This window comes from Euleptes europaea, chromosome 5 (assembly GCF_029931775.1).
Source record: "Euleptes europaea isolate rEulEur1 chromosome 5, rEulEur1.hap1, whole genome shotgun sequence".
NCBI lineage: Eukaryota > Metazoa > Chordata > Lepidosauria > Squamata > Sphaerodactylidae > Euleptes > Euleptes europaea.
The window spans coordinates 101,446,818-101,590,996 of NC_079316.1; the positions used below are offsets into that span (position 1 = coordinate 101,446,818).

Consider the following 144,179-nt stretch of genomic DNA (forward strand, 5'->3'; position numbering starts at 1 on the left):
GTCCCTTGCTTCAGGTTCAAAGGGTTACATAAGCAACAGTACCAAAAGCATAATGCAAGAGTGGGGTCAGGGTCCAGTACAGAGTCAGAGTCACACAGGTCTCAGCTGTAGCCAGAGTCTGCAGTCACCACAGAAAGGTTACAACAAGTTGTTCCCACTCTGAGTCAAACCCAGTGGCCTGCTAAAATAGACCAGCTAAAATAGACCAGAAGTGGATCAGCTGCTGCATATCACCCCGTCTCAGCATTCTCTGCCTGGTGGAGCTTGGGAGTCTCCTGGGAATGTCCTTCACTGAGCTTGTAGTCTGGCACTCCTTCTCCTACCATGTAGCTGTGCCCTGAGTCTTTTGCGTCATTGCTGCAGCAGCTCTGGCGGCACCGCCTGAGGCTGAGCTTCTGGAACAGGTAAGTCCCCTGTGCTGGGTGGCTATAGACACGGGGAGGACCCTTCAGCCTGTGGTTGTTCAGCCTGCTGTGGCTGCTCTGTTCCACTGCCTTCCTCTGCTTCAAGGTCTTCTTCATCCGAGGAAGCTTCAGCAGACTGACATCATGACATACCTTCAACTTCTCTTAGCATTGTGGTCTTTTCTAGTGACTCTTGTTTTCTCATAATGTAACTGAAGTACGATAGCCTCAGTTTAGTCATTTTAGCTTCTAGGGAGAGTTCATGCTTGATTTGATCTAGAACTAGGGCTGTTGATTCGGTTCGGCCCGAACTGAAAATCAGCCGAATTTCCCCTGATTCGGTGGTTTTTAGTTCGGGAGGAACCAAACTCAAAACTGGTGGGTAACCGGGGGGGGGCGAATTCAGCGAGTTCGGGAGTTCGCGAATAAATTCGGCAAATTCGGGGCCATCAGTAAGCAGCATAACCGTCAGTAAGCAGCATTCTCCTCCCCCGGCCAATCGGTGGCCAAGCTGGGTCTTCTTCTGGCCAATCAGTCAGGATTGAGTACTGGAGGAATCAGCTGATGTGCGGCCCGGCCAGGGAGAGAGAGAGAGAGAGAGCGCGCGCGAAATCCTCGTGTGTGTGTGGGGGGGGGTTCTTGTGCACATTCGCTCCTTTCTGTGGCTGCAGGGGGTGTATTTTTTGGGGTACAGACACAAAACTTTCACTGGAGCTTCAGATGAAGCTTTTTAAGATACCCCCCAAGCTTTGTAAACATTGGGTCAGGGGGTCCCGAGATATGGGCTCCCCCCTTTTTCCATGGCTGCAGGGGGCGCATTTTTGGGGGTACAGACCCCAAACTTTGGGCGGAGTTTCAGACCAGTGTTCTTAAGATACCACCCAAGTTTTGTAAACATTGGGTCAGGGGGTCTCGAGATATGGGCTCTCTCCCTTTTCCCTCCCCCCTTTTTCCATTTATGTGGCTGCAGGGGGCGCTTTTTTGGGGATATAGCCCCCAAACTTTTAGAATAGCTTCAGACAATTATTCTTAAGATACTACCCAAGTTTTGTAAAGATGGGTTCAGTGGGGGCAGAAATATCGCCTCCCCCCTTTTTCTCTTTCCATGGCTGCAGGGGACGCATTTTTGGGGGTGCAGATCCCAAACTTTGAGCGGAGTTTCAGACCAGTGTTCTTAAGATACCCCCCAAGTTTTGTGAACATTGGGTCAGGGGGTCCCGAGATATGGGCTTTCCCCTTTCCCCTATTGGGATGAATGGATCAGCCGATCCTGTGCATCTTCTCCAGAGCAAAACCTCCCGTGCCTAATTGGAATCATCTTGGATTACAAGTCCTCTTCAGCCCCTCTTGATGGAACAGAAGACAGCCACAGTAAGACCCCTTTGGGGGCTTTAATCTATAATTTTTCTCCTGTGTATGTGTGTGTGTGTGGGGGAAAGCAGAGTCTGTGTGTGTGTGGGGAGGGAGCAGTTTCTGTGGGTGGGGGGGAAGCCAAAGGGGGCTTTCGTCGGTTCTGCCTGGGGTGTGTGTTCCCCCTCGAGTCTCTCGCTCCCTGGTTTGAGGGGGGAGGTTTCAGTTGTGTGTTGCAAAGGTGTTGTTTAACAAGGTTGTGTTGTTTTGCAGTTGTTTTGCAGTTGCTTTGCAAATTTCTCAGCTGGGAGCTTTGTGCGTGGGCGGCAAGCTCTGCTGAGAGATGCACATTAAGGGTGGGGGGGACCCCTTTCAGGGCCCATATCTCAGCCCCCCGACCCAATCTTTACAAAACTTGGGGAGTCTTTCAATAAACGTCCTTTGAAGCTCTGCCGAAAGTTTGGGACCTCTAACCCCAAAAATGCCCCCCCCCCAGAGCCGCGGAAAGGCGCGATTGTGTTTTTAATGGCTTTATTCGGCCGAATTTTTTTTCGAACTTTGAATTCCCGCCCAATTGAACGGATCCGAAGTGGGGGAGTTCGGACTTCGGCATATCCCGAATCTAAACGGGCTGAATTCGGCCGAATCCGAACTATACCGAATTTTTTTTAATTCAACAGCCCTATCTAGAACCCACTTATTAGTCTTTTTGGCAGTCCACGGTATCTGTAAAACTCTCCTCCAACACCACATTTCAAATGAACCAACTTTCTTCCTGTCAGCTTTCTTCATTGTCCAACTTTCAAACCCATACATAATAATGGGGAATATTGTGGCATGAACTAACTTGATATTGGTCACCAGCAACACATCCTTACTGCATGTTACTCTGTTTTTGTTGCTAGACCTGGGCTAAAATCTTCTTTTGCTACCCTAAGGAGAAGCTTTTTATGGTCTAAAACGCATGGTCAGTTAGGCCAGTTACAGCCCCGTTCCAGCCCAGTTCCCTCCCAGTTTCACCCAGGATCAAATCTTCGCAAACGGACGGTACCTTATTTACTCTTCTTTCAGCCCTGTATCGAAGCGAAATGAACCTGCCTTTTCTCATTCCTCTTCTGGGAGAAACAGAAACAGAAATAGGGGAAACACAGATGATTGGCATCACTCACAGCCAATCACGAGGCAGTTTGTGAAGAGGCAGGAATTCAAATGTTTCCTGCCTGCTGGTACTTGGGAGCTTTTTCTGAGAAAAAGAAAGTCTTTTTTAAAACGAGGCTTGGATTCCCCACCCCCTTCTTTCAGGTAGCTCCATTTTTTTGTTTTTTTGTTCTTAAAATGCTTTTAAAATTACAAGTGAGGGGGGGGGAAGCCTCCATTAGTCAATTCGAAAGGACCAATTACCAGGAGCTGGGGGGGGGGGCTTACTCAGCAGGAACCCGCATTTTCTGTTTACGTGGATCCATTTGCACATAGTTTAGTCCCTGCTCATTCCAGGTAATGTGGGTTCATTTGATCCTGGGTGGAAAGGGGATGGAACTGGGCTGGAACTGTGCTAAGTGACCATGCATTTTAGACCTATGTAACTGTCGCTGGTTCACTGTCTCCTCTTGGATTTTATGAATTGTTAGCTTATATATATATATATATATGAAAATATAGATAGACAGCTAGATAGATTTGAATATATATTTGAAAAGCCCACAAGCTTGAAGTTGTTTTGTTTGCATTCTCAACATGGGCCCCATGGTCTGTCTCTGTGAAATTTTCTTAATAATAGCTCGCACAAATGTAATTGCTATAACTAACAAGGTGGCAACCGGGAAGCAATGGCAAATCATCAGTTTAACGCTTCTGCCCATGGCATGAAAGAACTTATCTGCAAATAAGGCCTTGTGTACTTTGGCTTCTTACCCCATGCCTAAACATCCAGAGAGACTAGGCCGCCTCCTGACAGAAGAACAGGAATAATTAGGGGTTTTTTTCCACCCTGTGCAAAACATAAATGATATGAAAATAAATTGAAGCTAGGAAAATCGTCATCAGTTGTAATGAGGTATAAATTACTCTTGGAACAGAAAAACTGATGAAAGTGTTAAAATGCCTCCCTGCCCCAACAGTAAGAAGTTCTAAAGGCATATGGGCTTGGTTTCCTTTGGATGAGAGAGCCCTGGACACTTAGGATGTGTTTACTTAGTGTATAGGTATACAAGAGAGCACAAGGGGAGGCACCAAGGCACTCCTACAGGGAAGTAGATACCATCTTACAGGAGATCCCCGAAGCTAGGGTAAGGATAGGATCCCCAAGGTCACAGTCAAAAGGGGCCTTATGAGCTATCCCCAGTACAATGCAAGAAATCCGAAGGCAGAGCATTCCCGACAGATGGCTATCCAATTCTGCTTGGAGATGTCCAGCAAGGGGAGGAAAATTGAGGGGACACAGTCAGGAGCTTGCCTCACAGGTAATCGAGGGAGTTCAAATAAGGTACAAGTGCCTGGGGAGCATGTTTGCCAAGGAGCTCTCAGCTTGCTTAGTTTACATCGCCTACATTCAGCAAGGACAAAGCAAAGCATTTGCACCACAGCAAAGAATGGAATAGCAAGCAAACAGGACACTCTTCTGCAGATACAGAATCAACGCAGTCTTCCGGAAGCCGTTACGATAGTGCAAAGTTCAAATGCAAACATTTTATGCAGAAATATTTTTGGCAGGAACTCTTCTAACCCTTGGGTTATTTGCTGAGTCACCCCTTACCTCCGTGCAAAATAACAGTCATTTCAGAAGGTTTCCTAAGAGTACTGACTGGTTTTAGATACACTAGCTGTGTTGAAGAATAGCAGATGATTCTGTTCAAATTGCGTTTTGTTGATTTCCAAATTCACAGCTCCAGCCTCAGCCACAGTTTTTCTGACTGTTTCTTCCTCAGAGGTTTCTGCATCATACTCTTAAGACACTTTTAAAACTATGGAGTTTTTAAAACAGGGGTGGGGAACCTTTTTTCCACCAAGGGCCATTTGGATATTTATAACATCATTCGCGGGCCATACAAAATTGTCAACTTCAAAATTAGCCGACCAAGCCCCAAGCAGGAAGCTGCCCCAGATGACACCCCCCCTGCATGGGCAAGCAGGCAGGCATCCAACTGGTGGCACAGGATGGTCTGTTGCACCAGCCGGGCGTAGCCGTCCAGCCACACGCCGGAGTTGCTCCTGCTCTGCATGGTCAGGGTCGGATTCTACAGCCGGCTCCTGCTACCTCCACCTGCAAGGATGAAATGAGGACACACTGGCTAAGAACTCGCCCCCCCCCCCGTGCATTCTGGCCCTGCCTCCCTCCATTGTCACCACTTCTGCCCCCAGCCCTCTTGTAGTACAGAGGGAATACGTTTCTCCATGGCCTGGGTGGGAAAGGGTTAACACAGTTTCTTGGGTGGTCCTAGCAGCTCCATAGCTAAAGACTCTTCTGCAGGGGGGGGGGGAAAGGTTCCTTTTCTCTGCAAAACAAACTCACATCCGCCTTGAATAGAGGCTATTCCTGTTTGTGGGAGGGGGCGGATTGCCAGTCTTAGATCCTTCTGAGCTAGAGATCTGCCAGGACCCACGAAGGGCCAGACCAAATGATTTCACGGGCCTTAAACGGCCCCCGGGCCTGACGTTCCCCACCCCTATTTTAAAACATAGCTTTGGAGTCAGTAAGGTGAGTTTTCTAATTGTGGCCATTATTGTTCCAGTTGGGTTGTAACTCCTGCGCCATTTATGCTTGGTAATTAGCAGCGCGTTCCAGGCTGAAGTGCCCTGCAGCTTTTTTTGAGTTTTGCATGCTGAACTGTCATTCAGGAAGTGACTGCGAAGCTGCCGCATACTTGCTTCGCATTTCTTAAGAGCCCCATTAACACAACCTTTTGTGTTCGCTCCGCCCTCGCTGTGAAGAATCCCCTCAAAGAAATATGCAAAATTCACTGAAGGGGACTTGGCTGGAACCACTTGAGTCAGATTGGGAGAGCCAGCCAATGTAAGCGCCTTCTCCCAAAATGCTGCCTTAAGCTTCAACGCCCTATCTGAGCTAGCCTTGGGTGTGAATTTAAGACAAATCTTACAGGCTTAGACATTGTGCTCCTCACCCAAGCAAAGAAGGCACAAGGTATGTTCATCAGTATGAGTAATTTTTGCCCTGTACTGTGTGCACTGTTTAAAAAGGCTTTTCTGAGCCATAATACCTGCACTCAAACTACTTTGTAGCAAAGAGGGGGCTTTTCAAAGTATGTTGTCTCACACCGACAATTTCTTCAGAGGAATACCGAAAAAACTCATGATGCCGAGCAACCACAGCCAGGACGACCTACTCCGTTGGCAGCAAAGGAGGAACTGAGGGGTGGGGCGCTGGACTGTTGACCAGGAAATGGTCACAAAGGGCTTGAGGCTGGGTCCAGTGCCCCTTGGAGTTCAAAAGCTAGAACACCATGCAAGGCAGACCTGCACATGTTCAGTTCCCAATGTGGGACTGCACAGAAGACTGATGATGAAAAATGAGTATCCAGCTTGCTGGGGGTAAAGTGTTGGTGACTGGGGAAGGCAATGGCAAACCACCCCATAAACATAGTTTGCCTAGTAAATGTTGGGATGTGATGTCATCCCATGGGTCAGTAATGACCCAGTGCTTGCTCAGGGGACTACCTTTACTTTTAGGGAAGACTGCCTTTTGCATATGGGCATGAATCACTGATCAGGGCTTGCCTTCTTCCAATCAGGATACATGCTCCAAAACTACTCAAGCAGGGACACATTGCACATTCATAGGAATCTTTTGAAAGGGTGTAAAAATGAAGCAGGCCTCCAATTTTAATTCAGACACAAATCGAATTCTCAGCTATCAGCTGTCTGAGAAATCTCGTGCAAACTGTGAAAGAGAGATTTCAGTCTCCATCAGACATTTGAATCTCAACTTATCTTTCTGAAAAGCAGATGCAGACTGGAGAAAGAAGATGGCTACTTCTGAGAGCCATCGTCTCTGTATAGGTATTGTAGGGTTTTAAACTGCTGCCTCCCCTCCCCAGCAAAAAAAAAAAAAAAAAGCCTACTTGATTCCAGATGACAACAAGACAAAAGGAATTAATGTGAACATCTCAGGGAACAACGGCTCCATCATACCCCCTTCAGGTCTCCATTTCTAGCCTAAGAACAACAAACTGTCTTCCAAATGGTTTCAATTCACCAAGGCAGACAGTTCCTGCTCTGATTCAATTACTAATCAGAAGGCTTTCTGCTTAGCTGTCAGTGCGGCTGTATGCTTCAGGTAAGCCAGCTTTGTAACCGGCAATAATTAGATGTAACAGCCAGACCCGTGGCAGGCCGTGGCTTATGAAGAAGAGGGGGCAGCTGGTGTGTTCTCTACAGCCCTCCAGTGCCGCTAATGTGGACAGGCATATAGGGCTGTGTTGCAGCTGCCAGCTCAGCAGGAGTCAGGTGACACAAGAGACCAATGGGGTTCCTTCTGGTCTTATAAACTCTCTGGCACTGGCATGGCTCCTCAAGGTGAGCAATGCATCCCTTGGGTAATGACTGGTCCCATCCCAGATGATGAGGATGATGATGAAGAAGAAGAGTTGGTTTTTATATGCTGGCTTTCTCCACGACTTAAGGAAGAATCAAACCGGCTTACAATCACCTTCCCTTCCCCTCCCCACAACGGACACCCTGTGAAGTAGGTGGGGCTGAGAGAGTGTGACCAGCCCAAGGTCACCCAGCTGGCTTCATGTGTAGGAGTGGGGAAAACAATCCAGTTCACCAGAATCAAATGCTTCTCATTTGGTCTCCTGGGGTCTGGATATTACAGCAATGTGATTTCCCAAATATTGAACCTGGAGTGGGTGGTGTTGTATCACTCAAGAAAGCCATGTTCTCAGTTTTTCCCCTTACAGGCAAACGTACAGGAGGGTCGCTTTTCTTATCAGATATCAGAATTGCAATTAATCGCAGGAAGAAGACTAATCAGGACTTAAATTTTCCTTCTCCACAGGAACATTGAGGTTCAGATAAACCTTTTCCTTCTACACCCAACACACCGTATTCCTCTGTTTTCTCCTCAATATATTGCCGGCCATTTTATCTGAACTCCTCTAATTCTGCCAAACTTTGCAAATGGTAACTCTTGTTTGGCCTTAATAAGGATACAGTCCCTGTCTCTGTCTGTGATTGCTATCTGTCCTTAGTATAAATTTCTATTTAAAAAACAGATCAAATTCCAAAAGACCGTATAAACAAAATAGAAACTGGCTGTCTCAAAGCCTTGGCACAGAATTTATTTCAGGCTACTTACGACAACAGCCTGTTTTTAAAAGCGCCTATTATTTTGCGTCAGACTTTGTCATGCTTTTCACAGTCATTACAAAAAAGAAAAGCTTTTCATCCCCTCCTTAATTACTGCAAAGAAGTTGGAGGCAATTTTTCCTCTGATCTTCTAATTTAAACCTCATCCATGGAAATGAGCAACAATGGGCTTGAGGAAATTATATTTTACAATTGAAATCAACAAGTTAAGTGACTGAGGCGGGATGCCAGCTTCTCCTCGGTCGACTAGCTACCATCAAAGGGACTCGATCAATTGTAAGGTCATTAAAGGACAAGAGCAAACACAATGGATATTGATGTCCAGGAAAACAACTCTAATTGGCTACACGGCCATTTTAATGGGAGAGCGGTTCTGGTGGGACGTGGCCCACCGCCTGCCCTCTCGGACGCGGAGGTCAGCTGATACATGAGAGTACATGACCGAATAACTACTCACTCGCCTGGTGGGTTTCAAAGGACTAGCAATTCATAATTGATCCCAGTGGGACGACAGGGTTCACTGAATACCAAGCAGATATTTGAATGTTTCATTATGGAGTCCAGTTGTCACCTTTGCACTGACAGAGCATTCAGCGTGCAAGTATTGCACAAGATTTCAGTACAAGGCAAAGAGACTGAAGATGGAAGTGCAAAAGGCTCCTTCTTGAATATGTTTGAGTTAAAGGCATCTAAAGGAAATGGCCAGAACTCTAAAACCAACTTTAGGCGCACCCCATGGGCTTGCACACCCCCATGAGAATTCCCTTTTTGCTGCGCTTGGGAGACTTCTGTGCCGTATTGAAAACTGACTTTGAAGTTTCAAAAGAAGTCTGTTGCTAAATCCACTTTCCGGGGCTCCCTTGGGCACACGGAAATAGTCACATAGTTCTTGACCCTGCCAGTAATTCTGAAGAACATTTCTTCCAATTATTTTTTTCATACCTTTTAATACCAATGATATTTTTATAGCAATACTAACTTCTCATGTTAACCAATCACTGAAAAAAAGAAAAGAAAATGGATTTGTGATGTCCAGGCTAATTATACAGACTTGTTTACAGCAATAGTCACTCTGTAGAATATCCTCCAACATTTCACAGAAAATAAATCTGAAAACCCCTAATTACCTATTGTCAAAGAGCTCCAACCAGTCTCCACCAGTTGGAGGCTGCTTTGGTTTAGTCAAAAGTTTCCCAAAAGGGACAAAACATTAAACTCCAGGCTTTCACCCCAAGTTTAATCAGTAGCTGCCACCAACCCTGGGGTCCAAAGGGTGAGCCTCCAGGCAAGGAGTCCAGGATACCTCCAGCCAAGCTCCAAAAGTTAAGTGTAACGCTTACCCTGCAAGGTAGAGGCCTGCCAGGGAAAGATTACACTCCCAAAACTGTCTTAGGTTCTTTTGGTAGGTGGTTTTTACACTCAAACAAGGCACTTAGAATTTAGGCTTGGAATCCCAAAATCAAAAGACACAATCCATTTAAAGGCTAAATTTATTTAAAAGAGTTATGCTGGTTTACAGGAAAGAAAAAGTCATGAAGTTTTAAGCAAGAAAATAATAAACTATTTAGCATAGCTAACTAATACATTCAAAAGCCTCTTTGGTTCAAAAGGATTGGCAAAGGTTTCTTCCATCAGGTTTTATAGTTACCAAGTTCCAAAGATGCTTCCAGCATTCAAGAGTTTCAAAAGGTTGTCCAAAAGGTTTCTCCAAGCAGGTCAGCTTGACCAGAGTTTCCCCTTCCAGGGCCAAAATCAAATGGGTTGTGATGCAGCCAGCACAGCTCTCCTGCTGTACCCCAAAGCGTGCATGATTTACTCAGGACTGATCTGTCCTTATATCCGTTTTCTCAAAAGGATGAGCTCATAGAGGCCAATTGAGAAAACAAAAGCTGGTAATTAATCTCTTGGTCAGAAATGCTGACTCCTTAATTGATGTGTTCAGGTGAGGAAGCTTACAGAACTACCTGCACCTGGACATTGTCATGATGGCTGACCGATTTGTTACTATGGCAATGCATGGCCTTGCATTCCAGAAAGGGGAGAGAAGGCTTTAACGAGCACCAGCTGGGGCTTACCTTACTCCCTCTACAGAAGCAGTTTTCAAAAGGAAACTTATTTTGCTGGTCTAAAATCCCAACCACATAATTCATAGGCTTCTAGGCCTGAACTCAAAAGAAATAATACAATCCAAGAAATTGAGGGACCTCAACTTCTTGACACCTATAGTCTCTTATTATCACACTAAAAACCAGGATATGAGCACACACACCCAGTACTACTTGGTTAAATGCTCCCATCTCCAACCTGTGAGAAGTTCAGAGACAGAGTTTACTTTCCATGAGATATGAGAGAACTGGGAGGTTTTTGGGGAGGAGCCTAAGGAGGGTGGGGTTTGGGGAGGGGAGGGACTTCAATGCCATAGAGTTCAATCGCCAAAGCGGCCATTTTCTCCAGTTGAACTGATCTCTATCGGCTGGCAATCAATTGTAATAGCTGAAGATCTCCAGCTAGTACCTGGAGGTTGCAATAAATAAACACTTCTGTGCAAATGCTAGTTCAACCCAAAAACACAGAAACACGTACGGATATCTATACCAATCTATACTACACAAAATTCCAATGAAGAATACAATATACAACATTCCTCCAACATAGAAATTGTATATTCAGGAATAAATAACAACAAGCCAAAGTGGAAAACGCCTCTTCAACCTTGAGTCTTACCTGTGACTTCAAGCTGTGAATAAGAAAGTACCTGGAGGTTGGCAACCCTACTGGCAACCCTACCAACCACTGAAGATGTGCAGCCATAATTTGGTTTGCTTTACTGAAGGGGGGGCAAGTTACCCCTCCCTTCGCCCTTTGATTCCCTCAGCAGTACCCTTTTTACTACAAGGGGAAGCGGTGAGGTTGCCAGGTCCCCCGCTCGGCTCTGGCGGGAGGTTTTTGGGGCGGAGCTGAGGCAGGGATTGCGCACAGCCGCCCCAACACGATCACATCACTTCCAGTTTACACCCGGAAGCACCACATTGCAACGGGCCTTTTACCACTCAAACCGGGAGTTTCAAACCGGGAGTTTGAGTGGTAAAAAGCCCGTTGCAATGCAGCACTTCCAGGGGTAAACTGGAAGTGATGTGATCATGTCGGCGTGGCCGTGCGCACACGCGATCCCTGCTTCCAAGCCAGGCGCTGGATTGGCAGGCAATTTCCCCCAATCTAAGTGACCTGGCAACCCTAGGAAGTGGCTTAGGTCAGCCACGGAGCCTGAGGCTTTGGGCAAAAATGCACGGTCGCTTTAGCCTCCTTTCTTCCCTGTTCCAGCCAGGATTCAGCCAGGATCGAACGCACATTCATGGAGAAGCAGCTGAGGATGATGGATGTGTTGTCTGTATTGATCCATGAATTTCCATGAATTTTCCTCTGAGAAGATAAAAGTATTTACCTGGGAATTTTCATTTCTGCAAAAGAAAAACAGGACATTGATGTGATAAGATTGTTATGTTTCTATATTACTCACCTTATGATCATTTATTGTTCTTGTAATCACTTGTTGTTTATTTGTTTGTTTGTTTCACTTAATATATTGAATTGCATTTAATTATTGTGCTGTGGTTTCTTTTCTTGCTAAACATCCAGGTGGTGGCTGGAGATCTCCAGGGATTACAACTGATGGCAACAGAGGTCAGTTCACCTGGAGAAAAGGGTGGACTCTATGGCATTATATCCCACTGAAGTCCCTCCTGTTCCCTAAACTCTACCACAACATCTCCAGGAGTTTCCCAACCTGGAGCTGGCAATAACATGCACCACAGCGGCCCCTCGCATGTGTCTAGCGTGTGCAGCATTACACCAGAGGCAACTTCCCTTCGTTCAGCAATGAAACCTGAAACCTGTAGAATGGCAATTCTAGTGTTTCATAATAATCACCTCCAAATTCTCAATAAAGTGCAAAAGTAGGGATGGCAAGTTAATAGACACGTGGGTGGGGGATCAGAGCAGTCACTGGTAAACAAACCAGTGAGTTGGGCAAAAATATAAATCCTTTTGAAGAATAATCACATCTCCTTTGAAATTTGGGAGGGTGATGCCTTCCCTAATGGTGTTCTTAAGTATGCCGCAGAACATTTCACAACCCTTCTAAACAAAAAAATACATACAAAACGGTAGGACATTTAACAAAACAAGCTTTTTTCAAATGACAGCAAGTGAGAGTTAATTTTAGCTGCTTGAATCGGTCGCCATTACGGCCACACAGAGGCATCTCCATCGATCCCACTTTCGACTGGAATGAGAAAAGAATACAAAAAAAGGGGGGGAAAGGGAACGCATCTCAAATCACCTCATTATCCACCTGAATGTACAAAAAAGGGAACAGGCCTAGAACAGTTTGTCTCCTTCAGCCAAATGGGTGACGTAGAAAATGCATGCAAACAAAATGTAACCGAGAGTCAGAGATCCATTTATTCAGGAAAGCTCTCTCTTGGATGGCTATATCCCTCGCCCGTTGTTACAGGCTGAGAAAAGATGGAGACTGTGAAATACAATTGGCAGATTAATTTATCAGGTCATGTTCGCATGATGGCAAAAAGGTCCGTCAGCGGAGCTGCCGTCTGACATGGGAACTTTAATACCCTGCAGCTCTGAGCTAATTTGTGTCTCTGGTGCAATTCATAATGTCAAAGAATAGCGGTCTGAACTGAGATGTCAAGATTTCTTTGCGGTGGACTTTCCGATTTAGGGACGCTTTGCTGTCTTTAGGTGCTTTATGGGCGGCAGAAATAAAGTTAATAGGAAGGGCTCCCAGAATTGTATACCCTGAGCAAGGTTCTCCAACCTGTTGAGCCTGAATGAGCACTTCTGAAAACAGGTAGTGGGCGTCACCACCAAATGGCTGCCATGGGTGGGGGGGGAGGCGCGATGCAGCTAATCACAGAATATCAAGAGGTGCCAAGCTGGTTCTAAATGGGCGCTCCCTGCAAAGGTGGTGCTTCCTGGTGACCTCCTGATCCAGTGAGATGAAGGAAAGCCAAGGCTGACTTCACTAAGGTGGCCAACCTCCAGATAGGGCCTGGAGATCTCCCGCTGTTATAACTGAACTCCAGACAATAGAGATCAGTTCCCCTGGAGGAAATTGCTGTTTTGAAAGGTGACCTATACAGCACTGTATCCTGCTGCAATCCCTTTCCTCCCCAAATCCCTCCCCCCCCCCAAAAAAAATCTCCAGGTATTTCCCAGCCCAGTGCTGGCAACCCTACTCTTCACTTTGGGGAACAACAAAAGGAGCACTGAGAAACACACTGGGGAGCAGATGGAAGGATTTCCACATACAGAGTGCGACTTTGCAGCAGGAGGAGGCAAGAAAGTCATGCTCCTAGGGTTGCCTACCCGCCTGGAAGAAAATGTCCTGTGCCTTTAATAGAGGCTTAATGATGTTTTTTTCCAGGTTATATTATTTACCTCCACCCCGTTTCAGCACATTAAGGCCCCTTTCAGATGACTGTTCTAAACCGGATGTCATCATGTTGGCCCATTTCCGAGTAAAGCGATACAGAGATGGGCGTTCACACAGCTCATTTCAATCCATCTGTGAGCCATCTCTAAAGCGCTCTGGCCAGTTCAAACAGTGCCGCTATTATTTCCCTGCCTTTTTTGGTGGCACATTCTTTTCTGGCTACAGCGACTGGCGTATCAATGGTGCTGCTATAGCACTATAGAGCTGTAGCGCTATAACGCAAATCATAGGGGGGGTTTTAAGCTGGAAAAGAACGTGGAAAAGAAAAAATAGCAGTCCTTTCAGAAGCGCTCCAAGCCATTCAGACAGCACACTGGAGCGATTCAGAAGCACAAGGAAGAACTGAAAAGGAGAGAAATCAGTTTTCTTTCAATGCGGCAGAGCCCCGCAATGTTGATGGGATGTAAACAGCTTTGTCTGAACAAGTAAAAAAAAACAGTTAGCAGCCAAGAGCCAAACTTGTTGTGTCTGAATTGACACAAAAAAAGTCTGTTAGCAACCCTCTGCTCAAGCAGGTTATAAGGGCAGTTTGAAAGGGGCCTAAGTCTCTGTTAAAGGGACATAATACTTTTATCCAGGCTGGTTGGCAACCCTACATGCAAATCCTTCTGTCTGCAGAAATGCTCTGGCAGATTCAAGTAGGGTCGCCTGGTCCCTCCTGGCCACTGGTGGGGGATGGGGGGGTAGGGTTGCCAGATCCAGGTTGGGGAACTCCTGGAGATTTGGGGACAGAGCCTGAGGGAAACAGGGAGCTCAGTGGGTAGGGTTTCCAGGTCCCTCATCACCACTGGTGGGAGGTTTTTGGGGTGGAGCCTGAGGAGGGCGGGGTTTGGGGAGGGGAGGGACTTCAATGCCAGAGTTCAATTACCAAAGCACCCGTTTTTCTCCAGGCAAACTGATCTCTGTCGGCTGGAGATCAGTTGAATTAGCAGGAGATCTCCTGCTACTACCTGGCAGTTGGCAACCCTATCAGTGGGGTACAATGCCATAGAACCCACCCTTCCATTTTCTCTAGGGGAATTGATCTTTGTAGTCTGGAGATGAGCTGAAATTCTGAGGGATCCCCAGATCCCACCTGGAGGCTGGAATCCCTAGAAGGAAGCCATTACCACCTGTATATTACTCCATAAAGGCTGCTACCTGAATGCTTGGGGTTGTGCACATTTGAACTGTGTGTGTATGTGCCCAAGCATGAGAGCCAGCATGGTGTAGCAGTTAGCGTGTTGGACTGGAATCTGGGGGGACCCAGGTTCAAATCCCCACTCTGCCATGGAAGCTTGCTGGGTGAGCTCGGGCCAGTCAAATACTCTCGGCCTAGCCAACCTCACAGGGCTGTTCTGAGGATAACATGAAAAGGGAAGAATGTTGTAAGCCGCTTTTGAGTCCCCAATAGGGAGAAAGGCAAGGATGTACATGAAGTAAATAAAAATGATACCCCATTAGCCAACTGCTGATAGTGTTTTTTGCTTTAAATACAAACATGCTTCTAACAGAAGTACTTCAACCACATATCCAAAACTTGAATAAAGATAAACAATCAATCTTTTTTTCCCTTCCTTTTTTTAAGGAATTTATTAAGATTAGAAAACAGTAATAGATTCTTTTAAATGTTATGAAAATGATTTTGGTGATTAAATACAATATGTTAAAAAATGATGACTAAGCAAACTATGTTAGGGGTTAACAAACGTATTTTCTTTACACCTCCCTTACCCTTTTTCCTTTCCTGTATCCCCAAATAATTCTAAAAATCAATAAAAATATCTAAAAAATAAATAAATAAATACAAACATGCTTAAAACTAACAGTCTCGCAGTATTTTATTTTATTTATCAATCTTTGACAATTGACACCTGGGGACTGGGGGGGAGGGTGGCTGCCTCGGCTGGAGAGCCCACAGCGGGTTTGCTAGCCCAGATTGGGAGCAGGGGAGCAGCTGGCTCGTGGGCTGGATAAGAGCCCTCAAGGGGCCAGATTCGCCCCCCCGGGCCTTAAGTTTGACACCCATGCCCTAAGCAGCTTAGAGCTGGGGTACTTGAGGAACTGCCTCCTCCCACATTGTCCAGCCCTCCACTTAAGACCCCCGTGAGGCTTGCCCACTTGCCTATCTTCTAAGTGCCAGCCCAAAGGATTTCTGTTCCCCCAGGCTTTTCATGCAGGGATCGATCTATTTGAGCCTGGAAGCTGTTATTTTAAGCTGTTTGTGGTCTGTTTTTATTATCTTTATTCTGGTCTGGGGCTTTTTAATGCTGGGTTTTAATTAATGCCCTCTATATTTTTTTTACTTTGTTTTATTTTGTAAGCCACCTCAAGCAGGTTCCTGGAGAGACAGCATAAAATTTTGTTTCTAAATAAATAAATATAACAATTCTAGGAGAACTCCAGGTAGGGTTGCCAGGTCCCTTTTCGCCACTGGTGGGAGGTTTTTGGGGTGGAGCCTGAGGAGGGCGGGGTTTGGGGAGGGACTTCAATGCCATAGAGTCCAATTGCCAGAGTGGCCATTTTCTCCAGGTGAGCTGATCTCTATCGGCTGGAGATCAGTTGTAATAGCAGGAGATCTCCAGCTAGTACCTGGAGGTTGGCAAACCTATACCCCATGCTCTAAAATGATCAGGCCTCATGCCATATAGAACTGGGGCAGGCTGGTGTGAACCCAGTCCCCCAGAGCCTGTACGTTCCAACTATCAGCTTAGGGCTATTTTCACACTTCAGTAAAAGATTGCTTGGGGGTGGGGAGGTGGGGAGAACAACCCTATGATGAATTAATGGCAGGGAAGAGGATAATGCTGCCAATATGGAGTAGTCCAAGGATTGAATGTGACCGGGAAATAAATAGCAATAGACTAGCTCACATTTTCCCTGGCCGCACTCCACATGACAATACATCTTGCTTGAAAGAGAAATTGCATCTCCTCATTTTCCCCCAAAGAAGGACGGGTCACTGAAGGTGATTCAAGGTCAACGTCAATTTATCTACATAACTGTCTGGCATCGGAATGACACATTTTATCAGCCTGCTCTCTTAATGATGGGGCATGATGGATAGGCCTATTTCCCCTTGTACTTTTGCTTTTCGTTTTCTCCGGTGTAGTGAGAAGTAGGTTCAGATGTGCTTTTTTTTTTTTTTCACTTTTAAAGCCAGGCCCAAATATAACATTGGCATTTAGAGAATCTGAAAAGAAAGAGCAGAAGGTTTTTATCGCCTACAGTGAAAAAACCAGGGGAGGGGAGGGTTCTAGGCTAAAGAAAACAAAATCCAAGCAGACAGGTTTCAGTCCGTTTCTGGAAATAGGTTTGTGTTATCCAAAGAGAGAAAGCAAAATGGAAGAAATAGCTCTCTCTCGGTCTCTCTCTGAGGGTTCCAAGCTGAAGAGCAAAACTGTTTTCATTTCCCAGTGGGGGCTCCAAGGAAACACACCAGATTAGGGTTGCCAATCTCCAGGTGCTAGCTGGAGATCTCCTGCTATTACAACTGATCTCCAGCCGACAGAGATCAGTTCACCTGGAGAAAATGGCCCCTTTGGCAATTGGACTCTATGGCATTGAAGTCCCTCCCCTCCCCAAACCCCGCCCTCCTCAGGCTCCGCCCCAAAAAACCTCCCACTGAAGTGCCCACAATAAAGGTATTTTACCTTTGGCACTATAAACTGCCCCTGTGTACATAAACAGGTGCAGGAATCCTCCTTTTAGACATGACACCTGTGTAGATAAATGCGTGTCAAGAACCGCCCCCCCCTTCCTCTCTGTTTTCTTGCTTTTCACTCAGTCTGCATAAAAGCACTCACATACATTCCTTAATCTGCAACATGCCAAACACAGCCCATTTCCTGTACTTTGTTAGCTCGTTATCTATTACAAGGACCTTCGAGTCCCAGCAAAAGACTTTGCTTTGCAGAAATGCTTGTTGATCTCAGTAGCCAAGAATGACACCATGGGAAAAATGGGAAAGTATCTATATTGTTAGAATTCTATAAAGGTTGATGAATGTTAAACGGCAGGGTTCTTCTTTCTTTTGCTTGTGGCTGGGGAAACTTGAACCCAGTCTGGATTGTTAAACTGATATACCATTAAATAGCATAGCTGTAAAAGTACTTCCTGATCTCCAGTGCGTTATGCAACCCTACACCAAATCCATAGTGATGGCTTTTGGCTTTAGTGAAGAGTAGGCTTACCAATTGCCCGGTGGGGGCGGGCAAAAGCCCGCCAATCCATCAGGCTGCCTGCCAACCAGCTGAGGGTCGGCAGGCAAAAGACGGGGAGACTAGTGATGTGTGCGCACGACCCGCGTGCTGTGCTGACATCACTTCCGGGTTTACCCAAAAGTGACGCGGACGCTCTAGCAACCTCTGGCAAAACTCCTTGAAAACCATAGCGTTTTGGTGGAGATTGCTAGAGTGTCTGCGTTGCTTCCAGGTAAACCTGGAAATTATGTTGGTGTGTCCTGTGGGGCGCACACGCATTGTGCAGGGTGCATGCATGTATCATGTGCCCCTAGCCACACCCCTGCAAAACTCCCACCGATGGAGCAAAGGGATTTGGCAACTCTAGTGAAGACTGGGCCTACGAGTTGCCAACTCTGGATTGTGAAATTCCTGGATATTTGGGGGTGGAACCTGGAGAAGGCAAGGTATAATGCCACAGAGACTCTCCTCTGAAGCAACCATTTTCTCCAGGGGGACTGATCTCTGCCATCTGGAGATCAGTTGTAATTCCAGGAGATTTCCAGGCTCCACCTGGATGTTGGCAACCCTCAGTGGGCCTTTCAGGACAACTGCCAGGCTACTTGCAATGGAGATCCATCACACCAAAGAGCAGGGTGACCATCTAGGAACGACCAAGAAGAGCCCTCAAAAGAAGACAAAATGTGAATATGCTGTTTTATATTACCAACATAAATTTAAGCATAATTTGTATAATTTAAATAGAAATACAACTCCCCATAGGCCAGCTTTGTCTGTTATCCAAGCATAGGGTTGCCAACCTCCAGGTACTAGCAGGAGATCTCCTGCCATTACAACTGATCTCCAGCCGATAGAGATCAGTTCACCTGGAGAAAATGGCTGCTTTGGCAGTTGGACTCTATGGCATTGAAGTCCCTCCCCTCCCCAAACCCCACCCTCCTCAGGCTCCGCCACAAAAACGTCCTACCGGTGATGAAGAGGGACCTGGCATTGGCAACTCTATCCATGCACCAACTGCTTATGGGAGCTTTCTGTACACCCTTATTACAGTTCACCCTCTTTAAGTAACCTCAAATCACCTAGTTAGCTTGAACAGCCCTTCTTCCAACTGCAGATAACTCCAGGCATCCTGTGGCTGCAAAGGAGTCGAGACTCTACGGCCACCTTGGCTTGTATTCCCCTCCACTAACTACACTGTTCAAAAATCTTGAGGGACTGGGGGTGGGGAAAACTGTAGAGCCCTTGTCAGCATCTAACCTCTGTCCATCTCGAAGCAGCAGCCAGTCACTAAAACATTTACAGTTTCTTCTTCAGCGAACTGGGGAAAAGCAGAACATTTTTTGCAGAGAACGGACTTCAAAAAAGAGGACTGTCCTCTGAAAAAGGAGGACATCTGGCCACCCTACACTACAGGCTGGAAGTCTCTCCTTGGAAAAGTTTCCAGTAAAGCAAACAAATTTTTTGCAATGGACGTTGGTGACCATAGAGTTTCTTGCGATTGCTACAGAGGTTTATCTAGGGTTGCCAACCTCCAGGTACTTTAGAATAAAAACCTCCAGGTACTAGCTGGAGATCTCCTGCTATTACAACTGATCTCCAGCAGATAGAGATCAGTTCACCTGGATAAAATGGCCACTTTGGCAGTTGGACTCTATGGCACTGAAGTCCCTCCCCTCTCCAAACCCCACCCTCCTCAGGCTCCGCCCCCATATCTTCAGGTATTTCCCAACCTGGAGCTGGCAACCCTACCCTGGCTGTCCCCCATGTCCCTTCCCCTCATTTCCCTCTGGTTGCCAGGCTGGGCTGGGCCTGGCACCCCCTAACCAAATCTATTGTCCAGACAAGAGGCCCACAGCTGACTCAGAAGTATAGCCAAGCCAATCAATCAAAGGAGGGTTAATGGATTACCTGAGAATGGAGTCCTAGTGGAGCCCCAAAATGGATTTTATTTTGGATATTTATATCATACTTTCCCAACTAAATATAATGTACGCAAGGCCAAGACTCAAGTATTTTGGGTAGAGGGGGAAGGGCACCATTTACCAGAAACTGAGCATTTGTGGGGTTGGTTCAAGCCCATTGCCAGATATGGTTTATTTAGACTATATGGTTTATTTAGACTATAGTTTTAAAAGGTAAAGGTCCCCTGTGCAAGCACTGGGTCATTCCTGACCCATGGGGTGACGTCACATCCCAACGTTTACTAGGCAGACTTCGTTTACGGGGTGGTTTGCCAGGGCCTTCCCCACTCATCTTCCCTTTACCCCCAGCAAGCTGGGTACTCATTTTACCAACCTCAGAAGGATGGAAGGCTGAGTCAACCTTGAGCCGGTCACCTGAAACAAACTTCTGTTGGGATCGAACTCAGGTTGTGAGCAGAGCTTGGACTGCAGTACTGCAGCTTACCACTCTGCGTCACGGGGCTCTTATAGTTTAGGGCCTCTAAATTAAAAAAAACAACCACAAATTACTAAATTACCATTTTTAACTAATGCTAACAGAGGGGCCTCTTCAACCTGACGTAGCTTAGGGCCTCAGAGCATCTTCATTCAGCCTGGGCTTATTTATGTCCCTCGTGACACAGAGACCATCCTCTTTCCGTGACTCCAAAAATGTTAATGTACGTCAGGGGTTCCCAACCTTTGTGAGCCTGTGGGTGCATTTGGAAATCTGACGTGGCATGGTGGGTGAGGAAACAAAATGGCTGCCACAAAATGGCTGCCACATGAGGTGGAGCCAGCCCCAAAATGGCTGCCACAGCTTAACTTCAGTATCCCAGCGTAGATCCTTGTGCTTTGGTGGCAAAAATCTGCACAGCCATTCAAATCTCCAGCGGTCGAGCCTGGGGAGGGCAGTGTTTGGGGAGAGGAGGGACATCAGTGGGATATAATACTGTACAATCCTCCCTCCAAAGCAGCCATTTTCTTCAGTGGAACAGATCCCTGAATTTTATCGATCAGTTGTGATTCCAGGAGATCTCAAGGCCCCAACTGGAGGTTGGCAACCCCAAGTCTTAAATATTTTGTCTCTGCTCACCCTAAAAAAGCAAACAAGTAGCTATGAAATATTGGTGCTTCTATACAAGTTAACGAGCCATGCAAACACACTTACTGGACGATCCTAAGCACAGTTACGCCCTTCTAAGCCCATTTACTTCAACTGACTTAGGAGGCTGAACCCCTGTTTAGAATGGCGCTGGTTAATACTGTCTGACTTGGTCCTCATCAGAGCTAGAAACTTGTTCTTTTGCAGGGGAAGGACACAGCAGGCTCTTCAGAAATCAGGTGGATTGATTCCTGGCCCCCTCCCCAAATCATGTTCCACAATATATCACTGACCAAACATTTTCAGTTCCTCTACCCAAGACTGATAGAAACTCGTTGGTTTTTTTTTTTTTAAGTAAACTGAAAATCTGAGCTGAACTTTAAGCGGACATCCCAGATTCTGATACATTCTCAGTTTAATTTTGATGATTCTAGGGAGAATTTAATTTTTTTTAAACTGCCATGTGTAAAAAATTCTTACTAAAAAGGATAACAAATGATTTGCAAATGATCTTACATAAACAATGAAAATGGATTTATTTATAAAACTGGTATTCAACCAGATTTCTATTCATGCATATCCATTGCTGAGCATTACTTAGGCTACAAATGTGTACTGACAAAATGAATAATTAATTTTATTGGCTTGCAAACCCTGCTGCATATTTCTTATGTAAAGTACATGTCGTCTTTCATATGAATTGCATACATTTTCCCCTTTTAAGTACTCCTTTTCTTCCCTTTCGGGATGTGCCAAATGGTCAACTTTCCTTGCGTCCTCTAGAGGGCACTAACGAACATCAATGCTTTTTAGCCGTCTTATCATTAGCTATGGAGCACAATACTGATCTCTAATAATAAAAAAGGACGGAAAGTATTGACATCTAGTAGAGGTTCATCTTATTATTCCAGTTGAATGCAAGAACAGAACTTTCTGTTTCCAACAATGGGACTTGTGGGAAGGATTCACGAGATCAGAGATGGAGTTCAACAACACAGCTTTATTTGATTTCAGCACAGAACTAACTTACACACTGAACGTGCCCTGCTTATATGTCCCCCTGGCCGCCTGCGGCCACTCCCCCCATGATCCATGATGGGGGGGGAATACCCTCCCGGTGACCAATGGGACATGCTGGGACATGCTGGCTTAGGGCCAATAGGATCCGTTTGCTTAGCCAATTGGGGGAGCAGGGTTTAGGATCCTAAGTCTCCCCTTGCTTACTACCCTACTAAATACATACACAACAGGACTGAAATAAAGTATCGCTACAGACCCAACATCAGAGATTTGACTACCTAGTTCAAATCAAAAGTGAAAACTCTGCCTACTTGATCCTCCTGTCCTCCCAGCACAAAAGCCTCTTCCCCTGTCTGCTCATTTTACAGCCAGCTTCATGTCTCCCTACAGGCTTGCTTTTTCAGCCCCAGCTCCATGCCTCCAACATCCTTTCCCACCACACATTATTCTCTCTGATCCGACTCCTAAAACTACTATCTACACTATCTCCCCCCTCCAAAAAAACCCCAATGATGTGGTCAAGTAATTTAAGAATCCAGATTTAAAGGTGGAGCCCTTTAGATGGTAATGTATTTTTTTTTATTTAAAACAAGTATTAGCCACCTTTCTTCTTTATGGAGCTCAAGATGGCTTACAAACAAAGACAGAACAACATACATTAAAAACATACAACCGAACTTTAAAATCACTACTCAGGACTGCTTCTAACCTTAATCAAATGCAGTCCAAAATAAAATAAAAAAAGCATCTTTAACTGCCTTCCAAAGACTGAAAGTGAGGAGGCCAAGCACACCTCCCTGTGGAGGTTGTTCCATAATCGTGGGGCTGCCACTGAAAAGGCCCTCTCTCGTGTACCCACCAAGCAAACTTCATTGATTGACAGGACAGTCAGGAGGGCCTCTCCCTGTGATCTTAATTCCCAGGCAGGAACATATGGGACCAGATGCAACCCTATTGGGACATCACAAGGCTTTGCATGAAATATGAATCAATACTTCATGTACCACCTCTGTGTCCCTCAAGGGTCGCCCATGAAAGTATGGAACCACTGTACGCCTGTTCCCTTTCAAGTGATCATAACACAACAATATGAAGTGATTTGGCTGCGGGCCACAGTTTGTTCAATGCCTGCTATTCTTGTAGGTTGCAAGAAAAACCAAATGTGTCCCTTTCCTCTCTACAAAGTACCTCCTTTTGACCTTAGACTGTCTTCCTTTCATACCACCTTCCGCTCAGAGAAATGGCCTGCAGGCACTTTCTTCAACTCAAGTGGGGACCACCAGGGAACCCACTGAACTCCTACACGGAAAGTGTACCAATAAATAACAGTGATCAGGCCTTTTCTGTGTTGGTACTCGCAGGTACTGAGTACCAAAACCTTTGGGGAGGAGCTTCTCCCAAGTCCTGAGTGAGGAATTGGTGGTAATCAGCTCAAACTTATACATGAGTACTGGCCCCTTTTGGGGGGATTGTTTTACAAAACACACAACGACGACAGCAAAAAGCGCACACCCTGCCAGAAATTTTGTTAGTCTTTAAGGTGCTACCGGACTCTTGCTCTTTTCAACAACAGCAAAAGTAAGGAAACCCCCCCCCTCACCGGCTTGTCATATATTGCTATGCAGTGGCCTGCAATTAGTGTGCAATTTTTAATTATCCCCACACAGACGGCATCGAGCTCATTGCCCAAAATGCTAAATGCATCTGCACAGCGTCTTTCTGAGAAAACGCCTTGTATCCTGAGGTTTAATTCACTTACTTGGGGAATATTTGGAGAGGATACACATGTGTGGTGGGGATAGCAGGTGGGGTAACTCAGCTGTATTAAAAGAGCCATCCCCCTTCTCCCCACAGTGGTAAAGCAGCTTTTTCAGGGGTCTGCAGCCCCAAAGACAGCTCCCTTTTTTCGATCTCTTCTCTTTCCTGCACACTGATGAATTGGCTACCCTGCGTGTCCACTCGCACGGCCTCCCCTCCTGCCAGGATCCCGCCTTCACATGCCATGAACACATGAAGCTGCCTTATACCACATCAGACCCTTGGTCCATCGAAGTCAGTATTGTCTACTCAGACTGGCAGCGGCTCTCCAAGGTCTCAGGCAAAGGTCTTTCATGTCACCTACCTGCCTAGTCCCTATAACTGGAGATGCCGGGGGGTTGAACCTGGGACCTTCTGCATGCCAAGCAGATGCTGTACCACTGAGCCACAGTCCCTCCCCAAAAGGACTTTGTGGTTCCACTGGGGCGCGAACCCAGGGCCTTCTGAGTGTAAAGCTCAAGAACCAGGCCCAGCTCCCGCACACCTCGCGCGCCCATCCCCTTTCAAGAGCATGTGGAACCGTGGAGCCAGAGCCTCTTGGCAAAGGAATCTCTCAGGATCAATCAAAGTAGACCGCCAACCGTCTCCTGTTGACTTCCTGCAGGGTACCTAATAGGATTAAGTTGAAAGCCGCGGATGCGTGCTGCCATTTCTCTTTTGGCAAGAGGCACGGGGTGGGCCTCGAGGCGGCCAGTTCTGCTTCACGCTTCTCCAGCAATTAGCCTCTGCTCCAGACCCCGCCCCCAAACAGGCAGGTTGCTCACCAGCTTGCGGAGATACCCTCCACCTTTGTTACTGTTGTCACTCAATTTCTGGAGGTAGAATCTCAGAAAAGAGGCACACAGACCCCTGGAAGAGTTGTGTTGGGTTTTTTTATATGCCGACTTTCTCTACCCCTTAAGGAAGAATCAAACCAGCTTACAATCACCTTCCCTTCCCCTCCCCACAACACCCTGTGAGGCAGGCGGCGCTGAGAGAGTTCAGAGAGAACTGTGACTAGCCCAAGGTCACCCACCAGGCTTCATGTGTAGGAGTGGGGAAACCAACCCACTTCACCAGAGTCTGCCACTCCTGTGGAGGAGTGGGGGATCGAACCTGGTTCTCCAGATTAGAGTCCGCTGCTCCAAACCACCACTCTTAACTACTACACCACATGGGCCAGGTCATCCTCTGGGTTGCTGGTGCCTGTGGGGCTGTATGGCAGACTAACTCTTCTGTCAGAATACGTCTCTCACAGACTCCTACAGAATGAAGGGGAGGAGAGTTAAAGGGTTGGCGGAGATTGCTGAACTCTACCCTCTCTCACGCTTCTTCTCTGAAACCACTTCTCTTCAACTGTTTTCCCCTCAGTGATGGTTAATTCTAGTCTCTGGGGGCCCCACAGAGAGAAAAATATCTAAGGAGGGGCATTTCTGAGGGGAAGGGAAGCAGAACCAGGAAAAGTGGTCAACAACTTCCTATGCTTTACATGACATCCACTCCCCCACTTGGTGGTGGAAAGTTCTGTTGTCACAGCTGAAGAAGAGTTGCTTTTTATATGCCGATTTTCTCTACCCTTTAAGGAGAATCAAACCGGTTTACAATCTCTTTCCCTTCCTCTCCCTACGACAGTCACCTTATGAGGTAGATGGCTGAGAGAATTTGGAGAGAACTGTGACTATCCCAAGGTCACCCAGCAGGCTTCATGTGGAGGAGTGGGGAATCAAACCCGGTTCTCCAGATTAGAGTCCACCGCTCCTAACCAGTACACCATACTGGCTCTCGATTTATGAAGAACCTGTAGGGTAGGGTTTTCAAGGCAGGAGACATTCAAAGGCTTCTGCTTAGCAACACCAGACTTCTTTGGAGAGCTCCCATCCAAGTACTAATTTGAGTCTACGATCCTCTTCAGTTGACAGACATAGTGGGAGACCCTTGTTTTCTGTCAGACTCCCCCATTTGGGGGTCAGAGTCCATGGCCAGTGACCTCCAGTATACTTTTCTATGGCAAGCCCAGGCAGTGCCTCAGATAAGGAAGGAGGGTACACATATCCCGGACCCCGTCTCTCCAGCCCAAGGACATAGCCTAGCTCTTCCTCCCAGGGTCATAAGAACATAAGAACGTAAGAAAGGCCATGCTGGATCAGAACAAGGCCCATCAAGTCCAGCAGTCTGTTCACACAGTGGCCAACCAGGTACATCTAGGAAGCCCACAAACAAGATGACTGCAGCAGCATTTTCCTGCCTCCCTGGGCTCGCCTAATAAAGGATTATCTGGGGGCAAGCTGACCCTAGACTCCCCCAATGCCCTCTCTTCGGGGTGGGCCCACAGTGAGTGAAGGGAATCTGGGACAATGGCTTTCCGGGCTGGGCCCGGTAGGATCCCTCCTGATTGGGGCCTAGCAATAATTGTCCCTATTTATAAGAAAGGTTGCAAAGAAAACCCAGCCAATTATAGACCTATTAGTCTATTAAACATAATTAGTAAGTTGTACGCAAGACATCTGCAATGGAAATTTAGAGATTGGTTAGAACTGGAAAATTGCCTTTCAGAAGAACAAGCCGGATTTAGAGAGGGTCGCTCATGCTTGGACCATTGTATGATTATGGAGCATTTAATAGCTAAATCTCTAAATCAACGGTCTCCCTATATACAGCATTTATTGATCTTAAGTCAGCTTTCGATTCTGTGTCTAGAATCACCTTATGGGAAAAACTGGAAGCAACCAATATAGATAGGCGACTGTTATTTCTGATTAGAGCCCTACATGAAAACACCTCTATTAAAATAAGATGTAATCCCCAGGGTCAGCTGACCAAGGAAATAAGAACACTAAAGGGAGTGAAACAAGGCTGTATATTGGCTCCCTTACTGTTTAACTTCTACATTAATGATCTTGTGGATTATTTGAGAAGTCCAGCGTTTCATCCCCCTAAGTTAGTTGACAAACACCTACATCTTCTTCTTTATGCTGATGATACAGTAATATTATCTAGAACTGCCATTGGTCTCAGAAGGGCCCTCCATGCATTTAACCAGTACTGTAAGGAGAACTGCTTGGAGATCAATTATTCAAAAACAAAAATAATGGCCTTTGCTAAGAGGCCAAAAAACCACTCATGGCATATAGACACTACCCCGATAGAACAGGAACATACCTATAAATATCTAGGTGTAATTTTACAAGAGTCTGGTTCGAAGAATGCCCACTTAGCCCATGTCTCACTGAATGCTCAGATGAGTGTGGGGGCTATTCAAAGATTTTATTGGTCTAAGGGGGGTAGGAATGTGGCGGCCGCTATTAAGCTTTTTAATATGAAATCCTTGGCTCAATTATTATATGGAGCCCCACTCTGTATAATGGCAAATAAGATGTTGCTTGAAAAAACTCAATCTAAATTTTTAAGAAATATCCTCCAAGTATCTACTGGAGTGTCAAATGCTGCCATTCGACTGGAGGTTGGAATGGTTACGGTCGAGGCTAGAGTTTGGATTGCTGCCATTTTTTACTGGCTTAAGCTGATTTACTTCCCTGGGCGACTTGTTTCACTCACCCTGGCAGATACCTTTGTCTCCCCTTGGAATAAGATGATTGAGCAAAAACTGAGCTACTATGGCCTGTCGAAACAACTTTACAAAACAAATGACTATGCTCAGGCAAGAGAAATTGTTAAACTCCGTATATTGGATGTCGAAAGACAGCACGATATGAATAGGCTAAGGAGCCCTCTTTATGATATAAGTGGGTTGAATAGGGTGGTCATGATGCCATATATTAAGTTATTGGATAACCAGGAATATAGGAGGATTTTTACCTTGTTAAGATATAACATGCTACCCACAGCTGTTCTAGAGGGAAGATATAGAGGCGTGCCATATGGAAGTTGTCTATGTGAGTGCGGTGATGGCTCTGAAGAGACTTTAGAACATATTCTTTTCGAGTGTAGAATATATAGGCAGATTAGAGAATCCCTGATTGTGCCTATAATTGCATGTTACCCTCATGAAAATAGAAGGTCTCTTCTTTCAATCCTGCTATCGGATAAGCAGCAGGAGATCACCTGTAAAGTTGCCAAATTTGGTTGGCTGGTTCTTAAAATTAAGAAAAGGCGGAGTGGCGTATAAAGATGCCTTATGTAAATTCGTATTGTAATAAGATGTATATTGGTAGTATGTAAGCTATTTTACTTATGGATTAATTGTGTTCTTATTTATATTCTGGTCTATGACTGTTTTAAATAAACAGGCAAGCTGACCCTAGACTCCCCCAATGCCCTCTCTTCGGGGTGGGCCCACAGTGAGTGAAGGGAATCTGGGACAATGGCTTTCCGGGCTGGGCCCTCCTGTCCCATCCCGCTGCTCTACCAGCCTGTGCAGCCCCCGAGGCCCAAGCCACTGACGGCCTCCTCCTCTGGCCTGTTACTGGGTCCAGCCTACTGCTGCCCTGAGCCCCTTGCTCTCCTCTGCACCCACTCGATTCTGTCCACATCCTTTTTGAAGTGAGGCCTCCAAAACTGCACACAATACTCTAGGCGTGGTCTGACCAATGCAGTGTACAGAGCAACTATGACATCTTGCGAGTTGGATTTTATGTCTCTGTTGATGCGCCTCAAGACAGCGTTCACTTTTTTTGTGACTGCATCACACTGGCTGTTCATCACACTGGCTGTCCACCCGTACCCCAAGATCTTGTTCACACACACTGCTGGCCAGAAGTGTATCCCCCATCCAGTATGCACGTCCCTCATTTCTGTTACCCAGATGTAGAACTTCGGCACTCATCCTTGTTGAATTGCATCCTGTTCACATCTGCCCACTTTTCCAGTGTGTTCAGATCTTGTTGAATTCTATCTCTATCCTCTGGTGTGTTCACTGCTTCTCCCAATTTAGCATAGACCAATTTGCAGACCAAATTCTGCTGGGCCACAGCATTAGGGACAGGCAGGCAAGCACCACAGCCAAGAAGAAAACTACTGAAGTGTAGAACTCTGGAAAAGATTAACATGGCCTCGAAACATTGAGTGGGGAAGGATGGGGTGGGAAGAGAGATACGCGTATCAGAATCTACTTGACCGGACAGGTCACTAGGAAGGATGCAGATGGCCAGGTGAAGTGAGAAGGGCACTCTTTGTTTCACTCACCAGCCTATTTTTTTCCCAAGGGAAGAATGCCATGGCTGGAGCGAAGGATCGCATAAACCACCTCGTTGTAGCACTTGACTCTTTCTTTCTTTCTCTTAGACCGAGATCTTGAACAATAAAACCATAAAATTAATTAAGACCCATCTCTAAAAACACCTCCCTTCGTCTCTTCTCTGCAGCCTCCAAAAAACGAGCAACAAAATAAGTACGTTGGGGGTCAGCGTCCTCTAAGAGGAACTGAACCTTTTGCTCCAAAGTTGCTCGAGAAGATGTAGACCATTTGTTAAAACATGGTATAATCCATTTTAGCCTAAGTAAGGACAATGCAAAAGGATATGTGCCAAGGAGTCCACTGAGTGAAGAGGGCAGGGATACAGCCGGTCTGAAAAAGGGATCTTTAGCATACAGCCCAGCAAAACGTAGCACTTGACTCAACACTGCTCTTGAGAAGGGTCAAGGGATCAACCCCCTGGGTGGGAGTGTTCCTCTGGGCTCATACAAAGCACAGTCACTCACTCAAGATAAGAATTGCTCCAAACAGGCTGCCCACTCATCCCTTTCCCACCCAAGCAAGGAGAAAGCCTTTGCCTCGGGCCTCCTGGATGTCAAGAGATGGGTGCAAACCCCAAGAGCAGGGTTGCCAGCACTGGGTTGGGAAATACCTGGAGAGTTTGGGGGTGGAGCCTGGGTAGGGCAGGCTTTGGGGAGGGTCTTCAATGGGATGCAAAGCCATAGAGTCCATTTTCCAAAGTGGCCATTTTCTCTAGGGAAACTGATCTCCAGCCACCACCTGGAAGTTGGTAACCCTACCCAAGACCAAAACAAAAACCTGCCGGAGAGAGCTTCTTTAGACTTTATTAAAAGTGTGTCAAGGACTATATTCAGCCAGCTTCCCCATCTCAACCGTCACATAACAAACCAAGGCCAAGGCCGTCTTGAGCCCACTGAACAGTTTGTACGTTCGATCTGCTCAGTAGAGCGTTTCTGCATTGCTGCTTCGGGGCCGCTTGATCTTTTCAATGTTCTTCAGGATCACGTCATGCACAGTCGCATACTGATTTCTCAGGTCCGATATGATGAGCCTCAGGCAGGTGTATTCCCTTTCATCCATCTCAGTCACTGTGTGGCGATAATCTTCCACGTGCGGGTATTTTGCAACCTTGGAGACCAGCTTCGCCCGTGCAACATAGTACGCAGAGATCTGGTCCAGGTATGTGGTTGCCTCACTCACCACGCTGTGGAGTTCAGCCACAGCTTCCTCCTGAATCGAAACACCAAAATTATTATCTTGGGAATCTGCAGCTGTACCCACATTTTGACCGTGTTGCACTTTTCAATCAACAGCCGGATCTCAGGTTTCACCTTCTCAATTATGTCCACAAGCCGCTGGTTGCTCTTCAGCATCCCGTTAGGCATGGCAAAGACTCTGGTACAATGGAAAGTCTCTTTGCAACCCTCCAGCTTTCTCTTCTTCATGTTGGGCCCATCACGGTTGGCTGTCAGCAGAATTGCATCAGGAACGGGAACTTTCATGTTGGAGTGGATTTGGGTTAGATCGTGAATGTTCAGAATGGGACCTTGAGGAAAGCATCGAGTTCTAAAAGCTTCTTTGGGAAAAAATTTGCCAGTAGATCCTCAGCTTCACCTGTGATCGTGTCTCTGAAAGAGTCGACCTTGAGGTTCACTTCTGGGTCCATCTTGAGGGAGGCCAAGATGGGGCGGGGGGTCTGGGGTCCGTGCCTGGGGCTGTCTCTCTCCACCCCTCGTGCGCGACCACCTGACCGACTTGCCAGAGGTGGAGTCATGGTGGCTTCTGTTTCAGTCTATCCATTCCTGGGACACACTCAACATGGGGTCTGTTGAGCTTCAAGCACATGACAGGATATCATGTGACATCACAATCATGTTCCAGGCACAGCAGGGAGCCAGAGGTATGACTCTGGGGTCAAAGCCAGGATTATGAGCAGTGGACCCAAAGAGTTGGAGACAGGTGACACCAGTAAGAAACAAGCCAAGCATCACGGCCATGGAGGAATCCTCTCCATCAGTATGGGAACTCATCTTGCCGCCATGCTGTTATTTTCAAGTATGGATTGTAGTATCCTTTGCTTCTCCACACAGGAAAATTCTTCCAAAAGGGAAGGCAAATAACTGGCAGTTCTGTAGGAGCTCAGGACCCAGCAGGAGGGGATCCATGACCCACCCCAGGGCCTCAGCCTGTGGATTGAAGACCACTGCTGCATGGTACCCTGGATACTAATGGCTGTTTAGAGCTCTCCCAGCCCCTCCTACCTCACAGGGCATCTGTTGTGGGGAGGGGGAGGGAAGGAGATTGTAAGCCAGTTTGATTCTTCCTTAAGTGGTAGAGAAAGTCAGCATATAGAAACCAACTCTTCTTCTTCTGAAACACTGCTAACCATGGTTTGGTCACTCTCATGAGCTCAATCTCAATTGACCTCATTGCCTAACACAGAAATGCGATCCAGCCCAGCTCCTTTCCCCTCACAGACCAGCAATGGGTCCACATTGGATGATTCCCAGACTGCCCTGTCACGGGCTTGAGCGATAGATAGCCTGTCCCTGTGGTATTCCTATGAATCTTATGGGTAAAGCATAGAAGTAAGAGGCTTATTTCTCTGAACAGAATTGATGTGAAAAGAAAGTGGAGTAAAGGTCATGCTGGTTAAAACTATTCTAAAATAAATAAAACTGCAAAACTACAAGGTTAACATATGCAATGTTGCCCGCTTGATGGTTGAGTCTGGAATAATATCGGCATCACTTATCCAAGGTGTTCTTCTTGACATTAACAAGAAGGTCATTTCTGCCTGGGAGTTTAAACCCCTCTGATAGCTGCCTTGTGAGGGGATAATGCTACCATCTAATGACTCAGACCTAGTCTTCAAACAGTATAACAGATGATGACCTTGCACTTGTGAACTTGGTGACTTAATGCCACAAACATAGTAAGGCTTTTTTCACAGACCAGGCGACAATGGCCCATCACCACCATGTGTGACTCAATGCCAAGTGGTATTAGTGTAGCCTGCCCAGGGCAGAAGGTTCTAGCCTCTCAGCTCAGCTGAACGCTGGTCTGAGAGAATAAAAGCCAGAGCCAAACTGCTAGGAGGGAGGGAGTTGATGGAAGATGGCTTAGGCTGTCTGACCTCACTCTCTGCATCCCCAAAGATGTAAAACTTGGAAAGAAATGTTGGTAGAGGACAATGCTATTGTCTGGCTATCAATCTTTCTCTGTCTCTTGTGTGAGACTAAAAGGGAGTAACTGGAGAACAGCTGAAGCTGTTTAGCCTTGCTCTCTCCATCTTGGGAGATGTAAAACCTAAGGAGATTGAAGGAAGACGACTCTGGTTGTCAGGCTTCACTCTCTTGCATACAGATTTACAGTCTTCTTGCCTAAAGCTACAAATCCCTTTTGAAAGGGAATTCAGTTCAGCAATTCTAGTTCTCATAAAGGCTAGAGTCTGAAGTGAAATGCTGGCAGGCTGCTCCATGACAAAGATGGAGACCTTAGAACTCCTAACACTCTACCTTGGAGATGGGAGTCTAAGTGTATTGGATCTTCACCATATTTGGTATATTGAGCCTCAATTGATCCTAGCAAGGATTAATGGAACCTCAAAGAAGATCTGTCTGATCCTGTTCTGGCTTTCTAAATGCTGGCAAGCATGAGGATTGTATATCCTATATAGATCCTATATAGATATTTCCCTGGACCTGTTCAGAAGTCTTTTCTAAATAACAGAAGGGCTTCAGAACTTTCTCAGGGTAAGAGGCCAGAGATGTTCCTGAAAAGAAAGGAAGATCTCTGTTTTCTGTGGTAATGCACAAGGCACATATAATATGCTTACATAAAACATATACAGAACATATTAGGCTTATTTATGGAGACTCTTAACTAAGTAAACATATTCTCTGAAGATTGGCAAAGCCAGAGAATAACTGAGTCTTCCATAAGAACATTAATACAGCCTTAAGCATACACATAATGAATTATACGTAACACATAAGCTCTGCATTGCTAACTGTTAAGATGCTGAAAGTATGTGTGTAGCATTCCTGATCTTAACAATGATCAGAAGTCCATAAACATAGAATAGATTAAATACAAAGCTTATGGTATTCTATCCTTTGCACACAGCATTGGGTAAAGCTAAACACATATTGAAACATATAAATATCCTGAACATAAATTCAGTTCCCATGAAGTTAAGATGATTTACAAATGACATGGCAAGGTAAAAGCATGTCTTTTGTCCTGAAATATTGCTATGATACCTGAAATGATTTTAAGATGTTTTGAATGATTTAAGTCTAAGATGCCTTAACTAATCAAATCTTTCTTTCCTTACATTTAATCATCTTTTGACAGGATTTCTGTAACTGATATATTCCTGAATGAAGTACATTACAGGTTTAAGGTTTGAAAACCTAAATAGAAAAATTGCTTATAAAGATTGTTTAAAACTGCTTGCGTATATCATAATGTATTTTATGACATGTTTTGAGAGTATGTAAATATTCACATGCATATATATATATTTTGTGAAATAAATGTTATTTAAAGGAAGTTCCTTGTTTATAAATTTTCTGGCACACTTCAATAGAAAGCCTACAGTAGTGGGAATTATCATTGACTCCTGTCTGTGAGGTCTCGCTGAATAAGATAGCTTCACTTTTCAGTAAGTGATACATTCTAAGAGTGTAGACCCCTTAACGACACGAGCCGTGACAGCCCAACCACTCCAGCCTCAATAGTCAAGGACATCAAGCTTCCAAGCTCAAAACGACAGCTGTTTAGAATCCTTTCTCTCAATTCAACATTAACCATAGCAGAGCCAAACTCTCTCAGCTTGAATTTCCCTTATGATTGTCTTCTTTCCTTCTGCAGCCACTTCCTGGCTACCCTAGTGCAACACTGTGCACCCTACCCCCCTCTTCATAGTCACTCCACCAGTCCGACTGTTACCCTCCTCAGAAGACAAAACCCTTCCAAACCCTTTCTAGGCAAAGAACACAGCCGCCTCGTGAGAGTTGGCTGCCAGTTCAAGGAGTACGCTCTGCTGTGCCCCAGAAGCATTTCTTTCTTCCCAGTTTCTCCCCTCTCTCGCTCCCTCGCACCCGTCAACCGCCACCCCTTTCCAGTCCAACATTTCAGTTCTATGGCAACAGTCGGCTGGAGCTATTTACGCTCTCTTGACCCCTCCCTGGATACCCACGTACACATTCAACACATTCACAACAGCTCTTTCCCTTCACCACAATCCAGATGAACCTCCTTGGATTTGTTCTTGTAGGTTATCCAGGCTGTGTAACCGTGGTCTTGGAATTTTCTTTCCTGACGTTTCGCCAGCAACTGTGGCAGGCATCTTCAGAGGATTAACACTGAAGGACAGTGCCTCGCAGTGTCAAGTGTGTAGGAAGAGTAATATATAGTCAGAAAGGGGTTGGGTTTGAGCTGAGTACTGTCCTGCAAAAGTAATGTGCTAATCATTGTCCTGTAAGTATCAAGATAATGTGCTAATGAGGGTATGGCTAATGAGGGTATGCCACAGTTGCTGGCGAAACGTCAGGAAAGAAAATTCCAAGACCACGGTTACACAGCCCGGATAACCTACAAGAACCAATGAACTCTGACCGTGAAAGCCTTCAACAATACTCCTTGGATTTGTCACACACAAGAAGGGTGTTGTGCATACGGTCTCCATCTGCAAAAGGTGGGCAACACAAGAGCGTGTGTGTGTGTGTGTGTGTATGTATGTATGTATGTGTGTAAAGGACCAATAGACAGGAAGTATAGGGTTTCCAGCTCCGGGTTGGGAAACACCTGGAGATTTTTGGGGTGGAGCCTGAGGAGAGCAAGGTTTGGGGAGGGGAGGGACTTTAATGCCATAGAGTCCAATTGCCAAAGTGGTTATTTTCTCCAGGTGAACTGATCTCTATCAGTGGGAGACTCCAGCTAATACCTGGAGGTTGCACTCAAAAAACCAGCACTTAGGCTGGAAAGGTTTCAAACCACAATATATTACACAACAGGACTATAAATTCAAGATATTCCAAACTACATATACTATATATAACTATAAACCACCACCCCACCTATATATAGTTATATATAGTATATGTAGTTTGGAATATCTTGAATTTATAGTCTTGTTGTGTAATATGTTGTGGTTTGAAACCTTTCGAGCCTAAGTACTGGTTTTTTGAGTGCATCTACTGAGTACAGTACAGGTGTTGTTACTTGTTGATAGTAATACCTGAAGGTTGGCAACCCTAAGACATTATGTTCTGAGAACCACAGATTTTCGACCTGTAAAATCAATGTATTGTGCAGGTGGGTTCAGCAGGACTTCCAGTGGACACAGAAAGAGAACTTTAATGCCTCCTAAACTCTTTATGCATGGTAAAGAGCATGCATCATTTACTGAGAGCAAACATGGCAAGAAAAAAATTAGAATTAAAGAAGAAAATTAGAATAATTAGAATTAGAAGAAGAGTTGGTTTTTATATGCTAACTTTCTCTGCCTTTTTAAGGAGAATCAAACCGGCTTATAATCACCTTCCCCACAACAGACACCTTGTGAGGTAGGTGGGGATCAGAGTTCAGAGAGAGCTGTGACTAGCCCAAGATCACCCAGCTGGCTTCATGTGGAAGAGGGGGGAAACCAACCCGGTTCACCAGATTAGAGTCTGCCGCTGACATGGAGGAGTAGGGAATCGAACCCAGTTCTCCAGATCGGAGTCCACCACTCTTAACCACTACACCACACTGGCTCTCATATATGGAGAATGACCCTGTAGAGAATGACCATGTGTGGATGCTTACTCACTCTCTCTTTCTTACACACACGCACACACACACACAATACACTCCAGTTTGGGGAAAAAAGGCAGTGAAAAACCTCCATGTGGAAGCAACTCTGTTCTGATCCAGCAAGGCAATTCTTACATTCCACTGTAAAGAAAACTCACTAGACTTCTAGAAACCAACCAGATTGCCTGTAATTTAGCAAGGACCCCCTCCCCCACTGCCAGGGTCTTTGCGTTTTCTCTTCAATGCCCATGCTAACGGGAGAGGCTGGGAGGTGCTGGCGCTTGATCCCGCTGAGTTGTTAATTTTTAATAGACGTTTGAAAGTGATCCAAGAGAGCAAAACCCCCTTTTAAAGTGGCTAATATGCAATCAGGTCCTGGGATGACCTTTCATTAACGCAGGCTTCCTGTAGAGGCTTGTGATTTCTGTCACAATCTGGCATTCCAACAAACCACAGGAGAAAGAAAACAAAACCCCAACACCCCTTCTTCCCTTTCTTCTGCTCTCTTATGTTTTTCTGCAGTTGTGATGCAGAACCAGATAAAGAGTTTTCTTTTCGTTAAAAACAACCACCACCACCACAAGACAGTCAAATAATAAAGCTTAAAAGGCCTCTTCAGAACTGAAAACCGGGGAGGGGGGGAATGAAGGCAGGCGACAGATACAATTCTTCCCTTCCAAGCTAAATACCATCAGTCCAATCTTGAGCACTGTCTAGATCAGGGGTGGGGAACCTCCGGCCCGCGGGATCATTTTATCCGGCCCCCGGTCCACCTGCGGAGGGCCACCTGCCAAGCCCCTCCACACTTGAACCCCGGCTGGCGCACGCTTCCTGAGCGGCTGCCGGAGGACCCCCTGGCCGTTGGATGGTCCGTTAGCGCCAGATCAATCTCACCCTCGGTTGCTGGGTCGTCGGTGTTATCCGTCGCAGGCAGCGGCAACGGTGGCTCCGGGCGCTCCAGCTGTTCCGGCTCTCTGGTGACGGGGGTCGGCAGCAGCGCTGGAACCATGGCTGCTTCCGGCAAGTCGGCAGGGCAGCGGCGTAGCTGATCAATGTGGTGCCGCAGAACGCGCCCCTCTGGGGTGGCTACCCGATAGGATACCGGGCCGGTGGTGTCCTGGACCGTGGCTGGGATCCAGGCGGGGCCCGCTTCGTAGTTCCAGGCGAACACGGGGTCGTCCTGCTTAATGACCCTCGGTGTGGCGGTCGAGTCCTTGTGGCCCGGGTACTCAGGCGCCAGGTCAGGGTGCAACCGGTCGAGCAGCGTTTTCGGCCACCGACCCATGAGGAGTTCCGCAGGGCTTTTGCCGGTCGCAGAGTTGGGTGTGGTGTGCTGAGCTAAGAGGAAGTCCACCAGCCCCCTGTCCCAGTCACGGCGGTCGATGCACTGTAACGCAGGGCTGTGGATCAGGGGGAGAGCATTTGCTTGGGAGGGGCTGTGGATCAGAGGGAGAGCATCTGCTTGGGAGGTGCTGTGGATCAGGGGCAGAGCATCTTCTTGGCAGGGGCTGTGGATCAGTGGTACAGCATCTCCTTGGCAGGGGCTGTGGATCAGGGGGAGAGCATCTCCTTGGCAGGGGCTGTGGATCAGTGGTACAGCATCTCCTTGGCAGGGGCTGTGGATCAGGGGGAGAGCATCTCCTTGGCAGGGACTGTGGATCAGGGGGAGAGCATCTCCTTGGCAGGGGGTGTGGATCAGAGGGAAAGCATCTGCTTGGGAGGGGCTGTGGATCAGGAGTAGAGCATCTGCTTGGGAGGTGCTGTGGATCAGGGGGAGAGCATCTCCTTGGCAGGGGCTGTGGATCAGGGGCAAAGCATCTTCTTGGCAAGGGCTGTGGATCAGTGGTACAGCATCTCCTTGGCAGGGGCTGTGGATCAGGGAGAGAGCATCTCCTTGGCAGGGGCTGTGGATCAGGAGGAGAGCATCTGCTTGGGAGGGGCTGTGGATCAGGGGTAGAGCATCTTCTTGGCAGGGGCTGTGGATCAGGGGTAGAGCCTCTGCTTGGCAGGGGTTGTGGCTCAGAGGTAGAGGATCTGCTTGGCATGCAAAAGGTCCCAGGTGCAGGATGGACTACCAAATGTGCAGCATCTCTCTCTTTGTACTCTGTGTCCCTCCCCAATCTGTACCCTTCTAAAGACAATCCACGGCATTGCTGGCTCGGGCAAGAAATGAACAGAGGTGGGTTGCCATTGCCTTTCTCTTTATAACGACTCTGGTATTCCTTGGTGGTATCATATCCAAGTACTAACGAGGGCCGACCTTGCTTGGCTTTTGAGATCTGATGAGATCAGGCTGGGCTGGGCCATCCAAGTCAAGTTCCAGGCAGCATGTAAAATTTCTCAATAAACAAAATGTACTTCATAGTTTCTCTGGGCCAAAATGGGTAGGTTGCCAATAGGTTAAGATCCTAGACATCTGCAGGACAAACTTACTGACACTTTCCAATGAGTAAGCCCCGCTGACTGGACTTGAGTAGGATTTAGAGTAGACCTGCATAAGATTGCACTGCTGATCACTTTTTGTTTTATATATATAAATTTTATATATATATAAATTTTGTATGGCCCCCGAATAATGTCCAAGATATCCAAATGGCCCTTGGCAAAAAAAAGGTTCCCCACCCCTGGTTTACTTGATAGACTCTCTCTAGTCTCCCCCGGTGATGTATTTAATTTTTTGTTGTTCTTTGCTCTTTGCCCTGCGCCCGATCCGCGCGCTTGGTGGGAATTGGGCTGCCTGGATCGGGGCGGGGGTGCGCGAACAAGCAGCCCCCCAGGGGAAGGGGAGCACAGGGCGTCGGCACTTGGCCGCCAATGCCCGCCAACGGAGGCACCTGCCGCTGCTCGACGGGGCCTTCGACCGGCTGCGCGCCGCCGTGCCTGCGCTGCGGGGCCACGGGAAGCGCTCCAAGGCGGAGACCCTGCGCAGATCTACGTCCCTCCTTGCCACCGGCGGGAGGTTTTTTGGGCGGAGCCTGAGGAGGGTGGGGTTTGGGAGGGACTTCAATGCCATAGAGTCCAATGGCCAAAGCAGCCATGTTCTCCAGGGGAACTGATCTCTGTCGGCTGGAGATCAGTTGTAATAGCAGGAGATCTCCGGCTAGTACCTGGAGGATGGCAACCCTACATCCCCCCCAAGCCCGCCCGCTGCCGCCCCAAGGAACTGACCCCTTCCTGAGGACCGCTGCAAAACTCCGCTTCGCTGCCGCCGCCTCCACAGAAGGGGGGCTGTTTACAGAACAAGGGGTGCGGGTGATGGTCTGGCAGTAGCACTTGTAAAATTTGGAGGTTACTTTTTAAAAATTGAACCCTGAAGGGGGGTCGGATAGAAGACAGTGAAATTCGCGGGGGGGGGGGGAGAGATCTGTCTTTTTGTGGCTGTGGCGTAAAGAGAGCCCAGATGACGCTGAACACATTTGGCTCGCTGCAACAGATGGAAATCGCAAACATGGGCCATTTTTGCATGGTAATTAGCAGCGCGTTCCAAGCTGAATTGCCTTGCATATTTTTTTTAAATTTTGCACGCTGAACCGTCATTCCGGAAGTGGCTGCGAAGCCGGCACAGACCTGCTTCGCATTACTAAAGAGGCCATTCCACCTTGGAGTTTGCCCTGAAGAATCCCCAAGGAACAATGCAAAACAACAGAGGCAGGTTAGCTACGCACATGCTAATGACTATGCAAACAGGAACAAAGGAGCAGGCGAGTGGAGGGTGAAATTTCTCCTTTTGCGTCAGGACCATGAAAAGGCATTTTTAAAGTCACATTTTAAAAGAGAACTTTGAGTGAGCATCAAAATTGACCATGCAAAAATGGCCATTATCTCTCTCTCTGTGCTGTCAAGTCGCTTCCAACTCATGGCGACCCTATGAATCAATGTCCTCCCAAACGTCCTATCCTTAACAGCCTTGCTCAGGTCTTTCAAACTGAAGGCCTGTGGCTTCCTTTATAGAGTCAATCCATCTCTTGTTGGAGCATCCTCTTTTCTGCTGCCTTCAACTTTTCCTAGCATGATTGTCTTTTCCAATGACTTTTTCCAGGATCTGGACGTGGCAGCTGTGAAATGAAGGGTTGTCCAGGACACCCCCGCTCATCTCTGCACAAGAGTGGTTGGTAAAGAGACTCCAATTGGGTAACTGTTAAGTCTTTTGCTGCAGGAAAAAAAAATAAACAGGAGTCTTGTGACACCTTAAAGACTAACCTATTATTGCAGCATAAATTTCTGCAGACAAGAAAGAGCCTGCTTCATCAGATACAACTGGCAGATCCTCACTAGGTAGACTTTTTATATGTGTGGTTTAAAATTAAGAGTGTCGATTGGCTGCTCAGGATTCCTCCTGGGATAGTATTCTATGAATTGTAATTTTTAAAAACAACAAAAGGGAGTTGTAAAGGTCAAATTAGGGAAGCTCCAGTGTGCTGTGGTGGGGACCTGTATTCAAATCTCATTGCCCAGAAAACTCAGAGCCAGACAAGGTGGGCCACATCTGAAACTCTCAGCTATTTTTAAAACTTAATTTTCGGGTGGGGGTGGGGGTGGGGTACTGGGGCAAAGAGTGATTCCCTGGAGTTGTTTTAGGTCAGGAAAACGGTGTGGGGAAGTGGCATTACTCCCCCCCCCCTTCACATGTGCTGCAGTGCTGGTTAAAATTGGGCCCCTGCACACCTGAAATAAAGCTTAAAAAGTGCTGGAAGCCAGTGTGGTGTACTGTGCTGGACTAAAGCTGAAGAGAAGTGAGTTCAGATTCCGTTAACCATGAAGCATTGGGCCAATCAGCCTTGCCTATCTTCCAGGGTTGTTGTTAGGATAAAATGGAGCAGGAGAGAACTGCGGGCTCTGCCCAGTGCTCCATGGACGAAAGGCAGCAGAAACATGAGAGGACTTCTAGATGGTAAGGTAACATTACTAGACAAGACCCAACCAGTTTTTCTAAAAAAATAATCACTAAACTCTAGAAAGTTTTATGTCCCTGCCTGACAAAGGACTAATAATTGATTATTTGTTTTGATGATGTTTTATTAAATGCATTTTTGTTAGAGAAACTCATAATATGTGTGTGTGTGTGTGTGTGTGTGTATATATATATATATATATTAAGGGCCTCTGTCACCACTTGGAACTTTCAGGGCAGATCTACATGTAAAACTTAACTGGTATTTACTATTTAACTGTAACAGCTTCCTCCAAGGAGTTTGGGGTGTAAGGAAGCAAGGGAAAGATGATTAAACCAGTTTCAGTCTGTCCACTTACAACGCGGTTGTCCCAACCCATTTACTCTGTACAAGCAAGTTTCACCCACATTCAGTGAGGTGTAGGATTGCGCCTTTAAAAGCCATTTAGCACATTCCCTAACTTTCCTGTACAGGGGGGAGAAATTATAATCCGGTCATCATAAAAATTAATAGGAAAACACCAGGTTAATCAACTGTCTTGCTATGATGGCATTGACTTGTCAGTATGTGAGTTGTGTGTGTGTAAAATGCTGTCAAGTTGCAGCCGACCTATGGCAACCTCGTAGGGTTTTCAAGGCAAGAAACTAGAGGTGGTTTGTCATTGCCTTCCTCTGCGTAGCAATCCTGGTATTCTTTGTCGGTCTCCCATCCAAATACTAACCAGGGCTGACAAGTATGTGAGTTAGGGACCCCAAGTGTAGTCAGTGAATCAACTTAAAACATTAGTTAACTGTAACTAACCCATAAGGTGACTAAAATATCAAGTGTTTTCACTTGCAGATGGGGTGGGTGTATGGCATTATCAGCTGTCTTTACAGTAAGTACTCCATGGCACATCTAAATTCATTCACAAGGATCAGCAGGTACTACAAATTGGCATATAATGGGATGTAGAGACTTGCGAGAGAGAAAAGAAAGGATTGCTAACATTTGTATGGGGATGATCTCATCTCAAAGGATCTCTGGCGTCCAGAAGGGGGGGGGGACCCATTCCGGGTCCCATATCTCGGGACCCCCTGACCCAATCTTTACAAAACTTGGGGGTTCTTGCAAAAAGGGTCCCCTCAAGCTACACTGAAAGTTTGGGACCTCTACCTCCAAAAATGCCCCCCTGGAGCCGTGGAAAGCCGCGAATGTGTTTTTAGTGGCTTTATTCCAATGGGCAATTTTGGAGGGGACCCCTTCCGGGCCCCATATCTCAGGACCCCCTGACCCAATCTTTACAAAACTTGGGGGTTCTTGCAAGAAGGGCCCCCTCAAGCTACACTGAAAGTATGGGACCTCTACCTCCAAAAATGCCCCCCCAGAGCGGTGGAAAGCCGCAAATGTGCTTTTAATGGCTTTATTCCAATGGGCGATTTTGGGGGGGACCCCTTCTGGGCCCCATATCTCAGGACCCCCTGACCCAATCTTTACAAAACTTGGGGCTTCTCGCAAGAAGGGTCCCCTCAAGCTACACTGAAAGTTTGGGACCTCTACCTCCAAAACTGCCTCCCTGGAGCCATGGAAAGCCGCGAAAGTGCACACGCACCCCCACCCATCCATGGGGATCTTTCTCTCACACTAACAGACACTCCCAGTCTCTCTCTCTCCCCGGGCTGCGCAGCAGCTGGGGTCACGCACTCATCCACGACTGATTGGCCAGAAGAAGACCCAGCTTGGCCACCGACTGGCCGCGGGAGAATGCTGCTTGGGGGGTGCCGAACTTGTACGAATTTATCCGGAGTCCGCCCGAACTCTCTGAGTTCGGTTCGGCATTTTCCCGCCTTTTTTTACTTCGGTTCTATTCGAAGTAGAAACCGCTGAATCAGGGAAAATTCGGCTGTTTTTCTTGTTGGATGGAACCGAATCGACAGCCCTACTTCACGGCACCCACAGGCAGCATGTTGGGGACCCCATGCATGTATTGGAACACAAAAATCAGTACCAAGCCAGTGAGATATAAAACTGAAATGCAAAAGTAGACTTTAAAAGGAAGTATAATAAAATTCACCCATGTGACTTCTTCGGATGAAGCGTGACTTTGCTTTCTTCAAACATTTCCCAAAAAAAGGCTGACCAGAGGAATGCTTTCAGTGTAGAAGACTGTAGGCAAGACTAAACAATTTTTGCAAAGCGCTCTGCATTGGGGATCCAGTCACATTCATGGTAGCTGAATGCCCAAAACAGAATTCTTTCGAAGGCCAGTTTGCTTGCATAGACAAAGTGTACTGAAAGTATACTCAAAGGAAAGCCAGTTGGTTCTGGCTCTTCAATTAATGGGTAATATAGGTTGGGCAAATAGGAGATAATTTGTTGCTTACTATTCATATGAAGTACATAATAGGTGCATACAAACTACCATTTTACCCTAGTGTAATGGTACACCTGCAGCGTGAAAGTAAAGCTTATGGTCCTCTGAGCGACATCTACCTTAACTCACAAGTCGTCTTATGTGGTAAGAGGGAATCTTACATTTTCTTTGATGGAGGCTGGAGGGTCCCTACAAGTGCCAATAAACTACTTACTAAACCTATGATTCTCCTGAAAGCTTACTGAATTTGGTGACAAGCTACACTATCTGCTGCACCACGTGATGCATCTTCCACTGGACTGTTGCCATTTCAGACGTGCATAGCAAACACATCCCCAAAACGGGCTACATTTTCATCATGCAAGAAAAACCCCTCCCTGCAACTCCTAAATAATGAGATTCATTCAGTGGTGAGCGTACAAGTGGTCTTCAATGGATGTATTTTGTCTGTTCTTGTACAGAAGAGGATGAAGAAAGGCACTCCAAAATTCCCAAGTATTTGAAGCTGCTCTTTCAAATCAAGCACGTTGACATAGCTCCATTCTACTGAGTATCACAGGAGTGGCTCTTGCAAAATATTTGTAGGATTAAGCTACCTGGAAAAAACCTGATACACCAATTGCCTTGATGAGATACGTTTGCATGTGCTGTTCTGGTCCCCGCCCTTTTCTACAATACCAGCCCAACTGCATCATTTTGCCCTACTAGGAATCTTTGCTGTTACATTCAAATATAATCTTGTAATCCACTTACTGATTGACAGAGAAGTTTTTTTTATCACATTTGTAATCTGCTTTACACTCCAGTGAGGAAGGTGGGCTATAAATGAAAATAATAATACATATCTGTTCCTACAAAACCCATAGATGCAAAAAAAAAAAAGATCAGGCAAGGGTCAGCCTACTTATCCATGCCTGTCTTTCAAGTAGATGCACGAAATAACTCTTCCTGTACTAGGATACAGAAGCTCTACCATCAAGCTACCCAAAGGAGAAACAGACACCAGCTTGTATTCCACCAGTTTATGGCCCTCATAATAATTAACCTGGGGATAAACAATTATTACCTTTATGTCAATGGTAAGGTTCCAGAGTCCTTTGTCCTGCTCCCTGAGAGAGTCAGACAGGTCAGGCCATTCTTAAGAACATATGGAGAACACGGCCTTAGAGAATCTGAGGTGGGTTGACCTGCTCCAACTGGCTCTCCAAGTTCTTAGGTAGTTTCCCAGCCTTGATAACTGGAGACTCTTTAACTTGGGAATCGGCAGGAATTGATCTTGTGATCTTCTGCACGCAACATGCTCTCTCTCCCAGTGAGCCATGACCCCTTACTTGTACTACAGTACACTCCATTCAGACACGAGGTGTTGCAGAGGTTTATACACCTCAGGTCGGAATACTGCAACAGTGGCAGCAGTCACTCTTTCGCGTTCTCTACCCCTCTCCTGGTGCCTTGGACACTATTTTGCCAGCATCAGAGGCTCCAGGAACCTTGGGAAATACATTCTCCAGAGCACCTGAAATGTTGGGCCCAGAGTTCCTGATACTTTGGGTGGCAGAGTCCAAGACATGGGGGTGGGAGGGAATTGTTCCCTCCTCCTGACCACTACTGCAGCACTAGCAGCAAAGGGGACAGGGCTTTGTTTTGAAACCTATGGTACTCCTGATGATGTCACCAAGAGTGCCACAGAGTTTTCTGAAGCTCAGGAGGGATATGGGCTAGTTGCTGATTTTTTTGGCAAAACGGTTTGACTTACCAAGCCAAATCGAGGCTCTGTTTCACCTATCTCTAATGCTGACTTGAACAGCAGGAATGCACCGTGGCTTGGGGTAATGGCTTGAGCGTAGAAGAGGAAACATTGTGTCCTAATAGCAAACACAAAAGTGCATCCCATTTCACAAGACCAAATTCCCAAAGCAGGTACATGAAACCCTTCATTATTTATCCCTAAACGACTTGCTACGTTGGTGACGCACAATCCAGATATTAAGCCGGTGCCAAAATCATTCTTCACCTTCTAGAAATTTGGGATGGCAGGAGCCAGTATTTTAAAAATAAATGAGATGATTTAGAGAAGCTGTTCTCTTTTTTTTTTGTCCCCTATTAAAATAAGAAAAGGTCCTTCATAACTGCTGAAGGCGGCACTTCCGAGACAGTGTTCCACTTAAGTGGATTTGCTGGAAGTGCTTATACTTTCCTTCTGAACACTGTGCCGCCGTCAGCGTCTTTTCAGAAATAATCGGAGAATGTTGAAGGGAGAGAAAGAGAGCAGAGCCGATGAAAACCTCCAAGTGTAGTTTCGTGGAGAGGAACTTAAAAAAAGAATGAAACACACACAGCCAACAGTTCAAAACCTCAAGAGACAAAGAACTAATGCTTCCAGATGTTTTGGTCCTTGGTTCAAATCTTGTTTCTTCTGTAGACTCATTCGGTGACCCTGGGCAAACCAGTCTCTCCTAGCACTGGGTTCCATTACTGGAGAATAATGTGAAAGCCATCAGCACTCTGAAGCACTGTATAAATTGACAGCCAGTATGGCGTAGCGGTCAGAATGCTGGAATAGGACCTGGGAGACTCAGCTTCAAATACAAGTAACGTGAGAGGGAATGGGAGGTTTTATCCCCCCTTCTCATATCCACATCCAGGCTTCCCAACTGTTCACAGTCAAGTTACTCTAGATTGTGCAGCAATGGGGACAAATATCCCGGAAATTCAAGGAAAGGGCAGAAAGGTAATATTCCTCTCCTTTTATATTATTTTATGTTAACTGAGGGGTAACCTGCCACCTCTCTCCGGCAACATGAGTGATACTTAGGCATCATCTGTAGTTTTTAAGTTTTAACTGAGATTTTATTGTTTTAAATTTAGATTTTTTGGTTAATTTTTATTATTGATTATATTGATTAAACATTAAATATTCTGCCATCAGCAGAACTCCCCTGTAGTGAAAATACAACTAGGCATTGCTTCATTCATAATCAGAGACGAGAAATCTTACTTAAGATACACTTGCAATGAACGCAGCAAGCCATGTCTGAGATGGTTTTGCTATTGAGTCAGAGTAAGACCTTTCCAGTATTTTGTTTATCAAGACCGTTTTCCAGAGCCAGCCACTTATATCAGAAGTGTTAAAGAGCCTCTGAAAAGTACCCTTCAGTTGCTACCTAGGCAGCTTTTCAAGGTGTTTGTTGATCCTACATCAAAACATTTTAAGCTCAGTCTGAATGTTAGGCAGAGAGCAATTTAATGTCTGCATACACAAACCAGCCTAAAAAGGTGAACCAGCACTTAAGCTTTTTGTTCTTTGTGGCAGCTACAACACTGAATTGAAGGTGGGGGAAAGGGATAAACAGTAGCAGCCCTAGGCAGGGAATACTGCTAGATAAGCACTTTTCCCCAGTGTTGGAGGCTTGTGAGCAATTTTACTAGCACTGGTTAGGAGTTCACTACACTATACTAAACAAGTTTCTGTTATGTTGATCTTTCTTCCTTCTTTGTATGGAAATTCTTTGCTAGTCATCAGAAAACTCCAAAGCGCGCTTTGAACCATCCCCCAACACCAAGTCTGAAAGCCTGCACTGTGCAGTATCTCTTTGCAGCAAGAGCACTAGTACTTCAGAGGGGGCAGCTGAATTAGTATGGTGGACAGGTTGGTTCCTCTGTATCCTTTCTTCCTTGTTCTACTGCTGTCTCTGATTACCCAGAATGCTAATCTCAGGGAAGGCTTCCTTCCTCCCAGATGCTTCCTCCCCTTCCTGCCTTGGTGTGCTCTCTAACATCTCTGAGAGCAAAGTACTCTCTCAGAATCTCTATCTTCTAGTTAGAAGGCGAGCTAGAATGCCCATTCTGCCTTTCCTACACTATATGCATTTCTATTAGCAATAAAGAAGAAGAGTTGGTTTTTATATGCCGATTTTTTCTACCACTTAAGGCAGAATCAAACCGGCTTACAATCACTTTCCCTTCCTCTCACCCACCCTGTGAGGTAGGTGGGGCTGAGAGTGTGACTAGCCCAAGGTCACCCAGCTGGCTTCATGTGTAGGAGTGGGGAAACCAACCTGGTGCACCAGATTAGCATCCGCCGCTCATGTGGGGAATCGGTCCCAGTTCTCCAGATCAGAGTCCACCACTCTTAACCACTACATATCTATTTCTTTTCTAAAGCAACAAGCCTTGTGTGGACAATTCTAAAAGCAGGTTCCTGCTTTCACTGTGTAAAACCAGCTCTAGCTAATCTGGAGAAGGGGCAGGATCAGACACACCCCTCCCTTGGTCTCAGACTTACTAGGAAGCCAAGGCAGACCCAGAGAGAAACCAGCATCCACCCCCCACCACCTAGCCTGAAATAGTTAAGGAAGGTACACTCAGGCACAAAAGCAATGAAGGTTAACAAAGATCTAAGCTCGCACCTCCACTTTAAAGACGCTTCCCCTCACACAGCCGTGTTCCCAGAAGCTGAGAATTGACTTTTACTCACCTTCTGCCAGAGAACATAAGGATTGCCTTCCCTTTCTAAGCCCAGAAAAGGGAGCCATTTTGTTCTTCATTCAAATTTCAAGCCCTATATCTGAAGCCAGAATCTACAAGAAAAAATACATATAATGCAGAATCAAGAATTCTCCAAAGCTCACTGCCTTTGCGTTTCAAGCTGTCTCTAATGAATCACAGCTTATACTGTTCCGTGTGCTTAGCTTTCACTGCCTGCCTACATTGATGGACCACAACTTGACAAGATTATTGGCACTGCTGCATTAGGTTTGGTGCTGGAAAATGCTACTATACAAGTAGCAATGACATTCATTTCTACCGTGACAGTAACATGAAATTCCCTCAAACACAAAAGCTGGAGGCACACGTTACACACTCCACGGGGATGGCTCGGCTGAAACGCATGAATGATCCTTGCCCAAGGTTTAGAAATGTTTATTACATCGAATGCAGCTCCGCCATTCCCACATGGAGACCAACATGACTAAGCCTTATGCAATTAAACGCTTCTGAAGTCTTTGGGCTAGCTGGTGCTCACAGGCCCGGGGAGGCCATTTCCAGCAGCATCCCCATAGAGATGGGTTTTATTGCCTTTGGTATTCCTGCAGGAAAGCAATAAAATAGACACTGCTGTGACAGACAGAAAGGGTCTCAATTTACTGCATGATCGCGGGAATATTTTCAAGGTGGCAGTCATACTTATTTGGCCTCCGAGGCGGGTAGTCTCCAATATCAAAGAACTATGCTCGTATGTACGTTATGTATCAACGCATGTTATGTATTGAAAGTAGCAATTTTTATTCGAGTTAAAATTATTTACAAAAACCGAAAGACATACTTCATGAAACTGGTACAAACTATTATTCCTGCCGTTGGCTTTTGCTCCAAAGATCACAGCTGAGAAATACTGTATAAAATAAAAATAGGATTGGATTCAGAAAAGTACTCTACTGTTCTAGTTTCCAATTGCGCTTATTTACATATATTTACAATGGAAAAACAAGTTACTTTAAAAATTTTAAATTTGAAGGTTGGCCTCAAGTACCCCTTTAATGCAGAATTATACGAGGGTTTAACAAAGAAACACACCACAACTTGCCGGCTGGTCTCTCTCCCAGCCCTCTAAAAACAGCACAGGAAAAAAAGAAGAAGTCTGCATGTTTCAGTGCTTGCTAATTAAAAGCTGTTCAACACAAGAGGGTAATCAATTCGCATTCAGATCATTACCAGTGTAACAGAGAAGTGTGGTTCCTGATTCCCCCCCCCCACTGCATCTACTTTTAATCATCCTTTGTTGTTGCACACACAAAAAAAAGGCTAACAAATCTATATGAAATCCAACTAAAAATGAAAACCCAATGCTCTAAATTGTTAAGACTCAATGGCAAAAATATATCCAAGTAAATCCTGCATCTCAAAAATAATGTACAAGTACAGCTTTGCCTCTTCCGCGCATCTGGAAGGTCTTCCTTTCAAGGGCAAACATGGCCTCAGCATCTTTTCTAAGTTACACTGGTATACTAACATTAGGTTTTTGATTTCTTTAAGGTGATGACAGAAAAGCAATGGGAAAAAGCAGGACCAATAAAGAATTTTTGCTTCCAATCGGTTACTTCCTTACAGAATTCCCAACAATCTGCATTATCAAAAATAGGAAGACATAGAAGGCAGCCACTGTATGTAAAAAATTTACAGCTGGCACTGATACAAAAGCACAAGTTTGTAACTTTATACATGGAGATAACACAAGATCTAGAAAGCAGGTTAGATTTTCTGTTATTTCTCCCACCTCTCATTATACACAGAAATAATATTTTTCTTATGGCTTCAAGTTTTACAAATTCAATGAAGTAACATGATGCAACTACCTACGCAGGTAATGTGAAAAGTGTCTGTGACGCAAATGTCCTACGAAGTAGTTTGTGAATATTCAAGACCAGCTTAATAAAATTCATGAGCAATTCTGTCAATCAAAACAATGAGTGCAAGAGAAGTCACAAATGTTCAAAACTTCTTAAACAAAAATGGTACTTTGCGGGGATTCTTTTTTTTGTTTGTTTCACTAAATTCTCAACACAATCCTTTGCTGTGAACGACCCCCACACTGAACAAAATCTTCGCTATATTCAGCTATTTAAGGCTTTGTATTGTATGCATTTACCTGCGAAATACTAAAGAAGAGAAAGATGTCTACTGGAAACATTAATCCCCATTGGTGTTTTAGCTCCACATTTCTCCTTATAATAATAATCCAAGTTTCTTCCTTGAAACAAATCAAGACAGCATTTAAAAGTTTTTGCTTACTATGCAGTGTAAACTGCCCTGGCACTGAACATTGCTTCAGACTGTCCTTTTAACAAGGCAAGTTTCACGGTTACTGCAGTTTTAAAAAAATAGACACAGCCAGCAGCTGGGAGGGGATTTTTTTTTCCTGCATGCTTCTTCGAGCAATGAAGTGTTATGGTCTATTAGTTTACAGTACGTAGGCCATGACAATTTCAAAAACTGAGAAGTAGTTTCCAACAACCCAATTTTCAATCAAAACAGTATAAAAAATAAACTATCCAAGCCTCAACCTCTTTGGATTCCAACACATTTTAAATATAGACAGTAGTTAAAATCACAAAAAGTATTTAAAAAATTTCTATTTTTTTATGATTTTGGAATAATCTCTGTAAAAAGCAAGAGCAAATTAAACTCAAATCAGAGCAATGCTGCTGCCCAGAGCATATTTATTAGAACATTTTTGATACCTCAGTAGCTAAAGCTGCCTTTGCACCTGGCTGGCATGAAAAACAGTGGCTCAACAGTAAACAGCAGTTGCACTACCAGCAGCAAGTTCTTCCCCTTTAAAGTTGTCACAAACAAAGCCAGAAAAATAAAAGGGAGAGTAAACCCTGCCAAATATATTTAAATACTGCACTGCATTATTATGAACATCGTGAAATCTTGATTTACTTTCTTCAGATTTCCCCCCCTCCCTCATTTTTGATAGTTGCAGATTGATGCGGTAACTGTCTTTCTGAAAATGCTGAGTGTGTGGTTAAGAGACCAGGTCGCCTTAAAAATCCAAACACAAACGAGACTGGTGAATGCTCTTCGTGTGTCGTCAAGAATGTCTTGCATGACGTCTTCCTTTCTCTAAAAGGTAGCTCCAGCATCCGAGTGCCTGTTGCCGAACTCAAGTATCTAGCAATGTTCCAAGTACTCTATCACCCTAGAGATACACTTCTGGCCTGTTGTTCCAACAGCACACTGAAAACAGGACGAGAGACAGAAAGAGGAAAAAAAGCAGTAATGAAAAGTTAGAAAAATACATCTTGAAATATTGTGATAACTTCTGCTGGTCACATCTAAAGGAATTTCCCACTAAATGGCAACACCAAACATAAACAAAGCACTATTTTGTTTCTCCGTAAGCAAGCAAAGTAATCAATTTACAAAAGGGTAGCCTGTATTTTATAAGACAGTTAAAGGTAAAGGTAGTCACAGTCCCCTGTGCAAGCACCAGGTCATTATTGACCCATGGGGTAATGTCACATCACAACATTTACTAGTAAGACTATGGTTTGCCATGGCCTTCCCCAGTCGTCGACACTTTACCCCCAGCAAGCTGGGCATCATTTTACTGACCTCGGAAGGATGGAAGGCTGAGTCAACCTTGAGCCAGCTACCTGAAACCGACTTCCGTCTGGAGCAAATTCAGGTCATGAGCAGAGCTTCTGCCTGCAGTACTGCAGCTTACCACTCTGCGCCACGGGGCTCATTTTATAAGATAGCCTTTCATGTGGCTTTCAGTTTAAAAAGCATATGTACAAATGGTTATTCACCACGTAGATCCTCCAATACCCCAGCCTTACTCTCAGGTAACATGGCTTGCAGGGGGTTGGCCCCTTCTGACAGACTACAAGGGCAATTTTGGCAGCTTGGGAGCAAAGGGAGAGAAAACGCCCAGCTTCCCGTCAGCTGCAATACTGTCCCGGTTATGAACAGGAGCAGGAGTAAAAGGGGAAAACGGAGTTTCACTTACTGTAACTGTTGTTCATCTGGTGGTCTTCTATGCAAGCACACATTGGGACTGCGCAGGCCAGCCACGGATAAGATTTGTCAGCTTCTAGCAAAGTTGAAAGTGAGAGTGCTCCCCCTCCCCTCGGGGCTTGCAGCCCTCCCGCCCAAACCTGACTGGTGTCGAGAATTAGACCGGCGTTGATGATCGGACAGGTGGTGGGATTGCAACCGGCGTTGATGCTCGGACAGGAAGTGCGATCTAGATCAACGATGATCAGACAGGTGATGGGATTCGGATCAGCGCCAAGAGCGTGATCGGCTCCGAGAACTTGCTCGAGCCTGGACACCACAATTGGCTCCGGAATGCGGTCTCGATCGATGGGTCGACGCCAAAGGGCTGCGTAATCCAGATCGACGGCATGCGTCAGATCCATAGGCTTGGACCTCTGCTACGGTGCCGACTGCTTCGGCGCCGGAGGCAGGTGGGTTCGGTGTAATGGCACCGACATCGACCCTTGGAGGAAGCTTGTCCGGCGTCAACAAAGGCACATCCTATACGATTGTGTAAGGAATTGAGTGCGGAACTGATGATCATCCTGGGACCCGCTCTGAACCGTAGCAGAGGGGTTAGCCAGGGAATCATGAGGAGGCGTGTCCTCAAGAACTATCGGCGGCGTTGGTTGACGCAGGGTCACATCAACGACAACCAATGATAGGCGCCAAGGAGAGTTCGATCGGTGTCAGGGAGACCTTGACGAGGATCAGTGATGAGGCAATTTCACCGGTGTTCGGCACCGAGGTGATTTCGGCTGAGATCGGCACCGAGGCAATTTCGACGGAGGCTTTTGGTGCTCCGGATGTTGGCGTATGTTAGGAAGCGTTGCAGCTCAATAGACGAGTAATCACAGGAGACTCAGCACATATAAATAAGTGCTCTTTTATTAACAGTGTCAAAGTGCTCCGCTTGGTCACCAATACTTCTCAACCCACATCTATACAAGTTCTGTACAACATATATACATTTCTGGCCCTGTCCAGCAGCCAATCAACAGTTAGCCACCCAGTGGTCAGATATCATCCTGCTTGAACCAGTTTAGTCCAGCTTTACTGCTAAGTCATGAGCAGTCATGTGACACCAGCTGTCATCTGGCTGTCACTCAGATTACAGCAATCTACCTGCTTGCTATGACCAGTCTTAAGTTCCAACACCGGAACGACAGGGGCAACGAATGTGGTTAGTTTAATGATGGATTTCGTTTTCTTAGAGGACCGAAGGGAGGATTTGCCTCGCTTAGACATACCTCTGGCGTCCTATTGAGTCTCCCGACGAGGAAGTTTCTTCGTGGGCTCTGTGGAAGCCGAAGCCTGTTCTTCAGGGCCGTCCGTCCGTTTGGAAGTACCTTCCCCTGCATTCGGACGAAGGGACTTCATGGAAAGATGAGACTTGAGACGATCAGTCCAGGCCTCCAATGCCCTCAGAGTGAGCTTAGCAAAGCTCTTACAGGCAGAAGGAATATGACCTTCCCCCAGACAAAGAAGGCAATCTTTATGGCAATCGGTTTTCGCCATTTTAGTGCTGCAAGAGTGGCAAGTTTTGAAGAGAGGAGCCTTTTTAGACTCCATAATGAAGAGAAGCTAAAGACACGTTCTCTCTCCGTAGTGGCAGAAAGAGAACTGGGGGGGGGAGTGCTCCCTCCCCCTTGGTCATGTGACCGTTTGGGTGAGAAGGCTGCATGCCCCGAGGGGAGGGGGAACACTCTCACTTTCGATTTTGCTAGAAGCTGACAAATCTTATCCGTGGCTGGCCTGCGCAGTCCCAATGTGGGACCGCATAAAGCCACGCAGATGAACTGTCATTCCTGAGCCTCTCCATTGCCCAACGACAGGAATTCTAGCTTCAAATCATCTGAACTGCTTTAAAGTAAAATGCTATCAAAGCCAGACAGGAAAACCATTGTGACCTTTTATATATTACTCACAATAAGGTTCATGAAACTGAGGAACTTTTTGAGCATTTCCGTCATGATTGAGAAGTCTCCTTCAGGTAAGTATGTCCTCACAGTAGTGACATTGATCTAAGGAAATAAGTTGTAAATTAGGAAATTTCAAGTTACAATAAAAGCTACTTCATAAAGCATGATGCAAGCACTTATTTCTTAATATGGGGTATGTTGAACAGGATGCATCTCTCACTACTGATAACATTAAAAAAAATCCATCTGGAAGTTCTGTGCTGTTTTGATACAACAGTGCTACCTAGCCACCAATATTGATTTGTTTTTCCTAAACATACAATTTTCCCCAAGACACAGCTCTTGCAAGAGTTGAAAGCAAAGCCATGGCCATAACTGAAACATCAGGGACTGTCCTCTCCCCTTCGCTGTTCACCTAATCTTTACCTATGGAAAACAAATCTTTTATGACTGGCGATTGCACCACACATTACAATTGTGTGGTGTGTGTTTTTGAAGTAGAAAAATGAGTGGTAAGTACTTGCAAAACTGTCAACTGGGAATAACCCTCAACATTAATTATTTCCATTATTTGAAGGAATGCCTTTCAAAATTTACTAACTCTATTTCTATCATATCTATGGAAATTTCTAAAAAGCGTTCTAGAAACTTGCTTAGAATGCAAGCATATGCGAATTTACCATTTCTAAACCCTAGCTAAATTATCAACAGTAAGACAGACTCTTAAAAATAAATTTAAAAAGTCTAACTGATCATGCAATAACCAGAGCCAGGTTACCCAATAGTCTGGATACCCTCCCCCCTACACACATAAGAAATTGCTCCACCAGTGGTCTGATATAATGTTAACCATACAGCCAGCATCTGAGAATGGGATGATTCCTGAATCTCTTGCCACACTGTGACACATACTTTTGAACTGTGATATCTCAAGAAACCATTTCATGATTTCAGGAAGATCTACTTTTCTCAGCAAGTTAGATCCATTTAACAGTCATGCAATTAATTAATGGCCTTCTTACTGGACTCTCCTGGCAGAGGCAGCCCAAAAGCAGTGCTGTGTAGGAGGCAACGATGCAGTCTTCCATGTGCTTCCCAGCATGCTGAAGAGCTGAAAACAAACAGCATTTTACACAAAATGTATGGACTTCAGAAATGCACGTCTCCTCTAAGGCTAGCATTTTTGTTTAGAATCATAGAGTTGGAAGGGACCACCAGGGCCATCAACCCCCTGCACAATGCAGGAAATTCACAACTACCTCCCCACCCCCACACCTCTAGTGACCAGGCCAAGATGCCCTCCCTCTCATCATCTGCCTAAGGTCACAGAATCAGCATTGCTGACAGATGGCCATCTAACCCCTTCTTAAAAACCTCCAGGGAAGGAGCGCTTACCACCTCCCGAGGAAGCCTATTCCACTGAGGAACCGCTCTAACTGTTAGAAAATTCTTCCTAATGTCTAGAAGGAAACTCTTTTGATTTAATTTCAACCTGTTGGTTCTGGTCCGACCTTCGTGGGCAACAGAAAACAACTTGGCACCATACTCAATATGACAGCCCCTCAAGTACTTGAACATGGTTATCATATCCCCTCTCAGTCTTCTCCTCTTCAGGCTAAACGTACGCAGCTCCTTCAACCTTTCCTCATAGGACTTGGTCTCCAGAGGGTACTCTGCTGATTTATACCCGTGAACAAATGCTTATAAAGCACCAATGAAGAGTCCTGTTAAGACGTTAAACACTTAACATGTTTTAGTTATTTACTTCATTTACAGTCCACTTCTACCTTTCTCACTGTGCTGGGTCTTTTAAATCTATTTGTGTTAAAGCACCACCTTTGCGGTTTTGGCTGCAACCGACTGACACAGCTACACTTCTGGAAATTCTGCCAAACAGGCACTGTAGCTCTAAACAATTTCTGCTTTTGCTAAAAAAAAAAAAAATGCTTCAGGCTTAGCCCCCACTTATGCAGAACACGGAGGAGGGGACAGAAAAGCAGGAGGGACACCCCCCCACACACAAATCTTCTAAAGAGGAATTGATGGCTACAACTAGGTGAGATGGTTGCTCGGACCAGTGTTTTAAGGAGAGCAAAAAGCTCACACAAGATTTGAGCCAGGAGAAAGGGGACAACCCCCCCTCAAAGGAACTATGTAACAGATAGCAGTGGTAGAGGAAGATTTGTCATCCTAAAAAAACTTAACAGACCATGGTTTTCTGTACATAAATGGACATCATTTTCAAAAGGAAAAACTGGAGACCAGTGAAAGAAGAACTAAATATGATGATCCTTAACCCAATTGTATTTTAGGGCACAGGATAAATGAGGCGGGGGGGGAGTACTGTAGAAGAGGAATCGAGGCCCCTCTCTGCTGTCTCTGGGCTCTGCCTACTCATACCTACCTTTATTGAGATCAAGTTCTTCTTCATCTTCTTCCTTCTTATCTTTCTCCTCTGCATTCTCTGGCTTTTCTGTGGAAACCCACTGGATCTCTCCACTGGTCTCCTGCCACTCTCCACTCTTGTCATGTTGTGCAGTGGGAGCTTCTTTAATCAGCTCGTCTGTTTTACTCTCTGCCAACTGGGCAGCTTGTTCACGCTCAAGAAACAACTGAGAGGGGGGAGAAAATCGACTACTTGTCAGTCAGGAGGCCAAATACTGCATGTAATGCTATCACTGGCACTTGGGAACATCTCGTCCGCATGTGTATATAACTTTCCTTCTATTTAGCTTTCACCATTACACTGACATGCCACCCCATTTCACAAAAAGGTTCACAGTACCAATGCAATACAGACGCTTCCCCTCCCCCAGCCCCACTCGAAATTACATCACAAGTTATCTGTTTATATCTCATTTGGTAGCAGATCAATATACCAGTTTCCAGCTCCATTGCACGTGGCGTCCAGTGATAAAGGTTATGCAACTACAACAAAATGAAACTTCAGCAAAATGAAATGCCATGCCACTGAAAATAATTAATGAGGTGTGTACAGCCAATTTTGGTTTAAAACCCAGATGTGACTGAGACTCTCCAAAACAATACAGAATGAGATACGTTTATGGAGGGTAAGTCTAACAATTGCTATCGGCCATGACAGTGCCAAAGAGCTTTTTAGAGGCAGCATAATTTGAAGCTGAGCAGCCCTCACAACGACACCCACTTTGTGAGGTTCCCAAAAGGCATTCAGTGGCCACTGATAATGAATAAATGACCAGACTGCCTCTTAATCCTCTCTGGGAGGGATATCCAGTAGCTCTTAAAAGCTTTTATCAAATTTGACATAACCAGATTTAGAGACAAGTTCCCCAATTTCACACATTTAAAAATGTTTCATTCCTTTTGCTCTAACATTTGTACACAACCTACATTTCACAGAAGTTGTGGGTGCCAGGTGGTGCCAGAGAGGGTGACGGAGGCAAATGCCCCCCCCCCAAAAAACGAGTAACCCTCCTGCCACTGCTTACTTTTCACATTCTTAGTATGCTTTCCTGTATTTTCCCTATTCTTTCTCTCTCAAGATATATGAAGAGCAGTTCCCTATGGGACAAAGGAGAGATTTGGATTGGGAAAACACTTGACAGGGGCTTGGAAAACAACCCGACATTCAGCTGTCCCTAGCTGCCACCTCCTTTTCCTCATGGGAAGGATCTATAGCATCCTATCCCCATCATTTGAGGGGAGGAGCCTTTCAAGGCAAACAAGGCCTGTATTCTCTATGGCAGCAATTACCAACCCAGCCTACAACGATGGTTCACCCTCACAAAGCCGCAGCTTGCATCTGTGCTTGGTTACTAGGAGTGTACTAGTGAGTGAAAAAACACACATGCTAGTTATGTGCAGCTAGTTATGGGGAGAAAACGGGGAGCAGTTAATATTTCTTGTTGTTGCTAAACCTTACAACACTGCTTGTTACCTTTCTGATGCATGCCTCTTGGATTTTTTTAAAAAAAATCCCACTTACCTGCACTAGAGCTTGAACAGCAGCCATCTGCCTGGATGTGTCTAAGCTATCGTTGGCTTCTCCCAGAGAAAAGGAATCAAATGAGCACGATGTATCCATATTCACGAGACAGTGTCGGTTTCGTGCGCTGTACTCTACCAGATTGATCAGGAGACCCAAACCCTGCAACAAAAAGCCAGGCCAGAAGTATAGAGCACTTTGTGATCTCCAACACCAACATTCATAACTAGAAAAGACGAGCCGCTTAACACTATGGCATTTTTGCTAAGAGCAAGAAGTCATAAACTTTCAGGCACCTCTGGCTGCTGTACTTGCAGCATCCTAGGATTTCATTGGCTTGGGAAGCTCCTAGCATACATCCCTACTCCATATTTTAGATGTCCCAGAATTGCAGAGCTTCAAGGCCTCTTTAAAATTAAAAAGAAAGATTCTTGCCTGTTTCTATTAAGGTTCTCACAATTTCATTTAAGGTGAAATTCAGTAGCAGCTGTGCAACAGCCAAGGAGGTGCCACGTGGGTTGAACTCCACACCATTGCCAATCTAGACTGATACTGAATAGCCAGATGACACAATGAAATCAAAACACCACTTACACATTTCTTCACCACTTAGCTCACAGCTATTTTAAAAAAATAAAGCTTCCATCATCAATATACTGAAGACCAGCATTTAGTTAAAGCAGCTATTTCCTTGGAATTAAAAAAAAAAAGTGACAGAAGAGCCAATTCAGCTGGAGAAAGGCTCTTTGGGGTTGCAGAAAGCCACAAATTTTGCTGAGCCGAATGGTAGGATACCTGCCATGAGCTCTAAGTGCATTTAACAAGACATGTATTTAGGATGGCAATTGGTCTCATTAAATGTGATGTACTGGGGTAATACAAGATAGAATGTTTAAAATGGCCTTACATTTTCTACGCATACTTATCTTATAAAGATTTTTTTCTCTTACCAGAACCCGAATATCAAATCTCTGTTCTTGAGGTAGGAACTTTGGAACCTGAAGCACACAATTCAGAGCTGTGCTGATAAGATCATCTTGCTCGCCTGTCTTAGTGCTACCCCACTCTGCAAATATTTAAGATACAAAAGCTAATTGGAAACTTTAAAAAAAGATGTTGCTAAAATAGTCACTCTTCAACAACAATTAACTGACACTCAATCTCACTGAAGACTGAAAAATGGATCCCCAATTAAACCGTCCAAGCCCCACATAACCACAACGAATGGGGCTCTGACCCAAGGCTAACATCCAGATTCTTCCAGCTCTTAACAAAATATAATTGAATTGACCAACATTTTGAATTTAATTCTTCTCGAAGCCAAACAGCACTTGTTTTTGCCATTTCTTTCTTCCATGCATACCTAACTCACCACCTCAACCCAAAGATCAGATTGCATTACAGAGGATCTTTTTTTCCCTTAGTGATTCACTCGGGCAGCCCCTTCCCCCAACATACACCCATCAACTCCACCGTGAAAAGCACAAAAACCTATGCTTCCCTTCTGGCCTAGAAGAATTTAAACAAGTAGCAAGTAGCTACTCTTTGTCTAAGCCAATTTGGGCATGCAGGGACTCATTCCACACTTTCATATGCCAGAGGATTAGAGTTTTTATGGCATGTTTTCTGAGTGCTGGGAGGTTGTTGTTGTTTTTAAACAACTCCCCACATTCATTTTGAAAACAAACTGTCTCAAGATAGCTGTACCACTGGCTTTGTATGAACAAACAGATCAGTGTGCAGGCAAAAAGGTGTAACTTCTGAAAGCTGCTATATCCAACACTGATACAAGTGAATCTACAAGGTAACATCATATGAAAACCATTTCCCTCCATTCCCATCCTTGTCTGTCTTGTAGCTTTGTAGGTGTTTCTGTGTATTGGGGGGGGGGGGGCAGCACAGGTCTGTGTCTCTTAACTTGTATGAACCATTTTTGGAGACAGCTGCCTGAAAACTGGGATACAGTATAAACATAAATGAACACATTATTTCCTGAATGACAATTCCCTGCAACTTTAATGTTTTGGACCAACAATAGATAATCATCTTATTGTACTTCTCATTACACAGTCACCTAACCTAAGTGACAATACAGGAATGCCTTTCTCTAGCTATCACAGAGAACAATCGGCCTAGCTGGCTTATCTTTCAGTCTGCAAAGAAGGGAGAGTTACTTACCATTATCATTTGTTAAATTGAGTAAGACGCCAATGATGGCTCTCATGCAGTCTTCCACTGCCTTACCCACATGGTTTGTTACATTCTGGTGAGGCAGGGGCTTACTGTCTGGCAAACAGATGCTGTCTTCAGCACGGTTGTATCTCTGGATCAGCTCCTCGCAATGCTGCAGTGCTCTGAGGGTTAAAAAATGTCAAGAACATACCACGTCAACTGTTTCCATATTACAATGAGCAAAATTCCAAGCACCTAGAAAAGCTCACTCAAATGCTGAATGGCAAGTTAAGCTGACATCTGTTATACTGGGTTAACTATGGTGAGAGATATGACAGTGAATAAATATTAGAGCCCTTATCAACAGGCACAGTCCCCACCACTGTTTACTTTGAAAGTTGCTGTCATGTATACTTTAATTGGAACAGTTCCAAGGCAGTTCCAAGACCTTTATACAAATATCTGTCTCTGGAGTTTTGGTGCCACTGAGGGGCATTACTGGGCTATTTTAAATTATCTTAGACTATTTTAATGAGTTATTGTTTTATTGTGTTTTTAGACTGTAAGCCCCTCTGAGTCTGACCTTCGGGTTGGGGAGAGTGGGGTAGAAATGTAATAAATAATAATAATACTTGCTCTAGACCCAGGCCCTCTATACAGTTGCATAACCTATGACATAGTAGTACAAAGCACTTTAAACTCAGAAGGACTTTGAGGCTATTGAAAAACTAGATCCATAATCATTTTCTTGTGTGCACAATCTATTGTGTGGATTTTAGTCCTAAAACTGAACCAATGGGGCAGTGTGCTCTCTCCTACAAAAAAACCCCCGCTGTCAGGTCATCACACACTATATTTGCTTACAAGTGGGAGACCTGTGAGGGGCAAAGCTTACCTCTCCAGTGGTCCTCTTCCCAGCGTTATTGCTACTTTCTCTCCTTCCCTCCCCCTCACTTCCCATCTTACCTTTCTCAGTTTCCCCCTTTCATCTGCCACTTCCTCTCCCCTTGCCAGTTCTCACCTTTTCACTGCTTCCTCTGCAGCCTTCAGTTCCCCCGCTTTTTGCTCAATTTTTCTCTCTCCTCCCTCCGCTTTGGCTTTGCTTCCTTCTCATCTCCACTGCCCCCTGGAACTCACCTCAGGTTTCAAAATGAAACAGCAGCAGCCATTTTGAATTGCCTCAGCAGCCACAGATTTGTCTGCAGACACCCAGGCATTCCCAAACGGCTGCTGAATTCACTTCAGACAAATTTTGCCATTTTAGGACTACTGTATCTTATCCCTTCCTCTTTAAAAAAAAAAATGAAGATTTTTCTGCCAACCTGGAGATTCAGCATGGTTCTGTATAACTAACTGTTCTCCTTCCAAGATGCACACTTTGAAAGAATTAGGAAATGCTGGCAAGGAATGGTGAGGTTAAAGCTGGGGTGTGACCTGGGCAGCAGCATACAAGACATGGCGAGGAAATAAGCAAGACCCTCAGTGCTATACAAGCTTTATCATGGGGGCACACACCCTGCCTCAGACACTTTTTAGTTTCCATCTTGACTAAACTTTATATACAGATTCAGTTTTCCTCCTTAAGTTTCCCTCCATCGTGGAATCTAGCAACTTAAATAAAGCATTCTTTGTACTTGGCTCATCTAAGTCTTAATGATACAAAGGAAGTACACAAACTCAGTATTTTTTACGAGTTCTCCTCAATGGAACCTATAATTTACATTCGAACTCTGTGGCACTTACAGAGCTGTATGTGTATGTATGTGAGGTGCTGATACTCTATTTCCACTCTTGCTTCAACACTCAGTGTTTCTTCAAGGCCACTTTTGTGCACATACACAAAAACACACATAATCTGAAAGCTCTTTAGAAGGAACAAATGAAAGGAACAGCTTTCTAAAATGCAGGTACACACATATACTTGCCCTTCTGGGTTGCAAGACCTTTACATTAGAAGTAGAACTACTGGTCAAAGTTACTGTCAACAATTATAAAACCCAACAAATAAATAAGTCATAGTAACAAGAGACATCATTCGTTTTTCCCTCAGGTTGGAATACTAATTGGTAACACACATACACATGCATGCGCATGAGAGAAAAAATGTGCTGTAATGCATAATAAACACTTATAAGCACTTACTTGGCTGAGGAGACTATGAGCTGTGAATCCTTATATGCTATCAAGTAACTTTGATTCTCTGGATTATTAACTGTTACCTAAGAGAAAAAACCCCACACAAAATCAAGAGTCTACTTTTTGCTGTGGGAACTATATTCCACAGTAATTAGATACTTCATTTAATAAAATGGATGTAATTTGCATCTCTCAACCCTCTAGCAAAGTTGCACTTTAAATTTTCAGTGCATGCCAAGTAAAATAAAAAAAACCTTCTAGAGATGCAAGTTTTAATCCATGCTAAAAGAAAAGTTAGAAATCTATTTGATAGATCTTCTAAGCGACTGGCACCTTTACAGGGTACTGTCTTTAATGAGGTTATCATAAGATGCTATGCGTAACCACCATCTTTTCTCTATCACCAGCTTATACACAACAATTATGCAGTTATTACACTGAGACATCAACAAAGAAAATGGGAGAAGCAACTGTATACAATGAAGCTAACCCAAAAATCACTCTCAGGTTGCAATCTCATGCACATTTACTTGGAGTGAGCCCAGTGAATATACGGAGAGTTACTTCTGAATTAACTTCCACTGCCAAAGGTTTAATAAGGTGAACATATCCAATTTTAGAACCCAAAAGGGTCACATCCAGATTTGTTCAAAAGACCCGAGCTGAAAGAATGGTAGTTCTTTGCCTGCTAAAACCAACTAACATGGATTGTATAAGAATTACAGGGGATTACATGAAATGAAAGTTCAAACTTTCCCCCCATTGATATCACCACCCAACAAACCCAGGTTTTTTATACTTACGCTTTCTAAAACCCGTAAACATCTTTCTGCTCCCCATAATGAAGCAACCAATTTCTCTTCATTTTCATCACTGCTTAAGTGATCCACACATTCTTTAACTAAGAAGCAAAGGATATACCCCATTACAGACTGTTAAAATGGCTTTCATAAACTGCATACAACTGAGATGTTGGGACATTTATTAGCTTGCTTGAAGCCAAACTGTTACACCAAATGGCAACACACTTTAAAAACAAACATTTTATATTACATCTCTTAGCACTCCATCAATTTAACCTAGAAAGAGTTACACATGAAGATAATCTGAGCCACCAATTTACAAAAAAAAAAACCACCTTACCTGGTAATATCCCTGACTCCTATCACTACTCACCAATCAAGGCATTTGCAGGAGATACCCCCACATCTGCTGTGTGTGAAATGAACCACAAATGAACACTGACTCTATGATTATACCAGTGGACACAGTCCACACCTGTTCTCACCCACAATGCATTTGGCATGCTTCCTGAAGCTATAAGTTGCCCACCCTATTCAAATCCCCACAGACAGCAGCGGCCTTGACAGGGAAGAAGCCAGTGCTGGAACGGCTGCTGCTTCTAAGTAAATCTCAAGAAGCATCAAGTCCACAATTAAGAGATTCCCTAACACCCAAATGAGTTCCTTAACCCAAGTGTTACAAATCTAGAATGTACTCTGTCCAAACACAGGTTTAGAAAAAAAAATCACTTCATGGGCACTTTTTTCTGTTCTTGCCCCCATAGCATCACTGGCCTATTTGTCCACTTGCTCTGTAGGACAAGTAATTAGGGTGCGCAACACTCCTTTCAGCAGGCTCTTCCAGTCAGAGGGAATACCAAGAGGCCCAATATATAGGGCACTTTCAGAAAGACCAAATTATGACTCACAAAATGTACAATTCAGCTATTAACAGGAAAACCTATCAATTCTGGTTTTTGTTCTCTATCAAAGACAACTACCATCACATTTTATCTTCTTGAGTACACATTTTTCTTTTCCAAGAGTTGTATCATGAATTTAGATGGCCAAATTACCGCAACCCTCAAACAGGCAAGTTTAAAAGATGCATAAAGAAAAAAAACCCTGAAAAACAAAACGAAACTACAACATCCCATATAGTATCTGTTGTTTTGCTTGCACAGGAGCACACAGCACATACATATGCAAGGTATATAAACATTCTTGTGTGTGCATGCTCATTTACGGAAAGATGCTTTCTACCATGCTTAAAAAACTTGGCTGGTGGAAAGTGCCGACAAGCCACAGTTGACTTATGGTGGCCCCATAGGGTTTTCAAGGCAAGAGATGGTTTGGAAGTGGTTGGCCATTGCCTGCCTCCACATAGGCTGAGAGAATTCAGAGAAAACTGTGACTGGCCCAAGGTCACCCAGCAGGCTTCATGTGGAGGAGTGGGGAATCAAACCTGTTCCTCCAGATTAGAGTCTGCCGCTCTTAACCACTACCCCATGCTGGGCTCTTTTAAAAAACGAACTTACCTTCATATCATTATATTTCTCAACGGTAGAATGCATACCTTTATCTACAATATGATCAAGACCGCCAAGCAGTCGCAACTCTTCTTTAAACCAGTCCCCTGCCCGCTTTGATGTGAGAGAGAGCAAAGTCTCCATTGCCAAATGCCCAGTCTAGAAGAACACACAAACACACATAAAATAAATCTGTGAGTTGGAGCAATGCCTAACTGATCATGCACAGCATTGATGCTGTAACCTGTACCTTAACTATATGAAGTTAACAAACCCGTGAAGCCATGAGCACACTTTTCACTTCTGCATTTCCCAGACTGTTACTGCAGCTTAAGCAAGAGTTGCTAAAATCCTGTCTATTTCCTGCTAGCCCTTGAAAAGTCTCTCCTTCCTCACTACAAAAAATGCACGTAATGTTAACTTGCACCTTTCTGTGATGTTTTGCTTCTCACAGCTGAGGACCACACAACTGCTGCTGAACCCTACACTTAGTCAGCACCTCACTGGTTTTGAGACTTGTTCATGTTTGGCAGCAAAAGGGGGGCAACAAAATGGAAGCTTTGGCGTGGCCCTGCCCATCTCATACAGAAGGACAGCACTGCCAAGTGGTGCAGAAAACAAGTATGAAGCTACTTCATGACAGTGTATACTAGAAGTGTGTATGAAGTGCCTCAACTCCAGTAGAGCTACACATTAAACAAGCTTCCTCCAGTGTGACTATAGTGCACGGCAGACAAATACATAACATGCAATTAAAATACTGGCATTATGTAATTACATGTTTTGTCTCCCAGTATGCCTTGAGACAGTACAGACAGTACAAAGTTCACAAAAAGCATCAGTGCTTAATTACAAAATACAGGGATTTAATGACTTCGCTTTAAAAAAGTCACTACGCACCAACAAACATGGAGCTGAAAACTGCTCTGTTAAATACTTAAGTATCTATGTTTTGCCTTTCAAGAGCTCAACACTCTTGTTCTGCTCCTGCTATTAAAACTTTGGAAGATTCAAGGAGCAAAGGCTATAAACAACAGTTGTAGAGAAAGCAGATGCTCTGTTCAAAACGAGGTTTGTTTTCCTTATATTTTACATATGCTACCTAAAAATGTAATTTTTAAAAAAGCTTCATCTACAGAATAGCAGTACATCCTGACATTTTCACAATCAGTTCACATTTTAGGAATAGTAGGCAAAAGTCCCATGACCCACCGTTATATTTTCCAGATCAAGGTGTTTATTGTGAACAGTTTCACAGAGTCTTCGGATTTTTTCCTTGATCTTGTTCATATCCTTTTCATTGAACAACTTTGAAGAAGAGTCTTGCTCAAGCTCCAAAAGCCGAATCATTAAATCTAAACTGGCCCTATCTAGGTCCATGTTCAAGCGATCTCTGCTCAAGATATACATTAAAGCTGCTGTACAAAGCGACAGGTTCTTCAACAGAAAGAAAAAAAGACCATGAATATTCTCCTTTCTGTGAATCAAACCAAGAACTTTAACAACATTTTTGTTGACATACCAAACATTCCTCATAAAATTGACACGTTTTCTATTTGTGCATTAATAAAAGATTATACATTACATGCACTGCAAATACAAATACTGTACAAAACGCATACAAAGTACAAACAAATTTATGAAACCAAATAGCCAAAAATGGCTGAAAGAGATGAACTAACTGAAGAGGAAACATTTGCTCATCCCTAGTTTTTGTCTGCAAGTGGTTTCATTCAACCAGAAGTTCTAGTTTTGTCCTCTGTAACTTAACTTAGAAGTTAGTCGCACTGATATTAACAAGATTTAGTTCCAAGGTAAGCCTACTGAAGACTGTAGCTACACAGTCCAAAATAAGTTAGACTACAGCAAAATAAAATAAAAATAAATGTAGTGTTGCAACAGAACAAGGGTGCCCAGTTCAAATCATACCGAGAGCCACTTTTGTGTTCTTAGTAATTTAAGGCAAGCAGCTCAAGAAGTAAACCACTATATGCATTTTAATCCACCCAGTCAACTCCTTTTCTCACTCTACTCCCTAGTTTTATCTCATCTTCACATTTCATATCACAGGCAGTTGTTGGCTCTTTCTCTGCACCAAAGACAGCAAGCCCATCCTTTACCCCCTTTCACACTGCTCAGCTCACAGATCCCTTTGCACTTTCATTTCTCAGTTACAATCACTTATTTATTATTTATTTATTTTTCGAATTTATAACCCACCCTCCCCGGCTAAGGCCAGGCTCAGAGTGGGTAACAACATTAAACACTACAATAATAAAATACATTAAAACCATAAAATGTTATTTCTAAAATTATTAACACAAAGTGCCGTGTAATATGGTGCCTGCTGTAGCAGGGTGCCCTCACCAAGGTGAGATCTTCAAACTGGGTCGGGTAACCCCCCCCCCCCAATACTTCAGTAATCAATAGATGTAAATAAGGGGGGAAGGGAGTAGGGAGACCAGCACTGATATTACCTGCAACTGTCCCCAATCATAGACCTGGTGGAATAGCTCTGTCTTACAGGCCGTGCGGAACTCTTTCAGGTCCCACAGGGCCCTGATGTTATTTTTCTCTCTCTGCAGCTCAAATCGCCATGTCTTCTCTTTTCTCACCTCACGGGTCCCTCTGCATTATTTCTTAGCTTTTTTTCTTCCTGCATATTCTTATTGTCTCCCCTGCCCCTCATGTTTATCATTACACATCCTCACCAAGTTCAGTGGCCACAGCACATAAGTATTTGGCTTTGCCAGAAAAACATACACTGAGTGATACTTGTAGAAGGATTTTGCAGGGCTGCTACAACGGGCTAGAAAACCTGTACCAACTCTTTGTACCAACCACCTGTGAGCCCAGGGAGAAGAGGAACAATATAACGCAGGTATTATCTCCACCCCTGCCCCCCGCATTGTGATAGGTTAGGAAGGGTCTCACTAATGTGGAAAACCACCACAAGCAATGGGTACTGAAGTCTACCAGGTGACTGAAAAGCCACCAAGGGGCCCCAAATCAATCTGGAAGAGGGGCACATCTAATTTCAGCTTTTTGCATTCTTGATTTAAATTTAAAACACTAAACTAGAAATATGAAACACATATCAATGCCACCTCAATTACATACTCTCACTCCACCATTTCGACTATGCAAATCGAGGTGTGTACATGGCACAGTCAGTTTTTAGTACTTGTCTGACTAAACCACAGGCAAGAACAACAGGGGAACCAGAACAGTAAGCCCCTTCATAACAGCGTGCTGTAGAAATCAGATGTGCAAGTGTACTCTTCTTAAATGATGGCAAACAGTCAGGCCACCATTCATCAATGTCCAACTAGTTTAATCTAGGATTGTTTTACGTTGTTGTACCAGCAAAATGTGAGGGGTAATGAAGTAATCCTCAAAAGACAGTAACCTGATCACCAATACCATTATAAGGACAGTGAAACAGTACACAAGCCAAGCCAAATCAAGGTTAGTTTCAGACTGTAAGTCATAATCCAATAAATCTTTAGAAAAACATTTTGCTTCAAGACCTCTCTATATACAATAATTGAAAAAATGATATTAACTGCCTAAAACATGCATACCTGGTGATGCTGTGAGTCATCCAGCGTTTTGAAGACCATAGCTACCATTCCATGTGCTCTCAAATGCATTCGGAAACTGGGCATGGCGCACTTGGTCGCCAGGCTGATAACACTGACAGAAGAAGGGGGAAGAGAAAATAAGCTATAGTGTGCTTCACAATCCTGCCTATCACAGACCAAGGTTGTTTAACTTTACATGTACAGAAAAATTGAGCTTTGCAGCTTAGGGTCTGTTTTCTAAGTTATTGTGTCAACACCTCAAACTACACAGCACTCTACAGTATTAGGAGATTATTTTCTGGCAGTCGCTTTTAATAATGTTAGCTGTAAAAGGGTTCCAAAACAGGATCAAGACGGTTCAGAAATTATACATGCACTAATTAAGCAACCATGATGTGACAGATACTTTTTAAAAAAAGCAGGAACACTGATGGCATAGCTTATTTTTCTTGTTTCACAAAAGGGTGTTTCTGGACCATTCTGATCACAAACATTATGTTATGTTATGTTATGTTATGTTATGTTATGTTATGTTATGTTATGTTATGTTAATTCTATTCTATTCTATTCTACAGTTATTTTCCAAGACAGGACAATCTGATCATTTCACCTGCCCGAGCCATCTTTATCAATTACAAGGTCATTTTCATTTTACAAGCACATTCTTAATATATGCTGGAACAACTCTGCTCTTATTAGCTAGGACTCGTCTTCGGAACTATTTTTGGAGGAGTGCTTATAACCAAGATCAACAACATTAACGAAGCAGTTTAAATCTGGTCTTTACTGGACGTGAAGGGAACAGGATTTAGAGGTTTGAACCCTTATGATTTTCCCCTGTTGCTTGTTACCTATTTTGATGGCAAAATGTTTCACAGGGCTACTGAAGTTCTTATCCCCTGATCTTTTACAAGGCAAGAATGACATATTACAATGATATAAAGTTCTTTGGGGAAAACAACTCCCTCCCCTCAATTCTACAAAACAACCAATCTCGCCAATAAATTCTACTGGGCTCTTACTAGTACCCATTTTGGAAAAGAATTTACTACAGTCCCTCGTGGCAGGGTTGCAAGGGGGCTTTCAAGATAAAAGTATTTGGCCTTTGGTTTAGCTCAGGGGTCGGCAAACCGCGGCTCCTGAGCCGCATGCAGCTCTTTGGCCCGTTGAGTGCGGCTCTCCGAACTTGGTTCGTTGCCCCTGCTCTCGCACTCGCTCGCGCCGGCAGCCAGGCTGCAGAGCCGGCGCGCCTGAGAGCGAGAGAGCGGGTGCGCTGTCTCTCCCCCCACCCGCCGTGGAGAATGGCCGGGTCCCCCTTTCCCTTGTCTTCAATGGTTGGGAGGCTAAAGCCTCCCCTCCCCTCTAGCCGTGCGATTGCTGGGCTGGCGGCTAGGCGGTTCCTGGCCCGCCCCGCCCGCCTATCAGCTGTTGGGCGGGGCGGGCTTCCTTTGGTAGACCTGGCCTCTGGCTGAGTCCCATTGGGAGGCCATGTCTACCCACTGGCTTTCTTGGCGGTAGACCTGGACTCCGAGGAGGGGAAAGTCCCCCTTCAGAGGCCAGGTCTACCAATTGGCTTCTATGGGCCTCCGGAGGCCAGGTCTACTGCCAAGAAAGCCAATGGGTAGACCTGGCCTCCCAATGGGACTCAGCCGGAGGCCAGGTCTACCAATAGGCTTTTATGGCGGTAGACCAGGCCTCCAGACGAGGCCTCCAGACGGGGAGGGGGAAATGGCAGGGACTTACAATTTAATTTTTATCAATAAATAAGATCACTATTAAGTATGATATCAAGTTTTATTCAGTGTACCGATAGTTTAATTAAGACTTAAAACTTTAATTAAAGTTTATTAAGTTAATAAACAGTGTACCTACCTATATAGTTTAAGTTTAAGAAATTTGGCTCTCAACAGAAATCTCAATCATTGTACTGTTGATATTTGGCTCTTTTGACTAATGAGTTTGCCGACCCCTGGTTTAGCTTAAGATAGAGCAGTTGATGTAGGCCTCTGAGAAACTGTCAAACTATCTTTAATCTTGGATTATTTCATCACTGTGAGTTATCAAGTCCTTTGGGCAATCTTGGATTCATGCCACGATAATTAGTTAAGGACAGTAAAGAGATGCCATAAAGGGTATTTTAAAGTATTTATCAATGGTCCTTTGATGAAGGAAAGAATCCTAGTTTCAAAATAAAGTAGAAAAGAGCAAGAGTGCAGTAGCACCTTAAAGATTAACAAAATTTCTGGCAGGGTATGAGCTTTCTGAAGAAGTATCTGAAGAGGTGAGCTGTGATTCATGAAAGCTTATACCCTGCCAGAAATTTTGTTAGTCTTTAAGGTGCTGCTGCACCTTTCCTCTTTTCTACTGCTATTGACAGACTAACATGGCCACCCATGGTGATCAAAATAAAGTGGCACTGATCATGTGGGGTGGGGTGGGGGCTGTACAAGTGTTTGCTGAATAATTCTTCAGCTATCAGCCAGTGTCAAATGTCCCCTTCTTCGGAAAAGTGGATTCTGTCTATTAAGTTGCAAAGGAAAATAAAATTAGCAAGTGGCCTATCTATTCATTTGGCACATTGACAGACACAGTTCTGTACTCCCCTCCCAATGGTACAACCTCCCCAAATTCACAAGCACTGAGCACTTCTAAACAGTTAAGTGTGCTGTGGAATTGCTGTTCAGTGTCTGAAGTATCTTACCTAAGGCAACGTGTGTTTAGGGGCTGATTGCTCTTCAGTCCACTTAACAAGTATTCAATATCATCTGTGAACTCTTGATTTTCGCCAAATTCCACTACATCATTGAAGTGCTTGACGTGTTGAACAACAGTGTATAACTGGAAGACATTTGTTTAAAGCTTGGTATTAATTTATTAACCCACATTTTTAACAAACAGCTTTCCCCTGTAGCATCAAAAATTCAACTTTACTTGGAAGACCAGAGATCTCCTTTTTAATAGGAATTTTTCTTAACTCTGACACTAGTTCTTCTGCTTTCAATTTACATGACTGAATCATGCCTTTCGTTAAAGATTTTTGTTGAAATGGTACGTATTCCACTTACTTCTTTGTCTTCCTTCCTGCATTTCAAGGCAGTTACTATCTCTTGATAGGGCTGAGTAGGCAATGTCACCGTTTTTATCACTTTGGGAGGGGGTGCAGGAGCTTTAAACACCCCATCGTCTTTATGAATTGCCTCCTTTGAAGATAGCCTTACCTATTGATAAAAAGTGCTACAATGGGTAGATGTTTAAGCATTAAGCACCAAATAAAGAAAAGAACATTTCATGCGTATGTTCCACTCAGCCTTGAGATTTTCAGAGGCACAGCCTCAGCTCCTCGAAGGTGAAAATTAGATCAGTCATTGCACTTTGTACATCGTAATCATTAAACATCAGGTGTTTTAGATTTACTATTTTTAAAGGGCCCAAGTGAAAAGTACTATAAAATTATCCCAGTTCAGCTTAAGAATGAAAATTGAGGCTAATGGAACCATTATTGAGTTTCAAAAACCATTTGAAAACACCTGCAGCTGTTAGCTACCTTCCACTTATTTCCCAGAAGCTCCATCCATGCCAAGATTGTCATAGAATCGTCCTCCAAAATATTCTTTCCCTGAAAGCAGTTCTACCTTTCTATTACAGCCAAGAAAAAAAAAATCTGATGACAATTCTCACATCTAAGCATCTGAGACGGCTATTCTAACAGAAACAGATTTTCAGGGGTCTTTAATGCTACATTTAGCTAATGAAAATCTTGAAAATGTTAAACACTGTGTGCTTTGGTGACCTTTATTAAAATCAATCTGTTTTGCTACAGTACTACATCTATACTACAGCTAGTATTTTGCCCCTCCTTTGTTTTGACGCACATTTTGTGTGTGTAAAATGCCATCAAGTCGTAGCTGACTTATGGCAACTCCTTGTGGGGTTTCCAAGGTAAGAGGCTAACAGAGGTGGTTTGCCAATGCCTTCCTCGGCATACCAACCCTGGTATTCGTTGGTGGTCTTCCATCCAAATATTAACCTGGGCTGACCCTGCTTAGATTCTGAGATCTGACAAGATAGGAGTAGCCGAGGCCATCCAGGTCAGAGGGAAATACATTTGATGCACACTAAATTCCTCCAAATGGCCAATACACTCAGTAGGCTGGTCCAGACTAAATTTTCCACTGACAGAAAGGAAACTTCTGCTACAGAACAGAAGTTTCCTGCCTGCCCCAGCCCACTGATCTTCCCCAAAATGCTGCTCCTGAGGGACAGGGGACCCTTGGGAATGGCATGAGGGGTAAATCAGGGTTTAAATCAGTAGGAAGGGTGTTCAAAGAAAATTTACCGTATTTTTCGATGTATAAGACAATCTTTTTTTCTAAAAATATTTAGAAAAAAATTGGGGGTCACCTTATACATGGAAGGTCCCGCTCTCTTCGCTTCCCATCAGCTGATGGGCAGGGAAGAGAGCGGGCGGAGAAGAGCCCGGTTGCCCTGGTCGGCCGGTGACCAGCCTTCCCGTGGTCCCCGCTCTCTTCCCCTCCTGTATTTTGTACACTCCCCCATGTATAAGACGACTCCTGATTTCTTAATTTTGGGTTAAAAAAAATAGGGGTCATCTTATACATGGGGGCATCTTATACATGGAAAAATATGGTAATTATGGATCCCAACCTATGAAATTTAAGATGGGGCCACTTATATTCCAGTACAATTGTCTAAAGAGGATTCTGGTTTGCGCTGGAGTTTACAGTAGTCCCTTCAAACATAAGGACATTTCCTATGCAGACAAGACTTTCATAATGGAACCAGCATACAAACTCCCCAGTATCACATGCTATGAATATGTACACATCTATTCTGCTGCATGTGCATCCATGAGCAAAATGCAGCCAGTGTTCTACCATGTAGTCTCAGCCCCCTCCCCACCACCAGCACATTTCAGCTGAACCCAATTTAGGGAGCTTTCCTGTTCATGGCATCTGGCTACAATAACTTCCTCCCATACGACTTGCTCGTAAGAAGCCTCTAACACACTACACTGAAGGGAAAGCCTCAGTGGGCTAGGATGTGTCACACATGTTGCACACCCATAACTGGAGTGTGTTTTGCACTTTGAAAATATTCCTGAATACATGATTATGGGATCGATCAAAAGTCTGCACAGTTAACAACTGCAGAGATTCAGACGGTATCTTTTAAAGCGAGTAACCCTCTTGGTCTCCAGATGAAACCACATAACCAATGCAGGCACTGGGATGTACAGAAAGATGCAAGCATGGGTGCAGGTGCGTAACCAAGTACAGAACAGTAACAATGCGCACCCCAAAGAGACAACCACCTGTGCCAATCAACCCCATTACTTCTGCCATCTAGGAATACCTTCCCTGAAACAACTTCAAGCATTATACGACTCCTAGCAAAATCAACAACTCCTGTCATACTAAATCACAATACCTGCAAGAGTGCTTTTTTTTTTTTTTTTGGCAACCTTAATACTTAATAATATCTGAAATACCGCTCATGACATTTTTTACTGTAACTTGACAACACGTCTATAACAATTTCTGCTGAGCATGACTTCTCTTTCGATCGAGGGGGAAAGATACACCCTACTCACTGGGATACTTGGATTTTTCACCACTTGTAGTGCTGGAAGAGCCTCAGATTCTGGCTGGTTCCAATGTCTAGCATTGTATACCGCTTTTGTTGGTGACTGCAAAACAGAACAGATGATTATTTGAAAGCAGCCATCTCATAATTTATATCCAGCTTCCCCCAAAAAATAACATTTCAAAGCAATTTACTTCACATCATCCACTTGCTCTTCCTCAAAACATTTCATGGAGGTTTTCGATTTTAAAATTAATTTCCAACGTTTTACTGCAACAATCATGTTTTACTTCTTTAAATTAAAAGAAAAAAGCAGTGCCACTCTCTTCTTACATTGAAATGCTTTTGTTACAGTGGATTGCTCCCAAAGGTCCTTTTTGCTGGGGAGGGGGGTGGTTTCTACTGTTTCTCCCACTGCTTATCCCAAGGCAGTTCTTGAGGGTCCCCCAAGCCCCAGTAGCAGCATTTCAGGCAGCTCACTGGGCTGAAAAAAATCAGCAAAAACTGCCCCCCTCCCCTCCTCTGGAAAGAATGAGTTACGCTAGCAGAAAAACAATTGTTGCATTCAACCCATTACATTTGTTGCTTGGTTCATTAACAGAATAAAACCTCTAATTTTAAGTCTGCTTAACTTTGTAGAAGAACTCATCAAAAACACCAAATACAACACAGTGGAACGTAAGTTTTAAAAACTTAATTTGCTTTTAGAGTTTGTATCAATTAACCTACTCTGACACAATTATTATTAAAAAAACACATCTTGTTAATATTGCATTGTCTGAAAACTTTAAAAAGCTACTGTGTCACTTCACTGATCAGACCAAAGATGACAGCTAGGCTTTTTAAGCAGCCATTATTTGTGACTGCTACCAACTCCCTCCTCTTTCAGGAGAAGGAAAAGGTCTTCTTTCATTTGTGCTGAAGTATGGAAACAGTCTCTCCTGGTGCTTAGAAGAGATTCCTACCATTTCTTCTATTCCCCAAACCCTAGTTCAAATTAAAGCCTCCAAGAAACTGTGCTGTTCAGCAGAGGACCAGGTCATCATTCACTACTGGTAAACACATCTGTGGATGCCCACCACTAATCAAGCTATGAAAAGTCACTAACAAGCCTTTAAAAAATATCATTAAGAGCAAGGGCTAAAATCACATTCAAAACTTATAAACGAAATAAACTTTAACATATATTCACAATGAGGGAGTACACTTTCTAAGCACTTAAAAAATTATTCCAGTGTAAAAAGTTATTCAAATCTATTCATCAGGGTAGACCTGTTTCCAATATGGTGTAGAGAGCCAGCATGGTTTATTGTTTAAGAGTGGTGGTTTGGAGCTGTGGACTCTAAGCTGGAGAACTGGGTTTGATTTCCCACTCATCCAAATGAGCAGAGGACGCTATTCTGATAAACCAGGTTGGTTTCCCCACTCCTACACATGAAGCCTGCTTGGTGACCTTGGGCTAGTCACAGCTTTCTTAGAGCTCTCTCAGTGCCACCTACCTCACAGGTATTGTGGGGTATTGTGGGGAGGGAAAAGGAAGGTGATTATAAGCCGGTTCGATTCTTCCTTAAGTGGTAGAGAAAGTCAGCATACAAAAACCAACACTACTTCTTCCACAGTTCCTCACAAATATGATCCTTCAATATATATTGCCTGTTGACCTATGCTGGCTGGTTGCTGTTTGAAATGGGGGCTGGGCGGTTTGCATCACATTCTATAGCAACGTACACTGTGTAAATCACAGTTAAGGGAAATCTGCTCTTTACAATCCCATCGCTTCTACATTAGTGTTTCTTACCTGATGAAAAACAGAGTTTCACTTACTGTAACTGTTGTTCATCTGGTGGTCTTCTATACAGTCCCACATTGGGACTGCGTAAGCCAGCCACGGATAAGATTTGTCAGCTTCTAACAAAATCGAAAATGAGAGTGCTCGCCCTCCCCTCGGGGCATGCAGCCTTCTCGCCCAAACGGTCACATGACCAAGGGGGAGGGAGCACTCTCCCCTCCAGTTCTCCAACCTGCCGCCATGGAAACCCCGTGTATTGCGGAGAGGTCCCACAGCGGGGAAGGAGGAAGGGATGTGTGCCTGCATAGAAGACCACCAGATGAACAACAGTTACAGTAAGTGAAACTCTGTTTTTCATCTGCGTGGCTTCTATGCAGTCCCACATTGGGAGAGTAGCAAGCTCGCTTACCAGGATGGCGGGTGTGGGACAGTCACCGAAATAATGACTGCAAGACGGCACGTCCCACTGCTGCCTCTCTAGATGAATCCACGTCTATCGCATAGTGCTTCATGAATGTAGAAGGAATCGACCATGTCATCGCTTGACAGATGTCCCGGAGGTCAATTTTAGACGAAAAGACAATGGAGGCAGCGTAAACTCTTGTGGAGTGCACCTTGATCATGTCTAGGCAATCCACGTGCGCTCGCTCAATGGCTGAGGTAATCCACCTTGACAGGGTCTGCGAGGAAGCCCGGTGACCCTTGCGGTGGTCACTAAAGCAAATAAAAAGATTATCATCTACCCTAAAGCCTGTAGTTCTTTGTAGATAAAAAGGAGGGCCCTACGGACATCTAAAGAATGCAGAGCCCTTTCCGCATAGGAAGATGGATTTGGAAAAAATACGGGTAGAACAATATTGTGGGAAAGGTGGGAAAAGGAAACCACCTTGGGCAAAAATGAAAGCTTAGGTTTCAGAACCACCCGGTCCGCATGAAACTTAGTAAACGGGTGGGAATGACAAAGGGCCGCTAGGTCGCTAACCCTCCTGGCTGAGGTGATAGCAATCAGAAAGGCAGCCTTATATGACAGAAAGGATAAATCACATGTAGCCAAAGGCTCAAAAGGGTGTTTCATGAGTTGGGACAATACCAGGGATAAGCTCCACTGTGGAACAGGTGGAGACACCGGGGGGGGTAGAGGTTGACGAGCCCCCGTAGAAACTTCTTTGAGTATGGATGAGAAAAAACAGAAAAAGAGTCCAGTTCAACATGAAATGAACTTTAATAGAGGAGTTGGAACAGTCCAGAATCCTTCAGACATAACAGGTAGTCAAAAACGGACGACAGGGGACAAGTAACTGGGGGCAACTCTTTGTCAGCAGCGCGCAAGGAAAAACCTTCCCCGTTTGGCATCATATGAGCGCCGGGTAGACGATTTAAGAGAGTGCAAAAGCACCTGAGTCACCCTATCTGACCAGGGATTCACATTCGAATTCTCCAAGCTGCCAGCTTGACCTTGGGAGATATGTGAGGGGATATCACGGGAAGGAACTTGTATTCCCCTTGGGCCATGGACATCAGTGTTGCGAACCAGGACCTCCTGGGCCAAAATGGCGTTACTAGGATGCAACTTGTCCTGTCTGTCCTGATCTTCGCCAGAACCCTGCTCAGCTGCGTGATCCAGATCCAGATCGACAGCATGCGTCGGATCCATGGGCTTGGACCTCTGCAGCAGTGCCGACTGCTCCGGCGCCGGAGGCAGGTGGGTTCAGTGTAATGGCGCCAACATCGACCCTTGGAGAAGCTTGTCTACTGTCAACAAAGGCACATCCTTATACAGTTGCGTTAAGGAATTGAGTGTGGAACTGATGATCATCCTGGGACCCACTCTAAACTGTAGCAGAGGGGTTAGCCAGGGAATCATGAGGAGGCGTGTCCTCAAGAACAATCGGCGGCGTTGGTTGACGCAGGGACACATCAACGATGACCGATGATAGGCGCCAAGGAGAGTTTGATCGGTGTCGGGGAGACCTTGACAAGGATCGGCGCTGAGGCGATTTCACCGGTGTTCGGCTCCGAGGCAATTTCGACTGAGATCGGCACCAAGGCAATTTCGACGGAGGCTTTTGGTGCTCCGGAACAACCGGGGCAATGAATGTGGCCGGTTTAATGATGAATTTCATTTTCTTAGAGGACCAAAGGGAGGATTTGCCTCGCTTAGACGTACCTCTGGCGTCCTGTTGAGTCTCCCGACAAGGAAGTTTCTTCGCGGCCTCTGTGGAAGCCGAAGCCCCTTCTTCAGGGCCAGCCGGCCGTTTGCAAGTACCTTCCCCTGCATTCGGACGAAGGGACTCCATGGGAAGATGAGACTTGAGACAATCAGTCCGGGCCTTCAATGCCCTCAGAGTGAGCTTAGCACAGCTCTTACAGGCGGAAGGAATACGACCTTCCCCCAGACAAAGAAGGCAATCATTATGGCAATCGGGTTTTGCCATTTTAGTGCCGCAAGAGTGGCAAGTTTTGAAGAGAGGAGCCTATTTAGACTCCATAATGAAGAGAAGCTAAAGACACGTTCTCTCTCCATGGTGGCAGAAAGAGAACTGGGGGGGAGAGTGCTCCCTCCCCCTTGGTCATGTGACCGTTTGGGCGGGAAGGCTGCATGCCCCGAGGGGAGGGAAGCACTCTCACTTTCGATTTTGCTAGAAGCTGACAAATCTTATCCGTGGCAGGCCTGCGCAGTCCCGATGTGGGACTGCATAGAAGCCACGCAGATGAACACTCATTACCCTATTCATGCTGACAGCAAGTCAAATGATTTGTTTCCTTATGATATTCAGTTTCGATCTGATTGTTGTTGTTGTTTGGGGGTGGGGGGCACAGGGAATTTCATCCACTATCATTTTCTGTGTGCACGCTCCTTCATGAAAGGATCCAATATGGCAGAATATTCTTTCCCTTCTCCTACACCCACCTCTTAACGAATGCACTGATAAAACAACAGCAGACCCATTTTAACATCAGTACTTACCCTCTTTGGTCCACTGAATATCTTTCGGGTGTTTTCCTTAGATTTATCACCTTGTGGATTTGTGGATTTCTTATTGCTTTCAGGAATGCTAGATGATTCTTCTGTAAAATCCAGCAGCTCTGTAAGTGTATGGACAAGATGCAGCATTACTGTAATGTTTCAGGTGTGTTTCAAGAGGCAGACTTCACAGGTATGGAAGGTGAAAAGTTTCACACACATACTGAGTACTGGATTCAGACTGTTGGGAAAATCTAATGAACAGTACCCTGAAGGATGAGAATCACTTATTTAGCACAAAAGGATATCTATTGTACCTGAAGGATGAGAATCATGTTTCCCCCCCAGAATCACAATAGGCTTCACACTACCCTACGTTCTGAGAAGGGGAACATGGTCCCATCCACCCCCTACCTCTAATTGCAATACTCGTTGTTTATGTAAAGTTTTCCTGGGAAGATCAAGAAAAATATGGAATTTACAAATCATACTCTTGTTGTAAGCAAAGTACTACAGAAAAATAGGACTATTAATCTGAAAGTTGGCTCATATGAGGCTCCAGGGTTTAGGCCTGCTACAAATCATCACACTGGAAAAAGAACAACTGCATATTCTGAGCTGAATAAAGTAGCAAATAAAACTGAAAATACAATAGTAATGTCAGGTGACTGATGAGACTCCATGGCCGGTTTGAACTAGAAATAGCCCATTTAACCCATGGAATCCACACAGAAGACAGATGCTCTATAAAGCAATTTTACTTATTCCTACATGCAAATTACTTGATCATTACTGAATTTCTGTCTCTTTCCAGGAAGTCTAGGCCCAATCTGGATTCAATTGTGGAAACAAAAATAAGGAGTCTTTGGTACCTTAAAAACGGACAAAAAATTATTCCAGCATAAGCTTTCATTAACCTATAGTCTGCTTCGTCAGACTCATCTGGAAAAAGCAGGCTCTGGGAAGGCACTGGCAAACCACCCCACAAATAAAGTCTGCCTAGAAAACGTCGGGATGTGACGTCTCCCCATGGGTCAGGAATGACCTGGTGCTTGCATAGGGGACCTTTACCTTTAGGCCATGATCAGTCATGCTGGAAGAAAATTTTGTTCATCTTTAAGGTGCCATGAAACTCCTGCTTGTTTGTGCTGCAACAGACTGACTGGACAACTCCTCTGCAATTATATCCTTTTAAAAATGGGTGTTTGCCACAAATTGCACAATATGCAAGAATATTTCTAAGTTACATTTTTCTGAAAGTTACTTTCCCACGGTGAGAACAGTGGAAGAATCTAGTGCATGTAGCTACAGACATTTCACAAGTAATTTTTCACTGTGAGTTTCACGATTGGTCACAAACGTGAAAACTATAGCCCACTTATAAAAGGCCCACAAACGTTGCCTTTTCTTACTAGCCAAGCAATAATTTGCAATCACTACTGACCATTTTCCTCCTCAAAATCGTCTGCCAATGCCAGAGAACTCAAGAGAAAGGAAGAAAGGTCTTATGTCATATCAGGCTTTGGAGCAGGCAGAAGCAGAAAGGAGTCTCTCACTGCTTCTCATTGCTCCAAAGTTAAGCAACAAGACATACGAAACCGCTTCACACCTCCTGAAGGGGAGGAGATTCCCTGCTGACTCCAAAGTTCACAGTGTTATGCAAAACTCCACATCCCCTCCAAATTCAGGAAGGGAGGGGAAGAGAGTCTCATGTAACTTTCATTAGCGGCCTTCACCTCTGACAACTGTTCTGGAGGACTGCATAAAAACTAAAACATGCTCACTTGATTGTCATAAAAAGACATACGAAAAGAGCCCAAAACAAGTTAGTAGATCAAACAATACTTAAACAAGACGGAATCTTCATAAAAGCTGTAATTAATTGCATTTATAATAGGAAAAAACTGACCTGGATACTTAACAGACTTCAATATACTAAAATTATGTGTTCTCACTGCAAAGACTAAAATAGAAAATAAACACACTGGAAATAATATACGGGGTCTTAAGGCAGTTATCTGCTTCAGTCCTGCTATAGACTGATGGATGGCTCTTAGAAAACCCAAGGCTATTGGCATGCCATGTGAACACGGAAAGTCTGGCAGTGAGAGGAGTGCTGGTTTGGGGTGACCAGTGGGGCAACATGTTGGTGTTCACCATTTGTTCAATCTCCAACTATTCAAACAGATGAGAGCAGAAGGGTTCCCTATGACTCCCTCCACTCACTTCATCTGTGATGTCAAATGACAGCTCAGAAAAAAATAAGATCTCATTAATTCCTGATCTACTTCTAGAATAATGCGTAGAGTTGGCTTGCATGACTCAAACCTGGTTGGAGGAAGCAGATAATGCCATCTTATCCCTATTAACCCAAGATGAATCTGCAGACCTCCACCAAACCCAAACTGAAGGATTTGGGGGGGGGGGTAACTATTACCTTCACGTGTGTCTCCCCTTTGCTAGATGACAAATACAGATGATGAACTGCACTCATTGTATGTATCTTGTGGTGGACACGTTGCCACTTCGACTAGTATACTGTCTGCCTAGGTTACCAGCAAGCAACTTAACTGAGCTCCAGTGATGTGGGGTGGAAAATATTCAATATGTAAATTTAGTCTCTTTATCTATAGCTGTCAGAGCTGCTGTGTTGCAAATCAATCATGTTAGGTGGGCTAAATGTGGGATATGAAACACGGACAAACCCCAGTGCTTGCATTGTAAGAATTTGGGCCCCTCCTCCCGCTAAGGGATGCTATGGATGCACGGGGGGCAATGCCTGGCATAAGAGCAAGACGATGCTCCCCACAAAATGGATGCCTCTCAGAGTTTTACGATCCACCTTGTGTGTTAAACCTGGGCAAGAAGGCAGTTGTCCACTGAATTTTTCCCCTGGCCCTAAGGTGTGCCTGGCTGGACAATGGGGCTAGCTAATCTCCATTGTGTCACCCTAAGGTCATTTAATCAGTGCTTCGATCAGACCATTACTTTATCTGCACCCATTCCAGCAATCAATCAGTATTCAGGAGAATGGCCCGAGCATTCTCTTGGGTCCTGACAACTCATCAAGCCTGTTTTATCTTTTTATTGGATCCCCGGGAAAGCAATCAACTCTTTGTATCTGGTTTTCTTGCCAGCTTACCTCATACTGCCTCGGAACCCATTTTGAGGTATAAGTCTTGGTCCTTTGGCTATTCATAGTGTGTGTGTTCTTGGATCTGTACACCCACCCCCACTTGAGTGTGAACTCTTTCTTTTGCTCCTGAAAACACTGGTCATTTTCCTCTTCAGCGCTCCCTTCAACACTGGTAACGATCACCTATCCTGAAACCCTATCCAACTTCCTCTCTTTTCTCTTAGTCAGCTCTTGTAAGCTTTGTGTGTGCATGTTAATTGCTTAAAGATATATTTCCAGTTTTACTATTTTTATCCTTTAATAAAACCATATTTTAATTATACAACTGCCTGCTGATTTGAGTTTTCACCCAGGTCTATCCTGGTATATCTAGGCTATCGATCTCAGTTACCCTCTCTCACTCTCTGTCTCCAGCTAATTCCCCCAACTAAAATAGAGACTGCCTACTTGGGGTAACAGCATGTGGTACATTTGCCTTCTTTTGTTATTATTTAAATGGGAATTTTTTCAATTTTCAATTTTGAATTTCCAGTCAGATTTTCCCAGAAAGCCCACATAAATGTAGCACTCAAGTGAAAAGTGGTCTCTGGCCTCTTGCTAACCCCTCCCACCCCCCACAGATTGTTCTAGGGCACTTTTACTATCAGTCCAGTGGCTCACTTGTTTGTCCAGGGTCAGAACCTCATGACTACCATAGAACAAGCCTTTGTTCTTATGGACAACACATGTAACAGAAGATAAGCTGGAGCTATTTTTCTGTACCAAGCAGGTCTCTGGCAACCTACTGAAAGTCCTGGAAATAAAGCCCTTATCAGCTTAAGGCACAATGACTGTATCCCTTCCTTTTCCACAGTGGCAGGATCAGAACAGTGTGCCTCTGGAGACTAATGGGCCCATCTGGTTTCAAGAATACTCTTGAGATTTTTGAGTATGTTCCCAGTGACTCTACTGAAACCCTGGTAAGCAGAAGGAATTATTGGCGCAGGGTCATAATCTCCCTTGGTCTAACAGAGGTCCAAGCTCTTGGATTTTTGGAGGAACTGGAGAGAACTGAGTAACAAAGAGGCACCCTGTGGTTCAGAGCAACCACCTAGTCTAGCACCCTGTTTCACAAAGGGGCCAGCCGGTTATGCTGGTGGGTCAACAAACAAGAGCACAGAGGCCAAGGCCCTCCCCCGATGTTGCCTCTGCTAGTGACTTTTGTCTCTGCTCCCACAGCACGTCATGAATCCTGGCTAGCGGCTAGCCAAATGAATTACAGCTGTATATAATTTGACTCCCAGGGCAGAAACTATGGAGGAAAGTAATTTAGCCATCTAGGGGCAAAACTGGCAACTTATACGATTTTTTTCTTCCTATTTTGAACAGTGAAGGAGTCACTCTTCTAAAAATTATGTAACCAAAAACTGTGATACAACCTTATTCCTACTTTCCCATGCTCACTTAAAGTGACTGTATTTGCAAGTACCGGTAATCTTCTGAATTACACTATTCATTTAGAACATCCCCTTTTCTGTCCACCATAAAATGCTGGAAGGATGTATTTACTTAAATACTACAACAAACAATAGTCTAACAGCCCATTCCTGAGCTGGCGGCGTACGGGGACGGCGGGGAAGAGGCGCCGCTAGCCGATTCCCGTAAGCCATTAAACAAACAAACAAAAAAAGCCATTTCAAAGCTTTTTTTATTTAACTGGGGCCTTTCGCCCCATAGGGAATAGCAAGGCTGCGCCTGCTAAAAGGCAGGTGCAGCTCCTCCTCCTGGCCCGCCTCGGCCCGCCCCCCGTGCCAGCGCGAGCACTGTATGCCATGGCCTGCGCCACGGAGAGGCCGCATTGGCAGAGTCGCCCTCCCCACTAGCGTAAATGCATGTAATCTCGTGATTACACGCACTTACACTGGCGGCGGGGTCAGGCCGCCTCCTAAGAGGTTTCAACCTGAAACCTCAGGAATGGGCTGTTAGCAGTGAAGTTTGTTGTGCATAGGGTTGATTATCACTAAAAAAATATTCTGGCCACTTATTGTTCAACCAATCGTTAAGTATTTAAAACCTATAAGCAAACATAGAACATAGAAGAAAGTTATTGCAGGTAGCCACTCCGGTCCATTAGGAATGAACAAACAGAACAACAGCAAGTAATATCTTTATTAGGATCATTTAAAACACAAAGACCCAGCTTCCAAGTTCACCAGGACTTTTCTTGAACTGGGGGACTGTTGGGCATGATGGAACATCCCAGTCTTTAAGGTGTAGAGGTTGCTGGAGAGGTAGCATTTTTTCTGAATAAACAAATGTTAGTCTTAATTAGATGAGACTGGGCTAGGTGTGGCTAAGACCTACGGTTGCACCAAAGGCCACTGGGTAAGGATGCAATAGAGACTCACACTTCAAAATCACAATAATTTAAAATAGCTTAGGGTCTAATCTGAATTATTACTGTTTTTTATATTTTTTGCACAGGGCTACAAGAATAAGTCATGCTTTGTAGATTATTGGAATGAAGAGGGCAGAAAAAGCTTTCTGAATTATATTACAAGGCAGAGGGAATCTTATTCCAAATAAAGGATAAATATATGTGGGTTCCTAACTCTTGCAAGTGTGAAGAGGGGACCTTTTTCCTATCACTGGAATTCCATGTTGTGACTAAAAAGGGAGGCAGCCACTTTTATAAAAGCATATAATGTGCTTCATTGAATGTTAAAAGTGATCCAGCAACAGCCTAGATCCATAATTCAACTAGCAGAGCATTAAATATCAAGTTTTGACTATAAGCATTCAATATTAGGATACTACACTGGAAGTGCAGTACTTCTCAGTACTGGAAGGATTCTACTTCTAATGATGATAGTTCAATTGTAGTGTGGCTCATCTTTATAGATAATTTCCAGTATTCCACAAAAGGCAACTTGGAACACTTTGGTTTAATACTTGCATGATTCATTGATTCTGCTGTTTGGCTTCAGCCATCCTTGGGATCAGCTTTTTAGAAAGGTCAGTATGCAAACAATGTGAACACTTGGGTGGGGGAGAAATAACGGTGTCCTTTAGGAGAGCACTGAAAAAAGCCTCCTATGAAGTATTATTTTGGGGTGAGAAAAACTTTGTATTACATTTCATTATTGCATTTCACTCATTGGACTTCCTTAATTTTTCCACTAAAAAAACTTGGGATACTTCAGGGAACACTGAAAAATCTTATAATAGACATATGCAAGATTTAGATATGTGTGTAAATATCAATAATGTTGACAACAGTTGATATACTATAATGTGTCATGGTTGTACATGATTAAAAAGGTCAATGCTTTCACTGTTAAAAAGTTCAGCTTAATATTCAAACGTGCTGGCAGTCCTACCTATTGTGACTTCTAATAGCTTCTGTACAAATAATACACCCTCTTTCATAGACTACAAAATTTGACTTCTGCCTTCAGCTTGCATTTCTTCCCTACCTCTCAAAAGCCCTGACCCAGGCTAGCCTGCTCTCGTCAGATCTCAAAAGCTAAGCAATGGTTAATATTTGGATGGGAAACTATCAAGGTATACCAGGGTTGCTATGCCAGGGAAGTCAATGGCAACCCACCACTGGAGCGTCCCTTGCCAGGGGTCAACATAAGTCACATGTGACATGACAGCAAACAAAAACCCCTCTCATGTGGCAAAAATTAAAGATATATGTGCTATGGCAGCACAAGGTGCAACAGCTGGCAACTCCTTCTCTAGTACTGAGTATAATTGCAGTTTTTCTTATAGAAAAAGAAGATATTTATACTTTTAAATTCCATAAATACGTCAAATACTACAATTTTATATGCAAACTAAATTATAAATGATGAATTTTATATTCACTCAGTAAATGATGTTTTATGTTTGATAGGAAAGTAAACACTGCATATTCCAAAGTGGGGGAAATGCGTACTTTTTTCTGTGGTTTTAAATTTTTACAGGTATAAAAAGGATTTTGAATGATGGTAACAAATAAGAACTTGGCTCATGTTCTTTTTAGTTGTACTTTCCTCAGTAATTTACCTCACAAAACAAGACATAATATGGGCTGCCCATTATGGCTCAACAAGGATACAAAAGCTATCTAAGTGAAAAAGAATAATTCTGCCTTGTTTGTTTTTCAAGCTATTTCAGAGAAGCAAAAGGAGAGACAGGTGCTAATTCTGAAATGTCTACAGGGAATCAAGATTCATCTTTGTTGTAGTCAGCTCTTAATCTCTGCCAGTTATTCACCTTAATTTTCTTCTACGGTGTGATTAATTTAGGTTGCTATAACCTGATCATCCTGTCTGCTTTGCTTTTAATGCACATCACGTGCTTTACTCTAATGGAGTCACACTGTGATTCACCTCCCACAAGATGCTGGCAGAAGCTTAGCTTTTCGGGAATGTGTAGCCAATGAATGAAATTATGACAGAATTTGTTTCTCGTGATAAGACTGAGGAACTCCAATGACATGAGTTCCCTGCTGTTGCTTTGAATTACTTCATACCCAGTAAAGTTACCCAGGTGATTCATCTTTTATATATAGTGCATTTATGTGTGTGTGTAAAGCTCCATAAAGTCACATTTGACCCCATAGGGTTTTCAGGGCAAGAGACGTTTGTGGAGGTGGTTTGCCATTTCCATGTGGGCTGAGAGAGTTCTGAGAGAACTGTGACTGGCCCAAGGTCACCCAGCAGGCTTCATGTGGAGGAGTGGGGAATTGATCTCAGTTCTCCAGGTTAGAGTCCACTGCTCTTAACCACTACACCGCATTGGCTCTAGTGCATATATAGAATTATTTTATTCAAAAGTTAAAATTTAATCGAAACCTTATACTTTATAAATTTAAAACCATAGAAATAAGTTCAATAGCATGCACATTAAAACAATTACAAACAGCAGCACAACTAATTTAAAAAGGCAGCAACAGAAGTACATATAGCTAATCTTAACAAAACAAAGATTTCTACAAGTTTAAAATATTGTGAGTTTAAACATAAGACCAAACAGAACAGTAACAAGAGCTACAGGAATCAATCAGAAAAGACGTGGGCAGACATGCCTTTATATAGTATGTGGATAGCACTCCACAGAAGTAGCGCCACAACCCAAAAGGGTTTAGTAATCTTTAGTAACCACCTAACTCAATTCTGAAGGTAGGGGAACATAAAGCAGGGTCTGTGAATATAGTATCAAACCACACAGGATACAAACTGCAGTTCTCTTTACAATGTGAGGGTTTGTTCAGGTTGTGTCAGAGCCTGATTCCAGATTATTGTTTCCTAAGTCCCTGTTATGCAAAGAATTAGGAACAGGGGAAGAGAGTAACTTTCCTGGTATGATGTCTATAAAAACCATGAGCTCCAGGGCTGGTGATTTTTAAAAAAAATTAGCAAATAATTGAACAGGGGAGACTCTTACAGAACTCTGCTATATCACTCAAGAAGATAATGCCATGCTACATTCTACAGGGCAGTTATCAACAGGATACTCATCAGGGTACACCAAACCAGAGTAGATAATGAAAGTGAATCGATAGTCATGGTACTGCTAGTATCTGGGGTTTATTAATGATTAATGTTTAATTAATAATAAAATAACAATAATTAATAATAATAAGCTTTAATTATTGTCGAAGGCTTTCACGGTCATAGTTCATCGGTTCTTGTAGGTTATTCGGGCTGTGTGACTGTGGTCTTGGTATTTTCTTTCCTGACGTTTCGCCAGCAGCTGTGGCAGGCATCTTCAGAGGAGTAACACTGAAGGACTGTCCTTCAGTGTTACTCCTCTGAAGATGCCTGCCACAGCTGCTGGCGAAACGTCAGGAAAGAAAATACCAAGACCACGGTCACACAGCCCGGATAACCTACAAGAACCAATCTTTAATTAGTTGATGATATTTATTTTTAAGTAATTTTCATTCAGTTGATACTAAAGCTTGCTGAAAACTTAGGTGAATGGCCAAATCATGTACTGGTTGGAAAATAAAAGGCACCCATCATATGGAGCTGTTTACAGAATGAGCACCATTAAGCTCACTGTTTTATGAGTAATAGTACTAATTTCATTTTCTTTCTGTAACTGATGACATTGTATCTTCAAGTCTAGCTCCAAAATATACAAGAATGAATTTAACATGTTAGTAACAAATACTATTGGTACACTATACAATGCTGCATGGTTAACAAATAAATTTTAATGTACTTCTCTGTAATCAATGTTTGAAGGCCTTTTGGGAGAGGGTGGAAGCTGAGGAAGCTAACAAGAGCACCTGGCATATGTCTCTCCAAGGAGTACTGGATGCTTACAGCAACTTGGGAATTCAATCTAAACCCTACCAGTAATTGCAAATATTTGATGGAGATGAGCTTTAAAACTGATTCCAGCTACTTATCAAGTTAAAAAAAGCAAATAGTAGTTTTATCTAACAGGTTAGTCATTATCTGAGGAGAAACATATAGACTTTGTTGCAGGCTTAAAAATCAAGCTCAATTTGGGAGGGGTTTCGAGAGACGGATGATTTGAATAACATGCCTTCGAGCTGCAGCGTGCTCATGGCAACCTTTTCAATGGGGCTTTCCTCCACAAAGCAACCCGTCTTCCTTGGGGATCTCCCATCCAAGTACTAATTATGGCCAACCTTGCTTAGCTTCCAAGCCCTGACAAGATTGGACCAAACTGGACGAAAGCATTCCCAAATTTCAGTTGTTCTTCTCTTCTTCAAAAAGCCATGCCCTTACAAAACATCTATCATGACAGGCAACAAGCATGCTTAATTCCTCCATGTTTGTGTAAAATCTATTTGAATGTGATGCATAGTTCAGAGCAAGCTCCCAAACTTGTACATAGTCCCATGAGCTGAGTGATCACACCTATTTATATATTTTTTCAACATAGTAACTAGAACTATACGAAAGTATGGATAGCTTTTCAGTAAAGTTTGTTTTGTGGGCAGAATGAGGTAACCATTTACTGCCCAGCTGATGCTTAACAGTAATCCAGGAGGCAGCTTCAACCTAATCACACAAAGGCTCTGGCCAGAATCCCAGTCCTACAAGTATAAGGATATAGACTGTTGTACCTATTACATAGGATGACTTTAAGTAGCAACTATGTGGCAAAAGTGCTCATTTAACTGAACCCTGATGGAATGTAGAGGAGAAACAATTGCATTTCAACCTCTCCCTCTACTTTGTTTCTTCTGAACCTACTACATATGGGGATAAAGGTTTCAGCTGCACCGAGAAGGGGGGGAAAAAGAGTTCGAAAACAAAAACAGTCTCTTGTATTTTAGCATCTTGGGGCCAGTGGAGATATCTAGCACAGGTTTTAAAGTTTACAAAGTATGATACATTTCAATAAGGCTATTTCCACCCTAACACAAACAGTGGTACACTTTTACATTAAGAAACATGTTATTCACATTGGATAGAGTTAGATACATGATTTGACCAGTGGTTTTATCTGTGAAACACTGGCCACAAGTAGTCTTACCTGGATTAGTGCTTGACTGGCTGTCCTGTGAATAGTTCTCACTGCCATCAGAACTGGACTGAAGTAAGGAAGAAGAGGGCGCTGCTCTACTTCTTTTATTAGCTTTCCTTTCCAACAGCCGGTCTTCGTCATCATCCTCACTTTCACTTAAGTCATCAAAACCAAAGTATTTAATTTTATAGTTTGAGCTTCCAGAGGTTCTAGAGCCTCCTTCACCATCCCCTCCTTCGTCATTGTCATCAAACCCAAAGAATTCCAACTTCACATCTTTTTTGGATTTGGTATTGCTAGGTCGAAATCTGTTTGTAGTCTTGGTGATAGCCATGTCAGCTTTCTTTCTAAGACGTCCTGCTTCTCCCAGATCAGTAGGTGCAGCTGGGGCAAATTCATCAATACGCTCCAAAGTATCTTGAATAGTAACGTTACAAACTGATAAGCACGATGGATGGAGAACAGTGTAGTCTCTAGTCCGTCCTCTAAAACTGGTCCCACTACTTAAAGCAACTTTTCTTACTGGGTTCGGACCATCAGTATTTGAGTCACTGTTTGCTTTGGCAAGAGGTTGAATAGTGCCATCCAGTAGCTTATCAAAATTTGTTGCCCCCTGTGATTTTGTTTTGTTGGATCTACAATATGTCCGACAATTGCTTGACCTGAGAACAGTTTGCATCATTTCTTCGCTAATAGCTTCTCTTGTACTTTCAACTTCTTCTGTGACTAGATCATCATCCTTGATTTTTATCTCTGAAATTGGTTCATTATCAAAACCTAACAGATATTCTCCTCTTCGGCTGTCCTCATTCTCATCTTCCCATTCATATAAGCCAGTTATTAATGATTCTCTTGTATGTGACACTTCTGCTGGAGAGTCTGTCTTCCCCATGTGGGAGTCCCAAGAATCATGAGCATCCTTGATTTCAATGTTGTACCCAGAGATTTCTGCTGTTTGAGCATTATTGTCTTCAGCATTCTTATGGATGAAGTGACTGTTCTCATTATCCTCATTGAAATTCTGCACTTTGTCTACAAAAAAAGACAAACACTGAAATAAATATAACTCACATTGGAAAAGCCCAAACCTGACAGCTAACAGCATTTCCTTCTTCATCTATGAAGCAGTAAATATTGAAACAATCAGAAGTGTTCACTGTGTCCATAGCCTGTGTTAAGCTTATGTACAGTACTCTTATTACAGAGTACTGTACTATAAATGCTGAATATTTTAATAAATACTATAGCGGTATAACCCAAGATAATAATCAAACCAAAGAACAAAACAAATCCCCCCATCAGATTTTTATGCAAATTTGAGAGTTTTCCAGGGGGGTGCAGAACCCATGTGATTTGTGACTGGTCCCACTGTACTGATTTAGCTATCTACCACATCATAATTAGATGCAGTGATGAGGTGGTTTGCCCAAACAGCAAAGCAAGGAAGAATTGTGCTAACGTGGCTACCTGAGAGAAGTGCTACATCTCAAGTCTCCTTATGGCAGTGTTTCGGTTTGTGAACAGAAATTCACATAATTGAATTTGTCTGTTATCATGGCACATTTTCAAGACAGGCTGCCTCAACCAGATAATGTTTTGTGTTTCACTGTAAACACAACTTGTCCATTAGACCAGTAGTCTTCAACCCAGAGGTTGGGATGCTCAGGCAGAGCTTCACATTGTGGGCCATGAATCCCTATAAAGCTGCCAGTTTATTCTGCCTTTTTTTAAGGACCTGCTGCTAGTGTGGATGCACTGAGGAGGACATCATGTCCCCTGCCTATCTTTGCATCCACACTGAAAGAAGCAGCAGTATCACTCAATAGTAAAGAGGATTTTCCTTTAGTACAAACAGGTTCAGCGATGCCCACTTCCCAGTTCTCCCCTGCCTGCTCTCTTCCCATAGCTTGGCCAGCTCACATCAATCAGTCCTCCAATGCTTCATGAGCACTTCCTGTGTAGATTCACTCCTCTCCAACACTAACAGTTATAACTGTCCCTCTTTCTCTTCCTGTCCTGTGACACGTAGTTTTTTGTCACATAGTTGTAATTCTGCATCCCAAGCTGCCACCTGGATATTAAAAGTGGATCCCAGGTCTAGAACAACTGAAGACCACTCTGTTGGATTAGTGGGCGGCCTTGTTCTTTCAAATTAATGAAGCAGTGTAAATCAGGAAGTCACCACACATCAACTGCTGCAGGAAAATGTGCAAGGCCTAGGTGTAGATTTGTGAACGGCCATGGTTTTCTTGGGGGAGGTATCCAGTGTATTAGAAATGTACTGAATTACTGATAGTGGCTTCTACTGCTATAAGTATTCTTGAACTATCCTGATATAAATTACCCCAACACCCAAAATGGACAAGGCTCGCAGTTTCTGTAGGAATCGAACTGGCACAATGTAATGCAACCAGCCAGATGTGTTGGAGAGGAGGTGGTAGGAAAACATTGAGAAACACTGCATAAATGTTCACAGCTGCACCATCCACTATCTTACGTTACATTTCTAGTAACCAGGTCCCCATTTGTCTGAATCCCACCCCCCCACCGGCACAGTCAGCCTTTCAATGGCAAGAGGGAGCGTTTTTCTTCAGTTTTATACTGGTAGCTCTTGGGAAGGTACAGATCTGGAGAAATAAGCCCCTAAACTATTGTATTGGATAAGCTAAATGTTTTTCAATATAAACAAGTATTGAATTTCACACAGTAAAACTTAAATTACAATTTAGATGCTTGATCTATTACATCTGATCAGAGAAAGACAAGATATGGCAAACCTTTGCAGACCAATTTTAATGAATAGAAAAAGATTTTAAGCAACATTAGCAACAGCTGATATTCCCCTGCCACAAGTGATGAAGTATCAAACTGACACTGCCCTATAATACCTAAATGCTCATGCTTCATTGCCTGGCAAAGAGAGCTCCATAACAATTGTATTATTTTTTCATGCTTTACTATAGTACAGTTACAATAAGCTGGCAGACTACTATAGCACAACCTCATGCTATGAACAAGGGAAGAAAAGGCAGCGATGGAAATATCATTTGAATTTTTCTTCTCAATATTGCCTTCAAAAGTAGAGACTTATTCCTATGTAACGCACAGGAACAAAACAAAGCTCTGCAGCCCTGCAGTTCTTTTCAGATGGTAGTTTTCAGTGAAGCTGCATTCCTGCTGCCGTGGTCTCACTTTGACCATGATAGCCCAGGATAACTTAGGGAAATCACCCACAATATTCCAAAGAAAATACCAGAAAATCCAGAAAATACATGCTACTGTCCCTAAGTGATGCCAAGTGGAAAACTACCCAGAGAAAATACCTTAAAAACCTAGAAATATGAAAATCAGTTGTATTTACTAATAGCAAATTACTTAGCATCTTATAAGATAAGAGGAACAGATTTTATGTCGTTGTTGCAACCCTAACATCTACCCCAAATTTTTATCTCATGAAACTAAATCACACATGACTTTGTCCATGAAGGAAGGTATGGAATTAACACTACCACTATCTATACTGTTCATTAGGAAAAAGACTTACCTTCTTGTTGCTCCTCAGAACACGGGTTCACTTATGCCAGCCATAAAACTATCACAGGAAGGGAATCTGCCCAATATACATGGAAGATTAGCAGCTGCTGCTTCAGTGGCCACCAGCCCAGCATGGATTTAAGGGAGAACATCACTGAGGAGCTCCCCCAACTATTAATGGAGGGCAACTGGCATCAACCATCAGTTGCTGCTTGTACTAGCCATCTTTTCTCTATTTCCTATTGGTTAAATAGACTCTGACACTCCCTCATGAGGACAATATAGTTGTACGTGTGGGAATAATATCTTCAGATCCTACTTAAAACAGAGCGCTTTCACACATGTGGAATAATGCACTTTCAATGCACTTTGCAACTGGATTTTACTGTGTGAAATGGCAAAATCCACTCACAATCACTAAAGTGGACTAAAATGCATTATTCAGCATGTGCAAAAGCACCCTAAGTTTAAAAGCACACTTTGCTTTTAAGACAACACAAGTTCATTAAGTGTGTGAAGACAGTCAAAGCCTAGTCACTACACCTATACTTCAGTTGGGCCCCTCAAAAAATAAAATTCAGCTACATGGTAATACACTCCAGGGTGAGTGATCTGTATAAGCCTGGCTGTCATTGTCAAATGAAAGCAGCAGCCAGAAGACAAGCAGGGAATCCCTAATCTGTTTCCAGGCAATTTGAGAGAGGATGTGACACAGCCCCCCCCCCAAGCCGGAACCTGATTGAAAGTAGCTTAAAAACTGCTGTCCCTAGCTAGATGCAGGGTAAGCCCAACCACAACTTCCTGGCTCTAGCTGCTTTGCATAACAAACAGCTACAAGTTTGTATTACTCTGCATCTGGGCACAGTAACATCACAATTTATACATACAAGAAACTTAGGTAAAACATTAGTGTTGTATTTATATTTATACTCCCACTTTTCTTTCTAATGAGCCCTTCACCACTGCTTCAGAAATCAAATCAATCATAAAGAGGTTAGGCAAAACAAGTCACTAACACCAGTAATCTGAAGATTATACTGAGAGATCAACAGATACAGGTTGGGTGTCCCTTATCCAGAAATCTGAAATGCAGAATGATCCAAAATCTGAACATTTTTTAAGCTGGACTGCTCATGGCCCCACCCCTTTCTCCAACGTCTCGGCTGACTCAGACCACCACCTACTGTCTGCGGGACATGCCACGGCTCAGGGGCACGGCAAGAGCCCAGCAAACCCTTGGAACAACCAGGAGCCAGCACTTACCGGGAGTCACCTCTGCCTATTTGCCAGGCTACAGCAGAGACCAAGAGCAACAGGAGCCTACCCCCTCCCAGCTGAGGACAACCGGCAGCCACAGAACACCCCTCTTCAAGCCAGGGATATGGGAGAAGGAGAAGGGTGAGGTCATGTATAAAGCTGACTGCACCACCTATCAGCTGAGTCCCCACTTGATCGGCAGTGGGCGGGCACAGTCAAGGGCAGGGCAAGGCAGGTGGACTGAGCCGACATGCAAGCCCTTACAGGGGGTGGAGCCGGGAAGGCCCGTCAGGCCAGAAAGCCCTTGGAATTCCAGGGTTAGGACAAGGCCCTGGGAGAGGCAGCCAAGAGTTCTCCTGGCTGGCAGAGGAGGTGGGAGGTTTTTTGTATACTGTATTCCAAAATCTGAAAAAATCCAAGATCCAAAATACTTCTGGTCCCAAGCATTTTGGATAAGGGATACTCAAACATTTTCCTCACAGCTAGTACTGGTTAATATACTACTTGGGGTAAACAGAATGCAAGCAAGCCTACTATATTTACATGTCTCAAACTCAAACACAACCATACCTAGCTGGCACTTAAAAATGGCATTTTCTCCAAATTGCTTAATAAAGCTTACTTGAAGTATCAAGAACAAAATTTGAGCCCAACAACACCTTAACTACAATCCCCCCCCCCCCCAGGGAATACGCTTTTGAGTCAAAGCTCACTTCATCAGATACATGTCATGAAAGCTTATACCCTGGAAAACGTTGGTGGTTTGGACTCGAATTTTGTTCTACTACTACTGACTAATACAATTATCCACCTGAAATGGAAGTATCTAGAATATTTCAATATCTTCTCCACCCATGAATGCCTAAATGGAAAGTTCATTACAGCTTCCACTAACAGTAACATCCAAATCTTCACAATGTCAGCATCCTAAATCAGAAGAGCTAAATCCCAGGACTCCAACCACAGAACTCTTTAAGCACGAGCACAATTAATGAGTGAATTTTCCTGGAGACTTCTACTTTGTCCTTTGACCCCTACTGGCCAAACTGAAGCTTTACCAACCTCCATTGAGGTTGCTCTAATCTTCATGAAGCCTTCGTGTAACCTAGCATTTAGAATCTGTCCAGCACCTGTTCCCTTTAACCTTATCCATGTTATATATATCTGTGAGAATGTCTACGGATCTAATCTGACCATGGCCCCACAGAGTGCAACAAAGAGTCCGTACAATACAACCATGCACAGATGGAAGGCACTACCCCCAGGTTTGCAGACAAATCTGAAAAGTGGGGAGATTGTGCAACAGCCTGATCGCCCTGCTGGCAGTAGCGTGGCACAGAGGAGTTTGGAGCAGAATGCACACAGAATAGGCTTCTCACTCCAAGCTTTGACACCTGATCAGCTGGCCAGCGGGGATGCTTATCACACCTGGAGTCACAGGGACCAGTACAGGATGGCATGCCCACTCCCCAAGTTCTCATGGGTCCCTTGCTTGTGTGAATATATCTTATATGATGGCAAATATTTAATGGAATAGTAGGTCGGCACAAGGTATATCATTAAGCAAAAAAATGTATTAGGATGCCACTGCTGTATATCCACATTTGCAAGGGTTGGGGAAGACTTCTTTAGAACACAAAACAGACAGCAGCTTCTATTAGAACTCTATACTTTAAAATAACTTTAATTACAGTATTACCATATATACTCGAGTATAAGCCGAGTTTTTTAGCTATGATTTTTGGCTTAAAAAACTCACCTCGGCTTATACTCGGGTCAATATGGTAATTCGCTTGCCGGGCCCTCTCCCAGCCCGCTCCCGCCGGCCAGCTGATGGGCGGGCTGTCCCGCATTCTCCCACCCCACCCGATCGCGCCTTCTGCATGGCGGCGGCGGTTTCTTCCCCCCACCCCACCCCACCATGCCTTTTGCACGACTGCGCCAAACCGCGCCTTTTGCGTGGCGGCAATTTCTTCACCCCGCACCCCACCCCGCCTTCTGCTGGGCGGTGGCAGTTTCTTCCCTCCCACCTCCCCCCCTTTCCCAGGCCGGTCCGCTTGCCAGTTGACCCTGCGGGGCCTCCTGCGTGCAGGGAGGGGGCCGCCGCCTGCCCGCGCGCCTTCCCTGCGGGCCAGGAGCGGCCTGCGCGGCCTCCTGCGCACCACCACCACTGGAGCCCGGTCAGGTAAGCCTGCGCACCACCACCACTGGAGCCCGCGCCTGGAGCCCGGTCAGGTAAGCCTGCGGGGGGGAGGGGGTGCATTTCCCCCTCGGCTTATACGTGGGTGCCTAATTTTTCCCCATTTTTGGGGTGAAATTAGGCACCTCGGCTTATACTCGGGTCGGCTTATACCCGAGTATATACGATACATAGTTTTTTTCCCAAAAAGGACACGATTTGCAGAAAAGTTACTTGCAAGGGGCTTTCCTAGACTACATTTGTAGATGTCTATAAAAAGTATTAGACGCTAGTGTAACTTTCATTTCTTTGCTCCCTACTGATGACAGAACAGAGTTACAAGTGTTTTGGTGCACATTAATGGAGATATATGAATGTCAAACACTGTCAGCAGCTTAGGGGGGAAAAGAAAACGGATAACCTTAATTCGACAGCTTTTCAAACCTCTTACTTTGGCATGGCATTCTACATGAACCATTTCAGTTAGGAACATTGCAGAGAAAAGTCTTCACAACTGTTATCATTATAGATTTGGAAAAGACATGAAAGCAGCTTCATGTTTTATTACTAAGTCTCTCAATAGTATGAGGTTTCATTTGTGCAGTTCTAACAACTATTAGGAGGCAAACATTAAGTACAGAAACTCCACCCAATTGCAACATAATACTGCATGCAAAAGAGCATTACCAGGATAGCCAGAAGGCTCTTAAGATAAAACCATCTTCATAAAACACATTCTAGAGCTTCATCTTAGATCACTTCAGAATCTAGACAGTGAGCAGAAGTTTTGTGTAACTGCAAAAATTTAATCTGATGTTTGAAAAAGACATTTCTTCCGCTGACTGCGTAAGCTATTGCCACAGGAAGCAATACAGTTCATCTCATAATGGTAGTCATTTGGAATGTGTTTTATCCATGACTCACATTCCCACTATCGACCTATACAAAGTGAAGCAATCACATGAACACTGTACTTTAAAAAGTTAATTCAAATTGTCAGTACTGGCTATAATCAAGAGGACAAAATAAACATATCTAAATTTCACCGCCTCCACATGCACAAACACCTCAGAAGTATTAGATAGCTGCCTAAAATGTACTCACACTACACTTTTTGAAATCAGTCATGTTGTCTAAGTGCCCATGTATTTAAAAATGTAACTAAGGTAACAATATCCTGGGTCACAACTTGGAAGTGTTAGGGTTAGAGTGATCATATGATCTTTGATTATCCATGGAAGCACATGCCTAGCAAAGAAACACTTGTTATTTTTTCAAAGTATTTCAAGAATCCAGTTGAGCATTGCTCTGTGGGATTTAACTTAAACACAAGAGGTTTCTGAAAAACAAATCATGTTTACCTTCTATTCTTGAGCAGGTGGGTTTTGCTAATGACTAGTGTTACTGCCCTGTGATTTTCACCTGAAGCTTGTATCCTGTTATACCTGTAATCTCTTATCCAACTTTTAGACTTAGTATTTTCAGAAAATAGCAATATAAAAATAACAACAGGTATTAAGCACAGGTTTACTATTACAATCTTATTTGAACCAGTTGCATATTATGCAAAACATGCAATGCAGAAAGAACAAACTGGTCAGAGTCTTGTTATCCCAATTTCAACAGGAATATGCTAAATTATATATATTATTATTATATTAGATGTCAGGGTCCCAAATGATCCCTAGAACTCTTTGTACTGGAGATACACAAATCCAATCTTTCATGCAACAGAAACCAGAAATGTGGCTCATTCACATTTCTGCTTTTCCCATACCAAACTAACTTTCAAAATTTCTAGTCTATAGATGTTTGTACCAAAAAAACCTGTAGAATAGATCAAAGAAAAAATTCTGAACCATCAGCTTCAAAGGGAAGGTCTAGGAAATGGGCCTTCTAGCGTTTCATCACTGTTTTGCAGAGGATCGCCAGCTGCTGGCAGCAGACTGAGGAGGGGCAAAAACCTGCCCTCCATTTTCCATCACCGTTGCTACCACTGCTAGATTTTTATCTCAGAGCAGCCAAAAAGCTTCAAGTTTCCATCATGTAGCACCATCATTTTTTTTAAACTGAATTGTGGTAACTGTTTTGTGCAGAGGTAACTTGTTAACTGCTTTAAGCATACCATTGAAAAAGCAGGGGGGAAATCCAGCAGATACTGCACTGGCCATACAACACTATTTTCCCATTAAAAACTAACCCAACTCTTCCTTACAAACTGGCTAGGTTGTTTTTTATTTGTAATGTTACATGTTAAAATTCCAAAATTTAGAAGACCGATAACCTTTGAAATACACTGAGAAAATGTACTGACTTACCTTAACAGTTATTTTAAGGATAACCAAGATAATGTGAACCACTCTGAACACTCCTTTATATAAATAAAAGTCTAATTGTACTTGGCATGTAACAGAAAAGCACATTTTGCAAACTTACACATCATACAAGTACGGGGCTGCAACAACACATTACAAATCATTATAGCATGCCAAAGCACTGCTGGAAAGGCAGGTTTCCACCACTGCAGCTATCCTGAGGGGTTAAAGGGGGTTACCGCACTTTGTATTCACAGCGATGTATTAAGAGTTTGAAAATGTTATAAAAAACGTCGCTTTAAAAGGGTTTTTGGATACCACGGCTAATAAATGGTTGGAAGACATCTCCAAAGCTAAAGGGGGCCAAACAAAGTGCGAACAGTATTTTTTATAACATTTTCAAACTCTTAATACATCGCTGGGAACACAAGTGCGGTAACCCCCAAACAGCACCAGCTGGGACAATCCAGCAGCCACTCTTGAGCCCCCAACATCATCAGCAAAGGATAGGCCGGTGAGAGTCATGGGATGCAGGAAAATCCCATCACCAGCAGCCCCATCATCCCCCAGCTCTCCCCATGTGTCAGCTGACAGAGGTGACTGAAGCTGAAAGCACCCAGGTTTGCAGAACACCATCCTTACCCACACATGGCTCCAGTGTGTGCATTTTTTATATCTACACTCTGAAGCTATCAAAATTAAATGTACAGTATTCACCAAGGAGTCAGAACTAGATGCAGCTTGCTCACGCTATAGAAAACTCAAGTTTGCCAATTCATAATGTCCAAAATGCCCTGAAGCCCTTCAAGATAACTAGGCGAAATCCAGAGCTAGTACCTAGACTGAAACTAGAATATCTTGCTTCACAGAGCCTGTGCAATAGTAGTCTCAGTAGGACGGGGGGGGGGGGGAAGGAGAGAGACAACAACACAACAGATAACAGATGCAGACATCTCCCACTGCGGATGCAGCACTGGCTGGTCCTTCTGAAAAATCTCTGTATGCAACGAAGAACTATGTTCATCTGGACATAGTTGGGAGTAAAGGGTTAAGTGTGTAGACAACCAAACCAGGCCTTGACAAATTTTATTTGGCTCTCGGAGCCAGCCCAAATATTTCAAAGCCATAAATCATTTTTCTACTTTCAGAGTTTTGTATTTTAATAACCCTATTTTCAATAATTGCTACCATAAAACTTAATCCTAAACTCTTCTCATGATTTTATTAAAGCTATGACAAAGGTGTTTAATATAAATATAGGGATAACCCTGGCTGTCATCACAAGATAACCGCTATTCCTAGTCTTTCTCCCCTATTTCTGATAATCCCATTATTGCTTTAAAAAGCTCTATTTAACTGAATATGGGAGCCAGTGTAGAAAGCAACCAGTTAAAAAATGAACTAGTTAACGTATAAACAAGCATTAACAAAAATGCACATGTATTTTTATGTCACACAGCAAAATTACTGATGTAAAAAGACAAAGCTGTGTACTTTGCTGAGACACATTGCTGAAAATTACTAGGGGCCATAATGAAATGTCCTAAGTTCCATGACAACCTGGGATTTGTCAAGCCCTGAGCTAAACTAACTTTACAATTACCAGTTTGAAGAGCTGTTTTGGGAGGTTATTCTGAGACAGCATGGCCACCAGGTTCCACTGAAAACCTCTTAGGAGTGCATTTTATTTTCTCATGAAGGACACTAATGGTTCACACAGATATTTGAATTGACAATAAAGAACCTCAATTTCCCAACAAAAGGTTATTGCAGTGTTGAACTGGCAGCACTTAACAAGTTTGGGGTGCAGGTCATGTCACACAGGTCTCAGAGTATCCTAGCCTAAATGTAGCCTTTAATTGGTAATTTATTGAACGACTGTCAGAGGATGGTGCCGAGTTGTTTTCTGTTGCCCCAGAAGGTCGGACCAGAACCAACAGGTTGAAATTAAATCAAGTTTCCATCTAGACATTAGGAAGAATTTTCTAACAGAGTGGTTCCTCAGTGGAACAGGCTTCCTCAGGAGGTGGTAAGTGCTCCTTCCCTGAAGGTTTTTAAGCAGATGCTAGATGGCCATCTGTCAGCAATGCTGATTCTATGACCTTAGGCAGTTCATGAGAGGGAGGGCATCTTGGCCATCTTCTGGGCATGGAGTAGGAGGTCACTGGGGGTGTGTGGGGGAGGTCGTTGTGAATTTCTTGCACTGTGCAGGGGGTTGGACTAGATGACCCTGGTGGTCCCTTCCAACTCTATGATTCTAATTGACCAACTTGTAAGGGATTTTTTTTTCATTTGTGCGATTTCCAATTAAAGATACTCTTGTTTGCTATAGGAGCCATTTTAATTCTGGCATGTTACTGTGACAGGAAATTTTAGGTGTGGCCTTTCCTCCTAAACACTAGCTCAGGGGTGTCAAAATCCTTTGTTATGAGGACTGGATACGATATAAATGTCACTTTGGTTGGGCCGAGCCATGACTCGCCAGCCCAGATCGGGAGAGGGGGCTGCCTTGCCTTGATAAGAGCTCTAAAAAGGCTGGATTCAGCCCCCAGACCGTATGTTTGACACCCCTGCTCTAGTTTTTGTCTATTAAACTGTATGGTGCTAGTAAAGAAAAAATAATAGTATTCCATGCCCTCATACATCTGCCCAATCCAGCTTCTGGTAGTGACAGCTTCAAAATGTCAGGACCAAAAGCACAAAGTAAACTTGCAATAATATTTATTTCATCAGTGTCTGAGTGTTCATCCCTCACAGTTCAACACGCTCAAAAGCAGTCACCACAGAAGTTTGACAGTCTTTCAGATTCATCATGGAGTTTTCTGCAGTCCCACAACTAACGAAGTGGAAAATCAGCAAGAAATGTACTATATTTTAAAGACTGTTTTATGTTACTCATTACACAGCGCCATTGCATAGGATTTATTTGTAACATACTTAACTGTTTTAGGTATTTAATGAACAATGTCACACCCATGTTTTGCTATTTCCCATATTAATTCTTGTTGTATAAAAATATTACATGCTACTTTGATTTTACCAAGATAGCCGCTTCACCTAGCTGCTAAAGTGAAGCCAAATTTTATCCAGCAACCCCATATGCAAATATGAACCGTTCCCAATTGTTCTCTCCTCCTCCATTTAAAAAAAAAAGAGCAATTTGAGCAACACATCAGGAATGCTACCAAATCTGGAAAGATGTATCATGTGGCCAATTGCAAGACTGACTTAGAATCAATTCTCAGCAGTATTATCCCAACATACCTGCAATGACAATTTTAGCATAACTGCTTCTGATGTCGCCCTCCTCCATATTTCTGTTAGAGAGCTTCTCTTTTAGGCCATGTGCAGAATTATCGAAAGATACACATTTGTTGGAAAAAGTATCTTCACAGATTGACTGACTAATTTTGCTATTCGATTCAAGTACAGAAGAGATGTCTCCAGACTGAGAAGCTTCAGTGGATTCCATTTGACAGGAACTTTTAGCTTGTGACACATTCTTTGAAGATACTGGTAGAGATTCCTCATCACTGTCAAATCCAAATGGATCTTCTATTGTTTCTTCTTCTACTTTGGGCTTTTTAGGAATTTCAGAAATGTCTGCCTTGATGTTGGGCCTCTTCTGTCCTAGCTTGGCCATAAAGGTAGTTTCTCCCCATTTTGTACTAAGAGTGGTCCGTTTGTTGGAAAAAACTTCATCAAATTTTGAACTGCCATTACCCCCTTTCCTGCTATACGTCTTTCCAAATCTGGATGTCATTTTGACACCTCTTTCATATTCTCTGTAAAAGAAAAAAAAACCAATTAGAACACCAATCCAATCATGAGCTTCTTTGTCAAACTGCTAAAACAGCACCTATGCCCACTGGGCACTTTTACAGAATATGATCAACAAAAGCAGCACATGTAAAAAAATGAAACAGTTTAAGATCTATTAATGTATCCAGACACAATACTTGTTACTTCTATAATGAACAAGCATTATATAAATATTTCTTGTTTACCACCAACATTAATTTTAAAGATTTCTAGTTCTAGTTGCATCAAATTTTGAATGGTTCTATCCATATTTGAACATTATATCCTCTCTCACCCACAAACCAGACTCAAGTTAAACTGGGGATGAGGGAAGGAGGCTTCTAACTGGCCGTACCAACACCCAGGGGCTGCCCCATGACACTGTCTGGCATCAGAGGCTCCCTCACTCTGCTGCTGCAAGTATACACAACTTTTGTTATCACTGACAACAGAGCTTTGTTTCCTTTGTGGTTTGAACAACCGGTGCAATCTTGTCCCTATTATGGAGGTATATCAAGTAGAAGAGCATCACAGGAGGCTAGTAAAGGGAATCAATCCGTCACATATTTTACTACTACCTACAAGATAAGCAAGGTGTCCTGATGGCTATATTCCAAAAATGGAGTGACAAGACAGCATCCAAACTTCTTTCAGGGAAGCATTTTCAATTGCTGACAAGATTTATAAGACAAAAGTCAGACAACAAAATTATTATTCTAGAGGAGCTATTTCGCCCTGGATTATATCAGTTTTGCAGCAATCTATAAATGCTATTACATTCTAACAATCTTCAAAGTTAGTAGTTGCCAAAGGGGATTAGCTTACCAATCATCATTAAAAAGTAGAGGGGTATCTGCATTTGGCATTACACCCAGTCTTAGAGGCTCTCACCTCACATTCATGCTCCTGGTAACTGACCTGAGGAGATCCTATACATGCAGTTTTCATGAAAACTACACCTCATTAACAGACTAAAAACCCTTGATGACTGTGACCAGGTGCAGCCTGAAGTCACAGAAACCAAATGCAAAATGTTTCTTCCTCAAAACTCATCTCTTAATATTCAGAACTATCAATAGGCCTTCTAATCACCCTAGGACAGGGGTTACCAAGCTTTATGGACTAGAACCCACTTCTAAAATTACTGAAGTTTTCAGGGTCCACTTGCAAAGTTATTCTATGCTACAACCCACCTAACAGTCATGCCCCACGCTTAAGTGCTGACTCAGTTTGAGAGTCGACATAGTGTAATGGTTAGAGGGTCAAACTAGGATCCGGGCAACCCGGGTTCGAATCCCCACTCTGCCATGGAAGCTTGCTGGGTGTCCTTGAGGCAGTCACGCACATTCAGCCTAACACTTAGGGTCATTGTGATGATAAAATGGAGGAGAGCAAGAGAACAATGTAAGCTGCTCTGGGTGGCCACTGAGGAGAAAGGCAGGGTATAACTAAACACTAACCTAGGAGACATTGAGCTAAAGATAAAAGAATGAGAAGCGGCAATGTGTCTATTCAAGACAACAGCCATGCAGATGAGCCAATACCGCTTAAGATATTGGATCTATTGTACTAGTGTAATGTACTCCTTTCAAATCTAGGACACTGCATCTCAAAAAACCTAGAGACATTTTAAGAAAGATTATTGCATTTCTTCAGCCATGTGATGGTAGGATGGTAGGTTATCATATAGTCTGTCCTTGCATTTTAGACACTAATTATTTCTTCAGGTTTCTATCAAACATCAGACAATCAAATCAAGTTGTTCTTGATTGTTCACATACAACACAAATCAAGCCTCATTTTGTCAAGACAGCCGCACTCTAAACCAACCCTAATGTAGAGTTTATTATAGTAGTCTGAAGTCTAGACATTACAAAATATGATCAACTTTTGCTGGATCTTGAAAAGATCAAACTTTTAACCAGATGGAGCTTGTGAATGGCACCTCTTGATATTTTGCATCCACTACTTTGAGCATCCCAAGTCTGTGCACCTCAATAATCAGATGTAGGATGAAGCTGGTTAGTGATAGGTGTCACAGATTACAAGAGAGTTAGTGATAGGTGTCACATTACAAGAGAGTTAATCCAGAGTTATGTTTTAATGCTATCACTTTTACCACAAGACTTTAGATCTTGTTCTTTTTTAACTTTTTTTTAAAACTTGTTGGCATGTTAACTGTTTCAAACTAATTTACAATTATTATTTGACAACTGCACACAAATATTAGCAAAGCTAACAACCATCTTTACACCGTTCCTCATTAAACATAATATTTTATTAAAACTACAAAATACAGTACATCACCAGTGTAACATCTGAATATATGCTCAGCTGTATTAGAAAAGCCTGGAAGGAGAAGCAAGTCACCTGCTCTGGAGTATTCCCACTGGCATCAATACAATTTACCATTGTAAAGCATAAGTTACTTGCGAAGTGAAGTTTAGTTAGTACAGCACACAATCATTTCCAGAACAGTATTTTTTAAATTAAAAAGACATATTGTATTAGTAAAGCTGTTTAAAAATTGCTTCGTATGTAACAGTATTCTTTAATCTCCCTACGATTAGGAAAAATTCTAAAACTCCAAACACTGCAGTCTGACAACCTAAAACAAATTACATATTCTGAAAGCAGTACCTATCCATAATTTAAGAATAAAACTCAGTAGATTTTTAATTGTAACAGATGGAACATTTCAGTTTTACTTTCTATTTTACAGCATAGCCCTTTCACATCAGTAACCACCAATCAAAGCTGGTGCATTTTTTTTAAAAAAATCAAGGAATAGAAATATACTGCATTTATTACCTGAAATGTAAATACCGTAACAACGCTTACATTTCCCCCAAAATCAACATGGGTCGTTAGTTCACTTTGCCTGATCAGCCCTTCTATAAAAAAAAGCATGCCTCAAATACCTTAATAATGCATTTCCTATATTGCTCTTAGATAATGGCCTGTGTTCCTTCCTACATTTAGCTCCCGGCATTGATGACGATGCCAAAAAGTGGAGAGGGAGACGAGAAGACGGCCATCCAGAATGAAAACAACACTAATGGGAGGCAATGTCGTCATTTCCCTTCTCGAGGGCCAAAGTGTCTGCGTCATGGACGGCGGAGAGGGGAAACTGAGAAAGAGTATCATGCTCCAGGTACTGGGGCTCCTAAGGAGAGCGACTAGAGGAGAAGGGGAGAGGGATACACAACTGAACGCCCCCTCCCCCCAGCGAAGCGGGCTGGCCGCACCCAAAAGAAGGGGAGAGAAGCAGCGGCTGGGACAAAGCTTTGACAGGAGTTTGCCTGTCTGTATTGAAGCAACACTCCCCAGAGGTGCTTCCGAGAGAGGCCCAACGCATCCCCCCGCCCCGCCAGCATGGGTTCCCGACCCACCCGGGGTCGGTGGGGTGGGGAAGAAGAGCCAGCAGCCCTTGAAGCCGACGCCCCACCGGATCCTTTCCACCTGACCCCACTGGAAGGGAACTCGGCAGAATGTCCCCGGACCGCGGGGGGGGGGGGACGGTGGGGGGGGGGCGACGTTGTCACTTCCCTCCCACCCCAACACCCTGAACTCAATGGAGGGGGTGGGGAAGCCTGGCCTCTCATCTGCGCACAACCCTCGCAGCCTGATCCCCCCCCCTTACGCAAGAGTATCGCGGGGGGGGGGGACGGAGGGAAGAAGCTCGGTTCGAGCCGAGGAGGATCCAGTCCCGAACTGGGGAGAGATGACAGGCTTCCCGGCTACTCAAAGCCGCCTCCTCCTCCTCCCCGGCTCGACCAGGCCTCTTCTTCTCCTTGCCGGCCCGTCTCCTCGTATAATGGTGGCGGTGGAGCTCGGGACGCCTCCTACTCCCGAGTAAAAAAAAGGGGAAGGCAGCCCGGAAGTAACACCACCCCCAGCATCCAGGCCTCTTTCTCCCCCCCCCCACAGTCCCCAACCCGGCCTGTCTAACTCCCCTCCCCCCCCCCAACCCGGCCTCCCTTCCCGCGGCCTGAATGCGAGGAAAAGAAGAAGTTGTCTTTCTCTCTCTCTCTCTCTCTCTCTCTCTCTCTCTCCGTCCCTCCGCCGCGGCCATCACCGAGGGGAGGCCGGCGAGGCCTTCCCCTCGGTCGCTCTCAGGACTCACCTCAGCCAGGCCCAGGGAGGGGAGCGGGCGCGCGAGAAAAACAAGCGAGACGGAGCCGCTGCCGGGGGGGGGGAGAGGGGGCGCTCCCCGGCCCGGCGCGCGCGTCACCCTTCGAATCCCCAACCGCCGCCCGGCCCGGCCAACCGTCGCTCTGGCCAACCGACCGAGCGCCCGCTTCGCTCGGGTCTCTTCGGGCGACGCCCCCGGCAGACCCCTTCCCGGCCTCCTCGCTCGCCGCGCCGCCGAGCTCGTCAGCAGCAGGAGCGCCGCCGGCGCCGCCGCCTCCTCGCCCTGCGCCGCCGCTCCCTAGGCGCCGGGACGAGCGCGACTACTGCGGCTGCTGTGGGAACAGGGCCCGGGACCATCTCTCCGCCATTTGCCCCCCGCGCCTTCCGTCACTGCGCCTCGCACGACTCGGCCTCCCCTCCGCGGCCAATCGCCGCCCGCCTTGCTCAGAGGGCCAGGCCGGGCGGGCGCCGCGCATGCGCCGGCTCCGGCGTGGCGGGAGGGCGCATGCGCGGGGGAGAGGCTGCTAGGAGTTGTAGTCGGGCGGCGGCGGCTGAAGCCCTTCCGGGAGCCTCTGCGGGGTGGAGGTGGCGCCCCGGCGGCGGTTCTCTTCATTGCAGCTTTCTTTTTTTATGGGGGGGGGGGGGGGCGACAGTCTGCTGGTGGTGTTGCTGCTTCCAAACGCTTTGGGGGAAGTGAGGGGGCCCTCGAGGTGAAGGAGGGGGAGACCCCGTTGCCCCTCAGGGGTGCAGAGCGGGGCCTGGAATTGAGGAAGGGGCTGGGGCCCCACGGGGGGGGGGGAGTTGGCATGTTTTCCTCAGGGGAGGGGGATTTATGGGAAGGGGAGGAGTTACTTGAGTGCTCATATTTGGAGAAATCGGTGGGGGGGGTGCTCCTTAATCTTTGGGGAGGGGCTGTGGCTCAGTGGTAGAGCCTCTGCTTGGCGTGCAGAGGGTCCCAGGTTCAATCCCTGGCATCTCCAGTTAAAGGGACCGGGGCAAGTAGGTGATGCGAAAGACCCCTGCCTGAGACCCTGGAGAGCCAATGCTAGTTTGAGTAGACAATACTGACTTTGATGAGCCAAGGGTCTGGTTCAGTATAAGGCAGCTTCGTGTAAGGCAGAGTAGGAATATTTGATTTCCTAGTTGTTCTAGATGGTTGTTCACAACACAGTTGAAGTCACTTGCAGTGATAATTTCTGGGGAGGGGCTGTGGCTCAGTGGTAGAGCATCTGCTTGGCTTGCAGAAGGTCCCAGGTTCAATCTCCAGTTAAAGGGACTAGACAAGTAGGTGGTGTGAATAGACCTTTGCCTGAGACCCGGAGAGCCGCTGCCAGTCTGAGTAGACAATATTGACTTTGATGGACCAAGGGTCTGGTTCAGTGTAAGGCAGCTTCAAGTGTTCATGTGTTCAATATGCTGGGCCGTGCGTGGCAGAAGGAAACGCCCCTGCAAAAGACGCTTCCCGATCATAGAACCATAGAATTATAGAGTTGGAAGGGACCACCAGGGTCATCTAGTCCAACCCCCTGCACAATGCAGAACATTCACACCTACCTCCACACACACACACATACACACACACACACACACACCCAGTGACCAGAAGAGGGCAAAGATGCCTTCCCTCTCATCCTCCTAAGGTCACAGAATCAGCATTGCTGACAAATGGCTTCCAGGGAAGGAGAATTCTTCCTAATGTCAAGACGGAAACTGTTTTGATTTAATTTCAAAATCCTAAACATCATTACTCAGAAGTGCCACAGACTCAAGCCTTATAGAGAATGTACTGTGGATTTAATTTGCTAATGAAGAAAGCTTCCATGTATTTAAAACATTCCTGTCCAACCTTATCTACTTGGACTCAAGCCAATGAACAATGCAGCAACCAAGTTTGTGAGGTAATCAAACAGTAGTTCAATTAACAGAAGTAAAAACAGGTACATTTAAAAGTATTCATATTTAAAACACAGAATCAGTCTCACAGCCAGACCTGCTTGGAACAATTCACCCGCCCCCAAATGCTCTCTTGACCTCAACATGCCTTCCAGGCAGCCCAATCCTATGGGGAGGGGGGTTAAGCTGTGCCCAGGAATGGTGCAGCCGTGCCAAAAATAGCATTTAGAAAGAAAATCCCATGGTACTAGGATTGCCAACCTCCAGGTACTAGCTGGAGATCTGCTATTACAACTGATCTCCAGCCAATTGAGATCATTCACCTGGAGAAAATGGCTGCTTTGGCAATTGGACTCTATGGCATTGAAGTCCCTCCCCTCTCCAAATCCTGCCCTCCTCAGGCTCTGCCCCCCCCCAAATCTCCAGGTATTTCCCAACCCAGAGCTGGCAACCCTATATGGAACTCTCCATAGAGCTCCATGGGACTACGCCTGCCTTTTTGCTGGTGCAACTCTGCACCTGCAAAAAGGGGTGTTCCTGGGCCAATAGGGCTTTTGGAACTAAGGTCAGTTCCACCCCCAGGAACGCCCCCACCAGTGCAAGGCCTTGCACTGGAAAAACACTGCCAGGGAGGCAGTGCCTGCACCCGAGGCTTGTGCTACTGCGCGGCTCCCTGGAGCTGGCGTAAGTGCCTCTGCGCTGGCATCCAGGCCCACTTAGCCAGCACAAGTGGCACTTAACACCAGTGATGGGGTCATGCTGGCTCCTGAGCATCTCCGCCCCCTCCTTTCAGGATTGCTTGCTAAATGTAGCAAATGAAGGCACCCTCCTTATCAACTGTCAGGCTGTTCCGAAGGACTGGGCCCACCACAGAAAAGGGCTCTGATGTCACTTTAGCCGTGCAGACAGTCCTGAGAGAGGGCATCTTAAGGAGGACTGTCTGAAGAACATCACTGGTGCAAGGCAGCATACAGGGAGACGTGGTTCAGTCAGTATGAGGGCCCTGGGCCACGTGCAGCCTTAAAACCATCACTTTGAATTGGGCCTGGAAGCAAATAGGTAGCCAGTGCAGTCAACACTGGAGTTGTTGTGTTCTGAGTGGCTGTCCCTAGAGAGGGCCCAGGTTGCCACATTTAGATTTGAGTCCAGTAATACTTGAATCAAGTCCAGGAGTACTTGGAGACCAACAATATTTTCGGAGTATGAGCTTTCAAGAGTCAAAGTTCCCTTCATTAGATAATCAGACAACACAATTGTCACGTTGTGTACCAATTGGAGGTTCCCAATACATCTTCAGAGTTAGCCCCACATATAGAGCATGTTACAGTAGTCCACTCTGGAGGTTAGTCACATGTTTTCAGCATAGCCAGGTCAGCAGGATCAGACCAATTCTAACCTACCCAATAGCTACTAGCTGGGATAGCTATGGGTGTAACTGCTATGGACTGCACTGTAAATGACACTATTTCGAAGCATACCATTTGCAGTACAGCACTGACTGAGGCATACTATGGTTTTGAAAATGTCTGCCTCCCCCTAACAAGGTGTTCTTTATCACAACCAGGAGGAGTTTAAAGTAAACCACCAAGGTGTAAATGCATTTCTGTGTGTTTGCTCCACCTCTGTAGGCCAGGCTGCCCTGTGTCAAGAATGGAGGGTAAATTTTCTTGTCACCAGCTCTGAACTGGATGGAGACATCAACCTAAGGGCCTGGCCCTGCAACAAAAACAAATGCCTGTGAACAGTCCAGTTATTATGGGACCTAATCGTATCAGTACAGGTTTACCGATTCCAGATTGAGAAATTCCTGGAGATGTGGGGATGGAGCCTGGGGAAGGTGGGATTTGAGAAGGGGAAGGACCTCAGCAGGATATGATGCCATCAATTACATTCTCCAAAGCAGCCATTTTCTCCAGGGGGGCTGATCTCTGTATGCTGGCAATCAGTTCTAATTCCAGAAGATGTCCAGGCCCCACCTGGAGGATGGCAACCCCAAATCTTGGGCTCATCCACTTCCCCATCCTCCAGTGATTTCTGAAGTACATAAAAGCCCAAGTTTTGCATGCACCAACACAGTGTCAACAATGCCTTTCTGCTCTCTGCATAAAACAAAGAGGTCACTCTGCATAAAAGAATAATTGGACATAAATCTGATATAAAAAATTGCAATATGAGCCAGAGTGGGGCAGAGTTAGTGTTGGACTAGGCTCTGGGCGACCCAGGTGCGAATCCTTCCTTTGTTATGAAAGCTTGCTGGGTAACCTTGGGCCAGTCACACATTCTCAGCCTAACCTCCCTCACAGGTATGTTGTGAGGATGAAATGGAGACGAGATCAGTGTTGTAATCCACTTTGGGTTCTCATTGAGGGGTATAAACAAAATTTGTTAAATGATATTTTGAAACAAATGGGAGAACATTTCAGTTTCCCCAGTGACTCTGTCTCTCTGCCCTGAAAGGCAGAATTCTCCAACAAAAGAGCTTCAAAGGGAGATTTTAGCAAACTCCCTCACCCCTCCAAGTCTTGAACAAAGACTTGCTGCCTACCCATTATAGGTGTTAACTATCCTAGCAAAACTAGTGAATGGTCTCTGTATCTTTCCTGGTTAGATCTGAATTTTACATAATTACACTTCACCCTTTACTTCCTGCATTTTATGGCTCTGTGACCCTGCGGTTCATCCTGTGTTCGTCCCCACCCCCCACCCCCACATAGTCTTGCATAAAACCAACTGCATAGTGAAGATTCACTCAGTGCACCTGGCAAAGCGGGGAGGGGGAGTGTCTAGTGCACAACAGCTTCTGCTGGAATAAAACATTAGTTTTTAAGATGCACGAGACTCCTGTTCATGATCACCACCAAAATATACTTTACTTCCTCCACCCCATAGGCAGCCAGTCACAATATGCAGAACATTAAGGGATGCACTTCATAATACAGCTGAGCTGGGGATGCCCCTTGCTGCATTATATAGCTATGCAGTACACTACATTCTACATGCTATCATAAGTTATGGACATATCCTCTTTCAACAGATGCGATTCGTCACCAGATTTCCAAACTCTGATTTATGAATGCTGTCTCTGGCTACCTCCCAACAATCTGATTTGTAAAAGGCCTGAGATTTCAGAAAGGTTTTTTTTTTTTTTTGGTAGCCAGAAGGCCATTTCATGTGTTAGGGCCCAAGCTGACATGTCTCATCTCACCAACGATAAGAACAGAAGAAAGGCCATGCTGGATCAGACCAAGGTCCATCAAGTCTGTTCGCACAGTGGCCGACCAGATGCCTCTAGGAAGCCCACAAACAAGACAACTGCAGCAGCCTTGTCCTTCCTGTGTTCCAAAGCACCGAACGTAATAGGTATGCTCATCTGATCCTGGAGAGAATACATATGCATCATGACTTGTATGCATTTTTACTAGTAGCCATAGATAGCCCTCTCCTCCATGAACATGTCCACTCCCCTCTTAACGCCTTCCGAGTTGGCAGCCATCACCCCATCCTGGGGCAGAGAGTCCCACAATTTAACTATGTGTTGTGTGAAGAAATACTTCCTTTTATCTGTTTTGAATCTCTCACCCTCCAGCTTCAGCAACGATGTCGTTGGAAGTACTCAGTGACATTATCCAAAACAGAACACAGGTGCTTATACAGGACAAATATGAACAGTCTCAATTCCTGTAACCACAAAGCTTTCTAGACATTTGACATGAGGAATTCTTGTGATTCACCAATGATACAGTGAAGGTTTCTCCTGAATACACCTCCATGCACTGGAAGATTTTAATCTTGTCCTGGAAAATAAGAGAAGACAAACCAAACATTTTCCAGGATGTGCTTAAATTTTATTGAACAGTGTAGAGTCATCCTCAGGTATCTTCATTATGAAATTTATCATGATTGATAAATATTAGAATAATCTTTCCCTATCCCAAGTGGACTGCAACTTGAAATGCACAGAGAAGGAAAGCAGATCTGAAACAAAGAGCCACAACAGAGATTTGTCACATTATTCATATACTTATATTTAAATAAAAATTGCTACCAGTGGAGAGCCAGTATGGAGGAGTGGTTAAGAGTAGCAGACTCTAACCTGCAGAACCGGATTCAATTCCCCACTCCTCCACATGAAGCCTGCTGGGTGACCTCGGGCCAGTCACAGTTCTCTCAGACCTCTCTCAGCCCATGCAGAGGCAGGCAATGGCGAACCACCTCCAAACATGTCTTGCCTTGAAAACCCTACAGGGTTTCCATAAATCGGCTGTGACTTGATGGCACTTTCCACCACACCACCAGTGGCAAGGATTCAGATCCGAAGGTCACTGATGGGTTGTCCCTTCCAAGCCTCCTTTGGGGTGATCTTTTGAGCTCATCATTTTAACTACCATTCTCATGTTAATGATTCCAAATTCTGTTTTTCTAAGCCTTTTCGTACAATCCTGTCTCTTTTTGTCCCAATATATTATCTCTAATGTCCCAATAATGTCCACAACTCAGCACATAACAGTGAAGCCCTCCTAATCAGGACTTTTAAGCTTTCCACCTTAACACTCTTTTCCTTTTTATTGTTCATCCAACCATTCGCCAAGTCTGCGTAGTACTGCTTTTTTATCTTTGGATTCTGTTGTCCTACTGTTGATGCTTTTTCACTTGTCCTCTGTTTCCCCAGTCTTTTCTCTGGGAGATAATGCTGAAATCGTGATTGTATATGTCCATGTTGCTTTACACACTAACTGAAACAAAAAGAGATATCCCTAACCCTAAGAAGCTTCCAAACTGGGGGTGGGGGAGCCTAAGGAAAGCCATAATATTCTTGGAAAGATGAACATCAGCCTACCAAGAGTTGTCCTTCCTAAACAGAGACACAATACAGAACCAGCTCTTATGTACACCAAAGGACACTTCATTCCTCACGGGAAAATCTTCCTTGCAACCAACCAGGCCATAACAAAATGTGAGATAAGTTCTGCATCTGAACAACAAAAGCAGCTTCTAAATTTTTGGTGAATGCTCTTCATCTGCCAGGATGATGTTTTCTCTACAGTTTCCAAACTGCAATCAGAAGAATCCCCGGCATTTGGAGCAGACAGGCTTGATTTGTTACCACTGGGAAGTTGAACAGTAGCAACAAATATATGGCTTATAGCAGTGGTCGGTGGATTCACAAATTTAGTATCTGTCAACAAATCTCTTTACACACTATGGTATACACAGGTTGGATCACAGGTCTCCGCCCTGTGTTGGGGGGGGGGCATTATGAGCAAAATCCCCAATGAGCAAAATAGTGTCCCTGGGACTGTTTCAGGTCAGGAAAGTGGTGCTGATGGGGAAGGCTAAATCCCTTTTCCCAGTATGTGCCACAGTCACAATCTGAATTGGGAACCATTTGCACAAGAACCGAGGAGAGCCTCTGAGGTTGTAGTCAGGTTCTTTGAACTCATTCTGGCCTGGAAGTTAATGCATCTGCCTAAAACGGTGTGACATTCTCCTTGTGACGCTCTAGTAATTATAACTCCCCTCATCATCTGCTATGCTCTTAACTTATTTCAATCAGACTTTAGTCTAATAAAAAGAGAGAAGACAAAGTCAGTTATTTATAAGTCTGACCACAAACAAAGTGACTCAACAAAAACATTCACATAAAACTGCAGGAAATATAATAAGAGTAACCAGTCATTAAAAATAATACACTGTAAATAACGGAGGATACAATAAATGAAGGGCCCTGTGGTGCAGAGTGGTAAGCTGCAGTACTGTAGTCAAAAGCTCTGCTCACAACCAGCTGAATATTGACTGCCTTCCATCCTCCTGAGGTCGGTAAAATTAGTACCCAGCATGCTGGGGGTAAAGTGTAGATGACTGGGGAAGGCAATAGCAAACAACCCAGTAAACAGAAGAAGAAGAGTTGGTTTTTATATGCCGACTCTCTCTACCACTTAAGGGAGACTCAAACCGGCTTACAATCACCTTCTCTTCCCCTCCCCACAACAGACACCCTGTTAGGTAGGTGGGGCTGAGAGAGCTCTAACAGAGCTGTAACTTGCCCAAGGTCACTCAGCTGGCTTTGTGTGTAGGAGTGTGTGTGTGTGTGGGGGGGATCCAGTTCACCAGATTAGAGTCTGCCACTCGTGGAAGAGTGGGGAATCAAACCTGGTTCTCCAGATTAGAGTCCATCACTCCAAACCACTGCTCTTAACCACTACGCCATGCTGGCTCTCTGCCTGGCAGTCTGCCTAGTAAACACCTGGATGTGACGTCACCCCATGGGTCAGTAATGACCTGGTGCTTGCACAGGAGACCACCTTTACCTTTTTACAATAAACGAAGTGGTTCAATCACTTATTGATTTATATGTTCTAAAAAATCCACACTTAACACAGTAATTATTTTCTTAGCCAATATACGGTGCCAGTTTTTAAAGATTGAATAAATATGGAACTATGGGACCGTTTGTCAGACCAGCACTGGTAACGTCTTTACTGGATTGTTTCACCTTGAAAAAATTAGGTTGGATACCAAGATTCCACTTCAGCATATTTATAGTGCTATCCTTACACCTTTCGAAGTCCACTGAAGTCTTAGAAGAGTGTAACTGGGCTTAGAACTGCACTGCTATAAGAGACGACACCAGTCAGCGAAGAATAGCTGTCACTGTTCAAAGATGGTACCTTCCCGGGTTTCCTACACTAAATTTTGAAGGCTACCAAAGGATTAAAAAAAATATATTTAATTTTTTTTATTTTCGCCTTGATCCAGGACCCCAAAAGGCCTTTCACACCGTTCCCCCCCCTCCACTTAACCCTCACTAGAACAACCTTGCAAGAGGGCTGGTTAGCCTGAGAGATTGTAATGGGCCCAAGGTCACCTGGTAGGCTTCCATGGTTGAGTGACAGTCCCAGGTCCTAGTCTGATATTTTAACCACTACACCAAGGAGGCTGAAATTGGTTCCCCGTTCGTTCCCAGTTCCCTATTCGCATTTCCTAGTTCCTCAATGATATTGAGGACAATTTAAAAGCTCTGCACTCTTAAAGAAAGTGTGGACAACCACAGATCATACACCCCCTCTTTTTCCAGGTGTTTTCTTTGGTGGTTACATTAGCCAGTTGTGACTTTTCTATGAACTTCTGAGCCAGGGACAGTATGAAGAAGGCACACTGGTTGCTCTACCCATTGTACTTCTTCTTAACGACCGTTCTCGCAACCAAAATCATAAACTGCGCGCTCTACTCATGATAGTAACACAGTCAGACATAGCCTGCTTGAGGCTTGAATACTAGAATGTATCAAGCTTTGTAAGTGAAGAAGAAGTAAAACTCAAAAGTCTGCCCAGAACAGCTTTACCAGGCAATGCCACCGATGAGTTGACTGGCAATGAATTAGTGATCTATTTCACGGTGTCACTGAGTCAGAGCAAACCAGTCCGGCAGAGAACTGCTGTGCTCAACCACCTTCTTTTGGCCGTTGGCACTCCCACCTGTCGTAATCGTGTCAGTTGCAGAATCCTCCCTGGGAGGTAATCACCCCTGGAAATACTGGTTCAGCTGGATGTGCCGACAAGGATATGTCTGACACAGAGTTCCTCTTCGACAGAAGAAATATACTCATGGCAGCCTTCCTCTCCCTCCCCATGTGAACTGTGAGCAGATATGCTTGACAAAAATAGTGTTACTATCATACTTCCTTTCAGTGCTCTCCTTAACAAACAAAAATCCCCCCACAGAATGGCCAGAAGTCCTCTTAAAACATTGGAAGCATGATGGGGAGTTCTAAGGGTTGCCAACCTCCAGGTGGAGCTTGGAGATTTCCTGCAGTTGCAGCTGATCTCCAGACTACAGAAAGCAGTTTCCCCTGGAACAAATTGATGCTTTGGAGGGTAGACTCCACGGCACTGTACCCTGCTGAAGTCTCTCCCCTCCCCAAACCCTGCCCTCCCCAGGCTCCATCCCCAAAACCTCCAGGTATTTCCCAACCCAGAGCTGGCAACCCTAGCGGGTTCTCCTGGGACAGAACGTTCAAGGAGTTCTGAGCAAAGAAAAGTGTTAATAGGACTGGCAAAATTTATGTGTGTGTATGTGAAATGTGCCCTGTACATCCCAAGGTTGTTACCAGAGTTCATCCAAAGCAAAGTTTGAGGTGAATCATTCAGAGGAAAAACCAACAGCTTAAGACCTGCAAGATAACCCAAAAGAGGCTTGATAAGATTCACTAATTTCTCAGGGCAGGGTGGGAGTTGCATATCTTTACATTGCAATGGCCCTTGATAAGAATTCAAAAGATAAAATGAGTAAATTGTGCTGTGATGGTCTATGACTGTTTTTAATCAAGATTGATTGAAAAGATAAAACGCTGTGGAAGGTCTGCCCACCAGGAGCTCCCTCCTCCCTAGAAGAAACTTAAGCTTTCCTTCTTTTTCATTGCTTTTGACAGCTGATTTGCAACCTCCTGGATCTGCTGCACTGATTCTTGTTTTAATGGGGGGAAGGAGGAGAGTTAGTGGGTTGTAATTGCTGTTTTTTTTTTAAACCTTTTTGTAGAACAGCTAGATTGGGGTGCAGTAGCACCTTGGAGTCCAACAAGATTTTTTGGGGGGTATAAGCTATTGAGTCAAAGCTCCCTTCATCAGACACCTTTTTGTAGTTAGTTTGCAACTTTCTGCAAAGTACCATATGCACAGAAAAATAAATAAATAGAGCTACTGCCACTGCAAGCACCAGGTCATTCCTGACCCACGGGGTGACGTCACATCCCGACGTTTACTAGGCAGACTTTGTTTACGGGGTGGTTTGCCAGGGCCTTCCCCAGTCATCTTCCTTTTACCCTCAGCAAGCTGGGTACTCATTTGACCGACCTCAGAAGGATGGAAGGCTGAATCAACCTTGAGCTGGCTACCTGAAACCAACTTCCGTAGGGATCGAACTCAGGTCGTGAGCAGAGTTTTTGACTGCAGTATTGCAGCTTAACACTGCGCCACGGGGCTCCTACTGCCACTGTACCTTTTGGATATATTTAAACTGGGGGGAGGGGCCTTGGGTTTTATTGCTTGAGTGAATACTGCATATAGACGGGGGTGCTGAATATCTGTGGTTGCCATATCTCAGGGCAGGACTCGACTTTTCAGGGGTTAAGCCACTTTCTCAGGGTCTCCAGGGGAAGAACTCAGATCTCAGAAACTAGGGCAGCAGAGATCTTCAGCCTATGCCTCTGGACTAGTTTTTCCAACCTCCAGGTAATAGCTGGAGATCTCCTGCTATTACAACGGATCTCCATCTGACAGAGATCAGTTCCCCTGGAGAAAATGGCCACTTTGGCAATTGGACTCTATGGCATTGAAGTTCCTCCCACCCAAACCCCACCCTCTTCAGGCTCCGCCCCCACTATCTCCCACCGGTTGTGAAGAGGGAACCTGGCAAGTTGCAACTCTACTCTGGACCCAAATGTGGCTCAGCAGGGAACCAGATATGACTCTCTGAAACAGAAAATGAAATATTTAAGTGGGAGGGATGGGATGCCAGAATAACCAGTAAGAGAACGGAACGGTGGGTAAAGCTTTTTATGGGATTAATAGGGTTGCCAACCTCCAGGTAGTAGCTGGAGATCTCCTGCTATTAGAACTGATCTCCAGCCAATCAAAATCAGTTCACCTGGAGAAAATGGCTGCTTTGGCAATTGGACTCTATGGCATTGAAGCCCCTCCCCTCCCCAAACTCCACCCTCCTCAGGCTCTGCCCCAAAAACCTCCAGTTATTTCCCAACCCAGGGAATGAGAGTGGTGAACATCTGGTAGTAATCCCAAGTGGGAACCATGCGTAGATTTATGCCAGTGCACTAAACCAATTGTGCAGGGTGCTAATTTATTTATTTACTTCATTTATATTATATATATTATTTACTTCATTTATATTAATTACTTCATTTACCTTTTTCCTCAGTGGGAGCCAAAAGCAACGTACATCGTTCTCCTTTCCTCCACTTTATCCTCACAACAACCCTGTAAGCTGGGTATGCTGAGAGTGTTGGACTGGCCCAAGATCACCCAGCAAGCTTCCATGGCAGAACCTGGGTCTCCCAGATGCGAATCCAGCACTCTAAGTACCGTACCGTGCTGGCTCATTTCTGTATGTTGATCACTTACTGCAAGACCTCATGTGTGCCACTTCCCAATAAAGGCTCACAGCAACCAGTGTTAGGGCTGCAGAAGCTTTATGGGTTATTAATAGGGTTGCCAACCTCCAGGTACTAGCTAGAGATCTCCTGCTATTACAACTGATCTTTAGGCAACAGAGATCAGTTCACCTGGAGAAAATGGGCACTTTGGCAATTGGACTCTATGGCATTGAAGTCCCTTCCCTGCCCAAACCCCACCCTCCTCAGGCTCTGCCCCAAAAACCTCCCGCTGGTGGCGAAGAGGGACCTGGCAACCCTAGTTCTTAATCCACAAGCCACTTATCAGTAATGTTAAGATGAATATTTTCAGTTATGCAAATAGGCTGTCTTACGCTGGCACTTTGTTGATCTCCAGCTCTGAAACTTGATGTAGTTTGGCTCTTTATTATAAAAGGTTCCTGACCCCTGAGGTAGGGGGACAAAGCATTTCCCACTGGGCCTCTCCCCCAGAGGTAAAACCATTCTCCCCTTTGAGCAAGTTCTTCCCACCCTGCTATCTTTCTCTCTCTTCCTGCAGTGGGACAGCCACTGAATGGGGGGGGGGGATACAGTCATAATGGATATATTTAAAAAAAATACATGAGCAACAATCCTGCACTGGAGATCACTTTGCCCTGCTCCACTAAGCAAACAGCTACGAGCTTGGATGCCACATCCAGATTCTCGGAAGGTAGCCCATGGCATTGGTGCGGGAAAGTGCCGTCAAGTCACAGCTGACTTACGGTGTTGTCGTAGGTTCTCAAGGCAAAAGACGTTCGGAGGTGGTTTGCCATTGCCGGCCCCTGCGTGGGCTGAGAGAGTTCTGAGAGGACTGTGACTGGCCCAAGGTCACCCAGCAGGCTTCACGTGGAGGAGTGGGAAATTGAACCCAGTTCTCCAGCTTAGAGTCCACCGCTCTTCACCACTACACCACGCTGGCGCCTGCCCATGGCATTTACAAGAATTATTATTTACTTCATTTATAACCGCACCCTAACATAATTTATACCCACCCTAACCCTTTCTCTCCAATGGGGACTCAAAGAGGCTGATGTCATTCTCATTTAGAAGGATTTGAACCTGAATCTTCCAGATCCTACTATGACACTCTAATAGGGTTGCAAGGTACCCCTTGGCCATTTGCCAGGGATGGAGAGGTAGGGTTGCCAGATCCAGGTTGGAAAACTCCTGGAGATTTGGGGATGAAGCCTGGGGAGGACAGGGACCTCAGTGGGGAACAATGCCATAGAGTCTACTCTCCAAAGCATCCATTTTCTCCAGGGAAACTGATCTCTGAAGAGTAGTTAAAAAGCCTATGAAGAGCGGTTAAAACGCTTAGGGCTGTTTAGCTTGGAAAGAAGGCAGTTAAGGGGAGACATGATAGAGCTCTACAAAGTTATGCATGGTATGGAGAGAGTGGCCAGGGAGAAGCTTTTCTCCCTCATAATACTAGAATGCAGGGTCATCTGCTGAAGCTGGAGGGTGAGAGATTCAAAACAGATCAAAGGAAGTATTTCTTCACACAACACATAGTTAAATTGTGGGACTCCCTGCCCCAGGATGTGGTGATGGCTGCCAACTTGGAAGGCTTTAAGAGGGGGGTGCACTTGTTCATGGAGGAGAGGGCTATCCATGGCTACTAGTAAAAATGGATACTAGTCATGATGCATACCTATTCTCTGTAGTATCAGAGGAGCATGCCTATTGTATTAGGTGCTGTGGAACACGGGCAGGATGGTGCTGCCGCAGTCGTCTTATTTGTGGGCTTCCTAGAGGCCCCTGGTTGGCCACTGTGTGAACAGACTGCTGGACCTGATGGGCCTTGGTCTGATGCAACATGACCTTTCTTATGTTATGTTCTCTGTAGCCAGGAGATGAGCTGTAATTCCGGGGGATCCCCAGGTCTCACTTAGAGGCTGGCATCCATTCCTTACACACTCTGAACACACTATACTGTTTATATATTCTGAAATAAATAAATGAAACCCTACAGTTTTAGACCCCGTAACTAAATACAATTATTTGTTTTGGTAGGGCCCATGAAGGTCAGTGGTTTTTTTTTTGTCATGCATGAACATTTTATGTATTTTGTCATTTAATTAACTTGGGGAGCAATTTTAAACAGGCGCGTCCCATTTTATTCAATGAGGCTTGCTCCAAGGAAAGCGTTGTTAGGATTGCAGTCGAGCAGCCCATTCCTAAAGGGGGGTAGATCCGCGGCAGGCGGGAGAGGCGGAGCTGCGCCGCCTCCTCTGAGAGAGAAAAAAATAGGGGGGGATTAAAAAGGGGAAAATAGGGGGAAATTCCCATTGAAAACAACAAGGCTGCACCACCAAGAAAGGCAGTTCAGCCCCACTACCACTCAAGGGGGTGTTCCTGGGGTGAATGGGGTTAGGAATCTGCCCAAAGGCAGCTCTGCCCCCAGGAATGGCTCCCCCACGCCAGCGCGGCCGTTCTCTTCCAAGGTATAGTTTCCGGACTGGCAGTGCTGGTGGCTTGTTTGCCCCCCGCGCCAGCGTTTTTGTCACTTCATCCCATGATAAAGTGGCACCTACACCAGCGTGGGGTCACGCCAGCTCCTATGGAGACTCGCCTCTCCCCCTCAGGTTTGCAGCCTTAGGGTCTTAAAACTTACCCCTGCTGCCCGGGGCTACAGAAACTCCTACTAATTTACAATGCCATGCAAGGGTGAAAATTAAAACCAAACAGAATTCTAAGGGCACATCCAAGGAACCAGCGAGGGTGGCATTAAGTAATGGCCAAGGCCTTACTGGGACAGTTAAAATAGCTCAGCTAGCCAGCCCAGAGCACCTTGCGAAATAAGAGTGTTTCTAACAGTCACCAAGGACTATTAAGCAAGCGATCAGCCGATGCAAAAGCCGCCAAGGAAGACGGCATCCTTTCCTTCTCTGAACAACCACACAGCCTGGGTGCGACATTAGAGCACAAATTCCAGGACGGCGATGGGGATTCAAATGCCAGGGAAGACTCATCCATCTCTTTCTGGGTGGCTGGAGAGGTATGAGCTTCCAGTAGATGGCTGAATTAATGAACTGTCTTCTGTAAGGAGCTGGAGGAAAATTAAAAACAACAACAGCTTTGCATTAACTTTTTGTCACCAAAAGGCAATGAAATACTACAAAGTATATCAGGAAGTTAATTAACTCCCCCCCTGCTAAATTAATTAAGCTAATTAATCCCCTAAATAAAAGTTGGCGTGCCCATTTTGCCTGATAGGGTTGCCAGCCTCCAGGTGGGGGCTAGAGATCTCCTAGAATTACATCCCATCTCCAGACTACGGAGATCAGTTCCCCTGGAGAAAATGCTTTGGAGGGTGGCCTCTATGGCACTGCACCAATGAGGTCCCTGTCCTCCTCCAACTCCATCCCCAAATCTACATGAGTTCCCAAACCTGGATCTGGCAACCCTACCCCCCCACCCAATCTACTGCCAGTGGCTGGGGGACCTGGCAACCCTAATGGCATTATACCTTGCTGAGGTCCCTCCCCAAACCCCTCCCTTTCCAGGCTCCCCCCTCCCCCAAAATCTCCAGGCATTTCCCAACCCTTTTCCCCTGTATTTTTCTTGCCAAAACCAAACCAGAAATCTGCAGCCTCTGTTGTGGGGATTCCAGTGGCTCCAGCCCTGGTTACAAATGTCTTCTGAAACAGTCAAAGATCAGCTCTTTGTATGTAGGATAAATGTGCATTTGCGGGCCCCCCGTGACCTTTTATAGCTCTATCTAACGACTTCAATTTGAAGAGGAAAGCCAGAAGTTGACAAGCAAAAGGGAAATAACATGACAGCTGTCAAATGATTGGGTCATCTTGACGTTGGAAACAAGCAAGCCATTACTACAGCAAAGAGCATTCAAACACAGAAAAACTGTATGTTGACACTTCTTTTTCAACAAAAGATTCTTACTCTAGGAGTGTGTTTCCTGTCTGCATCAATCTTGTTAAACACAGAGAAGTGGTGTGTTTTTTTACCACCACATCGAAATGATTTCACTGGAAAGGGAAATAAGCACACGAATAAGCATGTTCATACTGGAAAAAAACCAATTTGCACTACAGAGTTACTTCAGAGTTGCTCCTATTCATTTCAATGACTGGAGTAACTCTGCCTAGGATTGGAGTGCTAGGGGTGCCACCCTCCAGGTGAAGCTTGGAGATCTCCCGGAGTTTTAACTGATCTCCAGACTACAGAGGTCAGTTCCCCTAGAGGAAACGACTGCTTTGGAAGGTAGACTGTATGAAGCCACGTTCCTCTTGAGTTCCCTCCCCTCCCCAAATCCTGCCATCCTGGCTTCACCCCCAAATCTCCAGGAATTTCCCAATCTGGAGCTGGCAACCCTACATTTCACTCTTGGAATTTGATTTGAGCCAGTTTGGGAAGGCTACACCTCAGCACATTAGGGAGTACATTCTGAATGAGAAGATGACCTTTACTCTCGAGTTCTGGATCGCTAATAGTAGAGAAGAATACTGAAAATGGGTGCCAACACAAGTTCAGAAATCTCCTAGCTACTACGAGGCATGCCAAACCACCCTCCAAATGTACCTGACTTCGTAACAGCTCAGTGCTAAGCCAACCCTCTTGCTTAACAGTTCTGGATCTCCCCCCCTTATCAAGTTGTAGGGGGAGGCAATAGTTTCAAGGCTGTTTCTAATCTGCTCCTGCAGATGTGGTCTCTAGAAAGTCTGAGGCTTGTAACTCACCTAGAGTATCTGCAGGCACAAGGAGGGAGGAGATTTTTTGTTGAATTCCCAACCCCATGGAAGCCAGAAACACCTCCCCCCCCCCCTAAATGCTGTTCCTGGGGAATAAGGGTCTGCCAGTAATAGCTTGGGGGAACCAGAGGTCTTTTTGGGGAGAGGGAAACAGTGAAAATAGGCCCCCTTTGCACCTATGGAAATTCTAGGTGGGGTCCAAGCTCAAAGTTTTTGTTCTTCCAGACTCTTTGATCAGAAGGGATACAAATCTTAGTTTCCAGAGATAGGCAGACGCAGATTTCTAAGCAGTTGTTTGCGATTCAAAGACGACTTTGGAGCAAAAGAGCCACCTGCATTGCTGACTTTGGAAAGTCTTAATTTTTTATTCTGTCTAACTCATTTATCAGAATGAAGGCACTTTCGCACATCCCAAATAGTGCACTTCCAATCTACTTTCACTGTACTTTGTAACTGGAATGTACTGTGTGAAATGGCAAAACCCTCTTGCAAACCATCATTAAAGTGCATTCAAAGTGGATTGAAAGTGCATTGTTCAGCATGTGTGAAAATAAGTCAAGTGGGTGGGTCTCTTGAAGCACATTGTTGCTTTGGGGGGGTGGGGGAGGACTGATACTGCTTTAATAGCTACCACTATCTGTCTGACTGCTTGCATATGCCTTTCCAAAGAAATAACAAGCTATGGCTGAAACGTTCTGCTGCCCAGAAGAGTGAACAAATGCAAAATAAGAACCATATTTAGGGTTGCCAGATCCCTCTTCGCCACCGGCGGGAGGTTTTTGGGGTGGAGCCTAAGGAAGGCAGGGTTCAGGGAGGGAGGGACTTCAATGCCATAGAGCCCAATTGCAAAAGCAACCATTTTCTCCAGGTGAACTGATTTCTATCAGCTGGAGATCAGTTGTAATAGCAGGATATCTCCAGCTACTACCTGAAGGTTGGCAACCCTAACCATATTGTTATGGGGTGGGGGGAGAACATATGCTAAATAGGCCTCTTCCCAGAGTGTGACCTGGGAAGACCTGTTAGGTGCATCCTGCAGTAAGTTAACAGCGGTCCCAGAGTGATTGTCTGTGATGCCTCTACCAAAACTCGCCAACCCTCTTCACAACACAGGGCCACCACATTCTGAAACACTGCCAGCCCCAGTGAGTTTCAGAGCCAGCGTGGTGTAGCGGTTTGAATGTCGGAGTATGGATCTGGGAAACCCTGGTTCAAATCCCCACTCTGCCATGGAACCTTGCCGGGTGACCTTGGGCCAGTCACACACTCTCATCCCAACCTACCTAACAGGGTTCTTGTGGGGATAAAACGGAGAAGGGGAGAACGTTGCAAGCAACTTTGGGTCCTCATTGGGGAGAAAAGTGGAGGAAGAAAATAAGTAAAACACCAGAAGATACACCGCTATCACACCGCAGAATATGGGAGGAGCTACACCAAGCAGATTGAGGGAAGAGTGGGAGTAGGGTTGCCAACCTCCAGGTGGTGGCTGGAGATCTCCCAATATTATAACTGATCTCCAGGTGATAGAGTTCCCCTGGAGAAAATGGACACTTTGGCAATTGGACTCTATGGGGTTTAATGCATGGCCAATTTGTCTCGCCTTTGTGCCTTAAAAGTAGTGAATTCCCGTGGTCTAAATGCATGACCGTCCGAGGGCAGCGCATTAGACCCACCTTAGGCGCAATTTAAGCAAAAAAACCCACAAAAAATGGGTTAAACAATCCCTGGTTTCTAGCAATCTTTTCGGTGCTAAACCGCTACTTTTTTTTATTTCGCTACATTACCGGAACATTGGTGTGCGTGTAATCACACGACTAGCCCGCTACTAACCTCCTTTTGTTCAAGCTCCCAGCCCCGACAAACAGCTGAGCTGCGGGTGAGCAAGGGCGGGGCAGGTGTGAGCTGCGCTGCTGGCTAGGAAGGGAAGTGACCTGACGGGGAAGGAGAGCTTCTTTTATGGACTTCCCGGGGGAGGGCAGAGGGTGGAAGGGGCGGAGCTTCTCTGGCCTGAAGAGTAGCCAGGGAGGAAGCAGGCTGTGACCCAGGCTGAGCATAGAGCCCCGGGTAGCCTCCGAGGGAGAGGAAAGCTCAGACTCTCCCTCGGACTGGTCTGAGGCTGAAGAGGCGCCTCAAGCCCCGACCCTCTCCAGGCCAGACAGACACCCCCCCCCGACCAGCCCTGTAGGGGGGGGGGGTGCTTCACACCATCACGATGGTATACCGGAACGCTGGTGTCCCAAGAAAAAAAGGGGAGAATCAGCCTTTGATTGGATAACCCCTCAGCCAATCCTTGGGCAATGACACGGCGGTCACTCCTACTACTATCCCATTATATGGGTGGCTCAAATGCACTGGGATCCTCCAGCAGCTACTTGCTTCAGACTTATAGTGGGATGGACTAGCATCATGCGTTGGCCTATCCTGTCTCAGAATAAAATATTGTGAGATAAGGGAGGAGCGAACCAAGAACATTCTGCCCATGCATTAATCCCCTCTGACACGGACGCCGTGGACCTTGTGAAGTTCCACACTCCAGACACTGTGGCGGCAGCGGCAGGGCGGCGCGGCGTCCTCGTCGGACAACCCGTGGACGGGCAGAACGGAGCCATCTTTATTAAGAACGAGAACAGAACTGGAACTACAGTGGGCAGGCCCTGCTTATATGCCCCCCTGGCTGCCTGCGGCCACTTCCCCCCAGACCATGATTGGGGGGGAACAACCCCCAGTAACCAATGGGTACACACAGGTTTAGGAGCCTTGGAGAATCCCAAGCTCAGCCGGGTTTCCCCTCCTTACCCACACTGATTCACATCCATCCATCCATACATACATAACTCCAACCCTGACCTTCTCAGGCTCTGCCCCAAAAATCTCCAGGTAATCTCTAACCCGGAGCTGGCAACCCTAAGTGGGAGCCATACCGAGGTCACTTCCACAAAGCCATCTGAGCAGGCAGGTCAGAGGAGCTGAATACTTTGGCTGGCAGGACGCAGGAACAGGTCTAGCAAGACAAGAGAAATTAACATGTCTGAGCTGTGCACAGGTGTTGCTTTACACAGGAAGTCCGTAGGCAGGAAGATGTTTATGTGGCATCAGGAAAAGGCAAGGGTCAAGGATTGTACAAGGGAGGAGAGCAGTCATAGAGAGGGCCCCGGGAGCTGTTTACACCTGAACCCACGAAGCTGCCTTGTGCTGAGTCAGGCTGTTGGTGAATCAAGGTCAGTATTGTCTACTGTACTTTGACTAGCAAAAGGTTTTAGGGTCTCCGGTGGAGGCCTCTTTCATTGCCTAACACCTGGTCCTTTTTACCGGAGCTGTCGGAAATTGAACCCGGGAACCTGCTGTGAACGAAGAGGTTGCTCTATCACTGAGCCACAGCCCCTCCATAGTACAGCATATACATATTCATGTATGTCATGCAGATAGATAGATAGGCAGACAGACAGATAGACAGACAGACAGACATATAGCTCTTTGTTTGCACCTAGATCTTGGAATGCTCCTTCTCTCTAGTAGCAGCAGCAGCACCAACGCCATGGAATCCATGAGTAAATATGCTGCAGAATATGCTGTTTGGTAGGGAACAGAGCTCCGTCCCAGGTGTTGTGGTGACGATGTGTCTGGACCTCTGCCCAGGAGCTCAATGGTCTTTTGCTCTGGGGTCCTGTAATGCCCCTGGCTCTCCAGCATTTATTACATCAATCTTTTATTAAGCATTATCACTTGTTCATCTCTTCAGATGGCACCTCTGAGCATGGACAGAACGTCTTCCCATCCTCGCTGAAAAACTACACGAGAGAGCCCCACACTAACTTTGGTTCCAGGACTTTCTTCTTAGAAATTAAGCACAGCCCCTACTTCTCTTCAGCCAGCATGGTGTAGTGGTTAAGAGTGGTGGTTAGGAGTGGGGGACTCTAATCTGGAGAACCAGGTTTGATTCCCCACATGAGTGATGGATTCTAATCTGGAGAACCAGGTTGGTTTCCCCACCCCTCCACATGAAGACAGCTGGGTGACCATGGGCTAGTCACACCTCTCTTAGAGCTCTCTCAGACCCATGAAGGGCCAGACCAAATGATTTCGTGGGCCTTAAACGGCCCCCGGGCCTGAAGTTCCCCACCCCTGCTGTAGGGTTTTCAAGGCAAGAGACTTTAAGAGATGGTTTGCCATTGCCTGCCTCTTCATAGCAACCCTGGACTTCCTTGGTGGTCCCTCATCCAAGTACTAACCGTTGCTGACCCTGCTTAGCTTCTGAGACCTGACAAGATTGGTCAAGGCTAGACTATCCAGGTCAGGCCCCGTGTTCTTCTGGCTCACCACAAAACATAACACATGGCAGCAAAACGTTCTACCCTAAGAACATCTTGCAACTGAGGGGGAGGTTTACAGTTCAAAACAAACCTGGTTCCCCAAAATCATAAGAGGCTCTGGGGTTCCCTTCAGTTCCAAGGAAGGGCCTGTCACACCCACAGTGGGGAGAACCAGCCAGTTTTTCCACTCAATTTCACCCCATCCCCCTCCTGACTACGGCCCTCCCCACATCCCACATGGCACCTGTCTGTGCAGGTCCCATGACTCCCAACATAGACTTTTGGGGTGGTCAGAGGGGACTGTTCTTTCCTTTTTACCAGCACGAAAACTGGGTAGATCCAGCATCTTGTATAGTTTAGAACACAAGAACATAAGAAAGGCCCTGCTGGATCAGACCAAGGCCCATCAAGTCCAGCAGTCTGTTCACACAGTGGCCAACCAGGTGCCTCTAGGAAGCCACTAACAAGACGAATGCAGCAGCACCATCCTGCCTCTGTTCCACCGCACCCAAAATAATAGGCATGCTCCTCTGATACTAGAGAGAATAGGTAGCAGCATGACTAATATCCATTCTAACTAACAGCCATGAATACCCCTCTCCTCCATGAATATGTCCACGCCCCTCTTAAAGCCCTCCAACCTGGCAGCCATCACCACATCCTGGGGCAGGGAGTTCCACAATTTAACTATGCGTTGTGTGAAAAAATACTTCCTTTGATCTGTTTTGAATCTCTCACCCTCCAGCTTTAGCAGATGACCCCATGTTCTAGTATTATGGGAGAGGGAGAAAAACTTCTCCCTGTCCACTCTCTCCAAACCATGCATAATTTTATAGACCTCTATCATGTCTCCCCTCATCCGCCTTCTTTCCAAGCTAAACAGCCCTAAGCGTCTTAACCGCTCCCCATAGGACAGTTGCTCTAGTCCCCTAATCATTTTGGTTGCTCGTTTCTGCACTAAGTTTGACCCTTAATGTCACCTGAATTGGTGCTGCCTGTCTTTTTACCCTTCTGCTTCTTAATGGTTTCAGAAAGAGGAATCTTCTCTTTATTCCTCTGATAACAACCATCTGGAAGCCAACCATTCAGGATCGTCACAGTGCCTCATGACAAAGTACATCCAATTGCTATCCCTGAGTAATTCCATCGGTTCACCTCCATTATGAAGCTACGGTAATTGCTCTTTATATGTTTGCCAAAGACAGCCGTGTCAGATTGTCAGCAAAACAGCTGGAGTGCTTTGTTTATTCTTAGAAATCAGGGAGAGCCAAAAGTCACTGGTGAAACATTGACCCCTTCTGAAAACATTTACCTTTTCTTTCCTGAGCTATAGTGACGGTCACTTTCCATGCAAAGTTCGACAGGATATCTTGGAAATCGGCATCTTCTATGGGCATCCCTTAATATTGCTGCTGTTCAGTATTGAACTGTGAGCAGGACTAGGGATGAAAGCATGACAAATGGTAAATACTGCACAACGAAGTGTTTCCCAACATCTTTTTCCCTTCAGGGAACCACTTGGCACATCTGAATCATCTGCCAAGGATCTCAGAGTAGTACACATGGTTCTCTGTTTATCCTCAAGGCAGTTACGTGTGGTAGGTTAGGTTGGGTGAGAGAGGGGAGAGTGGGAGAGGGAGGGAGGGACAGAGGGGGAGAGAGACGGGCCTGTCAAGTTATGCAGTTAGGGTTGCCCACCACAAGTTGGGAAATTCCTGGAGATTTGGGATGGACTCTGGCAGAGGGGAGAGTCCTCAGCAGGGTATAATGCCACAGAGTCCACCCTCCAAAGCAGCCATTTTCTCCAAGAGAACTGATCTCTATAGTGGGGGATTCATTTGTAATTCCAGAAGATCTTCAGGCCCCACCTGGAGGTTGGCAACCCTATTTACCTAGTGGTTGCCCAACATACTAACTAACCACTACAGCACACTGGATCTCTACCAAACAGTTCTAGGATGAACAATTCAGTCACTACTCTGGCCAGGCCTGTAGGGTACTCTCAGAGGGCGCTTTGTACACCATAGCCAACACTCTGCTACACCTGCACATTGTTGCATCAGACTGGTGGGCAAGCTGTGCTACTGGTGGGCAAGCTGTGCTTCTGAGGGAAGCTTGTCGGCCATTCACAATCTTGTAAATGAAGGATCTTTGATGAGCTGCCAAAGGATCCCGAAAGCACATTCTGAAACCTATTGATGTAAGGTATAGCGTGTGTGTGCATGTGTGGTAGGGTTGCCATCGCCGGGCTGGGAAATACCTAGAGATTTTTGGGGTGGAGCCTGAGGAGGGCGGGATTTGGTGAGGGGAAGGATTTCTATGCCATAAAGTCCAATTGCTAAAGCAGCCATTTTCTCCAGGGGCTGGAGATCAGCTGTAATAGCGGGAGATCTCCAGCTACCACCTGGAGGTTGGCAACCTTAGTGTGATTTTGCTGTCAAGCCACAGCTGACTTATGGGAACCCCGTTGGGTTTTCAAGTCAAGAGACGTTCGGAGGTGGTTTGCCATTGCCTGCCTCCGAGTGGGCTCAGAGAGGTCTGAGAGAACTGTGACTGGCCCAAGGTCACCCAGCAGGCTTCCTGTGGAGCAGTGGGGAATCAAACCCGGTTCTCCAGATTAGAGTCCACCATTCTTAACCACTACACCACGCTGGCTAAGCAAGGTTACTGAAGCTGGTTTGGAAGGCCCAGTTTCCCCCCACTGATCTGTGGTCTTCCATCGGGATCCTTGCTCAAGTCTGCCTTGAGAGAAGTACTACTTTACTATGGGTGTTGGCTTTCGTCCATTACCCCCATTTTGAAAACAGCCCTCCAGAAAAACTAGCAACTGACCTAGTTTACACATATGATATAAAAACCAGCTCCTGTGTTCCTATTATCATACCCTAGCGAGACCGTTAAATGGAACTCTAGGTGGGGCTATAAAGATGAAAGGATAGCAGTGCAGGGCTGGGTCCAGTTCTCAGCGGTTCCCACTGATTCTATGGGACAAAGTGAAGTCATGATAGATATCTGCTACCTCCAGTGCCAGAGGCAGTATGCCTCTTGAGTTGCTGGGCATCCCAAGGGGAAGGATGCTGTTTCTAGAGGCAGCTGGTCAGCCTCTGTGTTAACAGAATTCTGGTCTTGATGGACCTTGGTCTGATCCAGGGCTAGTCACGGCTCTCATAGAGCTCTCTCAGCCCCACCTACCTCACAGGGTGTCTGTTGTGGGGAGGGGGAGGGAAGGTGATTGTAAGCTGGTTTGATTCTTCCTTAAATGATAGAGAAAGTCGGCATATAAAAACCAACTCTTCTTCTACCATTGGAGTCACCACCATGGCAGAAGCAAAAGCCCCTGATATTTGACTATGGAAACGGGCTGCCACCAAGGGGAGGGTGCAGCGTCCCTGAAATACCTAGGTGCTCATGCAATAGGAGCATTCTGTCTCACGCAAGGATGGAAGCGTGGCTGCCTTTCATATACAAAGAGGGCCGGAGGTGCCTTCCTATAAAATAGCAAATCAGTGAGGTCGAAATTGTTTCATGTAATCATTGTGTGTGGATCTGCACTGACACCTAATGGGAAATATGGAGCATGACAGACACACCGAGAAAACGTCGGGGGCGTTTAACTCACCTATCTGTCCCTTGGTTCATTAACAAGGAGGTTGTAGTAATTCAAGGTGAAAATCATGTTAGACGCCTGAATTGCAAGCTAGGAACTTATTATGCAAAAGAGAATTTGGGCTGTTTCCTGAAGTGCCTTTTTTTAAAATCGTCGCCGTCAAAGGAGCACAGTAAAATTATAAATCCAGGCGGAGCTCCTTGACAGATGTAAATGCACAGAACCCAAAACTGCATTAAAAACTGGAGCTAAACTAAAAGGAATTAAAATGTAATTGGATTAGAAATTAAACGACAGCACGTCGGGAAGAGCCCTCCCAAGACAGAGCAGCATGCGTGCATTTATGTTGTTTCTCCTGGGCGTTCTTTGGAGTTAGTGAAGGAAGTAATTGTTTAATTTCCTTTGTTGTCGTTGCTCTGCTTGGGGATATTCAAATCAATATCAGGAGGCAAACTGTTACGCCCAAAGAAAAATCACAGTGCGTCCACGGGTACACAATTGCTCGTTTGTGAATGGAAAATAGACCCGTGACTTGATCTGAAGACAAGAGGGGAGCTAATGGTGTTATGGTTTCTTCATATACCCATGTGCTGAGAAGGTCTGAGGAACTCCATTTATCTCCTGCTTTTCTCCCACGAAACGAGCCCCGTGGCGCAGATTGGTAAGTTGCAGTACTGCAGTCAAAGCTCTGCTCCCAACCAGAGCTTGATCCCAATGGACTAGGGTTGCCAACCTCCTGGTACTAGCTGGAGATCTCCCACTATTGCAACTGATCTCCAGCCAACAGACATCAGTTCACCTGGAGAAAATGGTTGCCTTGGCAATTGGACTCTATGGCACTGAAGTTCCTCCCCTCCCCAAACCCTGCCCTCCTCAAGCTCCACCCCAAAAACCTCCCACCGGTGGCGAAGAAGGACCCAGCAACCCTACGATGGACGTCGGGTTCAGGTAGCTGGCTCAAGTTGACTCAGCCTTCCATCTTTCCAAGGTTGGAAAATGAGTACCCAGCTTGCTGGGGGTATAGTGTAGATAACTGGGGAAGGCAATGGCAAACCATCCCGTAACCATGGTCTGCCTAGTAAACTTCGTGATGTGACGTCAACCCATGGGTCAATAATGACCTGGTGCTTACACGGGGGACTACTGTTACCCTTTATCTTTCTTCCACAAAACTCAAAGTAGCATGCATAGAGGTTCCATAAGGTCTTCCATACAGGCACTATCCTTACCTTCAGCAATGTTACCCCCAGAGGAGGAGCTATGGCTCTGTGGAAGGGCATCTGCTTTACAAATAGAAGATCCCTGGTTCAATCCCCAGCATCTCCAGCTTTAAAAAAAAAAAAGGACCAAGCAGCCGGAGATGAGGAAGACCTTGAGCTGAGACCTTGGGCAGCTGCTGCCTGTCTGTGTAGACAATACTGACCTTGATGGACCAATGGTCTGATTCACCTTCATCTAGGGTTGCCAACCTCTAGGTGCTTGTGCTGTATAAACACACGAGATTTTATAGGGAAGATAGAAAACACTATTATTCCACCGGATGCAGTCTTTGTTACATTGGATGTGGCTTCTTTGTACATGAATATACCACTGGAAGACGTGAGGTTCATTATAGAGAAGCTGTTGGAAACTCGGGAAGATCTTATGGTCCCCACTCATTTTCTCATGAGTCTGATTGATATTATTTTTGAGCACAATTTTTTTAGGTATTTAGATTTATTTTTTCTACAAACACAAGGGGTGGCGATGGGTGCCGCTTGCGCCCCTTCAGTCGCTAACATTTATATGATTTCCTTCGAGAAGGATTTTCTAATCTGCCATGATCTCTTTCAAAATCATGTAGTCTCCTATTTTAGGTTTATTGATGATTTGTTTTGTTTTCTTGATTCAGCTTCAGTTTATGATTCATTTTTGAACTGGCTCAATTCATTGAATCCACATCTACAATTTACGGGACAGATGAACCAGCAAGCCATTTCCTTTCTTGATGTGACGGTCTTTCGGACCAGGGGGAACATTGTGGCAGTAAAGCCTACTGACGTGGGAGCAGGGCTTCACTTCCTATCCCATCATCCTCTTCACCTACGGCGTAATCTGCCATATAGCCAACTCTTAAGATTAAAGCGCCATGCCACACACCAAGAAGATTTTCTAGATGCTGCCCAGATATTGAACAGATATTGAACAGCAATTTACTGAATAGAGGATACCAGCCCTCTACAATTTTGAATGCCTTGTCCAAAGTAGCCTTGAAGGATCGGGGAACGTTACTTCATCCTCCCAATGACAAAGTGAACAAACCTCAGAGGATTCATGGTTCTTTTGAATTTAACCATCTTACTTATGAGTTGCAGAAAATCCTTCGCCGTCATTGGCACATTCTATATAATGTTCCCGGGTGCTCTGAGCCCCCGCTCTTCGGCTTAAGAAAAACCAAGTCTTTAAGGAATTATTTAGTGAAGACAGACAGGCTACCGAGAAAGGAAGGGTTAACATTCATGGGCATCACAAGTGTGGTGCATGCGTGTTCTGCCTGATTAGTTTTCCCATCAAGGAAGTGACCTCTACTAGTTCCAATTATAAATATACTCTGCAACAATTCACTAATTGTTCCTCTAAAAATGTAATTTATGCCACTATTTGCCCATGTTTTCTGATGTGCATCGGGTCAACATGCCACCAATTAAAATTAAGGATTGGCAAACATCGGGCGCGCATATGCTCTAGGACTTTAGAGGCGCCTCTCACTAGCCATTATTTACAGAAGGGACACTCTGACACTGATCTACTTTTTTTCGCACTGTGGCAGTACAAACCCCCAAATATTACCATGAAGATGTGGCCAAAATCCTTCATAGACATGAAATGAAGTTCATTTATCTTTTTAAAACTCTGTCCCCGGCTGGACTAAATAATGAGTTTGATTTGGCGAGTTTCCTTTAGAGTTTTTCTCTTAGAAGTTTCCCGCTTAAGCATTTGCGAGATACCTCCTTAAGCATTTGTGAGATGAATTCTTTACTTGATGAGAGGCAGCGGTTAGACAATTGTGAAATTGAGAATTTAATCATGAGAGTTTGACCGTCTATACCAGCCTTCAGAATTAGCTCAGAACCGTGAGGGTCGGCTGGTCATTGTGGGTGAGTATGGACACAGCATATATGCATGTTTAGGTTTATGAAAACCTGTATGGGTCCACATATATTATTATGTTTTTTTCAGAGGTCTTTGTACCCTATACAAAATATTAAGATGGAAAAATATAAAATTAAGACGGTGACATTAATCAACTGAAGAAGCAACGGGATTGCGAAACGCACACAAATCCGGAAGTGTCATTTTGATTTTTGTTCTTTGGGTTTGACTTTTGGACTTGACTTATTCTTGTATGAATTGGACCTGTGAAGGTCTGTATGCCTTTGCCTGGTGTGTTCCCCCCCCCCCCGGACTCGTAAAAGCAGTCCAGGCCTTTTGCCTTTCCTTGGTTCAGGCGCTGCATCTGACAGGCCCCAGGTTGGAATGTCTCTTCCCACGTCCACCTCCCTTGCTCTCTCTGACTCCCTCCCACCAGCTGTGGCCTTGGTGGGTAGATAGCAATAACGAGCTCCCTGAGGTCTTTGATGTTCTTGTACCATGCACAATTATCTCGTAGATTCCCATAACATACGTTTGACATCTGCTTCCCTGTAGGGGTTATAATTCTGTCTTTGTGAAACCGTGAGCACTTGCAACTTTACCAGTGTAAGGCCTGTACTACCTGAAGCTTCCAATAAAGTTCCTTGTTTCTGCATGACCGTCTGAGCAAGTGATTTTATGGAGTTTGCACAGGGAGGTTGGGAACCCTCACATTAAGTTGCAAGTGTTCTGCCTCGTTATCCTGCTCCTGTACCGTTCTTGGACAGCTATGGCAGGCAACGGGGATGACAACGACAAGAAGGACAGCGCCGTACCCAAGCAGCCCGATCTGGCCCCTTCGGAAGGGAAGTCGACTGGGAAGACGCCCAGTGGAGCTGACTCGGGATTGGGTCTGGGTACAAAGTCCAAGCCTACCCGCTTGAATACCTGGCTGGAATCTCCCCGGGGTTGGTCGCTCCCGCAGAGCGACGCGCGGTCACGACGGACTGCGGTGCACGGGTTGGGGTTCGAGGACGATCCCGCCCGAAAGGAAGCCCTGCTGCTTCACCAGATGGATGAGGAGCGGCAGCGCTGGCAGGAAGAGCGCCAGGAATTACTGGACCGGATGGATACCATGAACGTGGTGATTCTGGACATGGCTCAAGCCATGGACGAACTGAAGGTTCCGACGCCGCCCGTGGCTCCGGCGGACGGAGGGCAGCAACCAGGCCCACCTGTGGCTCCCGCACCTCCCATCCATCCCGCTCCACCGGCCTGCCGAGATCTGAAGATCACGTATGATGGGTCGAGTGACCAGCTGATGTTTTTTATGGTGCAAGTGGACATTTTTATGCGCGAACAGGCCCGGACTTTTCCCTCGGAAGAATCCCGGGTCCAATACGTGGCGTCCCTCCTACAAGGTGAGGCGGCCGCCTGGATGGTACTGCAGTATGAGCTCCGCTCCCCGGTCTTGCGAAGTCTCGATGACTTCATGATCGCCCTTCGACACCATTTCGAGGACCCGCATTTGGGTGAGCGAGCAAAAACTGCCTTGCTACAACTGCGCCAAGGGACTAAATCTGTCACGCAGTATGCGAGCGAATTTCAGTCGCTCTCGAGTAAAATTTTGGACTGGAGTGAAGCTACCAGGGTGCAGTATTTCTGCGAAGGTCTGAACCCGGAATTGCAACACTGGGCTTTCATGCAAGGTAACCCTCCTGATGTTGAAGGGTGGGTTCGTCACGCCGCTGACATCGAGAACCGAAAGCAGCTGCTGCTCCTGTCCCGACAACGCACCGGACAGGAGACCAAGACCCGTGGAGACAGGCCCGGCGGTCCGAAGGACTCTCGTCCCCCCTCGGGGGGAGGACCATCCGTGACCGAACGCCGCAAACGCTTTGAGAGCGGGGTCTGTCTCGTTTGCGGGGGGAAAGGACACTTTGCCTCTCAATGCCCTTCACGACCCGGACGTCCGGGACCATCTCGTCCGGCAACGACCGAACCTGAGAAGCCCCCTCCCGAGGGGCAACCACGCCGCCGGAGCGGCGCACCGAGCCGACGGGGCACACCCTCGGCCTTGCACGCACGCGCCAAGGTCGAAGCCTCGGGCTCTTCTGGCCCATCGGGGCCACGGATTACAAATGAAGCCTTTGACTCATCGGAGTCACGGATTACAAACACCGCGTCTGCTTCCTCCAGCGAGGAGGAGAACTGGGACATGCTGACAAAAAACGCCATTGGTCTGCTGTAAAGGGGGCTCCTCAGCAGACCGCTCCGAACGTTGTGCAAGGAGCTCCACTGATGGTAAGCGCTCAGGAAGACAATGTGTATGTAAAGGTCAATCTCTCATTGCCTAAAGGGGGGCCCATGTTAGAATTTACGGCCCTAGTTGACTCGGGTTGTGCCCGCACCCTGATAAGCGAAGAGGCTGCCCGACAATTGCGAGTTAAGCGAAAGCGGCTACCTGAACCCATCCGCTTTTCCCAGATGGATGGCAGTGACTTTAAAAAAGGGCCTGTCACTCACCGCACAGCCGCGGTCGTCATGGCCATAGGAGAGCATTGGGAACGACTTTATTTTACCATCGCCCCCATCGCCGCCCCCGTTGTGTTAGGGATGAATTGGTTGCTGGGGCACAATCCCTCCATAGACTGGGTTGAGCGGACGCTCACCTTTCCCCGCAACCCGTGCGAATTTCATGATAAAGACCGAGTACTCAACACTCCCGCAGCCGCCCTCGTGGGGGCCCCTTCTATCGAGACTTCTCTGCCCCAGCTTCCCAGCGAGTATTCCCAGTTTGCCGATGTGTTTGACGTGCGGGAATGCGACGAATTGCCCCCCCCCCCACCGGGAGACGGACTGTGCTATTGAAATAGTGGGGGATGGCAAATTATCCAAAGGGAAGGTCTACCCCATGAGTCCTAATGAAAAGGCGGTGTTGTGAGAATATTTGGACACCAATTTAGCGCGGGGCTTTATCCGCCCGTCAAAGGCTCCATACTCGGCCCCCGCCTTCTTTGTCAAGAAAAAGACGGGAGACTTAAGACTGTGTATTGATTTCCGTAGACTGAATGCTGTCACTCAGTCTAATGCATACCCCCTCCCTCTCATTCCAGACCTTCTCGCACAATTGAAAGAGGGCCGAATCTTCACCAAATTGGATTTGGTGGAGGCTTACCACCGAATCCGCATATGAGAAGGGGATGAACCTAAGACTGCCTTCTCCAGTTGTTTTGGAATGTTTGAATATTTAGTGATGCCGTTCGGACTTTCGGGGGCTCCGAGTGTGTTCATGCAATTGATTAATGAAGTACTTCATGATTTATTGCTCCGCGGGGTGGTGGTTTTCTTGGACGATATCCTCATTTATACGAAAACCATGAAGGAACACGTACAACTGGTGCGCGAGGTGCTGCAGCGGCTGCGCGAGCACAAACTATTTGCTAAGGTTTCTAAATGTGATTTCCATCAACCCTCCATCACTTTCCTGGGATATGTGATTTCCCATCAAGGCTTAGAGATGGATCCCGAGAAGGTTCGGGCGGTAATGGAATGGGACCCCCCCACCACGCGCAGACATTTACAGCAGTTTTGGGGCTTTGCTAACTTCTACCAAAACTTCATCCCTAACTTTGCCCAGGTAGCGCTCCCTCTCACTTCGCTCCTGCGCACAAAAGGGAAAGGGGCGGGAGCCGCCTTGCCCTCTGCTAGGTTGCAATGGACTTCGGACTGCCAGCAGGCTTTCGATACACTCAAGCTGCTTTTCTCGTCCGAACCCGTTCTCGCGCACCCTGATTGTGAAAAACCTTTCGTGGTCCAGGTCGATGCCTCTGACGTTGCCATGGGGGGGGGGCCCTCTTGCAACGGGACGAGAACGGTCAGCTGAAACCTTGTGCCTATTTTTCTAAAAAATTCTCCCAATCCGAAATCAACTGGGCCATTTGGGAGAAGGAAGCCGCTGCTGTTAAACATGCCCTCACCATTTGGAGGCATTTTCTGGAAGGGGCAGAGATCCCTTTTGAGGTTTGCAGCGATCACAAGAACCTAGAGGCCTTAAAAGGGGCTAGAAAGCTCACCGCGAAACAGATTCGTTGGGCACAGTTTTTTGCCAAATTCCGCTTTGTCCTGAAACATGTGCCAGGGAAGGACAATGCGTTAGCGGATGCTCTTTCTAGGCTCCCCCAATACCGCAATGACTTTGACCGGCCGGTGGATTCCTTGTTTACCCCTGAACAGAGAGGGGAAGTCTCGGGACTTGCAGTAACCACCCGGTCCCAGTCCCACCGCCAGGATGTTCCTCCCCTCAAGGGAGTCCCGGAGGCTTTTCAACAGCGGCTCCGGGACGCTTCTCTGAGGGAGGCGGATCAGCAGGTTCTCCCCGCACATCTCGACCAACAGGGCTCCTTGTGGTTGCAGGGGGGTAGGCTTTATGTCCCCGAAGTACTCCGAAAAGAGGTGCTGGGAATGGTTCACGGGGCCAAACTTGCGGGGCATTTTGGGTTTGTAAAGACTTTGCATTTGTTGCGGCGTCAATTTTGGTGGCCAGGTATGAGAGCCGATGTAGAGTTGTATGTGCGCAGCTGCCCCGTCTGCGCCACTGCCAAAAAACAGATGGGAAAGCCCCCCGGACTTTTAAAGCCTCTGGAGACCCCGACCATGCCCTGGGAAGTGATCGCCATGGATTTTATCACTGATTTGCCCCCAAGTCGGGGAAAAACTGTACTGTGGGTGATAACAGACTTATTCTCTAAACAGGTTCACTTTGTTCCTTGTGCGGGGCTACCATCGGCTCAGAAGTTGGCTAATTTTTTATGGAGTTTGCACAGGGAGGTTGGGAACCCTCACAGGACCTTTGGACTGGATTTGGTTTTGGAATTGATTTATATTGATCGAACTGGACTGTGGAATTTGGATTTTCACACAGGACCTTGTGCTTAACTACAACATCACGTGCTGACAGGTGGAGTAACAGGGCACCGGGCCTTTTCATTTAGGATTAGTATGTTTATATTGATTAATTTGATGTCCTTGAAACTATTTTGGAAACTTTACAAGCAAGTTAAGTACTTACCTCAGTCTGTATCTTTGTTTTTCATTGCTCATGATTTATTGTTGTTCATATAAATATATTGTGTTTAGTCAGAGAGCCTTGGTGCTGCAATTTTCTTCAACCTCTAGGTGCTAGCTGGAGATCTCCCGCTATTACAACTGATCTCCAGCCGATAGAGATCAGTTCCCCTGGAGAAAATGGAGGCTTTGGCAATTGGACCCTATGGCACTGAAGTCCCTCCCCTCCCCAAAACCCTGCCCTCCTCAGGCTCCGCCCCAAAAATCTCCAGGTATTTGCCAGCCCGGAGCTGGCAACCCTACCGTCATCCTATATGTACCTTGAATCTTTTGAATGAGAGAGCACTTATCTTTTCTCATTTACAAATGCACACATGAAGCATGGAAGGGGCAGACAGGAATTAAGACAGATGGTGTGAGTCTCCAAAGCAATCTCAGTTCCCTGCAAAACCAACAGCATCTCCTTGGGACCCCCTCCCTTCCCTCCCCAGCCGGCTACTTCATTGCTGTCAGTGGAGTACAAAATCCATGTGATACTCTTTATACTGTACTTGGATGAATGTTTGATATGCCAGCAAAGGTATCTGAACTGAAAAAACTGATACCCTTTATTTTAAAAAAGTGATGCAAAGCAGGGCGAATGCTTTTGAGTTCTTCAGAACTTTTCATTAGATTGGATGTTTTAAAAAAAAATCCAGTATCCTACACAGATACCATTCTAAGGGCTAAACTGGGGGTGACAACGTCCATGGATCTGACCTGTGGACATCACCACCATTTTGAACTCATGAACACATGAAGCTGCCTTAAACTGAATCAGACCCTTGGTCCATCGAAGTCAGATGCTCTACCACTGACCCACAGCTCCTCCCTAAAGCGATGTTAAAATGCTGGGCCTGATCCTGATGGGGCCCGTAGCACAGAGAGCTAAAGTGCTCTTGTTAGGGTTGCCAACCTCCAGGTACCTGCTGGAGATCTCCCGCTATTACAACCGATCTCCAGCCGATAAAGATCAATTCACCTGGAGAAAATGGCCGTTTTGGCACCTGGACTCTATGGCCTTGAAGTCCCTCCCCTCCCCAAACCCCGCCCTCCTCAGGCTCCTCCCCCAAAACCTCCCGTTGGTGGCAAAGAGGGACCTGGCAACCCTAGCTCTTGTCCCCCGTCCCATCTTTTCAAGCACTGCGTGGCCATTTTGGCATTTGAAAAGGAGTGTGGGGAGGAAAAAGTGCCTCAGCCCACTGCGCTATGGGCTCAATCAGGATCAGGCCTTCAGGGCAGTTTTAAATTGCATTTTCTAGTAATATTTCCCACAGTCCTTTATGATAGGCCAGTAAAATGTTGGTGGGGTGAGGATGAGAGAGTCTCGCCCAAAGCCCCCCATGTGAGCTCTTGGCAGAGGCAATGTTCAGACCAGGAACCTACGGGTTCACCAAACTCCACCTGTCCTGTGGGAGACCACCAAGGAAGTCTCTGCAGAAAAAGGCAAAAGTCGTTTATGCGTGGGAGTTTTACCCGAGGTTTGTTGCTCGCTGGACCCACACTTTCCTGTTGGGAGTCTGGGTACCAGCAGTCTCCAAGCTCAAATCAGGATGTATTTGAATCCCTGCCCGTTTAAATGATGCTTCATAATTGGCTGTAGTGAGAGAAAAGTTCCTCCTACCCGAAACCCAACAGCCTCATAAAAAAGCATGTTAAGAGCATTTTAAGAACAAAAAAGGAGCTATTGGAAAGGAAGGGGAGGGGGAGAAACCCAAGCCTCATTTTAAAAAGCCTTCTGCTCAGAAAGAACAAGGAAGCAGGAAGTATTTGAATCCCCACCCCTTGACATGCTGCTTTGTAACTGGCTGTCTGCTTGCTGTGAGAGAAATCAAGCTTCTGTGTCCCACACTTTGCCTTATGCATGGGGATTTAAACCAGGCTGAGCTCAGGAGAGAGAGAAGAATTGGGTTTAATAGAGGGATGGGAAGTCCCGGGATTTGTGAGGGCTGGCAGCGAGGTCATCTGTAATGGAGAGAAAACTCATGCATAACTCCAAGGAACAACCGAGGCAGATGGGGGGTGAACGTGAGTAGGGTTGCCAGGTCCCTCTTCGCCATCAGTGGGAGGTTTTTCGGGCAGAGCCTGAGGAGGGCAGGGTTTGGGGAGGGGAGGGATTTCAATGCCATAGAGTTTCACGTGAGTGGAAGTACCCATGCATAAACGACCAGAGTCCTGTTCCCGATTTAGCCCTATAGAACTCACACTGGCAGAGTTCATATAGACCACTGGTTCCCAACCGGGGGTCCACGGACCCCCAGGGGTCCGCGAGAACTAAATTAAGGTCTGCGAAACAAAGTTATAAACCCATAATAAATTAATATTTTCAATTAAAAGTTCTCTTATAAAAATATGTTCAAATATTATTCTAAGTTTAATGTTTAACTAACAGTTATGATTAAAGTTTATTTTCAAATTCTTGGAATTTTTATTTTGAACCTTGGGGTCCCTGCACCGAACAAAAAAGTCCTAGTGGTCCCTGGTCAAAAAAAGGTTGGGAACCAAGGATATAGACAGAAGGTGACGGCTTCTGGGTTCTTTGGAAGCACCTTCTGCTCCAGTGAGGTGGAGGAAAGCCAGGAACTCGTGGGTGTGAGCCACTGTGAGTATAAACGGTGTCCGCTCCCTCTCTCATTCATTCTTTTTCTCTCTTACTCACTTAACCATTTGGATATTTGAAAAAAGATTTGTTCACCAAACAGAGGCCGAAAATGCACGGGCACTTACTCCGGTTTCTTCCCAGTGTCCTCCTCGTTCCAGCCAGGATCAGTTCAAACCGGGCGGGGGGACAATCTGTGCGCAGAACCTCTCTTGATCCGTGGCGAGTCAGCGTGCTGATCTGCCCATCAAAACAGAAAACGCCGGAGACACGCACTTCTTGGCCGTTCAGCAAAGCACGCTCCTGGTGGTGATTGGCCGACTCACTGACTCACCAATGACAGCCCTGCGCTCCCACTTTTCAAAAAATTTGGAAACAAAAGGGGGTGAGGTTGCGCAGGGAGGGGTTTGGAGGCGTGCGGGACATCGGGACGCCAAAAGAATAGGCTCCTGTTCATCTGAAGTGAGCCAGGGGTAACGGTTTGGGTCCTCAATCGCTAAGACGGGTTTGTTTTAGGTCGACACAACGCTCGGCCAGCAGCATCCGAGGTCTCGTCTGTTTGCGAGAATTTGGTCCGGCTTGAAAATGGAAAAAAGCAGGGAGGAGACTGGGCGGAGACAGGAGTAAGTGCCCGTGCGTTTTCAGCCAGAGACATTTCTCTAAGAGTAGTGTTTTGCTATACAATCATCTTTCCATAACTGGCAGGCCGTCCAGTGCATTCCGCCGTGTACTTACATGCTAAAAATATTCACACCCTGCTGACAACACTTCTTGCAAGGCAACTGGTTAAAAAAAATCAATAGCAACTGGAATTAGCAGTGAAGCCAATTATGGCACCTTAATGCAATTGAGCGCAAGAAGGCAGTGGGTGCGTGAATTAGTATTTTGCTTAATTTGCCATAATAGGAAATCCCAAACTTCTCCATCGGGCCCTGTCAGTTAATATTAACTATAGACTTCTGAAAGTGCTCTAATAAGAGAATGGAAATTCAATCCCACTGAGACAAGGGCAGCATCTGATGAGGAATGCAAATGTCCCTGTGCTGGGGAGGCAGGATTGCCAGGTCCCTCTTCGCAACCAGCGGGAGATTTTGGGGACGGAGCCTGAAGAGAGCGGGGTTTGGGGAGGGGAGGGACTTCAATGCCATAGAGTTCAATTGCCAAAGTGGCCATTTTTCTCCAGGTGATCTGATCTCTATCGGCTGGAGATCAGTTGAATTAGCAGGAGATCTCCTGCTACTACCTGGCAGTTGGCAACCCTATGGGGAGGGCTTTGCTGTCTTCCTGGTTCAAACCCCCCTTGGACTTTCTGAAATATTCCAGAAATAATAATTTAGAGCCATATATGCATCAGGTTGTTTTCACAACTACTGGGAGTCAAAGGATCGAAAGAGCAGATGAGGGGCTAAGGACATGCAAATGTATTGTGTAAGTGTCGTCCCCCTTAATAATATGAAGCCCTCAGAGGACTGGTCCATTCAGCCAAGTATTGCGATCTCTTCTGACTGGAAGAGGCGCTACAAGGATTCAGGCCCAGTGTCATGGGTCAGCCTGCTGGGGCTTCCTCAGATGACGAAGACCTTGAAGATGAAGGCTATGAAAGAGAGGAGCAGCAGCAGGCTGAGCAGCCACAGGCAGAAAAGCCTCAGGAAGACGGGTCCTCCCCATGTCTACAGCCACCCAGCACAGGAGACTTACCTGTGTCAGAGGTCTAGCCACAGGCAGTGCCACCAGAGAGCCCCCCAAAACCACTGGAGCAGAGGCTCAGGAGACTCAGGGCACAGCTACATGAGCGAAGGAGGAGTGCTAGACTGCAGGCCCAGCGAGCAGCACTCTCTGATGACAGTGATAAGATTAATAAGCTTCACCAGGCAGGGAATGCTGAGACAGGATAAGAAGCAATAGCTGGTTCCCCCCCAGGCCTACTTAAGCCATCAAGTAGGCTTGGCTGTTGTGCAAGCAACTTGTCACCAACCTCCCTGTGTATCAGCCTCGTCTCCCTGCTATACTTCAGATTCCAGGTATCCTGACTTCTTAGACTGACCCTGAGTCACGCCTTGAACTGCTGTTGTCTGTATTGGTATCTTGGACTCTACCTGAATCGTGTATGACCTTGGACTGCTTCCCAGACTATGCTTTGAGCCTCTGACTTTGAGCAAACCCCCGCCAATCCACCTGGCTGCCCACTGAGTAGCTGAGGGTCGGCGGGCAACGCGTGCCCGCGTACCTGCCCGCAATGACATGTCACTTTTAGTTTACACCCAGAAGCGCCGCATTGCAAGGGGCCGGTTACCACTCAAGTTTGAGTGGTAAAGGCCCCTTGCGATGCGTCATTTCAGAGTGTAAACCGGAAGTGACGCAATTGCGTCGGTGCCCCTCCCCCTCACCTCCACTCCAAAAACCTCCCACCGGAGGAGAGGGGGGACCTGGTAAGCCTATTGTGGCAACTTCAGCAGGGGATACAATAGCCCATAGGATGTACTACTTTCCTCCATGGCCACCCCATCAAACACAGATAGGGTTGCCAGGTCCCTCTTTGCCACCAGCAGGAGTTTTTTGGGGCAGAGCTTGAAGTGGGCGGGATTTGGGGAGGGGAGGGACTTCAATGCCATAGAGTCCAATTGCCAAAGCAGCCATTTTCTCCAGGTGAACTGATCTCTATCGGCTGGAGATCAGTTGTAATAGCAGGAGATCTCCAGATAGTACCTGGAGGTTGGCAACCCTAAACACAGACTCTGTGGGGGTGGGGGATTTAGGGGAGAACCAGTATACAGACCCCAAGAGAATTCTTTTCTGAGGAACAGGGGCCTTCCTGGACGGGATTATAAGCACATCTCTCAGAGTATTCGATGCCAGAAAGTATTGCTCATAGACCAGCTACTCACAGCTTCCTTGGTTCTGTATTCTGTGACCTGGAAAACATCCCAGCAGCCTTGACGTGATAAACCATAGCGGCTTCAAATGTCAGTCGAAATCACATCCGTTTTAA

At 45.2% G+C, this 144,179-nt stretch overlaps 1 protein-coding gene and 1 pseudogene across 1 annotated transcript; both read right to left on the reverse strand.

Moving 5' to 3' along the window:
* Positions 1 to 29,742: 29,742 nt before the first annotated feature.
* LOC130478382 (proteasome activator complex subunit 3-like) lies at positions 29,743 to 30,580 on the reverse strand (annotated as a pseudogene).
* An 18,068-nt stretch (positions 30,581 to 48,648) lies between these two features.
* WAPL (WAPL cohesin release factor) lies at positions 48,649 to 105,700 on the reverse strand. Its single transcript, XM_056849437.1, has 19 exons — positions 105,680 to 105,700; positions 101,017 to 101,537; positions 88,477 to 89,499; positions 77,856 to 77,974; positions 73,106 to 73,201; positions 70,560 to 70,712; positions 70,196 to 70,332; positions 67,495 to 67,606; positions 65,123 to 65,347; positions 63,958 to 64,069; positions 62,403 to 62,500; positions 61,606 to 61,682; positions 59,470 to 59,645; positions 58,242 to 58,357; positions 57,292 to 57,453; positions 55,729 to 55,936; positions 54,347 to 54,435; positions 53,331 to 53,426; positions 48,649 to 50,598 (listed from the first exon to the last, which is right to left on the reverse strand). Exons 2-19 carry the CDS (start codon positions 101,513 to 101,515, stop codon positions 50,533 to 50,535), a joined length of 3,564 nt encoding a protein of 1,187 aa, XP_056705415.1. The 5' UTR covers positions 101,516 to 101,537; positions 105,680 to 105,700; the 3' UTR covers positions 48,649 to 50,532.
* Between the last annotated feature and the right edge of the window lie 38,479 nt (positions 105,701 to 144,179).

Excerpts from the sequence above, each read along its gene's own strand:
- WAPL (XM_056849437.1), bottom strand. The coding sequence starts at position 101,515 with ATGACATCCAGATTTGGAAAGACGTATAGCAGGAAAGGGGGTAATGGC. Across the intron at positions 77,975-88,476 it reads CCAGTCAAGCACTAATCCAG|AGCTGCTGGATTTTACAGAA; the intron begins GTAAGACTACTT and ends ATACACTTACAG. Across the intron at positions 58,358-59,469 it reads CAATTTAACAAATGATAATG|AGTGGGGTAGCACTAAGACA; the intron begins GTAAGTAACTCT and ends AAATATTTGCAG.